Consider the following 144,179-nt stretch of genomic DNA (forward strand, 5'->3'; position numbering starts at 1 on the left):
AAGTGACTTTTTTTTATTGATCCTGTTAATTATTATGACTTAACTCAAAACTGTTTTACATTGAAATCCATACTGAGAAATCCTTATTTAAGAAAGATATACTTTTTTAAGAATGCATTTAATAAAATTTGTCATTCACATTTTATTTAAATAATGTTGCCAGAAGTCTCTGTAGATTTCATTTGAGTATGATACACTGCCTAAGTTTGGGGTTTAAACCTGTGGTGCCATTCAGGCCTTTGAGCTCTCAAAGAGTAGACTTTCCATTGAATACTTGGTACCCTTCTCTGTCAGAAATAGGCCTTAGCTTTGGAACACTTAGTAGTTGACTGGTTTGGTACCAATATGTACTGGCAGGATTAAACACTTTGATCCTGACTGTTCAGACACCTGTAACTCAAACGCCAAGTCTGGACATTTAAACTCGTACAAAAAATTCTCCCTCCTTCCTCCCCCAATCTGGAAGTGCATCCACTAATTGTCTTCAGGTTCTCAATTTATCAAATATCACAAATGTTTTTCATGAAATTACAACTGTTTTTACAATTCTGTGTGTTCAGAACATAAAATTTCAAGCCTGCCCTCCCTCCCTTGAAGAGTTCAAAGGACAACTGGCAGGAGCCAGAGTGATAACCCTACAGATAAATAAGGAGCAGGAAGGTACCCAGGAAAGCCTGTGAGGGAGAGAAATGATTGAGCTGTAGATGTGTGGGGAGAGGCTGCGTAGCCTTTTGGAGGCTCAGTGCCATCTGCTGTTGCAGAGAGAAGAATGAAGCCTGTGGTAACTGATCACTAAGCAAACCTGGTGGTTGGCTCCACTGTGAGCTGGTGCTTCTGGTCGAAGTGGCCAAGCACAGCTGCTGCAGGGATCCTCCCTCACACCCACGCCTTATGAGTGGACTTCTACAGCCAGAGAAGGCAGCAAGCTTGGGCAAGAGGTACCCTCCACGCTCATGTTGATGCTCTCAAATGGAGCAGCAAGTCTTGCGTTACTCTGGCATATTTTCCTCTAACAAACACATAATTAAAACAGACTCAGAAGCGAAAGATTTATTTAATAAATATAATTTTCATAAACCATTTTTAAAACAACTTCTACTGACCAAACTGTACAATGAGCAAGCACACAGACCCGCTGTCAAGAGAATCAAAAATAACATGAGGCAGCCACAGTGTCAGAGGTCCGAAATTCCTTGTACTAATTATTGCTACAGTTTCCAGTTGTCAATGCCCCTTATCTGCCTAAACTTAAGGCTCAACCTCTTAAAAAAGGTAATTCCTACAGAGATGATATCGTTCAAGTTTTTTTAATTCAAAAAAGGAAGCAGAATTTGATAACACACCAGTGAAAAAAAACCCAAACAACCCAGGAGTCTAGACGCTTTGTTACTTTTCTGTGCATAGGACCTGAAATCTCTCATAGGACCGTAACTAGGAATTGGGAAGAATCTATTCTTCATTGCAGTAATGAGACCTTATTTATACCTGAAAGTGGGTCTCATTTTTAACCATCTTCCCCTTCCTAAACTATATGGACTTTATATCCCATTGCAAAAAGATAAAAAGGTTGAGAACATGCTTGTAATTTCTTTAAAAATGGCTGAGACAAAATCAATACACACCACAGGCCATTTAGGTGCACTTCAGGGTTTCTTTCAAAGTCATACTTTGTGTCATGAACAGCAGCACATTTTTTCCCCTGAATGTCAGATGCAGAGGTCTTTAACATTTTGGCCCTGCAGGTTTTATTCATGTCTATGCATTTATACTAACTGGAAACAACAACAAAAAAAAGTCATATCTACAGTAATGACAATTGTATGTACTTATTGTAATCAACATCATAGCGCGGCAACACCTAGAGAAAGGCGCGTACTTCAAAGTGGTGAGAACATTCATTTCAACAAAAGCCACAGAAGCTTGGGCAGCACACAAGGTCTCTACCGAGTTATTTCTGGTGCCTCTATGAGCAGTATTTAGCTGAAGGAAAAAAATCTATGGAAAGCAGAAGCCTTGCAAATACTGATGCAACTGCCTTTCTGACAGAGCTGATACAGCCATGAGCATTCCATCTTTCCTCCTCCTGTTTTAAATTGAGTCATTCCAATAGAGAGCAGAAACCAGACAAATGATGCCACTGGAAGCAAACAACAGAAGCAAAGAACATACAGGACAACCACCAAAAAAAACGAGCAGAAAAAAAGTCTAAAATCAGTCCATAATGATGGGTTCACCCAGCTCTAGGCACAACTCTTAAAGCAGTGATGGCTGTAACTGGCAGTGCTGGTGGGAGTTAGTTATTTGGTATTTTACACCAAGAAAACAAGACTCTCAAAATAAATGGTTCAGAAGCACGTTATGATCAAACACTTTTTAACACTGAATTTCACCAAAATCACTAATATTTATAGTACAGAGGAATCAGATAAAACTATTAAAAATAACATCGACTACAGCTTTGAGACATTTCTAACACTAGAAAAATGAGATTTTATTTTCCAGTATAGAAGTTGTTCTGTCATAAAAAAAAAACCTGTTTGAAAGTATTACCAAAGTTTTCCAGTAAGAAATTATAGTTGCCTAATATGCATTCTAAGTTGCATAATCATTCCTCAAATCAGCTTTTGCACTAGAAAATAAGAAATCATTCTGCAAATCTAAAGCCAGTGTTTTCAGCATTCCTTCATGTGCATTTTTTGTTCCACTCCTCATAACCTTAAAAAATACACAGAATATCTTCAGCATAATATTTACATTTTAATTTGTGAAACAATTCAGAGCATCTTCGTAGTTAATCTTTTCCACTGCACCTTTTAAAAAAGCATAAATTTGGTAACTGTGTATACAAACCCAAACCCTATTTTTCACAGAACAAGAACTAAAACATGCTGAGAACTCAGTCCCATTCTGAAGGGGGTGAAGGAGAAGGTGCTTCTTTAAAGACACTGCATAGTAAAGTGACTATACATCATTCTTAAAACATCTACTCCAGGCTTTTCTGCCGTACATTACAGATTTTGAGGCTAAGAGGTAATTCTAAAACATTTGCTTTCTATGGCAAAGTCTTCCTCATCCATTCCTACTGTAAATCAGCGAGATGAATGCTAGTGAATTAGCTGCCTTTTGTTCAGTGTTCTTCATGAAGAATTCTACACTGTACCCAATGCACAGTGAATGGTTTCACGCACTTCAGCTGCCACAGAAATACACAAAATCTGTCTTTTTACTAGAAGCAAGTTTAAAAGATTTCTTACATCACATAAAACCACAGTCACTTCTTGCATCCAAAATATTTGTCAGACCAAGAAATTTGGTCCTACGCAAACCACTCCTATGTTCTTACTAAATGAGATATTACGGATTTAGATTTACTGCAAATAGAAAAATATACCTTGGCAGACAGATGGATTCTTAAGTTCTTCCTGAACTGTTTAAATGCGTGTTTCTTCAGCGACCTTACAAACACTGGGAAAAGGGAAAGCAGGGGGAGAGGGAGAAGAGGAGATGGAAGGCTTTAAAGAAACACATAATGAACATAAATTATTCTTCAAATATAGGATGGTGCTTCTTGTGTGCAAACAAAATTAACACACTTGTGTGGTAAAAGCCTAAAGCCTATCTATGTACAGAGCCGAGCCAGTCTCAATGCTTGGAGTGGGGTCATATATCCAAAGCCTCTGCCCTCTACTACATAAAATGGCAGTTTATATTTCAGTATGTGATACACTAACCACACAGAGCGACAAGGTTGCATGGCACACGAATTGAAGGGATGATTAGAATGCTGTGGTCGACTTGGACAAACAAGTACTTCTGAAACATGGAACACTGATTTAGACATAAAAGATACAGCTAAACAGCAGATACCTGATTAGGGTACTTAGAAGAATTATTCCTAGGCACCCATAGCAGTACAAACTTAGAATGAGAAACTAAGAAGAAAATAATTATTTTAAAAACAGATCTAGTATTATATATACGATATACAAAGTTAAGTTACAGGAGAAGGTGAAGGAAATTTAAATATATTTCACTACTATTGCTTATGTGGATAAAAGTCCTCTTGGGGACTGGAGAGCTGACAATCAGTTTACAGCCTCTCTGCATAGGAACCAGGTATCAAACAGACTCTATTTTCAGTGACTCTTCATTGTCTGGACACTCAATGTGGGGATCTACTGTACAACTGAAATTCTCAAGCTTAACCTTCACTGCACTTATGTATTTGAAGGCATAATACAGATATGAGCTATGAACACTGAACTAAACAGTTACTTAAAAGGAAAATTTGCTATATTTTGATTTTGTTTTTTCTGTTTCATCATTAATTTTTAAGAGCTTTTTAATTTGTGACTGGTCTGTCTTCATCTATACCAGTGAGACAAAAACCTCAGGTACTGCACATGCAAATCACTCCAAGTTTCAAAACAAGGCTGCAGTGACAATTTATGTACTACACAAACATTGCCTTGAACAATGGGATCTTGAAAATCCAGCAGTACCTGCAGCCATCACTTCAGAGTGAAGCTTCCAGTTGTTGAAACTTAATTTTTGAATTAAGAGAACTGGAATAATACCAGTTAAATTGTGAACAAGAATAAGGAATAGCAGAGCTGTTTACAGGTAAGGAACATCCAAAACATTCGATACAAAGAAAGTCAATACCTCTTGAACACTTCCTCTCCTGCAGCTTACTGAAGTCAGGAGGATTTTGGATGACCATAATAAGAGGGATACACTCCTCTGGCAGCAGGCCAGGCCCCACTGAGATGTCATACCAGGAGGACAAGATGTGGCTGCCTGAATTACGAAATAAAGAGTATGTGCCACGTAATTTGCTTGGGGGACAGTACTTAAGCCAAAAGTGGAAACTCATGGAGGCAGGGTAAAAGCAGCTAATACTGGTTTTGTTCAAATCCTATGCTTAACCACATCTTTATTAAAGAAGTTCTTGTAGGTATTTACAGTCTGTCTTTGATTTGCAGTTCATGCCACCCAGAGATTAATATGCAGCTTTACATGTTTTATTCTCTGACAGTAAGATTCTGCCAATTATTGATGGGACTTCAGAGTCAAAGACTGATTTAAAACAGAGGTGCTGCCCCCAGGGACAGCCACAGAGCATGCCTTAGTACAACAGTTTTTATGGCTAGAGGCTGGTAAAAACTCTGCTGCTTCTGGGCCCACATCTGGATATCTAATTTATCTCCCACATACACAGACAACCACAGGTTTAGCCATCCCAGCTGGGCAAACAGGCAAATGTTGCTACCCATCCCCAAACATGCACATTTATACTGGGACAACAGATGTATGTCTAAGATGTACCATGCCAAGCTCCATCTGTGCAATTTGTTTTTATTGGCATACTTAGGTATCAAAACATTGCCATCAATGTCTCAGATTCTTCAGGTATATGAAGATAATTAAGCATTAAGTGTATCTTCAAAGTACAATACGACCAAATATAAACACATGAAAAAGAATATAACATGCAAAAAATCCCCAACTTTAAAAGGATTAATAATTCAAAGTATTTATGCTAGTGAGACTTCTGCACAATCCACTGATTCTTACATGTGTTTTTCCCCATGTAAGGATCAAGAATTGTTAACAAAACACACAGGGCATAAGAAGATGACTGGCTTCTGGATTATACTTTAAGAAAACATTCACTTGTTATATCCGTTATTATTCCAAATGATTGACTTGTCAAAGTTAACAGTGTTCTATCAAAGCCCTCTATCTCTACATATTGCCACTGCGATTTGTACACCAGCAACCAGCATAAATATCTGAATTGTATTTAACTCTCAAAAATTACTAAACGGATTGCTTATAGAACACAGTAACCATCCATGGAAATAAAATTAATTTGCAAACTGCTAAGGCAGCATCTGTAAGAGACAAGTCAAAGTGAATGTGTGTTTGAATGAAGGGTCATCATGAAAAATGAAACTTTAAAGTTTAATTGTGCAAATTCAGTTCTATTGGATCACTCAAATTTGGGAGAAGTTTCTGTGCTACAGCGATGTCTCAAGTATCAAATGCAGGATTCCAATGTGCTCATACAGTAACAAAAAAGGTTAAATGGTCAGAAGTAAAAGTGTTCCTTAAAAATATATATATAGATATACATATATAGTTAGCAATTTGTGGATATAATTAGAAAAAAAATCCTGGAAGTGATTACTATCCAGATGACTTATGCTAGGCCACAAGACAAGCCACAGTTTGTATTTAGCAGTAGTACTAGTATTTCCTAGGACAGGGATGTAGCACTGAACTCGCTTCAGAACCTACTATAGGTGTGTGAGCTTCCACAAGGCATTTACAAATGCCCCTGTTAACAAGTGGGTGAGTCCATTGTGGAGAGAGTCAAGATGCTTCTGTCGTTGGCACAGAAGGGATCCGATGAACTCCATGATCTAAAGTAACAATAAAAGAAAAACTTGGCTGACTGGGAACTTATAATCAAGAGGTAAGGCGAAAAGTCTATGAAAGCAAAAGATAAAAGTGTTAGGAGATTAGGTAAATGTAACTCCATCTACTAATTTCATGTAGGCACCTGTAATTCATTGAAACCTTTGAAAATAGACTACAATTAATCATGCCAACTATGTAATTAACTGTTCTACGTTTACCTTTCTGGCAAACTTACAGCTATAGATATTTTCATCACTATGAAAATGACCAGAGGTTTATCCACCAGTTTACAAATAAGGTTTTAATATCATGCCTCAAGGAAAATCTTAATGTTGCATGTGTAAGCTGAGGCACTGTGAATGCTTTGGTTTGATATAGCTTAAAGTCATTCTAGTAAAGCCTTGTGGAACACACAGTCTGTTTGTGGTAACCCTGTATACTAGTGTTTTAATGTTCAACATCCAGGATGTCTAAAACTGCGGGTAGGCAAAACTTATCTACAACCATGAATCTACTTCATCCCTGAAGTTAAAATTTAAGGCATCAGGAAAACTACCTAACACGTCAGGTTTTGATTTGGATGACATTTGCAATGTCTTTCTCTTAAGGACTAATTACTACTTAGGAAGAAATACTCTTCTTGGTTGAATGATATTATAGCACTGTACGTGAAAAGCTGAAAAACAGAAGGTTGGAAGGCAAGAAATCAAAAATATAATAAACTTATCCCTCCAAGTTTGCCTCTGTCAGAAATCTGCTGTTTCTTTAGAACTTTAACATGCAATGCCTAGACACAAATACCACTAATGGGAGATCTGAACAATTCAGTAATGAATCCTACTGTACAAGAAATGTATGTGATCCAGCATTCTTCATATTTTAGTGACTGACAAGTCGACAGACAATTTAATGGAACAGACAGACAAAATGCATTTTATCATACCACACCACACATTTTATATTCTAACTGGTGATTGAAGCTATAGAAAATACTTCTCAAATACATTTTACAAGCAGTAGATGAAGTACAAGAGATTATATTCCTGTGGCCCGCTACTCCAAGCATTTGTACAACTTTGATTCATCAAAGTTTCTATCAAAATTTGATACCATGTTTTATTTCATCTTCAGTTATTGTATTTGACAGAATATCATATTTGACAGAGTATCAAGAGCACAGAATACAACACATGCTAGCTACAGCAACATTATTCAAAACAGTGCTCATCATTCTACAGCACTCTCACAGATGACATTTATCAGCATCACTTCATTCAAGAAAAATAATATGCAGCTACCTCCTGGTTGAGTAAGAAGCTGTTTTATAAAGCACAAGCACTCAAAAGACCATCCTGTTGGTGACTGCACAATCTGTGAGGATTTAGGTAAAAATCAAGGCAGCTTAAGCTTGTAAACAAAGGCTAAACAGTTTTATAAGCATTTTTACATCACTAAATAGATTTCTTAACTGTACCTTCAGAATTTCACAACTTGTAACTGCCTAATGTGATTTAAGCAATTAGTACATTAAAAAAATAAAGACTTCCACATATTTCCAGGGAAGTGCAGGGATAAAAATAGTACCTTGACTTTTAAACTAGGTTTTAATTGTCAATGATTAGTAGAGGGAACCAAAGTCATTGAAGAAAGTACTTAAGACTGAGATTTTTTTCTAGTTGTACTGTACATAAAGTGAAACTAAAAGATGGTTCAGAGTAATTTCAACCACAGGCAAAAGCAAAAACTACAGAACTTCAAGCCCTTAGTGTAGCACCAAGATCATCTTGCATATACTTTAAACATAATACTAACTTTTGTGTTTTAACAACTCTGAAGTTATTCAGCCTGATGGAACTTCATCTGAAAATTACATAAGGTAAGCAGACAAGAAATCTGAGAAAAAGCAGTCTTCAAAAAGTGTTTTAATATTCTGTCAAATATGAGTTACCTTCAATAAATATTTCTAAGTTCTCAATGACAGAAAAACAGAGGAGAAAAAAGAAGACATTGTAAAAATGTAAATGCACTGCAGAAAAATAAAACACAGCATACCTAAAAGACTACGCGTTACTAAGGCAAATGTTTACTAAATATCTGCCCTAATTAGATAACAATAAGTAAATAAAAAAGTAGCATGAGAAGTTCCTCATTAGGAAAGTAGAGAAGTAGGAAATACCCAAAAAACTCACTGCTACCAAAATGTTGATTACTTTTAGACCAATTCAATGCTTACCTTGTAGATTAAAAATGCTATTAAATTGTTTATTTCATACATCATGCCCGCTTTCTATACAGCAAGAGTCTGAATTAAAAATGTATTTAATCATAACATTTCATTTTTCATATGGAACGAAACATTTTGCATAATCATACCCTAGGATTTGTAGAAATGTTGAATTAATCTCACAAGCAAGCCAGAAGAAACTTACTGAAACCAGACACTGTGTTCAACACGAGTTTAAAACAGAGATGTACTACATACCAAGTCAATACCTAAAGGCAGAATCAGAACTGACAAAGCTTGTCAGTGAAATTACCCACACAAGATTTTATACTGAATGAATGATATCACAACCTTTAACCAAAAAAGACAAAGTTGTTCAAATACAAAACCAGTTTCCTTGAAAATGTCTGAAGTGCAACTTTTTCAGGTTTGCCTTTTGACCCATGATATCATTCAGGGACTGAGAGATTACGATATACAAAAGACTACTTTTATTTCTACCCCCAAATATTTCCATGCTTGTTAGCTATCCATCTTAACTGGAAATGGGGAGATGGCACATCAGCACATTTAGTAAGAGTTTCTCTCACAGTTATGCTGACCACAAGAGCAGTATTGCTCCTTCGATGTATTACATTAACATGCTTTTATGCCACTGAAGTTTGTTTTACATGTGGTTTGCGAAGGAAAAAGATTTATTTAGCACATACTTTGGAATGGCACACATGATTTTGACAACGTACCTTCTAGAACAAAAAAAAGCATTTAAAATTCTTATAATCTGAAGGCTCTGTTTTGTCAATTACTCTGATTTTAGAAATAGATTATAAAAGACTACAAAAATATTTCATCTTCATATCAATCAATGGCTCAAAGATTTAAAGACTCTCCTTCTAACAATAAAGTTATATTTAAGGGGGGGAGTGTGAGCCTTTTGTGTATCTTCAGGAGTCATGCAAGCTCCAAGGAAAATATTTGGAGGTTGTACATCAAGAACTAAAAGGGAAAAGTCTTTTAACTTTACAAACAACTCCTGATTAGAGAACGCAGTTTAGGAAAAAAAAAAATCATAAAAAGAAGAACAAAAACAGCAGCAAGGTTTGATTTTCTAAAGTGAAGGATGTACAAATCAAGAGAAATTAGGATTGATACAACACAAGAACTTGTAGTAAGCCAAACTAAATTTTAACAGAAATAATTTGAAAACTGTTTTTCCCACCTCCCCATCCTAAAAGAAAACACTCAAAAACAAACAAGAAACTAATATTTTAGGATGAAGAAAGTACAATAAAGAGTTGCATTTCCTACTTAAATAAGCAAAACCTGCAGCTGGTTTGCTAGACATCTATTGCTGCAGGCTCATCAGGTTCCAGTTTATAGGAGAATCGTCTGCAGCAAAGGCTATTGAGAGAAATGCCACACCTGTTGCCCTGCGTTGGACTACATCTTCTCATTAGTCGTTCCAGCATTCTTCTAACAGATGTGCATGCTGTTTCCCCATCTGAGAAGCAGCACATGGAGTCCAAGCAGTTGATACCTGAACCTGCCTCAGTAAGCTAGAAAGAGGGGAAAAAAGAAAGCAAAAATAAAAAAAATCAGTACTTGCAGATGTTAGCAATGAAAATGTTACCAGAAAACACATAGCAAAAGCAGGTTTTCTTAGAGTGTTGAGTATTTTTCAATTTTATACAGAACTAAAGTGATCAATAATGCTACCATTTCCCTTCCTAAAATTTGATCTGAATACAGCCTTGGTGAGCGTATGGAAATCTTTTAGCACCAACTCTGCTTAATGTTGGAAATAAACCAGCTAGCGATTTTCTGCATTACAGCTATAACGAATCTCTGGAGCACAGTGTCATGCAGTTTAAGCCATGATGCCTTGATTCACCTCAGCAGGGCTACAACAATTTATACAAGCTGCAGGTCTGCCCTATTTTAAGGGAAATCTACCAAAGAAATCTTCAGACCAGGGCTGCAGAATACAATGCAGCAACCTGATTGTGAGTACTATTTTTTTCCTCAGGAAATGTAGAACGCAACTTCCTATAATAATTTACATTATAGCACTACCACAGATACCCTTAGCTTGATGGGGAACAAAAGCACATTCCTGATTTTCCAAGTATCTTTTACCTAAGTGCAAACAAGGGTGATGTTAGAAAGGTACAGTCATGTTTATGACAGCATGAAGAATAATTCAACATTAGCACAATAAACTTCTATTGTTCATTCTTTGTAGGTGAGAAAAAGACCCAAATAAAATGAAAGCAGTAATACAGAGATGTATGGTTGAAATTAAGTGCCATCTATCACTGTGCTCCTATATTACTTCTGCACACTAGTCAACTACAACATAACTAAATCTAACTGAAATCTAGTACTGCTGGAGAGAGAATATCCAAAACTGACTTCAGTATCCTTTCCAAAAGGAAACAAAGAATGTGGAGTGTGGTGATGCTTTTAAGTTAATTTGAACCTCTCCATGACAGCATCTTGTCAAACAAATGCTGAACACACAAGCTAAATTTAAGCATTCATTATCCTCAGCTCACTCTCAGACACCAGTGAATGAAGAAACCTGGCTGGAGGCATCTTAAGTCTATGATAGGACACAGCTCACCTAAGAGCTTCCCCCAGCTTTTCATCACATGAAGATCACTGGCTGTTGGTCTAAAGACTTCAGTTTCCAACCCCTTTTTCTTTCATGACATCTCCACTTGCCCAACACTGCATGGGAAGCAAAGAACCTCAGAGTTTCCTAGGGGAACAATTTACTGTGAGTGGACACATTCCTTCCTAATCCCCCCAAACAGGCGACTGGACAAATTACTGCTGCATAGCAGAACAAGTCCTATACTACAAAGAAGGAGCTGCTAACAGAAACAAGAGGCATTTGGAAATCCAAGAGAAAATCCCAACTGGTAGGACAGGAAGGGAGCACACCCACAATCAAGGGATTCAGAATTAGTATTTCCATGCATCTTTTACTTTGCCTCCTCCTTCCCTCAACTCTGTTCTGCATTCCTCATGGTCCCTCCAGATATTCCCATCACTGCTTAAAGTGGTGCTTACAGGACTGTGAGTTAAAACTGGATGAACTTACAGAAAGCATACAAGCTGAAACCATTGATTTAGTTGCTGCACCTCAAAAGCCATGAATCAGAGTGCAGGCAGAACACACACTTCTGACTAACTCACACTCAGATGAGAGGTCTTCTGAACACAAAATAAGCATTTACTACCACAATGAACTTCTGTAAAAATAAGAGACAGGAGCAGAAACATTACACTAAGAGAGTTTTAGTTAAAACAAAACACACCTCCAACAGAACTTGGATCCCTGAATGCCCTTATTTGATGACCATCACACCTGGTCACAATTGTACTGTCAGTAAGAGCATAATTAGGAACAGCACCACTTGCAGCACCACAATACTAGCAAATATGACCTTTACAGCCACTTCATACTGCGCTCACCAGTGTATCGGACAAGAAACTACACAGGGCACAGGGAAGAAGGAATTCCTATTAGGAGGCCAGAAAACAAGCTTCCTGCTGCATATGCAGTGATCTTCATGGTTGTGTTCCCAGCAATACAAAACTATCAACAATCTTACACTTGGAATTTCAAGAAGAATATTTAGTTCATCCATTATCTGGAAGACAACCAAGTAATACCTTTAGAGTTGCTGTTAAAGGTCATAATAAATTGGATGTATGTAGGATCAAATGGACCAGACATTTCCTCCCCTCCTCTAGAATTTGCTGACCTAAGTGCTAGCACTCCTTGATATTATTCAAAGACTGGCAGAAAGAGGAACCAAGAGTAACCCAAACAACCTTCCAACGAATGAACTCTCAGCTCTGGATTTTGGAGGTCTGGTGTCTCTTCTAGTATCAACTTTGTTCTTCCCAAGTTAGATACTCATAAAAATCTAGGATCATGCTTGAACCACAATTTATGGAAAAGGTATTATTTTTAACCTTTTTTAAATGGGTCATTTTAAAAATGACCTTACATAAGTCTGAAAACAACATTTATGTTTTATCAAACTCACAGTTAAGTGTAATGTAACACTGGGAAGAGCATTAAGGACAACATAAAAATAAGTTCAATTTTATGTGTAGATACATAGTGTCTCTCTGCCTGGTGAACATAGATTTTTACATTTATATCCACCACCTGGAAGGAAGGTACTTATATTATGCTAAAGAATCCCTTCTCTCACTTTTCTCTCTGTGGCAGACAGCCATGATCATAGTTTTAAATCAAAGTAAAATCTCGCATGATAAGGCAGTACAGCGTAATGGTCTCTGAAGACCTGAAACAAACCTTCGCAAAACAAAAAGCAGAAGACACAGCGCTTTAAAATAGTAAGTATAGAGAAATATATTATGTTAGTAATATTTGGGCTGCAAATATTTTCATAAGGCAAGATCCAGGATCGCAACAAACATCACACTTTATATGATAATGGCCCATTTAATGTAATAACTCAAAAGCAACTGAAGTGCAGAATTAAGGAATGATTCAGCTCGACAAGAGGGAAAAAAGAAAAAATCAAACCCACACACTATGATGCAAATTTTCTTGTGGATACCAAAAATAGGGGTATTTTGGAGATGGCTCCATGACTGTCTATATATGATACGTATAAATATATATACACACACATTAGGGTAGAGCAGGAGTACTACCTAGTGAACGTAAGTACTGTCGGGTAGGCTAGATGGATCTAGCAGTTGCCTATTGTCCTCCCCTCTGTGCCTGCTTTCAGCAAAGTCACATGCTGAGCTGACTGAACCCTTATCTTCTTCCATCTAGAAGGACAGAAAAGCAACAAGTCTTATAAAGCTCCATGCTTGCATTGCTTTATAACAGTTACCATTTTTACATGAACTTTCATTTTACAGATCTGTTCTTGAGAGAACAAGGCATATTCACAAGGTAAAAAGGCATTTTTTTTTTTTTAAGTTAATCAGTGGATCAAACACAGTTTACCAGTGCACAAGTATTAGAAGTCTGTTCCTTCTGTGCACCATAGACTACAAAAAGGAAGAACTCAACAAGTTCGAAATCTATTTCAACTTTTCAGTTTTTGGTTTCAGATTTTGCACTTTTGTTTGGTTTTCCCCCTTCTAATAGAAAGGGCAATTTCAGTTTGTTTGTCTTATTACAGGGTATTCTGCATTCCACAAGACATACATTTAAACTGAACATTTAATCACACTGAAATATACAGTTGGGACTTTGTTGAACAGGGAACATATTTAACCTTGTACATCAAGGTAAGAACACTGCAGCATATTTTCCTTACCTCAGGCCCTAGCCACACAGATATTTCAGAAAATATGAGATGGTTATTACTATTCCACAATTAAATTAAACCTCGCTCCCAACTGTAAAGCTCACTTTCTTTCACCCTTAATATAATGTATATTAAAATCCCAAACAATTAGATTAAAAATTTTAAAAGAAAATATATGACTGTTGACATCTAACAACTTCACTAGCACTTAGTTTTCAACATTTTTATACTCCTCATCTCTTTGAATCAAATATACCTAAAAATGCCAAACTATTTCATTATTTCAAAGTCATCAGACAAAAGTATCTGCAAGGTAAGCAAATATGTGCACTGACAATAAACACAAAATAGTCTACTCTTCTCTCATTTATTCCCTCTTGCTGCGATAGTCTATGGACTAGCTAACAGATCAACACCAAACTATGCTAACACAATATACAACCCTGTAAAGGAAGATGACCCTTGTCCAAAGTTTAACATATTAAGATGTTCTGGTATATTCCACTAGTGCAAATGCATGTTTGCACTTGAACAGTCCTCTTGGAAACTATACGTTCCTTACAGAAAACAGATGCTGTAGAAAAAGAAAAGAAACCTGTCCTTGACTTCTGTATAGCTTTCATATCTGGATCAGGTACGTAGGCTATTAGGAGGGGAACCCTATGACACAGTAACTAGAGGAAAAAATACAAACAAGTAATGAAAGCTGTAAAGCCAGGGCCAGGAGTCTGGAGTTCTGGAGACAGCTAAAGCAAGCAGAGAACAGAGACGAAGAAAAAACAAGCTAACGACGGACTCATGGGCCTGCAGATGGACAAAGAACAGGGTCTTGGCTGTGCTAAGGTGAATACTACAGTTTGAGAGTCTCAAATAGAATGCTATGCAGTGATAGCCTTGCCTGTAAAAAACCTTCGTGTTTTATGTTTCCCTAGTATTGTGTACAGCTGTAACACACTGTCCAAAGGTGAAAACTCTATAAAAACAGTTAATCCCATCTGTAAGTAGAATTAAAACATCTGTCCTAGCAACACTTAGCAAATGTGGCTTAAGATTTCTGACAGTTCTTATAAAGCACAGAGACATATATACATACATATACACACAAAGCTTCATTTACAAAGAAAAAACTGAAATGAGATCCAATGGGGCTCAGTTAGTATCTTAAGATACACATTTCACATCTTTCAAGAACAGGACAGGCAGCTACAGAGGAAGGAAGAAGCACTGAGACAGTCTCCAGTTAAGCATAAACCCTGCACCTGACCTGTGCTGACTGATCTCCTCTTCCTCCCAAGTTACTAAAGTGACAGAAAAGTTTAGACGCAAGAGTTTAATAGGCACACACAAGACTGCATTTCTGACTTACTGGAATCACATGGGCACTTAGAAGACCCTCCACCCTTCCCCCCTTGAAGCTCTTAGCTGTACAGCACAAATTTACTTAATACAAACTTGAACATTTTTTGCACACTGTGAAGCCTATAGACATTAAAATTTATTATAACAGACTTAATTTGCATTCATAAAGGTATTCTTTTGTGTATCAACAGAACAGTAAGCACATTTGCAGAAGGTTGCATAACTTGCTGGGGCTACAATAATTTTGAGGTTTTTAATACATATTTAACAAACAACAACAAATTGCCAAAGTCTGTTTATCAATATACATACATTCTGCAGTCACAAATTTACTGGGTGGGCATGTACAAAAGGGGTGTGACAAAATTCGCTGCTTACACCTACATTCACCAGTCAGCCGTTTTATGTTCCTACAGTCCTCCTCTGCTCTGCTGCTTTTGGAAAAGAGCTGCCCTGGACAACTACAGAGACTAATCCATGGTCTTCACTCCAAATCGGTTTGGTTTGGGTTTGGTTTTATTTATTTATTTATTTATACTTTGTATAGTGAAGTAAGAAGTTTCTATCTATTAAATGATTTTCTTTTTTACTGTTTTAGGGTCCACAGGACAGCTTCTGAACTTCGTCTGAAGACTACAAATAAAGAGCTAGAGAAACTCAAATCCTTACTTCTTCCTTGTCTCATTTTACAACTTCAACTGCATAGCATAAGGCAATCAGTGCTTATATTCCAGGTACCTTACTACAAGGTATTCAAGTGTAAAAATTCTGACATACAAGAGAACTGGATTTGTATAATTATTTGTTACTCATGGACAAAACAAATTTCCAATTTTTCCCAACCATTTCCCTAAGCTTAATACAAAGAAAATCCCCTCAAGTTAGCAAGTGTTCTGCTTTTAGTATTTTAGTAATGACGGTGCTGCTTTGTTTTTTTTTTCCCACCATCCAGCTGCATAACCCTTAAAATGTGTTTACTTTGGGAAAGTGTAACAATCGTTTCTTATAAAACCTTTGGTGTAGATATGATACACCACATAATTCACTTACAAAAGAGAGTTTTACTGGAAACCACCTCCATGGGAGGAGGGGTTGGAACTAGATGATTTTTAAGGTCCCTTCCAACCCAAACAGTGCTATGATTCTATATTTATACCAAAATTTTAAAAAAGGTAACTTATTTACATGACACTGATAAACTAAGAATTTTAAAAGCTAATTTGTGAAAGCTCTTACAGCAGAATCTCCCCAGTATGTTGCTAAGTTTACTAAAATTCAAGAGGTATACTGCAATTTGCCGATTTTAAAGTTAGTAAGGAATAAATTAAGAAAAAAACCAAACCAACCAAACAAAATAAACCCCAAGAAACCCCAAACCAGCCAAACAAAACCCCAACAAACCAAAATAAACCCACCCCACCACTATCTCCTTTGGGTGCTTGGAAATCTAAGCTGATATGTTTCACAGTGGGACAACATTTCAAGTTTTGCCTTGCAAAGGTGTAGCACATTCTCAGAAGAAATACAAAGCATTTCTTTCCTCTCTCTTTAAAAGGACTTGTATCATCTGTTTCAATTAGCCACTAAAAATAGTCTGATAATAATTTACAATGTCAGCTTCCTGATTCCTACTTTCCCTCAGTTAAACAGCAATTATGTCCCAAAAATGCAGGTTGGTTGGTTTTTCCCAGCACCTATTCTCACATTTCTAAATAATGCAAGTCACCTTAAACAAAAAAATACTTGAAAGGCAAAATGCAATTCTTCACATTAATTCTTCCTATATAAGTAAAAAAGGGTGGGATAAAACATCAAACAGGTTACAACATTATTGATGTGTATGAATGTTTTAGTCTCACAAAGGAGAATCAGCATTTAATAGCATTTCATGTACTGAACCTGCTGTGCATTTGAAGAGTTTCAGAACCATAATGGTTCACCTACACAGACACATGTACACTTTCATTTTCTTAAAATCATGTTCTAGGTCTTCGCAGCCAAATGCCTTTAGGAATATGTATCTATAAACATTGAAAACAAACAACACTCACTTTTACAGATGCACAAAACTAACACAAAAAGCCTTAGGCGCACAAGTGAATGCACGTACCCAAACATAAAACATTTTCTGCTTTTCCAATACAAGAGAAAGCAAATTAAAATGGGCAGACAATTCACAGAAATTGCTGCCTGGAATATATGGACCTTCCTGTCACAGCCTTATGAAGCTGAAATTATCCAACATGCAAAAAGCACTGTTAATTTTAATCATAATGAAATCAAAAGCATACTAACCATGCTAGAAACTGTGATACAAAAATGGATGCAAGAAGAGCTAGATTTGTATTCTGAAAGTTGAGCATCATGCTAGGGATGTTTTTTCCTAAAAAAGCACGTCCAACGCATGCTACTTAGGAGAAGCATTTGGCTCAAAATCACAGAGCAAAGCCAAGAAATAACCAAACTGAACGTTTCTGCGCTAGAGGTATTGCCCTTGCAATCCACTAATATTCATGCCTCTTCCCATCTCTCTCAGCACTGGTTAGTTCACCTTCAGCATGCATAAGAGTTGATGAGGAACTGTCCCTCCTACTCTACCTAATTTTGCTCAGCTGATTCCTTGCCCTGGATAATGGCTGCAGTGCGATGAACTCGTCACTTAAAGCAACTCTGTTGGAGTACATCTACAATTGGACAGAGAAGGGATGGAACATACATGTCAGTAAGTAGCAGCAGTAATTTTCTAATAGAAAGACACAGGACAAGACATTGTTATTTATCTGGAATACACATCATATACAGAACACAAGCCTGGTACCTTCAGGACAGCTCCTGTGATCATCACAGCCAGTTAACTCTTTGGTAGGACCATTCTTAAGTTTACCTTAGCTTTCATACTGAGGAAAAAGGCCTATACACTTTTACATCTATACTTTACCAAACATCTTTATTCAGTATTACCTTCTCCCCTCAGTAGTGCTGTGATTTGTATTTACCCAAAGAGTTATATTTTTATTTAGATTTATCTTATTGTCCACTTCCTCTGATATGATCCTATAAGTGACCTATAGTCAGAAATTACCTAGAAGCTACTTCAGGGCAACAGATGGAAGTCAAACATTTTCCTTAAGGCCAGCAAAAACCACTTTGGAACACAGAAAAAAACCCAAACAAACAAAACAAGAAATCTTACATACATGCAGTTTCAGTGCATTTAAGGAAGATAAAGTTAACCAAATTCATCCCTCTGTAAAAGCCAACGGGTGCTTGCCTCTAAAATTTCTGATATACTGACTTCCCACATGGAACAGAGATTTTTATTTTTTTAAGTTATTGTGACAGAACAATTTACATTTAGTTTACATTTAGCAGAATCTCTTAGTATTTCTCTGTCATACCAGTTAAACTTCTTTCCTCTCTTATGAATAACTTAGCTACACATAACATCTAACTGCTGAGATGAAGGCTGACTGTCAATGCTGTAACCTTATACTAAATAAAAGATATAAAATCAAGTTCCTTATCTACTGAGTAAGGCAGATGCCTACCCAAGCATTATGTATTGTACTCCGAAGTGAATTCAGAGCACTAGGTTGGGCAACTCACGCAGCTAGTGTGCTCTTAGTTTCTGAAAAATTAGAACAATGGAGGCAAGCATTTTCCATTGAGAAACTTGTGTTTTGCTCACTGCTCCTGGGAATATTTTAGAATTTAAATAATGGTGGACAGAAACAAATAAATAACCGGAATTTAAAAATCACTGACTAGTTCATGTAACAATTTATCTTGCCCTCATAAACACTTAGTAACTGTAAACTAAACTTCTTCTTTCCCCTAATATACTAATTTAGTCTTACAATTAAAAATACTCCTTTACACAGAGGGTGCACCTACACTACAAAAAAGGCGTTTAAAGGGGCAATATACGAAGTTTCATATTCAGTCTTTCAATGACTTTCCAAAAAATATCTTTAGCATTTAGGACAGACATTCTCCAAACTCCATCTGTTTCTATCTGAAAGTCATGAGTCCTCTCCTTTGCTCTGAAACTGAAAGAAAAATATTTACCAGAAATTTTAAACAAACCTAATCAGGTACCCCTAATGAGATATAATAATGAAAGAAGCATTCTGTCACTTCTTGACAATGAATGTGCTAAAGTGGTCATGTGTTCATCTTTCCTCATGTATAGTTCCTCACTACGGGAACAGCTGATGAAATTCAGTGGGGCTGACTGTCCCATCTAAAGTAAAAGTGGGAAAATCTCAACCGATTAAACTTCAAAAAAGGAATAAAGAGGTGCCTTCTTTTTGCAAATACATTTTAAACTATGATTTCACTATCAGACACAAAGATAGAAACCACCTAATGGCTGCTGATGCATTTCTGGTCAAACCAGATTTTAGATTTTTAGATGTGGATTTAGAGTTTAGGTTTGCAATATCAGGAACTAAATGTTTTCAGAAAGAGACAGTATTTTGGTAAACATAGACATAAATTCTGACACTGTCAAATCCCAAAGCAGAATGGGAATAAGGGGAGAGAAAAAAAAGAAGAAAAAAGATTACTAATAGATACGCGCAACGCAAAATCCTGCAGCTATGAATGAAGCAATAGCCACAGGAAAGGTGTTAGACATTCATCAAGATTCCTTCTTAAAAAAAAAAAGAAAAAGAAAAAAGAAGTCCGACTGTGTCCTTGATGACACAACTGCAACGGAACCAAACTGATGCCAGAAATTGTATAGAATTCATTCATAAAGCAAAAAAGAAGCATACAGATCAAGCTAGGAAAAAATGATGTGGGCTTTTTGTTTTTTAATTGAAGCAACTAAAGAACATGAGAAACCTCAACAACCATACTGATATACTGTGAAACAGCTGATGTACAGGGCGGACGGAAAGGGAAGTGTTCGATAAATCTTGCCACTAGTTTTTGAGGACGAGGAGGGAAGAAGTGAGGGGGAAGGAAAGATAAGTAACTACTCTCCTTACCTAGACTCTTTCCTAAATCAAGACTCTTTAATCCAAAGAGTCCAGTAATATGCAATCAGGAATCTTATCAGGTCTAGTTGAACAGCTTTCTGAAAGCCAGTGGTTATTTACCTTGGCTTTTAGGTACTAAATTCAAAGATGGGAAAAAACAGCTAATATTCCAGTTTTGAAAAGTGACTAATGGTATATTTTGGCTTGCAATAGGCTTCTCTGCATGACGTCAATCCTAAGCAAATCAAGAGTCTCACAGATTTATTTTTAACACACAGATTAAGAAGGGTAATATAATTTAAGTACATCAACATGCATGTACATCAAATAATTACAAGGTTAGATGCTGAAGTTAGCTACTGATGTAAAGTAGTTACGACATATGTATGGGACACAGCTCAGTGTAATTTGGATTAAGCAACTAGGACACAACAAAGTCAATATGGCACACAACCGGACTGAAAACTCCTAACAGGCATCAGAACATAACTGTATACACGATATCTTTGTCAAATGGATTCTTCATCCACTTTTTTTTTTTTTTCCCCTATGCTAATTGACCTCTCATCAATGACCTGGAAGAAATCAACCTAATCACTTGCAGGTGAGAAAGAGATGCAGAAGATAACAAGTTATTGATGCATATGATTTCAGAAACTGAATACTGGTTGGGGATTCTTTATTTCCATGTGTGGCAGTGATGTATGCTGCGTTATAATATTGTGTCCACTGGTGAAATCCAAAATTCAAGATAGGTTGAAGAATGGTGAAGATTACAGGAGAAACACAAGGATGATTAAGACTGGAAAATAACCTTTTTGACAAAAGATGCAAGCCCAATTTATACATCAGTTAGAAAATTAACTTGATCAAAAACCTAACGGTGAACAAAGCAAAAAACTGCTAATAGAAGCCTTTACAATTTAGCAGAAGTACAAAAAGACAAAATGCTGAAAACCAAAACCAGAGATAGTAACTATTAGAACAATGGGTCGGGATGACTTCTCCATAGCTGTTACTTAAAAGAAAACACTCAAACATAGATATTTACCTAACAGACTAATTGCAACATGATTTCAAGGAGTTTCTGTAGCCTGTATCTGGTAAAAGGGAGACTGCATTATCACAGCATATCTTTTGACCTCTTCTATGAATTTCTGAAAATGCCACATGGGTGATTATCTTTAATTACATAATCAACAACCAAATACATGGCATATGGCACAACTAAGATTTAAGAAATACTAACTAAACCGAGTCCTACTAATTTTTAAAATTTTCATCACATTTTAAGCACTATTCAGTGCCAATTGCAGTTGGAGAGCTTCTGATATGTAGACAAAAAGGAAAATAAGTTACTATCTCTAAAGAAGTACAAAAATGTGTAATATGATCCTCATACAGTTTCAAGTTGAGATGCAAAGACTCAGCGGTCCTCTTTATAAATAATATGCTATTGCTAATACCAATTAAACATAAATGTTATTTCCTTGTAAAATGGTGTCCTCATTTTTATAGTTTTAAATTAAAACACTTTTAAGCATTAAACATGACAAACATAAAAAGATGATTAAATATCACAGAAAACTGATTAGTTTACAGGATAGATTTTAACAAACGTTATCTTCTAACTATTGATAAAATTGGATACAAAGGCATAACATTACCTGAGCTTTTTCAGTACTTGTTGGTTGTAGATGTCTGTACAGCACTTTCTTCACAACATCAATAAACAAACAAGCAACTACTATGACGATTATGGCAAACCAAGCAGAACCACTTGACAACAGTTGAACAAATACGAAGTACATGTCCTGGGTATGTAAAAATGGCCTGAAAAGTTAAAAGAAGTGGCAATTACTAGAAGAAACTTCTAGAAACAGAGGAAGGCAGGCTCAAGCATATCTTATTTTACATCACGCAGCAAGTCTCTCAGGATGCAGTTACAACTGCATGGTGTCCATGAAGTCTAGCAATCTGTTGGACTTGACCTGCAAAGAAACTCTAGGGAAGAAGAGTACTGAACTTTCGAGGGCACCGTTCTGGCTTAGTTTTAAATTGTCTTGCAGTAAATCAGTTACCATTCTATCCTTCCAAGACCCCAAAATACAAGCAAAAATACATCTCCTTACTGATTCAAATTCTAGCGTCTTTATTTCTGCTTCAAACATTTACCTATTACAAAACACCTTCAGGAACACAGCTACTTTTTAAAAACAAAAATGCCTTTAAAGTCACAGGCTGTCAGAGACAAATAATACCTGTTCTTGTGCACAGGACAGCTTAGGAACATTGCTCAAATATCTAAAAGAACCACCAAAAGCAAGTGGCTACTCTAGGTTTAAAAATCTGTTTTCCAACACCTGTCACAAAATTCAGAGCAAGATGGTAGAACATAATATTTCTATGGTTTTTTTTCATAGCTTCATCTATCATATGTGCTATAGAAAGGGGGAGGAACCACTTACCAGATTATTCCCCCATAAAACAAGGAGAATATGAAATAAAATACAATGGATCCCCAAGTAACAAAATGGTTTATCCATGTCCAGAAGTGAGTTTCTAGTGCCATCTATAAGAAAGATAATGTCAGTGAACTTCCTTTCCCCCCATGTCACAGAAAATGATAAATACCAGTCTGAATGTGCATATGAACTTCCGGCTCAAACACTAAAGATTGTAACATGCAAAAACTACAGTGAGAAAATTTAGCTACCATTGAAACCAAACATTAAAATCGCTTAGCTGGAATCCTCAAGAATCAATTAATTCAGTATAACTTTTGAAGAAAATTTAAGTTACTGCCCATATTTGCCTATGTATCCAAACACAAAAAGTAATTAGTATAATATCATACCTTCATTGTAACAGTTATAACCATAACAGTGAAGACCAAAGTACCAAATGTCCAGTTTCCAAACATCTAAGAAAACAGCAAGTCACGGAAGAAAAAAAATTAGTTAAGAGCATTCACGGTAAGTCAGATTCCTCCCAAGTCAGCTACACTAATGAAAGAAGTCTGTGGACATAAGCTTATGACAACTAATCATCTTGAAAACACAGTAAGGATACAACACAAACTACAAGAAAATACAGCTTTTAAGAGCAAAATTAACAGCCCACAAGTCGTCTTTCTCCTTGGTTCAAAACAGATCACTACAAAGGCTACATGAAATATGAACAAAGTACAAAACAGTAACATAAAATGATAGGAATATGAAGATATGAATTTGATCAATTAAGTAAAAGCATCCAATAGAAATCACATACTGGGTGAAAGGTATGCACTTTAACGTAAGCGCAAACCACGCCGAGTTTAAAAATTTTCACATCATTTTCAACATGCAGCATCACCTGAAAGTTCATTTTACCCCAAACACAGTTTAAAATTCAAAAATAATGGTGCCACTATAAGAAAACTCTAAGGAAAAGACACTTTGTTTCAAGGCTAATAAACACAAAATGAAACTTTGATTCTACAACGCAGGATCTGTCACTTCCGTATTCTCTTGCCCCTATAAATTAAACTATTGAAACTCTGAACAAGTTCTACAACAATAAAATCTCAGCTCTGACAACCAAGCAGGGATGCCAAGTTTGTAATGTATCTACATACATGCTACTCAGACACAGACTGCAAATTTTCAACAGGTCCAACTGCTCTGCTCTTGGAAGCAGTCTGGGTGCTGAAGCAGAAGACATTGCTGTTTCATAGGCTGTTTGTGCCACTATGATACTTAACAATGACCAAATCCTTAACTCTATTAACCAGTAGCAAGCTAAGCAAGCAAGGAGAAAGGTACCGCATGCAGACAGGCAATCAAAGTTATCCTAGAGCTTATTTGTTAGTACAGCACAGAGGCATGGAACTGGGATTCACACAGTTGTAGTCCTTGTTACAGAGCTCTGACAAAAGCAAACAAAAAAATTCCAACAGCCTGATGACAGATCTCACAACTGCTTTTCTCATCTTTACACAATATACAAAAATGAGGCAGCCATAAGTCTCTGGACTTACTGATAATTTGAAAGATATTTGTTAAAACACATCTTCGAAAACCTTGTGTTTACTTTTCATACCGATAGTAATACCTAACAAGCAACATGCTTGCTGTTAACTGCTGCAATAGTACCTTAAAACTAGACTACTGCTTCTGAGTGACCTGTGAAAGAAAGTGTCTTTGCTAACACTGCTCTCAAAGGTCACAGAGTTAGAATGCAAAACATGAACAAGTCCTTGCCACCATTTTATTTTTGAACACATTTACACTGTTGATGCTGCATCCTTTAATCCTGTGAAGTACAGATACAATATTTTGTATCTCCTCCTTTTCTAAACTCTTACCATTTGCCTGTTAGGTTTCAATATCTGACGACATGCACAGCATGAAAAAGGGGGGGGAAAAAAAAAGAACTAAAAGATCAAGTTGTTGCACAGTATGTTGAGGTAAGCCTAACAAACCACCAACGTTAACAAATTATTTACAATCTCTTCTATTCTGCTTTGCTTCAAACTGCAAACTTGGAATGAAAATGTGAAGCCTTGCACAAACACTACACCACATCACCCATTTGCACAAAGTGATCACAAAGTCTTGAAGACTTCTTCCAAGAAAGCACATCAGCAGCATATGAGTTTCTCTTGCTCTTAACCTGTTTTTTTCAGGCATATGTTAAATTTGCAACATACTTTATGCACTGCAGATATTTTACTGTAACAAAAACAGAGTTCTACCAGTTCAAATAACTATCTTTCACAAGATAGGTGCAGAGTAACTCCAAATAAATTCTAAGACTTTTTAAAGTCACATCACAGGAAACACGAGAAGCCAAAGGGCATCCGAACGCTTTATGTCCAGTATGCTCGGACACTAAGTGTATTTAAATAATCTTGAGGTTAACTTACAGAAGAAACCATTAAAAGAACCTTCTCCACAAAGCCTACATTAACATACAGGCGTAGACAAAGAATAAAATCTGTTCCCTAAACTAAACATTTGTTACTAAATACAATGCAAAAAGTCTGTTTCTGCCCTGTGGACATTTACTAAGCAATTTTGAAGCCAGGTGTTTTGACAACTAAGATGGATGCACACATTTTCATAGTGCAAACTTATTTCATCAGAAGAGTACTGAAGACCAACTCACAGAACTCTGAAGTCACACAGCTTGTAAAAAATAATGACAGGAGATGGGAGATTCATGCCTCAGCTGTAAGAGACATTTTAGTCTAAAGCACAACTATTTTAACGTTCTTCTCAAATGACAGGTACTCCAGCTAGCTGCACCACTCCCCCCTCACTGCTCCTTTCACATGCTCTCTGATTTTAGTCACTCAAGACAGTTCTGGCCATTGCCTGTACATCATTATATGGAAATTCTTTTTTTGGCTAAACTCCCTGAGCTCATGCCCATTCCAATTCCCCCATGACCACTGTGAATACAGCATAATGCTATTTTTGTACCTTGTGCCACAATATGCAACTCTAACAAGCACTAGACAAGAATCAGCAAGCACTTCATGTCAGTAGTATCAATGGCACAAAGAGAGAATCAAATGTATTTCTGCATCGCTACCCATAAGTTTTATGAGAGAAAAATTCAGTATCTAAGTGTTCTAAATTGGGTTAACTAACTCAGAACCTTCCTTGGAGGGAAAATGAGAAAGCAGGCTTGTAATGGTTTTATCGAAGCTTTAGGAATTTTTTGTATATGATTTTTCCTGTGAGCTTTAACATCTTTAAAATAGAAAGTGCCAAATTAGTAGTTGATGATATCATTAAGTTACTGTCCTAAAAATATTTCTTGAATAAAAACTGTAATTTAAGAGCAGCTTGCACCACTTCGTTTTTTAAAATTCTGAGTAACTAGAATAATGCATTTTCAGGAGAAGCTTTAAGCCTTTTGCCAACTTTCAGTTTAAGCCTAACTTCCTAACAGATGCTAAAAGAGAAGCCATTGTTTGACACAGCAATTAAGTCCAACTCCAAAGGAGTTTTGAATGATGGAACATAAATTCTCATTTACTGAAGTTATGACATATGATTTTGACATAAACAGTATACAAAATAAAACAAAGTTTAAGACAAACATAATACATTTATTATCTTGAAAGATACATTCTTCATGGACATACACTTTCTGATAACATGTTACAGTTTCCACACTAAGAAATGTTACTCTTGACAGTACACATCAATATTGGCAAAGTATCTTTGGTAATTATGTAGTTCATAAAAATAAAAAAACCTTACATTTTTCTGACACAAGATTCTGAGACAAGAAAAAAGAACAGAAAAAAAAAGGCATTAAGAAATATCACAAAAAATAAAGTGGTAGAATAATTTTTATGATATGGTACCTGGCCATTTCCCAGCAGAGAAGTATCTTCTCCCATTAGAAGATACGAGCCATAAAAGAAAACAAATGCATGGAAGAAGCCCAAGATGGTCCAGTAAAGAAATGGTTTAAATCCCAGGTGGGCATTTTTACTGATATCTCTGCAGAAATAAAATAGATTTAGCATTTCAGATTGTCTTTATGTACCCATCAGCTATTCACATTGTGTGACTGCTACTACTTTGAATAAATACAGCTTTCAGCTGCACCAAGATACACTTAACAAATGCTGACATATGAAAGAAAATACATTAACTCATGATTTGCCTCTGCTTTATGCAGGAATCGCCAATGGCAAGGGCCTCAAATGGGTCAAGTTTAGGATAGCACAAACTATGCAAGAGGAAGAAAAAGCCAGATCTCCTGATACTTGCCCTTTGTTCTGCTTAGAAGACCTTCAGGAAAACAGAAACATCTAAGAGACATCTCTTTTTAACAAAAATACAGATTATTTTTTTTTTGGTCCAAAAAGCTACATGCAGTGCAACATGCTATCACTGGGAGGATATCTAATTCTACATGAAATCACTTCCCCTCCCAGTAAAGCACATCTTGTGGTGATTCCCCCAACCACAGTGTCCTAGTGATTCATTTGTGTGTTTGACTGATTTTCAACTCCTACATGTAATGGAAGAGAAGGCTGCCAATCATGTAAGCAGACCAAGTGCTCAATTGTCTTCCAGTGTTAACATGACTGACATAAAAAGATTATTCTCTTAAAATACTCATGTTAATTAACTTTTAGGATGAAAACTGTAGCTGCAGTTCTCTCTCAAAATAGTTACCAAAAAATTGTATAAATTACAGATAAAAATACTGTAGGAATGCACAGTCCATAGACTTCTGCAGATGCTGCTGTTATTCTAAATGATGTTCTACTGTGACAATATTAGAATATACGTACCGATAGAGCACAGGTTTACTCTGTAATACATGCGGATGCACATGCTGTTCAAAAAGACTGTATACAAGGACAGGCAAGGAAGTGAAACAAATATTGTACAAAGTCAGGTATACACTGTCATAGAGTGTCTGAAAATGGAAACAAAAGTTATTTTGAGTCTTGTAAAGAAAAAACTTTATATTTATTAAAATTTAGCAGCACACTATAGCAGCAACAAATAATTACGTGAATTCAGTAATTAGAAAAAAACCTATGCTGATGTAACCATTCAGTAACATCAAGCAATCAAATACAAAAAATGAAGCTGGATATTTGTTAAGTGTAAAATCTTGCCATTCCTGTCTACTTCTTTCCCATTTTTCTAGTTATTTACCCTGAGTGTTTCATTCACATTTACCATGATGTAAGGCACATAATACTTACTTGTTGTGAAAACAAACAGAAGAACTGATATAAAAATTGTGGTGTAATAAAGCACACATTCTGGAGAAAAAAAAAAAATGAAGAAAATAGTTAAACAGTTAATCCCCAGTGTATGTCTCACAATCCTGAAAGAAATTGCTAACTCTTAGCTGCTGGCAAAAATACACAGGGAGGGTATAAAGCATTTCAGCATTTTACTTGGCAAAGTGAAGTAATATGCTCTGATTAAGAGCATATTTTGTTTGTCCTTTGGGACAATGAACCTGAAAAATATAAACTCTAACTGCAATGCTTGATGAACATAACTCATTATAGGAGTACGAATATTATTAAACAAGGAGAAACCCATTCATTTCCCCCTTACTTTCTTTTTAGTAATTTCCTTGTGAAATAGTTTCTATGTTTCGTTCAAGAAATCATGTGCCCTGCTCATGAGCTTTCTGCATCGGAGTAGGCAATACAGAAACCAAAACCTAACACTATGCTGTGATTTTTAAACAAAAGCAAACAAACGAAGATAAAATGTGGCTTGGTGGCCAATGCTAGAATCTCTGATAAATTTCAAGTAAGATCAAAGACATTCTGAGCAGCTAAAACACCCCAGCCCATGACTGAGCTCTCAGGACACTCCCGGCCCATGCCCCCCAACTCCTCCTTCTAGCATTTGGCTTAAGCTCACCCTGCTGCACCATACCCATAGCTCCCCGAGAGGTATCCAGATCATGTCCCTTGCAATGTTTCTGAAGTGAAGACTGTTGGCATTTTTTTAAGGTTAGCCTGCCAGCAAAGAGCATGTTCTCTCCCCACACACCTCCTACTTCCTTTCTTATCTACTTTCTATGCTCCTTTTAAGACAGATGAACAGATTTGGTTCATATTAAATCAATAAACAAAAAAGGTTATACTTTTACATCTTGCTAAAGAATGCATCTAATGTCGAGCTAGTAATGCTTCTTTCAGAGAGCAAAACATGTCTGCCTCTCAGCCTAGGCAACCTCACTGTGGTATTTAAAACTTATTTCTAGATGGAAGTACTGAACAATTTCACAGAGAAGCTACTGCATTGGGTTGTAAACTATAAAAATGAAAGTTGAAAAATCATGTCTGAAAAGAGATATTTAATCTGTTGCCAGAAAAAATCTTAGATCTGAAATAAATTTCTTGGTGGGAAAGAAGCTACACATTTTCCATGAACTTCACTGGCACTCTCTGAAGACTTACCTTATAAAAAAAGTACTGTACAAGGGTTGCTATTCTAATATAGTAAAAGTGTCCATGAACAAAAAGTAACTTGGAGAGGAATTTAAACCGTGCTATTGCATAGTCACTGTTTCTTACAGCTTGTCTTCCTTCCTTCCCCATGATTCCTGTAATATTTGGGAAACAAAATAGAAAATAGGTAAAACATTCTAAAATAAAGTTTAAAAAACCCAGTGACAAAAAACTGAAGCTACATTTCTGTTTTTCTGCCCTTCAACATTATAGGCTTCATTAAGGTTCCAAAAGAAGGCATTATTCCTGACACTTTGAACTAATAAAAATAAAATAATTTAGAAAACCCACCCACCAACTATTTCCATACGTTATACTTAAGAAAACATTTATTGGCAGAAACAACACAACAATACTCATACACAATCAAAATTCCCAAACCAAGCAAACTACTATCTATCCATCTTTAATCACCAATTTACTTAGTAAGTTTTACTTCAGAGAGGTTTTTCTTACAGTATCTTCTGGGAATAATATGACCTATATCAACAGCAGAATAAAAGAAGTGCTGTTCTTGCAGCAACAGTTTACTTAGTCTGGTGGGCTGACAGTGCTTGTCGCTTGTCACAGCTGAAAACTCTAAAAAACTGTTACTAATGTTAGGATAAGCATACACAGAGAAGACCAACTGCTCTTTTATACAAGAAAAATGGTCCGGGACTCTTGAAAACCAGCCATTTGAAAGTGCTAGTTGCTTTTGAACTGAAAACAGTCTAAAGGTTCAGTCACTCTCAAGAGCAAAGACTTGCTGGTTCTGACCAGTGTACATGTATGCTATAAATTACAACAAAAACTTGGATAATTTTTAACAAGCTTCAGTTATTTGACAAACTAGCTGTAGCATAAAGCATCATTTGCCATTGGCCTGTAACCTTCTCAAGCAGTCTATACCTATTGTCTTTAAGACTCATGGTCTTAAAAATCAGGGGCATGTGATTTACATGATAAACATTACGTACACCTTTTAAATCCCACAGGGTGACAGACTGAATATCCTTATGTACTAATACCTTAGGTAATACCTTCAGATTTACTACTGTAACAAACACCATCCAACAAAGTTAGTAAAGGAAATATCAAAACGCTTCATAATGGGTAACAATTCAGTTTTATGTATGTTTGGTTTTTGTTAATTCATTTATATAACACAGAAAAAAAGAAGTTTAAATAAAGTCCTGGCCAAATAACAGAAATCTATCAAGCTTACCTGAGAATCAATAACAGTCTCTCAAGAGAGATAAAGAAATTCTTCTCCTCAAAGCCAAACTAGACACAAATGGCATTTCTACAGTAATACAGATGTGGTGCAAACAGTGTCACTTGAGCACAAAGAAAGGTTTAAAGGTCAAGTTTACACAGGAACTTAGAACCTGACAATGTCTGAAGTTAGACATAACCACTTCCAATACCTGACACAGGGTACTTCTGAGATTCTAGTTAGAAAGAATCTTTGGTGTTCTTACGTCAGCATAAAACAGGACCTCTGATTATTGGTGGACTACACAATAAACTTACGATTTCTTAAAGCAAACAGCCTTAGATTTTAATATTCATTAAAACTCTGCGACAATGGATGACTCAGATAAACACCCTGTCATTCACAGGTGCAAAAACTTTAGAAGTTTATCTGTTTATAACCACTATTCATGACCTAATACTCTACTGAAATTTGCATGTTACTTTTTATGACAAAAGAAAATCACCTATGCCAACATGTGCTTCTTGTATCATGCTCACATCATTAGCACCATCACCGATCGCTAATGTTATAGGTTTCTCTGGGGATGTTTTTAACAGTCGCACTACCTGGAGAAAAAGAAAGGGGGGGGGGGGGGGGAGCAGAAATTTTACAGATTAGACAGTCTACCAACAAAGCATGCCACTAATTCCCAAGTACTTTATTTACCTACCTGTAAATATAATTAATATGTTCTATGAATATGGACATGGGTAAAACACATCTTTGGCATATGACATGCGCAAATTCACTACTCCTTTAGAAAAGCTCCCTCTTTGGGGCAAAAGCCTTATTTAAATATTATGATTGCCTTCAGCTTATTTTGCTGTTCTTATTTAGATGTACTTTTACAACTCTTAATTTGGTGGTTTATAATACAAAACAGTCAAGTAGAAGTAGGAACTGAAAATTTACTTAGGGAGTAATCCAGATTTAACATCCTCTACTAGATGTGCCCAGATAGTTCATATTTTCAGTTAATGGAACTAATCATTGTAAAAGAGGAATCTGAAAAAAAACCAATATATTAGATCAAAGATCAATATATACTGTTAGTAAGAAAAATAATTTCTTTTTAAAGCAACTCCGTTATCAACAATGGGCATTCTCAGTTGGAAAAGTCACAAAGAAGATATGACAGATGGAGAAAAAAACTGTTTACATACAAGGCTCTAAAATACTCAAAAGAAGAGCAGTTACATCTGCTCTTTGCAGAAAGGAAACAAATCTTTAATGTAAGTGCCAACAATATTCTTAATAGAGATGAGTTAGTTAGATGAGGCTTTTAGTTAAGGATTTAGTTAGTAATTCATTAACCTCCCAGAGAGCTCTAACTAAAGGTAAAGGCTTCACTAATTCAGTCATAAACTGGCTGAAGAGATAAAGGAGAGAATGCAGATCCAGAAGGCTTTCTAAAAACAAAAAACATTTATCTCCAAAAAAATACTGCGTATTCCCCTCCAAATGCCAGAAAACCCAAAGTGGAAATAATCAACAGAGCAACAACTGCATGAGGTAAGTGAACAGTTCAAACAACGGAGTTCTAGCTAGTATGTTACTGTGTTTATTCATAGGAGCAGTAATGCTTCACACAAGGAACACAACAGTGATTAAACACAGTCCACAATTCAGATAAATCCACTCTCATTGTGGGAACACATTCCTTAATTACAGCTATTAATATTCAAGTTTTAAAACTCCCCATTCCTAAGGAGTAATTATTTCAAGTAAATTTAGCATTAGATCTTATTAAGCAGCCTTACTGCATGGCTGCACTATGTCACCCAGATCAGTTCTCATAAGACACCAAGCACTGTGGTAATTCAGACAGACAAACATGTACACAAAAAGGTCAAGACAAATCCTCTGGCAAATATTAACAGCAGCAACTCTGAATTTACTGACATGAAAGATGTTTGAAAAGGTTTCTGAGCCGTAAAATATAGAAAAATAAGTACTAAGACTGCTAGCCATATATTGGCAAGCAATAAAGTTACAGGAAAATACGTGGGAAATATTAAGCTGAGTTCCATCTTAACCTTGGAATAAACCTCTCAAAAAAGGTGCCTACAGCAGAAAATCAAAAACAAGGACTAAACTGCTGTACAATTCCCTCCCTACCCTTCCCTCCTATGTTGTGCAGCATTTACCTCAGTGATTTATCTACTTCAGTGTTTAAAAAGTCATTGCCACCAAAATTAGGTTTTGTTGTACTTTACAACAAAATACAGGAAATAATTGAGATTATCTGATGGACAGGAAAAGAATTAAGGAAAGCACTATTGGCTGCTCTGACAAATTTGACAGTACAAAACACATTATAAATCAAGTTAAATGACAAAGTAAGAACAAGGACACAACACAGGCTAATAACTATACCTTAAAGAGAGAGGACGGCAAAAATTTCACCTAAGAGTGTAAAGTGGACATAGCCAACAAATGATTTTTCTTATTGTAGTTACAAACAACTTCTTTTTAACATTTTACCAAAACCACTATCATACCAGCTTTTATACACAACTGAATAGTTTTATAATGAAGTGATTCTAAAGACTGCATTAAGTGCCTGACTAGATGTTGGAAGAAGGAAGAGCGAAATCAAAACAGGTTACTCATGCTATAGTAAAACAGTCTCTTTTGCAAATCTAGTATCTCGCATTTCCTACGGCTTTAAGGTAAAGAGATGTCTTTTTATCTTTGTCTTTTTATCAAGGTATAAAAATAGAGTAGACAACAGTGTCTTTTCAGAGTCTTAATATTACTGGAATTGCATGCAAAAAGCCTTTAAAGCATATAGATAAGCTAAAGGTATAATATTATCAATCTTAAAATTATAATAAAGGATAAATATTATAGCTCTTCAGAGCTTAGCTTTTTACAGTAAAAAAAATAAATAAATAAATCACAATCTAAATTTGAATTTTATCTGACCTGTATTCAAGTAAAATTAAGTACCCGTGAAAAAAAAATGGCCTCGGAAGACAGCATTAAGGCAAACCTCCTGGAGACTAGGCCCCAACTTCTTTTCCCTTCCCTTCTACTTCCTCCTCAATCATGGATATTTTTTTAAATCTTTAAAGAAGCACACTTCTCCACACAGCTTCATGAATTTTCAATTGTGGTTTGCAGAAGTGATGGAACAGGCAATGCCAAAGCATGCAGGTGATCAGGATAACTACTGCCTTACAGAAAACTTAGGAGGCTGACTAAAGATCAGCCTTTTTGTTGCAGAGTAGCAGTATTTTGACTATCTCCTCCATTCACCTGCAAATTTTCACAAATGCACTTAGAAACTTAGTAGCAAACAACTACAGATCAACAGAATTTAAAAGAATTCAGAAGTCACACAAAAGGGCAAACAGAGAAACAAAGCAGTTCCTGGAGTTCTTGCCTCTTTCAAAGCATGATAAAAATACAAGACAACCCTGATTACATTCTTACTTACTTTTGCTTTCTGAAGGGGTGCCATGCGACAGCACAACACTGCAGAACAGTTTTTGCAAACTTCCATGAACAGTTTTTCATGTTCCCTGAGTGCAAGAGAGAGGCTGGTCCCATCCACAACAAGTCCATGCTGGATAACGTGGTCTTCCTTTATTCTATTAGGAAAAAAATGTTGACTTTGTATCACTGTGATGGAAAAATTTAAATTTTGTTATGAACTATGCAGTTGCCCATACAACAGATAAAGAAGTTAGAATGTCAGAAAGACTGTTTCTTCAAATCTGTTATTATACTACTAAATAATTTTTTTAAAAAGGTAACTTCATGTGTATGGCACATACATCAAAGAGATTGTCATAAAATCTGAGCATAAAAGAAAACAAAGCTAGGATCATCACTGAGATAATGACACCTCAGGTATTTTACCTCTTGGCTAGCTGCCTCAGTTGTTCTGCGCATGTACTGTCTGACTTGTGTTGCACAAGCTCAAGGATGTTCATGGTTCTATGAAAGTGTCCACATGATAAGCTGACACTAACAGCTGTTTCATGCTTATCTCCAGTGAGTATCCACACTTTGATACCAGCCAACCTGAGTGCTTCTATAGTTTCTTGGACTTTATCTTGCAGTCTAGAAAGAAGAAAATCTTAAATAAGCAATCAAAGACATTACAAAAAAAGAGCTCATGCTGTAACTCCATGTTACTCCTGTCATGATGATTTAAGACTGCATTTCCAGTGTTACATTTATTTTCAGAGAATCACAGTCTAGCACATGACATTCTGTTACCAGCAGTAAAATGAAGGCTTTGATGAAATAAAATTGAACTTCAATCCTGCTAAGTGATCAAAAATTTGTAATAAGCGTATCTTAACTTAAATTAGGCACCATTGCTGCATTAGAGAAGTTTTAAAACAGTCCACAATAATTGCTATCTTCTGTATTACATGAAAAGCTTTTAAGTGTTTCATCTGTATGCTCCAGTGTACAATACACCCTCTGATTTACAGAATATATACTATGCAAGCAGAATGCTTTGTAAAGTAGCTATGTATATAAGTTTTCCCAAGAAATTAGCAATTACTCTAAATATTTATTGCGATTATCCTGTTTCACATACATTAAATCTTTCCTGATGAATACTACTATATGACGTCATTATTAAGCCAATAAACAGGTAGTACAACATGTGTTTTGTATGTTCCTCAATCCAAAGAGTGGTAAACATACTAAACAAGAATAGCACAGAACTTTCAGTTGTTGTGGAAGAGCTTTTTATGCCGTACATCATATTTCAGTTATAAAACCTAAATTCAATATGGCTTTGAATGTAATTAGGAGAAACTCCATTGCATACTTGTCTTCTACTCCTGTAGCCCCAAGTAATTCCAGATCCTTTTCTATGAAGTTGAATACATCTGCTAATCTTTCTTCCCGTTGTTGTAAGGCAGTCCTAGCCTCATGAAGACGTTTGCCGATTTCTTGATACTCTTCAGGTGTGAATCTTCTGTAGGCTATGCACAAAGTTCTTAGTCCTTTCTGTGAGAAAATAAAAGAATACATTCAGAGTAGAGAAGATTCTGATCTAACAAAAAGGTGCCACCTGCAATTTGTTCAAGTCAGAGAACTTGCAACAGAATTTTCTTCTGATCAGCTGGGCAAGCAGTTACACTTACCAAAGCAAATTCATCCACGTGTATCCTTGTTTTGTCTATTTCTCCACTCTTACTACGAGGAAGAATGGAAGATTCTGCTCCTTTTGTGAATAAAAGCTTTTCCCCTAAAAAGTAAAATGGAACAGAAATTAAGAATACATACTATTTAAGAAGTTCTCCACTGCAGCTTGTGCAACTTCTGATCACTTACCTGAGGGACTCTCTACAATGACACTCATTCGTCTGCGATTTGGATCGAATTCCAAAACATGAAGTAATTTATACCTGCATTTTGTGTTGCAACAGAAGGGGAAAAAGGAATAAAATGTTTTCAGAAACAAACTTCCAGAGTCAGTTACTCATAAATATACCTTATACTGTAAGGTTCTTCCACCAACAGGAATAGTTTTCTGAACATGAGCTTTGCATCTGGAGATTACAATCACCTTCCATCTATTCCTTTACCCTTCTATCATTCCTTCAACTGTAACTTTGCAAACTACACTTTGCTTCTAACACTTGTCAACAACCTACACAGCCAAAGGAGAGTGTATGTTCCCTTATAACTGGACTATTTTTTATGTTACCACTAATTTAGAAAATTAACTTCAGACATTTAAGTTTAAAGTACTGCCAATTAACTGAAACAGATCCAACTGATATAAGGTGTTATGACATACTGCAGCTATACAGTTATCAATAATATTTTTACTCATTTGGGGAAATTTTAAAATATGTAATTAGATTATGCGTATATGAGACTGATTCTGAGAACTTCTGGACCTGAAAGCACAAACAGTAAGACCTGAACAAGCAATCCAGTTTTCCAGTTCTGCTACGGTCTCAACCTTTGAGGAATGGGCAAAAGTAAACTGTTAAATACACATCTACACAGAGCAACTAATGCATACAAAATTCTTGCATCTCAGTCTCAATTGGTAAGAAATAAGATGCGAGCTGTCTTGAAGATATTAAGGGAAAAGCATTAAAACCAGCATGCTGTGCATAGGCAAAGTTTTCTTATAGGGAGGATTAAGAGAACATTAATTTTCACTACTGTTCTGTTCTTCAAAAGAAACAATAAAAATGAATACCTTTCTGGTTTTCCAAGACTTTTTACTTCCATACTGTCCCCAGTAGTTCCAGTAAATACTACTCCAACCCTAAAATTAAATGAAAATATACATTTAATCATCAAACATAATGTCTATTGATGAGGAGGGGAAAAACAGAGAGAATCCATTCCTGCTCTTTACTTCTTGAGACAATAAAAACCGCACACTTTCTGCACTATTTAAACAGAAATTATAATTTCTCCATTACCAGGACTGTAATTCACTATAATAATCAAGAATTTCCACAAATATTTTAAATAGTCACTTTTTAATATGCCTAGGGTTTTATGTATTTCATTTTTCTAAGATTTCATAGTGAACTGACATTGCCAGGCCCTGGGCTTTACAATCTTCCTAAGCAATTTTTAAGGTTGCTTTTATCATGAATTGCCTGCCCTGGTAGGCATTTTCTACATTAGATAGCTCTGTCACTACAACTCACCGGCTTGCAGCTTCAACTAAAGCTTTCTCATCTGGTGAAGAAGCATAATACTCCAATGGAGATGGTATTCCATTGGCATGCCAGGGGCTATCAGCACCATCTGTCTGATCTGCGTTGATCTGAACTGTATGACAAAGACAAACCGCTTTCAAGAAGAGCTCCTCCTCTTTCATCTATAAGAAAGATGAAACTTATTTTGTAACACATATAAACTCAGTTTTGAATATACTTTAAAAAATGTTTTTACTTTAAAATCTGCCAAGTATTCCATGTTAAATAATCACATCTCAACATGTTTAATAGATATTTTTTCGGTAATACTTAAGTGCTTGAAACTGTTGATAAGTTCTAGTTTGTTTTTTTTTCTTAGAATGCTGATGCTAGAAGAGTATTTCTCTGAAATAAACCACGTGTTGTCTGGGATGTCTAATGGGGAAAAAAGAAGAAAAGTCTTACCAAACTATGTATATTTCCATCTGGTGAATCTTCAGAAAGCCCCTCTGGAGTTAGTTTACCATTGACCTCTTGGTACTTTATGCCATTAATGGAGCACTCCCGAAACTGCATCTCATTTTCAGTTAATGTACCGGTTTTGTCTGTAAACACATACTCTACCTTTTGTAAAATAAAACAAAAAATAGACTTTGAGTTGCATGTATGTGTTAGAAGGAAAATGTAAATATCTCAACTCACACTCTTCACAAGACACCTTTTTTTGATCATGTAAAATTTTTTATTTCTGTCATCAGACATTTATCCCTTATTTTAAAATTAATCTGAAATCAAAGTGCAACCAATAAAAAGTTTTCGGTAATGAATTTAAATATTAAGAAAGGAGTAGAAAATAGAAGGTTAAAAAAAAAAAAAAGTTTATTTTTTACTCTACCTGTCCCAATTCCTCATTGAGGTCTGAAGTATTTACTTGTGCTCTCTGGTTTGTTTCTTCATGATAGAGGTCAAGATCCCAGCCAATAAAAAAAGATCCAAGAAATTTCTGCATCTCAACAGTCACATAAAGTGAAATAGGTATGATAAAATTGTAAAGTACCAGAAAAGCAAGAAAATCTGAAATAAATCTAAGAATCTAGAAGAAAAAAGAAAGAGAAAATGTAAAGATTACATCACTAAAGTGATGAGGTGCAACATGGTCATTTAGTTATGTTTCAATATGCATGAAAAATGACAAATTAACAGAGCTGGAGGAGACCAACTCCCATGTATACATGAGAAAGACAGTACACAGTGAAAATGCAGACATTTCCAGGTTGCCTCAGTAATGTGTCTTCAGACCGATGCAGGAAGACTGCCTTAAGCTATGACTGGATGTTTCAATTCTCAAGTTCATTAATTTTTGTCCTTCCTACTCAATCTGTCAGGAAGGCTGCTGAATAATATTACCTTTCACGGTGATTCTGTTTTGAGACAGGTACCTAGAAAGAGTTCAGTCTGAAAAAACTCGTGTGTTCCCCATTCCATCAAACAGCACCATTCACAGGCTTTTCTAAGTAACCATAACCGGTGAAGGCAAACAACTGTCATTTCATGTTGTCAGAGGAACCTGCAAGTATTCTGTACTGGTTTGAGACAGCAAAGAGAAAAGAGGGTTCCTGTCTACTAGCATTTCCCAGTGATGTGGATGATCCAGACTACATGACAAGAAAAAGACTGTGGATTTCAATGGCACAGGCTTCTTTTATGCCTCTTCAAATCATTGTGTACAACATAGATGTTTCAAGTAAAAGGCTCCATAATAGGATAGAAATTTCTATCTATTAGGTACGACAACTTCAAAAAACTCTGAAATCTCTGAAATGCAATATTAGTCTATTTGAAGTCTCTGATTTGCACAGAAAACTCTATCTAAATCGTACTTTGGGAAGAGTCTTATACTAGTGTAGGAGAACATTTTGAAGAAAGGAAGCATAAAGGTAGTCAGCAGTCTGCAAAGCTAAATAAAGTCTGCTCTTCTGAATTAGAATACTGCTATAATTACTTAGTAAAACTCAGTACCAATAATTAAGGTGTCTGACAAAAACTAAAAAAGTTCTGTGCCTTAAGACATCTCCCAAACTAAATAAAAAGAGACAAAGAGCAGTAATTCATCTAAGAGAAGATAATCTGAGAAGAAAGGACAATTACTAAGGTTAGCAAGTTTCTTCAAGCACTGCCTTTTAAATAGCAATCTGCATGATACAGGAGAGATGAACAGAGAAAGCACCCCAAGTGAGGATGTCAGCATATCGAGAAATGCAAAGCAGATTGTGGAAGTGAACAAGGGAGAGAGAAAAACAAAGACATGGTAGAAGGAGAGTGACACTGCAGAAACACAGATGGCTCTGCGTGCTCCTAAAGGCAAAGGAATGGAAAGATTGAGTATATCCCATTCTATTCAGAACTGAAAAAGCTCCACAGGCTAGTCTAACTTACATAGCAACTACTTCAAATTAAGAGAAACCAAGAATTTACTTTACTGACCACTTCAATAGTTGAAAGTGTGTTAGCTGGGTGGAGGTACTGAAAATAAAGTCACTAAACAATTTGAAAACTTTTAAATTAATTTAGTACTTTTCAACAGTAACACTTTCAGACAAGATAATTTTAGAATATATTGAAAAGTATTTGGTAACTGTAGTGATGACCTGAATTAGTAATTCTAAATTAATTGGAAAAACATCTCAATGCTGTGGTTTAACCACAAAAACACTTTTCATGACAAAGCTTCTGAGAAAGTTGCATGTTTTACAAAAATGCCAGTAAACTGGTAACTCTCCTTGAATCAGACATTCTCAAATTACTTTTTTCCTTCCTGACCACTATGTACTACCTGTAAATTGCACTCTACTTAGGAAGCAGAACACAAGAACAACCATCTTCTTTATATTTAAGGAATGACAGGAGATACCCAAAAGAACATATGTATAGTAAGAACACAGAACATCAGAAATATGTCCCAGTAAGACCCAGAATTTTCAAAAAGCTTGGTCTTTTCATAAAGAAAGAAAAAGTCCAACCATTAACAGAGGTAAGATATTTCTACACAAGAGTGAGGCTACATAAGACTAACTCTCTCAAAAATACTGAGACAACAGGACACAAATTTGCAAGTGGATTATGTGGCAGTTACGCCTAAATCCAAGAACAGAGACATAATATCACATTGAGTATATAGTGGTTGAGGGCTCCTCAGATATGCAACTGGTTAGAACTACATTACCTTACTGCTGTTTCTTTCATGCTCCGTTTTTTCATTATACCAAGGCTCATCCCATTTTTCTTCAACTTGCCATGCATACTTTAAAATAGTGCTCAGAATGGCTTCAAAGAGGAGGATTATTAGATAAATAATCAAAAAGGAATTCATGGACCTACGAAGAAGCAAAAAAAAAAAAAAAAAAAAACCCAAAACCAAACAATTTCAGTTTATTTTACTTAATCTGTTGAAACACTGTGGTTAACTGGACAATTAAAAAAAAATAAAAATAAGTACCCTGTGTTCAATATGGATAGTTTCTATATCACATATAGTTTCTATATCACAAGCAAGCGACAGAAGTGAAAAAGAAATCCTACATTTGACTAAGGTGTAGTCTACACACAGCAATATGTAGACTAGATTAAGGTGCAAGAATACTCCAACAGCTGACTTTTGTCACACTTGTCCAAGAGTTTCGTGAGTGACTTACCCTTCTCTTCTTCCACAAGTATCTAGCAAGGCTGTGAAGGCAGGTCAAACAACACACTGAAAGTCCAAGGCTGCACCTCTTTCTTCAGATAGAAGAGTACTGCCATGTGCATCTGACTATTTAACCCAGGCACTGCTATACCAGGATATAGTCAAACTTGCCTCTATATTCTGTAATGCTAGCCAGACCATCTTTCCACTCCTTGCTTTGATGACTGAACTTTTCCTGTGCATTCTATAGTTCAATACTGTGTTTGCAAAAGAATGCTGGAGGGCTATCTCAGTTTTTCAGTAACTGGAGTAAAGGCAACATACCAGAATTCCATTTTCCTCTTAACATATTTCATGAGGTTCAACATATAAATCTCTATTATAATAACACCTATCCCATACCTACACACAACGATATTTTAAACTGAACCCTCAACTTGTGCTAGAAGCAAGATTCATTGCAAAACGTATCTGGGTAGGCTATATCCTTTGGACTATGTGAAACAAAGCTATTTTCCATTATATCAAATACTACAATTCAGGACAAAGATTTTTAAGTAATTAAGACTTCATTTCAATCTATCCTCTTTACAGGCATGATGCAGTTTTACAGTAAAGGATGCAGAGAAGAGGGGAGGCTTGGACCTGTTGTGAAAACTATCTCTAAGCATCTAGTTCAAAAAGCGTTTCACCTATCATTAAATAATCTCCACATCTAAAAAATAAACTTGAACTTTTCCCACTTTAGTCCTCTTTTAAGCATGGGTATTTCAATTTCATATGCTAGTGAAAGAATCAATAAAGGATGAAAAATCAAGAAGCTCTTTAGAGCTTTCTGAAGGCAAAACAATTACCTTCTCTTCCCTTGCTTACAACCCAATGACAAGATCATCAGGGTTTTAAATTTACCAAGGAAAATCTAAGTTAAGACTTTACAAATAAGAAAAATATTAGAACATAAACATACTTTTCTACTGCTGACCGTTTCTGAGATTTACTCTTGTAATTTAATGCCATCTTTGTCTCCATACCTGTATACACTGCAACACCTGGGAAGGAATGGGAGGGGAAAGAGTTATACCTTATTTTCTGCATATATACAGTTTGCTTAATTTTTCATATTAGGAAACACAGATAAAATCAAGAGGTGATACTACGTTTGTGTTTACTTCAGTACAATAGTGAGACAGTATTAAGTATTTGCAATACTCTATTATAGTAAAACAGTATTACTGAACTAATTTTAACACCTACAAAAACGCTGTTCATTATTATGACTGTACTGCTCTTCAATATGTATTTTATGGAAATCAGAGTGGTAAGTCTCAGGAGAAAGTGTTGAAAAATGGATAACAGTAAAACCAGTCATTTACACATTGTAGTTAAGCTATTCCTTTATCAAACTACATCAAGTATTTTCACAGAGCAAAGCTGGAACTTCATATCCTTAGAGGTTCTTCAGCATAATATCATTACTTTCATCTATAATCATATCCCTTCAGGTAACAGCAAGATCATGACAATGTTCTCAGAGCAAGTAGAATTAAACCACAGTCCATCAATATGTTTTAAGAAGAGAATACTCTTTAAATATTTAGATGTCTACAAACCAAATATTTCTTTAGTGTTTTTTAATCTTGCTCCACGAAGTAAGAGACTTTCAGGCCCAAGAGGTCTAAAAAGAAATAGAAATACCAGCACTTAAAAATTAGTTGTTCTGTTTTATGTGAAATCCAGTTTCCTATGCAAATTTGTCCTATATCCTCTATGAATTTCCACTGCAACAACTATAATCTCACACTCATTTAGGTCCATCTTCAATGATCTTACCCCTTTTACCATATCTCACCCACATATCTCCACAGTGCTTTTGGTTTCCTTTCATGTCTCCTTTGGTCAGTGCCATCCTCTCCCATCACTGTTCAGTATCCCATAATTAGTGATTGAGCTAAATATTACAAATGGCTGGGTTAGAGAGACCTGCAAGTTACTTGAGAAGCCAGCAAAATGAAAAAAAAAAAGTCAAGCTCACAGTGCAGGAGTGCTGGTTTAGGTTTGGTTAATTTACCTATCTTATAACCCTCTGTCAAACTGAAATGATCTAACAAGTTAAAAAGTTATTCATACCAGAGAAACAACTAGATGGACACTAAACCACCACAACAGTGCTGCTTTCGAATACAAGAGTAAAATTTCTTAAACATGGGGGGGGGAGGGAATCTATCACAACACAATTTTATCACAATTTACATTCATTCCATTTGCTAAGTTAGCTGTAAACAATGCTGTGAAAATAAAGGTCCAGGTAGAATCAAGGCTGATACTAGGTTAGAGCGATTTGTTCTACTACAGTGGCTGTATCATCTTTAGAAACTGATAGTCTGAAATAATTAAAAAAAAAATACAAAAAATTCACTGTTTTTGCCAAGGTTTCAAATGAAAGCAGAAATTGAACTGCAGTGGCCAGGGTGACATACTGGGTATAAGCAAAAGAATTCAAGATCATACACCAAGTGCTACAGCATAACAAGCCCTTGGGTTTGTCTTACTTTTCCATTAGCTGTACCACAAGCAGTCCATGATTACCTTAATAAAGCACTTTTATTTGAATTTCCTTTGAAAGCATAACCCAGAGTTAAAAAAATAACGCAAACCCACACCTCACCCCCATAGTTAAATATTTAACTTAAGCATTACCACAAATGTGACAGTTACCACTACAAATACTGTGTGCATCAATTCTGCACACAGATTATGATAGGCTATTTAAATTACACGTATATATGTGAATATTTCAGGCAAGACTCAAACTTTAACTGAAAATTTGAACTAAAAGAGTCTAAATGTGTATTTCTGGATTCAAGTATTTTTGGAGTTTGTAAAACCAGTCTGAAAAACCCAAAATACAAAACAATTAATTAACTTACATGCTAAATATTCCTGAAAGTCTGGTCATTTCTTAAAAGTGAATTCCCTGTCTTTATTTTAAACCATGACCTTTCTTACTCCTGTTCTTCCTGTTTTCTCTCCTGTCCTATTGTGATGGTGGGAAGTGTGGAACAGCTGTGTGGATACTTGGTTGCTAGCTGGAGCCAACCCACCACAATTAGCAATGTTTGAGGAAGTCCATAAATGGATCTGTAAGTGGCTTCACATCTTTTTTTGTATTTTATACTTTTACATGTGTTTAGGTGTATGCTACTTGCTATAACTGATAGGGAAAGGTTGTGATCATATGATTAAACCCACATAGTTATGTGTTGACTATTACAGATGTAAGGACTTAACTGTACAGTCCAGGTAATACGGTAGTGTGAAATATATACTAAAAGCTACACACTCGTAGTAGAGGCTTTCTTAAAACAAATTTCAGGAATTTAGTTAAAATAAATTTTTAGTAATTTCAACTGCAAAAACATTTGCTCAGTGCCTCTGATAAACAACAGATTTGCACAAAATGTAGTAATGAACTTGCCTTAACTAATTTTTTTTATCTCCATTTAAGTATGCACCTACAATTGATACTTACAGTAAAAAAATCCCTCCTTTCATATATTCAACAGTAACTCTTTCTTATGATGGTCATTTTAATCAACTCCATCAGTTCTAAACATTAATCTTACAAAATTTTAATTACCTTACAATTTCTTCAGTTTGTTGGCTTATAGTTATTCTTCCAACAAACCTATGAAAGATGGCCACACGTTAGAAATACCTACACAAAGACTCAAAAAATATAAATCCCTCCTCTGTTACAAAAAAGTCATTAGTGGTTCACAAGTACGAAACAACTTTTATTAACAATCAAACTAAACCAATATGGCAACACTGGCAGTAATTTTACAACAGATATTTAACAACAGAAACATTTATCCCTCAAAAGAACAGTCATTTGAGAAGCCTATTAGGTTTCATTAATAAAACCACAAAAGATTATATTTCTTTGCTAAAACAGATTGTGACTTCTTCATGTTTCAATAACAAATAATCATAGAATCATAGAATAGTTAGGGTTGGAAAGCACCTTAAGATCATCTAGTTCCAACTCCCCTGCTACGGGCAGGGACACCTCACACTAGACCATGCCACCCAAGGCTCTGTCCAACCTGGCCTTGAACACTGCCAGGGATGGAGCATTCACAACATCCTTGGGCAACCCATTCTAGTGCCTCACCACCCTCACAGTAAAGAGCTTCCTCCTTATATCTAACCTGAACTTCCTCAACAAATACAAGTCAGCATATTAGCCATCAGAAATAGTAATTTTTCATTTAACAAAGCTAACTTACTTGCTTTTAAAATCTGACACTTGCACATTCAGCATGACCCCAGCTTCTATAGTAACTGTACCTTAACTTCATGTTCTTACAAACTGAACCCGGCAAATATTTGAACAGCTCTTCAAATTAAGTATCCTGGCTTTTAAGAATGTAATACTTCTCAAAGATCTGAAAGCTTACTTAAGAACTGCTCCTGTGGTATACCTGGATATTGAAAACTGCTACTTGACTCCTACCGTTTTCCATTATACAATTCAGGAGAAATTTCGATGGGAATATAACTTCTTTACCTATAATGCTATTGAGTCTAGGTCATTGCTCGCTGATGTTAAAAGCCGAAATGAAGCACAGCCAATATACCACTGTTTTTAATCTAAAGTTCTGCTGCTGAAAAATGGAGTTAAAATCTGCTCTAAACCATAAGCAAAATAAATGTGACAAACACATATCCTTAGAATTAACATAAGCTTACAAGAATTTGCTACAGTTTGGCTGAATTCTATTAAGAAAAATATACTGCTTAGGCAGAACCTTATACAACTCTTTCTCTAACCTGCTCAGATTCATAGGCCATTTACTTTTTTAAGATCTGGAAACAAGTTTACTGGTTAGAACAGAAATGTACCTAAGTGTCATGATTAAAACACAAAAGGTAAATATTATCCCATGATTTTGATTTACTATTGAAATCCTCAAACTTCTCAGTTGCAATTTTCACTCAGTACATATGTATAAACATGCTAATTATTAAAATCTAAAATTTCTGCAGATATATGAAGCTATTTTAATCCCAGCAAGACACATAACATTCCTACTGTTGAACACCTCATTTTTATTTAATTTCAAAATATTTACTAATAAGGTGATACCTGTATAGATCTGCTTCTGGCTGCTGACATTCTATAACAGCTACAAGTTTGTCCAGGTTGGCAACAGACTGTAACACTGCTGTTTCTGGAACTGCAACATGTGTCTGTAAAACATTGTCCATTAAGTTAAATATACAGGACTATGGGGCTGGAGGGGGTAGTGTGTGTGTGAGGGGGCAGTTATTTCAACAGTCTGAAATAAAAATGGCATAGCAAAATTAACTACATTCTATTTCATAATGGTAACCCAGACCTTAAGATTGGTCTCTCCATCCAAACTTGCAGTAGTAACATGGCATGAACCGTCCACTCGATCAGATGACAGAAGTACCAGATCAACAGGAAAAGTCTCATCTTTGGCTACTCTGACAATGTCTCCCACCTAATAAAATGAACACAAAAGAGAAGCATTTTAATGCAAATAGAGTTTTAAAAGAGAAGTCATTTCAGCATCGTTACTGAATCAAGATGAAACAGGCCACAATGACTAGTAATGGAAGAAGAACATCAGCTATGCAACAGAAACACAATTTTCAATTTGTTCTTAGGCACATACCCGAATGTTTTTAGATCTAGTTTTTACAAGGCCACCACTTCGAACAACATAAACTGGAGCACCGTTCACTTCATTGTCTGCTTTGTGTCGTAGCCAGTCTTCATAGCCCTGTGGAAAACACACATAAATTTACTTTTTAAACAAGGAATCTATGAAGAATAACAAGTATCTTCTAAGCAAATGCTCTTCAAAGTACTTCCTGTACAGCCTGAATAAAGTTACTCATTTCTGTTGAGCTTCTACTACAGCAGTTACTCAAGAATATGAGAAACCTCTTAATTTTCACTCACTTTACACAAGTAAAGGCAAATAAAGTAGCAAAAGTAGTGAAAAAACTTAACAGTCCCATGTTCTGTTAAAACAAACAGGCAGTAACATTTTCTGTAGACGAGATGAACAGGCATTAATTCAATCTTTTATCTGTATGGATTAATATAATACAAAACTGGCAACAGTGACTCTTAAGGGGGGTTTTGTGGTGTTTTTGTTTGATTTTTTTAAGAGAAATAACAGACTGAAAGTATTTCCTCACATCATACCATATAACACTATAGTTACTGCCACAGCCTATGCATGAAATCTTAAGATTTCTTAATTTTGTACAACATGATGTACAGCAAGAGAAGATGACTGAAAAGGTTTTAGTTCTTTGAGTCCTAATGCAGCAGTTCTCAGCAAGTGAGTTTTTTAATGGATAAGTTAAGCAGTTTTCCTTTACCCAATAGTCAGCATGTCTTTAAACACCCTTTTCCCCATGCACACACATGCAAATATTTATGAGTGAATCCAGGAATATTATTCCTCTCCAATTTTCCTAAACAATATATTGCTTATTTAATCTAGTAGCCTGATTGTCAGTAACAATCTCGGTACTGTTTAGAAAGCCCCATGAGGAAGCACAAGAAGTGGATCAGCCTATGCAGGAAGTTCAACTGCTTTACATCCTGTCAAGACTCTTGCAATACGTTTGCAGTTATAAAGACATTTGACAAAATGCTTTTCTGCAGGTATAGAAACATGTGAAAGAGTTAAAATCACTTCCTTGGAAGTGTGCATAATCCAAATTCATCCTAGAATGCTACAAACATTATGTGAATGTTGTAATACATAGAGCACTAATGCAGATGGAGTTTATAGAATTCTGCAGTTGACTGGAATTTAGAGGAAAGTTATATGATGAATTTAGCATGTTAAAAGTATAGTTTTGCAATTCTAGCTTTGTAAGTTTTTAAGCTTTATAAGCCAACTGCTTAAAAACAAATAATTAAGTGTGTAGGAACAGCAGCCACACAGAAAGATACTAGGAAGTCAGAATCCTCGAACCCCTAAGTAACACTCTTTCAAGAATCTTTCCTGATCAATATGAGAAAGCAAGAGTCATTACCTACAGCTCCTTGTTAAAGGTGACTGACGGAAGAAAACAAGGATTTAACTAACATCCAGTAACCTTGGGGCATTTGTCTCATGAACCTGAACAGCTGCACAATATGGGCATTTGGCAAAGAACTGAAATTTATCTTCTTTAGAAAGTACAGATTCCAGCACTTTCTCCATATGACCCCTACTGTCTAAAACACAAGTGTGACACCTCAGACCAGGGAATTCTTAACTTACTATGGTCAGTTTCAATCTCCCCAAAATTCACCTACTGCAGCATTTTTGACAGTTTTATCCTCACTTGCAAATACTGCAAAAACACTGTGAAAAAGAAACATGCAACAGGAGTACAGGGAATGCTGCTTAATTGCATGAACAGAAACAAAAGATTTAAAACCCTCAATTATGTTATATTCTTAACTCCTACTTGAATAACTGCTTCAATGTACTTAGGAAAAAAAAAAAAAAAACCAAAACAAAAAACCAAAAAGGCCTGCATATTATGTTAGCAGGTTTTTCATTCTCAGTTAGGTCTATATTTAATCAAAACCTGCAGTTTAACTGACATTCGTGTAAACATCTATGCTCAATCAGTTTATTTGCTAAACACCTATGAACCTATTGAAATGGACTAAGTTTTCGAAAGCTCCTTACGAAATACCTTAATTTTGTTCAATTTTGTTTTGCGGTTTTATTTTCAACTTTCATTTTTGTTTTATTTATTTTCTAATTTTGGACTCCTCTGAGGACTACACAGGCATTTTCCCAAGTGTAAGGAGGAAAGTGCTCTGGCTAACAAGATCAACAAAATGACACAGCATGAATTGCATCACTTTGCAGTCTTGTACGTGCTTCTGATCAAGGTGCAATTACACTGCTAAGAAGAAAAAGTTCAATCACCTTGGCTGAGATTAAAGTAAAGCTGAGCTTTGCTAGAGGTGCCACATTAACTGGCCTTCTGGAAACAGGAGAGGTTTTATACCCACTACTAAGCTTCTCAAACCTGCATACAGTTAACCCTTCTATTTTTCCCCCTTCATCTTTTAAGACACTAAAAGGTTTGACATTTATCTTGCTGAAACTTTGTATGGAACCAGTGCACAGCAGTTTTCAGAAGGAGTTTCTTCCCCTAAAATCTGCTTCCTATTCCACTTCTGGTTTGAGGAATTGGGAGCTGGTTTTGAGACCATACTGGGTATTTTCCCTTCTGCATTCCAACAGCAGATTCATCTTTCTTCATTTTCTGAGGGCAGCCTGTTGGAACTAGCACAGTGAATTGTCTTTCCAAGATAACAGCTTGTGAATACTGTTTGCCTACTTTGTAGCAGGCAGGATAAAGTTTAGAGTCCATTACACCAGTTCAGGTGGTTCCAATAATCCTTGCAGAGATATTAAGATAGTCAGAAAAACCTGTGATGCTTAGCAAGTCATGAATGATTTGAAACTTCTAGAAGAAATGTCAGAATGTGCTCTTTACAATCGACTGCAAGACACTTAAACTTCCCAAGACAAGACTGCACATCTGGAAACAAGGTGGTGTTAAGTTTATTTTGGACTATTTTAGACTTACACAAGTTCAACTTCTTCCTGGAAAAAAAACCCCAAACCCTTGTAACTAAGTTGCACAATCTTTCAGTTCACACAGCTTTAAGGGATATTATCTACTGCCTACTTATTGCCCCAGCTCTTGAACATGTGATTTTTGGGGGTGATGATGCAATTGAATAGGATTAGGGAACTCTATACATACAAACTGCACAGAAACAAGAGGAAATGTTAATTCAAATATTACTCCAGCATTAAGATTCCCTCTGCCCCAAACATCATTCTATCCACTTGAAAGCTAGAGTTATTTTTACCTTGCCCTATTTCAGGTTGGCTTTGGGTCTTACTGGCACAAAACAAATTGAAATTCCAGCTGTAGGTCTGTTAACAGTCTCCTGCTTACTTTTCAGTTGCTATGACTGCATCCTTTCCTCAGACAGCACTATCAAACCCTTGGAAAGGGATAATTCCTGAAAATTACCTCCCTGCAGAAGAAGTTATAGTTTTATCCACATCACCTCTTTATTTATGTGCTTGTTTCTTTCTCTTCTTGCTCTAAGGGTTTAAAGAAAACAGAAGATTTTTCTTTATCTGTTTTTTTCTTCCTTTTTTTTTTTTTTAACATTCTCTTTCCAGGGCATCTAGGTCTTAGTAGGCTATAGTATGGTGCTTGAATAAGATTTCTATTAAACTCAGACGATTATTGTTATTTCAAGTGGTATAAAGCACTCCAAAATGTTTTATGTAATCAAAGAAAAAGAAAAGAAAACAAAACCAGAAGCTTTCTAAACTGGATCTTTACCTGGTACAGGATTACAGTTAATATACATTTTATATCACGAAACATACTCCTTGGGGCAAAATTTGCCTTTTAACTACTGACAAGCACGGGTTGCTTAATCTACCCAAGCTCTTTTCTCAGTGTGTGAGGGTTGGTTTTAATATGTAGCGAGGTGTGCCGAAAGAATAAGTGAGGAGCTTTCAGAAAACGTCTTATAACAAGTGACATGTAATGCTTAGACAAAAATGCTGTCTGACAGTCATTCACTGCCCATTTAAGGGGACCATAGTGAGTCACTGCGTGCTTGACAACTAACCAAAATGCTTAAGTTCAAGCATCTAACAAGAAACATTAAATACAAAATCCTTTGTAAAAATGACACATTTTTTATTTATTTTTAGTATCTAAACAATACCTTGGTCAAACTCTGTTAAGTAATTTTACCTTAGAAAGTCTTTGCACTACAAGGTTTTTTTTCCGTTTACCTGTTTAATGGCTGTCACAGTTATGACAAAGAATAATGGCAATCCACTGGTAATAGGACTGGTAGGGGTATCTATCATGAGCTAGAAGAGAGGAAAATATAAAAATTAGACCCAGTTTTATTTTTATAATTGTAATTTTGTCAAACTCCTCATTATGAATATTTTTACTGCACTTTCTGCAGTATTTCTGGAGCAAAACTCAGTTCCTGACAATGTTAATAATGATGCAAACAAAGGTTTTAAGGCACAGAACACCAAGGCACATTTGTAGCACATGTGCCAATTTTAAGAGTCCTTAGCATGTTTTCATCCTACAAAGATGAATTCAAAAGTATATTACAAAGGAAGGAAACCTAGATTTTGTGAAGTTGTTTCAATACTCCATACAATCTACTGCTTAAGAGCAACGTAAAGTATAACAACATCCACTTCAGAAATGAAAATAAAGTTAAAAATAGCAATTTACAACAGCTTAGATACTAGAAAACAGTTTCTTAGACTGCCCCTGTCTGGTTCCACCAAGTTAACATGCAGTTTTTCGATTTGTGCTATTACTGCTGGCATGCCGAAAGTGCAGTGTGTACACTAGAATTCTGTATGGGGAGGGGGATGTTAGTGGCTTGCCTCTGCTGCAGATAAAAAACCACATGGTCAAGTGCTGTAAAGAAAATATACACAATAACAACTCAAAACCACAGACATCAATTTGATCCACTTTACCTGAGACTTGTGGCATTGCTTTGGGAACCATTAAAGAAGAAAAAAAAATAATCATACATGAAGTTTACTCTGTTAACAGCCAAGAACCTCAGAGAGAATACAGATGATGCCATCTTACTAGACATGAATAAGCTTGGTTTTTTCTTCACTGAAACTGTTTATAGAACATAGCAAAAAAATCAGATCTAGCCTGCAATATTGTGGGTTCTTCAACTGTAGCATTGCAATTTCAGCTTGGCAGCATGTTGTCCAAGAAAATCCATGCCAACAGCATCTGATTTTTGGCTGGATAGGGTTGCCATTTTTGCCATCTACACTCTCCTCCTTTCTCAAGGGAGGCTCATATATGAAAATGGAGCAAGTTTTGTGCTAGTGGAATTGTCATGGCAGCCTGCTTCTTTTGCCTCTTTCACCAGAACACCATGGCCATTTGTCTGCTACACAGCTGGACACACATCCATCACACAACTGGTGTGGAGCCCCACAGGACCAAAATGCAGCCTGTCACCATGTTTCTGGCATGCATCAGTGTGGTAGTAATGTGGACTGAATTGTGCTGCATGTTTAAATCATATAACGAAAACCTGCCTCAGGTCTGTCATTCACAGTGGAATATGGTGGTAATGACAAACACTGCATCCTGGTCACATGAGATTCATATGACAGAGAAGATATCATGGTGATCAACTTTTAAAGGTATGTTTGCCTCATAAAAAGAAAAGAATATTAGATGCGAATGAACTTCCAAACAGCATTTCAATAAAACCAGAATTCCACTCTAATAAATGACAAAAATGACTGAAGCTTTTCTCCCATTTAATTTCCAAGAATATAGACATACAGACATTTCCCACACAAATTAGAGCACTCACTTGAGTCACAAACCTCTAGAAAAGGATACACTCTGAGTAGTTCTGCCTTTAGATCCAAATTTTTCATGGACATCATTTAGATATTACTAAAGTCTAACAGTTTGAAGAGAATATGACTCAAAAATCAACTAAAGTAGTAAATTTGTACTGAAAATAAATAAAAGCCTTGAAAATGCAACACAGTCCATGGTTACTTTAAGTAACATTCATGTTTCATCTCCAGCATACCCCCATCTTTCTCAAGCTATAATATTAAACAGCATGAAACACCATAACACGAATGACGAAGTTAATACTCTTAACTACGAAGATGGAATGGACAACACATTCTGTTCAACTAAGTTAGAAATGTATGATTTTAGTAACTCCCAACACAGGAATTTTCAGCCTATTATAAAGTTAATTCTTTTTAAACGTGAAAGAGCAAGCGACACAGAATTAAAAATTGCAGACAGTTGAGTCCCTGTGCTGGCAGTGCAATGGACTTGGAAGCTGCACACTTTAATACATTAGCATTCATGAAGATAAAGCCTAAAGACAGTACTTAAATTTGGACATAATTCTTTTTAAATTATGTTATTTTCCAAGGGAAACTGCAAATGTGCTGGTCTTTTTAGAGACAGAATACATAAGTAGAGAAGTTAAATCACAGAACAAAAATCAATGGCAGAATTTACAACATAAATTTCAATTTCCTGAATATTATTTAACTTACCTGAACCAAAAATATAATCAGAAAATAAAAGTTAGCTACTCTTCTGAACTGCTCAAATAAGTTTTTTGGAACAAAATTCCACACCGTATACTGAAGGGGAAAAAGGGAGAGAGAGAAGAACAGTTATGACATACTGAACAATTTTTCAGTGAAATTCAGCTAAATATTTTCATTTTCCATATCCCCTCCCTCAAACCATCTTCTGGTCTTGCTCTACTCTCACAGAAAACTACTGTACCCTTTGGGTTCTGGGTAGGTTGCTTTGTTTTGGTTGGTTGGTTGGTTTTTTGTTCTAAATACAGGTAGCAGGGAAGCAGGGGTAGCAACTGGGTTGCCTTTACAGTGCAAGTTTTAAATATTTTCCTACCAACTAGGATAGAAGCAGCTGGAGTTATTTGTCTGCTTGCATCCCAGGTAGCAGAGAACAAATTAATTCTTGTATCTGTAACTTTGTCCTACACCACAGTGACAACACACATCCCCACCATCAATTCTATTGATTTCAATCCAAAGTCACACTCAGAGGGAATCTGCAATTGCAGCCCATTGCTGATTTATTTTATGCAGAGTACCAGTTCACATTTTGGCTATTTTATAAACCTTCACAACCAGCTTCATCCTTCCTTTTAAAAGTGGTTCTGTGCATCACATCCAGACACAGATAACAATGGTTTAAAACCTACTTTTCTTTCAAAATTCTGACCAACATGCTTAATTGTTCTGTACTTAGTCGAAGTCTGAGGAAATAGGCATGAGAGCAGGAGAAAAAACTACACAGGAAACAACCTAGCTTTTTCCTCAAAAAAGGTTAGCTCCTTTCATTTTTAATATTGCTGATGCATCATGAGACATAACACACACATGCACGTTCACTACACAACTTCTTCAGTACAAGTGGTTTTCCCATGCCAAACTTATTCCTTACCTTGGATGATACGATTCTGTTGTCCGCAAACTTCTGAGGAACATAATGGCCATGCTGGGGAAAACGATTTGCTATATAAATAGTTCTTGTATCGCTTTGATGTGGTGGGTCAAAACCCTAAAACACAAAATTGAAAAAAAACACTCTGTTTTATTAACTGTAGTTTTGTAAAATTATCTTTGTCCTGAAAAATGACATCCAGATATCAAGCAGCAGTTTTAGAATAGTGGCTTTTGAATAGGAAACAAAATTAATGCGTAAATTAATGTCCTCACAGCCATGCTCCTGATAACCCTAATGAAACAGATTATGATAAAAATAAAAGATTAAGAAAAAAAGTCGTATTAGTATGCTGCGATAACTGGATTTTGAAGATTCCCACCAGCTTAAAATAAAAAAAGGCATTTGCATGTGCCTAGACAACAGTATTTTCCCAAACAAGTTCTATCTCCAAGAACTAATATTTTGTCTCATCTCAAATATGATTTGCTGACATTACCACCAGCAGACGCATTAAAAAAAAAAAAAACAAAACCAAAAAAAAAAAAAGACCCCTAACAACAACAACAACAAAACCCCCTCAGAAATACTGATCAATAGTTTCCTGCCAAAATAGAAGGTCCCTTGGAACCAAAGCTCTGTTTCAGGTCTACTAGTTAGTATTTTCATCAACTGTATCTGTGGGGGAAAGGTGAATACAGGTGTTAAATCTGCAGATGACACCACCTCAGGACTGCAAGAACTCCAAATGAGAAGAAAAATTTCAAAATCACCTTTACCAACCATACACACAGAAGACTGAAAGATGCAGCAGTTAGATACAACTGACTGCTAAAAGGGAGTAGAAGCCTGTACAAACAGTTCTGAAGATAACAATCAAAAGGCTACAGCTGATCACAGGCTTAATGTGAGTCAGTAATGTCATCCCATTGAGAAAAACATCTTTGGTACTAAGGAGGCTGGAAGAGGAGTGGAAGCCACAACTGAAACACTGTGAACCAACTGGACAGTATCCAGAGGAGCGGACCATGAGCCACAAGAGAGCCTAAAAACATGACATATAATGCAAGGCTGAACAATCTAAAAAGCCAAGTGCAATCAAATAGGAATCATTTAGTCTAGAGGAGAGGAAACTTGGGATATACTAGCACACCTTCTGATATATGAAAGTGTTCCACTGAGAAAAGAGGTAATCTGAAGGAAGAAGAACTAGGCTTAAGTTGCAGCTAGGAAAACTTAAGTTTGGATATTGAAAAAATAGACAAAAAAATCCTTCCTTATATAAACAAATAATTAAAAACCAAAATAAGTCACATGGGAAGGCTGCAATGTCTCTGTAACACAAGGGCTTATATCTAGGTCATTCAAGTCTATGTTTAATAGAGCCTTTCCTGGGGCTACATGACTCACCAGAACTCTTCCTAGCTCTAATGTACTGACCTGGAGAAGCAGGTGATGGCAAAATACAATAAGCAAGACAGTAAACCAGTAATAATTCAGGCCAAAAACCCTACTAAAATAAAATACAAAAATCTTTAAGACATGTAACAAGCTAGTGAAATTAAGTTGTTTGATAAGGAAACAATGATTGTCCAGAAAGCGGTGAATTTCAGCATGAGCATCACACATTCCTAATATTAGAACCAGCTCTGTACTGTATATAATTTCCTTGTTCTTTGATGCCACGTGAAAGGACATTACCAATTTCATTGCTAGAGGTGAGGAAACTACCTTTGCAGTTGTGTTGCTCCACTTGTGAAACCAGGCTCAGACCCTGATCTGTGTCAAATAAAAACTGACACTTCACAGAACTCCAACGGAAGATATTTCTGTACCAGTTAACTGCAGAGGATGATGAACAGTGAGCACAATGAGCTACATAAAAAATGGTTGGTTTAACCAACCAAGAATTTCCTTTAATTCATTACTATCTCTAACACAGGTTGGTAGGTATGTTCACATTCAGGATGGTGTCATTTTAAAGTAAACGACTAATTTTAAAATCCTCTCAAATATATTTTTTTTTTTTTAATTTGGCATCATTACTACAGAAACATTCTCCTTCAGAAATGAAGAGGTCCAGAAGAAAGAAGGGAGAAAGAAAGGAAAGGGGATTTTTCAAAGAGATTTGAAGAAGAATAAACTTTAGATGACAAGCTGTGGAAGGCTGCTCTGGTCACATGCTCCAGTGTGAAAGCTTGTTTAAAGATAAGAGTGGAGCAAGGAGACAAAAAGTAGATAGGGAAAAGGAAGGGAAAAATATATATAGATGTCAGAAACAAGAAGAAAAGAACTGCTCATGACTTTAAGAGAAGAGATACAAGCATGAAAATAAGGTGGGTTTTTTTTAAAAAAAAATACCTGTTAAATGCTGACACAAAATGTTAAAATTTTGGATATTTGACATTAGTGACACATTATTTCCAAATGAATACAGAAGATGCCACAACAAAAGTGTTTTGCATGCAAGAAAAAACGTGCTTAATGAATAAGACTACGTACACAGCTCTTTCTTCTCTCAGAAAATGTCTGTCACTCACAAATTGCCAGACATCCTCACTTTGGAAAGTCATATTCTACAGTTTGAAAACCCTCCACTCTAAATCAGATGTAAAGCAAGGAAGAAAATAAAACAAACCAACCAACCCCCCAAAAAAAACCAAACCATACAAAGCAAAGAAAGCAACTGGCAGTCGCTTGTGATAAATACTGATCTCCACATCACTTGCTGAAAGTTAATAAAATATTTCAGAGTGACTAGTGTATCACTGAATTTTTTATATACCTGAAAGCTGATGAGTTTAGTGACATTTTTATTATGAATAGTGTAGACCTCCATACAACTCAAACCTAACTGCAGAAGGACTTCTATCAACAGAATACCTCTGCTGAAGCACACTCAATTGATTAAAAGCAAGGAATCTATTTTCCAAATCACATCTCTGGTCATATGAGTTTACAGGTGCAGCTGTACAGTTAAAACAGCTTAAAATTTCAGTCTAGACACATTTAACTCCGTTTTGCTGAAATTTACCACAGAATAAGCACAGAAGCTGTGCAGTCAGCAGATCTATGGAGATGGCAATGTGCAAGCCAGGCAGGCTGGGGACAAAAACCTCTTCATTTATCAGAGCTGCGGCTGGAAAAGGACACATCCTTAACAACCTTAGTCACTTGACTGTAATCACAGCAGGAATTAAGTCAGAGGTGGGAAAAGAACTCAGATTTCTTAAGCTTCATGTCTGTAACTATGAAAGAGGAATCAGAGATGTGTGCAAGAGGAATTAAAGATGTGTGCACGTCTACGGGGGTATAACACAACAGGCATCACAGAAACATGGTGGGATGGCTCCTATGACTGGAGTGTTGGAATGGAAGGTTACAGGCTCTTTAGAAAAGACAGGCCTGGCAGGCGGGGAGGGGGAGTTGCTATTTGTATTAGGGATAGGCTGGAGAGTATGGAACTCTGTCTGGGGACGGGTGAGCAGTCGACAGAGTTTGTGGGTCAGGGTTAAAGGGAGAACAGCGATGGGAGACATTACTGTGGGGATCTGTTACAGACAACCTGATCAAGAGGAATCTGTGGATGAACCGCTCTATAGACAGACAGGAACAGCCTCATGCTTGCAGGCCCTTGCTCTCATGGGGGACTTCAACCACCCTGACATCTGTTGGAGCGACAGTAAGGCCCAGCACAAGCAATCCAGGAGGTTCCTCAATTGTGTGGAAGACAACTTCCTTCTGCAAGCAACAGAGAAGCAGACAAGGAGAGGTGCCATGCTTGACCTCATGCTCACCAACAGGGAAGGGCTCGTTGGAAATGTGACACTCCAGGGCAGCCTTGGATGCAGCAATCACGAGATGGTTGAATTCAAGATCCTCGGGACAGTGAGAAGAGCGTGCAGCAAGCTCACTGCCCTGGACTTCAAGAGAGCAGACTTCAGCCTCTTCAGGAGCCTGCTTAGTAAGGTTCCATGGGATATAGCCCTAGAGGGCAGGGGGGCCCAAGACTGCTGGTTGATATTCAAGGATCACCTGCTACAAGCTCAGGAGTGTTGCATCCCAACTAGAAGGAAGTGCAGCAAGAGGGCCAGGAGACCTCCTTGGATGGATAAGGAGCTGCTGAGGAAAATTCAAAGGAAAAAAGAGGCTTATAAAAGGCGGAAACAAGCACAGGCGGCCTGGGAAGAACACAGAGATGTTGTCTGGGAAGCTAGGGACCACGTTAAGAAAGCTAGGGACCAGGTTAAGAAAGCCAGTTAGAATTAAACTTGGCTAGGGATGTGAAGGATAACAGGAAGGGATTGTGTAGGTAAGTAGCGAATAAAAGACAGACTAGGGACAACGTAGGCTCCCTTCGGAAGATATCGGGGTAACTGGCTACCCAGGATTTGGAGAAGGCTGAGGTTCTTAATGACTTCTTTGCCTCGGTCTTCACTGGCAAAAGCTCTGACCGCACCACCTAAGTCTTAGAAGGTGGACGCAGGGACTGTGAGAATGAAGACCCTAGGCCCACTGTAGGAGAGGATCGAGAGCATCTTAAAAACCTAAACGTACACAAGTCCATGGGACCTGACGAAATCCATCCGCGGGTCCTGAGGGAGCTGGTGAATGAAGTTGCTAAGCCACTGGCCATCATATTTGAAAAATCATGGCAGTCAGGTGAAGTTCCCGACAACTGGAAAAAGGGAAATATAACCCCCATTTTCAAGAAGGGGAAAATGGATGACCCAGGGAATTACAGACCAGTCAGTCTCACCTCCGTGCCTGGCAAAATCTTGGAGCAGATTCTCCTGGAAGGCATGCTAAGGCACATGAAAAACAAGGAGGTGGTTGGTGACAGCCAGCATGGCTTCACTAAGGGGAAATCCTGCCTGACCAATTTGGTGGCCTTCTATGATGGGGCTACGAAACTGATGGAGAGGGGTAGAGCAGTTGACGTCATCTACCTGGATTTGTCCAAAGCATTCAACACTGTCCCACATGACATCCTTGTCTCTAAATTGGAGAGACATCAATTTGATGGGTGGACCACTCGGTGGATAAAGAACTGGCTGGATGGCCGCACGCAAAGAGTTGTGGTCAATGGCTCGATGTCCGGCTGGAGACCAGTAACGAGTGGTGTCCCTCAGGGATCGGTATTGGGACTGGTCTTATTCAACATCTTTGTCGGTGACATGGACAGTGGGATTGAGTGCATCCTCAGCAAGTTTGCTGAATGACACCAAGCTGTGTGGTTCAGTTGACACACTGGAGGGAAGAGATGCCATCCAGAGGGACCTCGACATGCTTGTGAGGTGGGCTGATGCCAGCCTTATGAAGTTTAACCATGCCAAGTGCAAGGTCCTACACCTGGGTCGGAGGAATCCCAGGCACAGCTACAGGTTGGGCAGAGAAGAGATTCAGAGCAGCCCTGAGGAGAAGGACCTGGGGGTGTTGGTCGATGAAAAAATGAACATGAGCCGGCTTCAGTGTGCGCTCACAGCCCAGAAAGCCAACTGTATCCTGGGCTGCATCAAAAGCAGCGTGACCAGCAGGTTGAAGGAGGTGATCCTGCCTCTCTACTCTGCTCTCATGAGACCTCACTTGGAGTATTGTGTGTCGTTCTGGTGTATTCAACATAAAAAGAACATGGAACTGTTGGAACAAGTCCAGAGGAGGGCCACGAGGATGAGCAGGGGACTGGAGCACCTCCCCTATGAAGACAGGCTGAGAAAGTTGGGGCTGTTGAGCCTGGAGAAGAGAAGGCTGCATGGAGACCTCATAGCAGCCTTCCAGTATCTGAAGGGGGCCTACAAGGACGCTGGGGAGGGACTTTTCATCAGGGACTGTAGTGATAGGACAAGGGGTAACAGGTTAAAATTTAAACAGAGGAAGTTTAGATTGGATATAAGGAAGGAATTCTTTACTGAGAGGGTGGTGAGGCACTGGAATGGGTTTCCCAAGGAAGTTGTGAATGCTCCATCCTTGGCGGTGTTCAAGGCCAGGCTGGATGAGGCCTTGGGTGGCATGGTTTAGCGTGAGGTGTGCCTGCGCATGGCAGGGGGATTGGAACTAGATGATCTTAAGGTCCTTTCCAACCCTAACTATTCTATGATTCTATGATTCTAAAGATCATTTGAAATTACCAAAAAACCCTGTCACCACATAGTCAGCTGATGTGACTGCAACCAAGCAGATCTTCCAAAGAAATTTTAATTCTGCATTTCTCCAAGGAAGACTCTGCACAGACATTGAACTTAATTGCTCAAGAACTGAAATACCTTTAACTTTTCTGGAAGTATCTGGACACAGATCCTGCTCCTGACACAAAAATGACTTATACTCCAAATTTCTGCTCAGCATATGTCTATAAACAAGCCAGCAAAGATGTACAGAAAGCCCACTGTTTCCAAATTTCACTTATGGACAGCTCTTTCTCTTTCTAATGTCATTATCAAACTCAGCTGCAAAACTAGGGTAACGTGCCCTTGTCAAAAGATTTTTGCGGCTAAATAGCATGAACACAGAATCCCCAAATTAAATTCTGAGTCTTGCAAAAAGATTAAGTTGTCACCAATATATTTCAACAAAAGTTAAGTTTTCCTGCAGTTATCTAGTGGAGTGATTTCTACCTAAATGCATAATCATTACTTCACAACAAGTAAAGCTGAGTTTATTACAAAACTTGATATTTAAGGTTTATTAATCAGGTGTATTACATGAATCAATTGTAAATAAAACCAAAACAAGAGTTTTATATTGCTGCTGAGGAAGCATTATTAGCATGAACAACAAATAAGGCAACTGGAGAAAAAGCAAATGAAAACAACACTATGAAAAAGAACTGTGCAAAGGATGAGACTGCCCTCCCAACACCTGAAAGTGTAAACAAAAAAAATAAACAACAAAAAAACCCCAAGAAGAATAAAAAGAAGAAAAAAGAAAAAATGCTTACTCAACTCGTTGATGTAATATATCCCATCTACTGCAGACTCCTTATTTCTTTAATACCACTATTAACGTATGGCAGCATGCATGTACATATACCCTCCCCACGCACTCTTCAACACTGTCAAGTAAGACAGAAAAAATCCACAAGTCTTTCAGCTACGATTAGCAACATGAGACCAGCACACAACAAATCAGTTAGTGCTTCAAGCTTTACAAGATATTCACTGATAATTACAAATCATATGACAAGCAGATTTTGCTTATGATTTGCATAAATCTAGTATATTTTAACATGATCTCCCAAATGTTTTGTTTTCATCATTCACAGTTTTTACAGGGGGAAAAAAATGTCAAGATTACATTTGCTAAAAGAACTTCTGTTATGTGACCATTTTTCAGTGAAAGGCATTTGAAAGAAGGAAGCCTCAATTACATCCTCTCCCTTCTTTCAAAAACCACACTGACACTGCTAAAGAAAGAGCAGTTTCCCCAAAGGCATGGAATACTTTTCCCTGTGTTAGATAAGATGATCTAGTCACACTCCATACCCGTTTTCAGAAGTCTGTGTAAGTTTGTACTCAAAACAGGTAGCCAATAATTCTTTCAGTCATGTTAACTGGGCAGTAGTCAAACTGAATTTGTCGTATCAAAGGTTAGCGTGAAGGAAGAAACAGCCTCTCAATTGAACAGCAATTTTAAACACTGCTCTAACAATTAAAGCAGTGAATCAGCTGAAGCATCCTGAGGTTTACATAGTGCCATGCAATTTGCTCCTCCTCTTTGAAATATCACTGCAGTAAATAGACGAAACAGTACAAAAAGCCAAACACAATTCATGCAACTTTGTCTTCCAGCTTACTGTATCTACAGTCGTTTTTAAATACCTGACAACAAATTATATTGTAACCTCCTAAAAGACTCATGACCAAACTACATTATTTTGTGAAAACAAGCACTCAAGGAAACAAGGCCTAAGAAATCATGAGGCAATAATCCTCCCTTTTACAAAGGTAAAAAAATGCTTAGTACTGTAATTAGAACAGTCATACTGGTGCTTGGAACAAAATCCTAGATACATACAGCTCAAGTTGTTCTGATTTTCCCTTATTTTGTCAAAATGCCAACAAAAAAATAACTTGGGAAAATCCTTATTTTTTAAAAAAACACATCCATCTCCTCTTTATTTATCTGCATAAATAACAAGCAAGCTAAACCGGCCTCATTCACTGCTAACATACTTCCCCGTGCCAGTTTCTCTACTCAGGTGACTGATGCCAAACATACTGGTCTTGTAACATCAATAAAATCAGAAAGCAAAAGCAAGCTGAGCAGGCAAGTTAGGCTTTCTAATATAACACCCTCAAAAATGGTTCTGACATATCCAGTTTCTCTTAGTAGTGAAGAATTTTAACAGAGATTTAGGTACACTGCTTAATTTTAAAATAGTCCACCTTTGCATCAATTAAGGAACTATCTTTCTTAACCTCCTCTACAAACCAAATCACAGTATTTACAAAGCATAATCTATTTTGGACTTCATATGATAAAACAAACTTAATGCTTTATAACAGCTATTCTTTTGTGGCTGTCTTCAACAGAATTCCAAGCTTTGCACTTTTGTCACAGGATTATCAGAACTCTTATCCTCTTGCATTCAATGTATTTAATCAACTAAATGCCAATAATACATTCCTCATTCGTTGCTTTATTTCAGGATGCTCCTGTTCATACTCAGACACACAGATTATGAAAATTAACAATAACGAACAGATCCTGTGATACTTTTTCTCAGATGCTTTTTGACATAAAACAGACTTTACAATAAATGTGTCTTCAACTCAATTAAGCAAACAATTTATTTAACATTCAGATTTTAGAGAAGCTAGCCTCAAAGTAAGGGCTAGTGGCTCCCAAACTACTTTGCAAGGCCATTCAGTGCTCTCTAATTTTTTTCCTAAGAGATTTAAAAAAGCATTATGATGAAGTACAAGTGGCCTGAAAGGACCTGAAGTTTGACTGTATCTGTGTCTAAAACATTTGGTCTTTTGCCATGACTCCCAAAGTAGCACACTGCTCTAAAGAAGGGGGAATGAAGATGCCTTTGAAGTTCAAACCACACAGTTTTAATTTCAGAACTAACAGTTTTCCTCTGTGGGCTCCAGCAATTAGTTATCCTTATGTACTTCATCTGCCTCTCATACATATACAAACAGAGAATATGCAAGATTTTCAAAGCTGAAGAGTGACTTTAGACACCCATGAGAAGGTAACTATAGGCAATCGTATTTTATAAAATAAGAATTGAGATCTCAAAAATCAATAGCCACTTTAAAGAGGTACTTGAGCATGGAATGTGCTACAATTCTGCAATAATCAATCACACAGAAATAGCAGTTACTAAACAAAATTACACTAAGAAATACAGAAACAACACAGTAAATGAAACATTCAACACACATATCCTATACCTTGAAAAAAAACACACTATCTCAAAAATATAACCCCTAACTGTATCCTTTCTGCATAGTCCCTGGATTCATTTAAGTTATTTTATAGCAGAAATATTTTTCTTTGATTTTCAGTATTAAATAAGGCATTCAAATCTGTGACAGGTTATGAACTTTCATTTAAAATTAGAAAGCAATTTCAACTTTGTAGCTAGCAATTTCACTATATACATGTCAAGTCCATGACAGGACAAATTCAGAGGAATCATATATTCCTTCATGTGCTTGCATACTATGTGTGCTATTACCTTAAAACAAAATGCTCTTTACCTGCTGCTTTGAGTCACTTATAAAACTATTTTCCTCAAGCATGAAGGACTCCTGTTTTGGGCTACTTGCGTGACTATTATCCTATCAGAATATTGAAAACCACCATATTTATACTGGTTCCAGCAAGCTATAGCTACTTATGTTAGTTCACATTTACCTTCAGTATGAAAAAAAACCTCAATAAATAAACAACACTTCTTAAAAAATTCTTCCCCCAAAGCACCCCTAGATAATAAATCTTAAGGCTTTTTCAAAATGTGTGCCAAAATTATACTGACAGTTGCCCTGACTCTTGGTGCTCAACAAATTTCACAGGAAGATAATTTAGTTAGTTCATAGCAAGAACTGTCTAGCTCTTCCTTTTAATATGCTTTGATAAAGCATGTTCTGTAAAAATTAACATCGCAGGTTTTAGTCTAATCCACTCAAATATCACTTCACGGTTTAATTCCACTGCAAACATGATTTATGAACTAAGTATCAGTTTAATGTCCTGCTTTCAGACATATCTACAAACTAGTTTATCCTTAAAGCTTGCTAAATCTTAAGTTTCCTTTCTATTTTGTTGCAGTCTAAAGATCTGCAAAAAATTGGCAGAGCCACCCATAAAACCAGACCAAAAAGGGGCAAAAGGGAGAGGAAACAGGTAACAAAATGTAACAACATATATTTTTAGGTATAAACCATATAAGACTTCTTTCCCTGGCAAAATATTTCAGGATGAAAACAGCTTGCCTTTGTCTCCATCATTATCTCTCCTTCCCATTTACAGTAAACCCCTCCATTCCCAAGCTTATTTTATTCAAAGCAAACAAGAAAAAATTCCATTTAAATCACAGTATGGGGGAAGCCAAGGAATTCCAGAGGTTTGTTATTTTAAATCATGGTGTATCTGTCAGTCCTACTGCATCTCTTTTCTGCCATGGTCTGTACTCTTGCTAAGTGGTTTTTTTCAACAGCAGTTGAAAAGGGGTTTCTATTAAAAAAAAAAATAAAAAAGCCTAGCTGCAAATGTCACCTGTGTTTTGATGGAAAATACAACCTTGTGTTTACAGAGGCACTTTGTCAGATCTATTTTGCTGCAGCTCTTATTTCCTGTCTTACAAACAGATTTCGTGCTAGAAATTCAAGGAGTTTTTCTAGAGGTGTACTGTAGGTACCTTTTTCACAGTGAAATAGTTACAAAACCAGTTATAACTACTGAGGACATGACAATACAATAAAGAAAATCAGATGACATCACTAGTGAAAGGCAAAAGTCATAATGTTTTTAATGAAATTCAAACACAGAATTTTTTTCTCTTGTAACTACTATCTCTCCACCCCAGAAGAAAGTAAACAAGTTTTAATGAATTTAATCAACCCATCCAAACAAGAAAAACTATTCCAATGATATCCAAAACACATGTTGAATGTTATTAAATTCAGCACATCTTTACTTGCCTTAGATTACTTTTACATCCTGATGAGAGTTCACAGGCAACCTCTTAGTAATAAACAGAAGCTTCTACCCTGACCATCTACCTACCAACCAGAACCCTAAAAGCTTTTGCTCTTTGTCAAGAAAGTAGTATTTTTCTCAGTCACATAAAACATAAATAGACAGTAGCTATTAAGGGAGCAGGACACTGTTATTGCAGGAGTATTATACAGTCAATTAAATGGCCATATTATTGCATGACAAGTGGAAATCTGGCACAATAAAAATCTGCTGCTGCAAAAATTCATAGCCAGGCAGAAAGAAAAAAAAAAAAAAAAAAGAATAGGACAAGATACAGGTCAAGCATCCAAGTCTCACAGCAAGACAGCTGATCTTCCCATTTTTAAAATGGCCTTTAAAAGAAACAGTGTCATGACGGTACTCTAGGTTACCCTGCTCTTGCAGGGGGGTTGGACTACATGATCTTTTGAGGTCCCTTCCAACCCTTGGGATTCTGTGATTTGATCAGGTTTTGGTAGGCAATTTATAAATTTACAATTTAATTTTTATGAGATGGTAAGATTTAAAAAATCAGACAGGACAGAAGGGATGTCTCCATTTGGAACAGACAGCTGGCCGAAGACAGGGCCAGGTTCTGCATGCTTTGGAACACACTGTGCTACAAATATATTACCCCTCAGCAGTCGCAGAATATAAAAAGAAAATAAGGTTAGAAGACCCAAACACAATAGAAGGAGTAGTCCAGCAGATCACAGAGTATCTCTAACAAAAAAAAATAGGGCCACATTTTCGCCTGTATGAAGTTACAGGAGGGGGGAGTCATTAACCCCCAGTTCTCAAATTACTCTGACCAAAGTAGTTTTGTTTGTTCTAACACGCATCTCACTAATCCTTCTGGGACAATACAGAATGTATTAGCTGGGTAGTCTGAACTAGAGGACCTCTTCTGAGCAAATATGCATGTTTTTATCCAGTATACAGTAACAAACACTCACCTAATTTTAGCCAAAAAGGGGAATAGACTTCAATGACAACTAAGAAAGAAGGGGAAGTTGTACTCCAGAAAAGCAATGTGACTTCAAGACTAGGATTCTCTGTCTGGATTAGTTCAAAGTACTTGCAACATTCAAAGAAAACAGAGAATACTTTGGGAGGGGTGTGGGAGAGGAAGTAGTAACTGCATTGGCTCAATTCTATGAAATGATTAAGTGAAAATAAAACACATCCGTGCAAATAATGAGACCAAACACCGTCCACCTTGTTCAGAACACCAATAACTACAAGCTATCACAGAACAGCATCTGCCCTCTCAGAACATCTTAACAGACACCAACACCTGGAAGGAAAGGGAAGAACATCCCAAACATAGTCCTTTAGTGCTAATCTATTCGAGGACATTTCCTTTATTAGTAGAAGAAACTTTTATTAGAAAGAAAAATGAACAAGAACACTATTACAAATATTGGTAGGATGAGATCATCTTCAAAGGTCCCTTCCAACCCTAACAATGCTGTGAGATACTGTCCTTGGGGCTAGAGGCCATGAGGTGTGACAGGGACAATCAATGCAAAGCAGCTGAAAACTTTCCCTGTGGTCACCTCTCAATGCAGGCTGGATACAACTTCTGGACTAGATGAACTCCTGATGTTCCTCACAATCCGAACCTTACTATAACCATTATATAAAATAGGCTAGTAACTAGGTTTTCCAGTCAGAAGAAACTGACCCAAACGAATTAAGGAATTAACCCATATATTCTGTCTTTGACTTCCAGTTAAACAGCAAACCTGCAAGCGCCTGAATACCTTGCTCTGCATAGCATAAAAGCTGTTGTCAGTGCACAAGATCACTTGGATTCTTAAATTGTAGGAAGAAGATACTCTGCCAAATACAGCATAATTCTGCTTCTCTTGAATTATCTTTTTTTTTTTTTTAAAAAAAAAAAGAGAGACTAGCCAGCTCTTAGGTTTTGTACATTATTGTACATCACTGAACTGTTAGATAACAGATCTAAGTGCTCTCAAACTCTACATAACAGCAACAAGAATGGAAATCCAGAGACCCTTCTTCACTTGACAGGACTAATAGCTCAAAATTATGCAGCTAAGATCATACATACAAAGGTCTTCAATCACAATTTTGGGAGACCTCCTTGCCAAACAACTGAAGTTGACAGTACTTTCTTTTAATACCACTGCAACAGCTCCTAACACTCCATGTGCACCATCAGGACATTAGCACAGTCCAAACAGTGTCATAAATCTATCAAACTAGAAGTGGTACAGAAAGTCACTGAGCATTACAAATGCCACTCTGTACTCTTGTTTTGTGTTGGCACTGCGCACACTTGACCAGGAGGGCCACAACAGCACTCTGCTGTACACAGAGCTATGTAGTCTAACCCATCATATCTGGAAATGCAAATAAAATGTACTGTACTATTCCTGAATATTAATTATGCTTCCTATCAACTGTTATTTACCCGGTTGCTTTTTTCAAGCAGAGCTGGCTGTGCCTGTGGTGTTATGCAACCCTCAGCAAATCCACATGCCTAGTGATCTCTGAGATCTCAAGGTAACAGAGCTGGAACTGGAAAGCAGGCATCTTTCCTGCTTAAAGCTTCTCTCTGAAATACATCAGGGCATTTTACTAAAACAATGACTCATCAAAAAAAATACAGAGACAAAAGTAGTTACAACTAAAACTTGGTAAAACTATCTCATGATAGTGAGATAAAACTATAAAACTTTATCATATATCTCATTTATATCATATAATAAGATATAAAACATATAAAACTATATCATGATATAACTAAAACTTCAGTACTTCCAACTATTAACTAATGATATTATATTAACTTCACAGTTGCACACTGTTAATGACTTGCTATGCAGCTTACTGCATAGCATTAGATGAAGGAAAACTGATAAACTGTTTGTGTAGGGTGGTGCTAATTGTTTCTGAGCAAACAAAGCAGACTGAAGGCCAAGATACCAAACCAAACTGACAATTTTTGAGAGTCCCACATAGGCATTGAAGACTGAGCAACATTAGTACTATCACCAATTTCTGTTATAGCATGGAAAAGACAAATAATACCTCAGTTAGAAAACCATTTGGGGCTTGTAAGACCACGATGAAGACAAAGAAAGTATTACATTTTCAGCATGTCTCCTGTTCTTAAAAAGAACTGAGCTGAAAATAATTTGAATTCCCTACCAGATCCTCTCATTACTTACCTCTAAGTCCACCCAACGCATTTTCCCTGCCTCTTTAATAACTCTTGAGAACGCAAGTTCTCAAGACCAACGATCTCATTAACTGGTATATAAAATACTGTCCTCTTAGATAAACAAGAAGTTGCAAAACATTTGTGGGTTTCATACAGAGAGTACTTAACAATTACTTAAAAGCACCTTCAGCAAAGTACCAGTCAGTCTGTCCCCCTTTCCCCAATCCCTAACTAGTTTCCAACATTTCTGCACATCAACATTTTTCTTTTGTACTAGTAGTACAAAAACATCCCACTTATATAAGTCCTACATATTTGCCTGATTCCAACCCTCCTGTATGGACAAGAACACTGTTTTCAAAACCTGTTGCAACATCAACACTCTAAAGGCATCCAACCCCACATTGTCTTCTCCTATCAGAAATAAATCAGACACAGATTTTGCCACCCTTTGATTCAAATATTGCTGCCACCCCACTCTTCCCACTCTCTCTAATTGTTTCTCAGCATCTTTTCCCAGGTTTTTGGCCCTTTGACATTCTTTCAGAAACTTAACATCATGGACATATGAAGAAGCAAACTTACAATGGGATCTATGTTTAATAAACTATTACGCAAAGGATGAGTTGTCTGAGTGTCCCTGGAAGACACATGCAATGTGATACTTGTCTTAAGCCATTTTTCATCTTTATGAGCTGTGAAACTACTAATCCATTAACATCAGTGAGGTTTATAGAAAGCACAAAACATGCAGAATTGCAGTATTTTTTCCTTAATTCCATATTTAAATGTCTGTTCAAGCATCTTGACTATTTATTATTCCATTCTTTTACTACAGTAATCCTTGCCTGTCAAAATTAGTGCAAGTTTTCAATAGTTATTTTGCCAACAAACAGTTTCCTTTAAAAGAACAAAAACTATTTAGTGCTAGGTTTATTGCTCATCTTGTTACACTAAGCTTTTATTTTCTATTAATGGCAAACAGATTTCTGAAAAGCTGGTCAGTGTACTCACAGAGAGAAAAGCAATCATGTTTGATATGTGAATTCCTACCACTGATATAGTCCTAATCTAGATTCTGCAGAAGACAACTTAACGCTGCTTTAAAAACCACACATACAAACCTCAAGCCACCTTCAAGGGGAAAAAATGATAGCTACATTACACCAAACATGCTTTATTCTAAAAAAGATATGCATGACAAACAGAAGAGAAGACTGCAGTCAGAGCTTGGACAGAGCAATTAATTCCCAGGTCAGTAATTCTTGGTGTCAAACCAAACTAGTGAGCACTGTCAAGCTGGCATTGAGACTATCAACGCAAGCTCTGTACTTCAGACACAGATCTGGGAAAATCCATAGGCAATGGGAAAGGAGGTAGGGGAAGAAAAGCTTATACTTTTTTGTAAAAAGTGATGTAACAAATCATTAGTAAGACAGAAGCTTAAACCATTAAAACATAAAAATCTTTAACTAATGTAAGCTCTTGTACCAACCTGGACAACATCTATGATGCAAGGTAACTCCAATGAATGGGAAAAGTAAGTTTGTAAATACATCACTTAGAAGGAATTTTTCCATTTCAGAAAAGGCAAGATAAATAATTCTGAAGGGGCAGGAAGTGTGCCACCACTCCAAATCACAATAGCCAAACTTACTGTAGTTTTGTCCTACAGTACCACAGACACTGCAGTCACCGACGGCTTACTTCCCTTGCACTTACAACACAAGCACTACAAGCAGCGCCTTTTTAACAGGCGACAGACACTCTCAACTGCAGCCTTTTTCAACTGGTTTCCTCCGAGAAAAGCATTTCACAGATGTTTTTATTCAATTTCTCGTCACTTTCAAAGCCCTAACACACATAGAGACAACATCTGCAAAGCTCTCAGATACAGGGAAATACATGAGACGGCTGTGCATTGGGTGAGAAAGCCTTAAGAGATTTCGCAACGTGAACGAGGAAGAGAGGCCAGCAAATCTCCTAAGTGTTCGTCCACAGAAAGAGGCACCGTCATTCCTCCGTGAAAAAAAGTTAGGGAGCCCTTCCCAACGGAGGCCAGAGGTAAGGGAATGCCCTTTTCTCTGTGTCAATATAGTTTCAAGGGAAAAAAAACCAAACCAAACCAAAACGACAAAAACCAAATCCAACAAACCAAAAACACCACCATAAAGACAAACCCAAAACACCCCAAACCTTCCAATATATGCTAAAAAGGAAATCTAAAAAAGCACTGGAACATGTTGCCCAGAGAAGCTGTGGCCGCCCCATCCTCGGCGGTGCTCAAGGCCGGGGTGGACAGTGCTTGGAGCAATCTGGTCTAGTGGAAGATGTTCCTGCCCGTAGCAGAGTGGTTGGGAATACATGATCTTTAATACCCTTTTGAACCCAACCCACTCCATGATCCCACGATCCAAGTGAAAACTGCAGACCTCTCCAGCCTCTGCACCTCCCCGCTGCCGGCGGGAGAAGGCCTCACCTCCCTCGCACACTCTGGCCCTGTGCCCCATCAATCCGTCCACCCGCCCACAACCCCGCTTTCTCCAGGGGTCCCATCGGCGGCAGCGGCCCGGGCAGAGACGTCAGGACGGGGCCACCCTGGAGGGCCGGACCGAGGAGAATGAGCACCCAGCCATATCCCGGCGCCGCGCCCTCCCCACCTCGCGGCGGCGCGAAGCACCTACCAGCTGCTGCCGGACCCACCGCAACATCCCTGGCGGCACAAGTCGCGGCCCCCGCGGCAGGGCTCCCTTGGCAGTGCCGCGCCCTCCGCTGTCGCCGCCACCGCCGACTCAGGCCAGCCGCCGGCCACGGCTCCTCCCCATGGCGCAGGGGCCCGACACCGATTAGGAGCAGCACAGCCCCCCCGGCGCCCCTAGGCGCCGAGGATGCCGGCGCCCCACGGCCGCCATCACACGGCTGCCACTGACACCCCGCGGCTGGCGGCGCTCCGGCCAGCCTCCAGGAAGTGACGTATCAGGGCGAGAGGAGGTGGGAAAAAATGTTGGGAGCGGGGAGGCCGGGGTAAGGGGGTGTAGGCGGGGGCTCAAGCCCGCGATCCCACGTAGCTGGGTGCGGGGGGTGGATCGGTGGTCCCCGTTTCTTCATTGTCCCGAGGTGCCGCCTCTGCCCAGTAACGTGAGTCTAGGTAGCCCCTACAGAGTTTCGTGCAGGGTTGGCCAGAAAAGATGCCAGCCTGCATACAGGAGCCTCAGCCTGTGAATGGGGGCCTCTGCGGCTCTTGAGACTCTCCTTTTCTACTGAAGTGAAGCGACTTCACAACTTAATTGTTTTTACCTTTGTTTTCTTGTAAAAAGATGCAGAACATGCACATGTTGGAATAAAGACTTAGAAACTACTGATTTAAACTTAAAAAGCAAGTGCACAGCCCGGAGGTATCCCAAAGTAAGGTACACATGTTGGGAGAATGTGGTACAATTCTCTTTTCCTGCTACTGGCAGTATGGTGCTAAACTGCTTTATGGTTACAACTGGGTGTTGAAATGTGTTGATGTCGGGCAGTGATCTCTTTGAAATCTACTTTGCTCTGGAAACAGCTGCTGCTTATGAAAACAAAACTATTCAGCTTCAAGCACATGCACGCCAATTAAAGTCTGCAGCTCCTGGGCCTGTATGGATAAGAACTAAAGGAGATTATTTTAAGCAGTAAAGACCTGGGTATTTGTGACCAAATAGTGTTGTCAGTAAAGTCAATGACAACTTTGACACTGCCTTAAAGAAAAGTCTTTTTGCATGTGAAGAGCAGAGTACTATTCTTGCCATTCCTATAAGTTCTCAGGTAAATATGATACATGGCAACAAATCATAATTGTATCTGCAATAGAGCTAATGTAGTTTTCAATTAGAAATTTAGAACATAATTCGGGATTTAAGATAGAGGATACAATGTCTGAATAACGGAATCTTGTGGGGAATACTGATGGTTTAAGCATCTGCATTTAATTTTAAAAAATAAGCTTAAAACAGTGGGGAATAAAACTATTTTTATCAGGCACTTAGGAAAGCTACTGTTAGCAAAACTATTAAATGCCAGGCATTATTTTAAAAAATTTAAATAGATCAAAGCTGAGTTTCAAACAGCTTGCACTACCCTATTCATCTAATATGAAGTCTAAAATAACAGTGATTTCATAGCTATGGCATGTTGCCTGGAGAGTGGCCTTAAGCCACAAACTTAGCTGATACACTCAATATTCTTGTGTTCCTCCTTTATCACCAGATGTAAACCAGGGTCCTGACCACTACATGATAAAGTCATATGCCATTTCCCTGAAGTGCATCTGTTGCAGTGACCCTGCCGAATTCAAGTATGAGTTGCACTTCCTGCAAGCCTCTATTTCCATGGCTTGCAGTTGTGTTATGTAAAGCTACTTTATGCTTTCTGTTCCACATTGCTGTAATGATACTATTTCACCAGACAAAATTTGTAAGCAATTTACAAGTTATCTGAGCCCTGTAGTTTATATTTTTCACTTTAAAAAAGTATGTATTTTAGTGGATGAAAGTATACTGATAGGATGAAATTATTTTGCCATGTGTGGCAGAAGGCTCTGACTGCATTAGTTTGCCAGTATACATTAAAAATTCCACCAGAATAACATCCTTGCCTAGCATTCTGGCTGGTAACACTTTGCACCTTTTAAATTGTTCAAAAGCCCATGCTAGACATTTGTGAAGTTTCATCTCACCCTTGAAAGGTAAATAGTTTTCAGAAGAGAGAAGTTGAAGCTGAGCAGCCAAGCCAGATATTGATTAGCCAATGAAACTCCAGCACTTCTGAAATCAAAGGTCAACTGTATTAAGAATGAAGATTCCCGTATCAGAGATCCCATTTTAAAATATTGCCCTGAAGCCCCACCTGAATTTGCACAGTCGGCTTACATGGAAAAAGCTGAAGAAAAAAGTCACCTTCTGATATGAAAATCAGGTTTAGCCCATCACCTAGGCTTTGTTGGTGAGGCTCCACGCTTTCCAGTTAAGTATGTATGAGAGCAATTACTTCAGATGTTCGTTTAGGAAGATGAGGACACAAATGTCTGATATAAAAATATGTACACAAACATAAAAGCACACATGTAAATGTTAGGTCCAGCAAGCTTTTAATTATATGTGCATCAGTAATTCTTATGTAATCAATGGTACTACTTTTAGGTTTATAAAATCATTGCCTGAACATGTAACCATCACATTGACACTGGGGCTCCTGGTGTTATGCCCTAAGCGTTTCCATTATTCTTGGAATAATTTGGGGGGGGCATTCTTCAGCAGGAGCTGATGAAGTGTTGGCATGCTGTATGGCCACATGCAGCCTGTGATGAGATGAGATGGAACTGTGTCACTGATGACAGAGGGTGGGCTGTCTCCAGCATTCCTGCCTTTGAAACTTTGGGACACTTGGTAGCTGAACCTTTCCACATGCCATATCCCTGGGTGCACCGGCTACATTGCAGGCTGCTGCTGCACTGCAAACAAGGCATGTGACAGCAAAGAGGGCTGGTGCACTCTGATGCACTGGCAGTGAGGCCATCCAGGTCTTGTGCTGCATCTAGTAAGCACCTCTGTCCTTTGGGGCCAAACAGAAAAACAGCAAAGCCTAAGAGGAGTGGAGCAGCGATGTAGGTTTGTGTAGCAAAGGACTAGTAATAGATCCTTACAGTACACTATTTTCCTGGTGAAGAATTCCTCTTACTTACTATTTTGTTTATAATTAAATATTTTGTAATTTCTTTAAATGAGTATTTTAATCTATGCATTATTTACTTAGGTAACTACAGTGCTAATTAAAAATGTACATAAACTATAAAAATGCCTGTTTTGTTTCTAATCCATAGAGAGAAAGCTGCCTGCAAGACACAGGGTTTCTTCAAGGCATCTTTATTCCACAGGCATTCAATTACTGGTTGAAGCACCAATTATATATAGATAATCAGTGGCTGATTTTCAGTCACAAGGCCCTTCATCTAACCACACATGTGGATTCTTGCCTAGAGCAGGCAGTCTTCAGGGAAAGAGAGTTGGAAAATGAACTGAGCTTTTTAAAGGAAAACCTTGTGTGTAGTTTGTAGTTTTTTCCTTTTTTTGTGCCCTGCAAGAAGAAAGATGAGATTAAATTACAGGATGCACAAGGTGACATTTCCAAGACACTTAGTGGATCTACACAATAGTGCATATATTTCTTCTTCTTACCCATTCCCTCAATTGCTAAACCTGGATTGTGATGTAAAACCTCACCTTTCTATTGCTGTTTTTTATTTTTCATTTGAAGACTTTGTTTACAGTGTAGAGATTCAACTTCTACCTAATGCATTAAGATCAATATAGTCGGATTCCCAGAGCACCAGTCAGAAGGTCAAACCTATCAGGTTCCCTGCACGCACATGGCGGATTTTGCACTGCACCACACTCCACAAAAAAGATGTTCTGCACTTAGAATCATAGAACCATAAAACAGTTTGGGTTGGAAGGGACCTACAAAGGTCATCTAGTCCAACCTTCCTGCAATGAACAGGGATATTTTCAAAAAGATCTGGTTGCTCAGAGCCACATCCAGCCCAGCCTTGAATGTCTCCAGGGATGGCAAACCTACCACCTCTCTGGGCAACCTGGCTGTGTGGAATAGCCTGGTGGGCTAAATGCAAGTCAAAGAGTTTATGGTCAGCGCTACGCAGTTTGCAAAGCCCCAGGAAAACAGTGAGCTTTGGAAAAAACATAGTTCATCCTCCCTTGCAGCCTCACTGTTGACTTTTTAGTTATGTGTTGCCTGTAAACCAAAATGTTTGGCTTGTGGCTTTATCTAGAACTGTTTGTTTCTCCCTAGTCCAAGATTAGAGGAAATAGGAAATGTTTAAAAGCCATTCCTTCTCTTCGTGAAGTTGAGTATAACCAGGATAAAGACTAAAACTCCGGTTGTTCCTGCCTCTTCCCTTCCCTTTCTTCCCTTTTTCCCCATTTTTCCCTTTTTCTTTTCCTTCTTTATAACGGAAGAGCTAAATTTTGAACCTATAGCTCATAAGGTTTGGAACATCACCAATGGCCCTTGTTTGATGGAAACTGGACTCCTAATCTTGCAAAACAGGATTTTGTGAGGAAATGTGTTAAGATTGGTCAGTTAATTGCTATTATAAGCTCGACAGTGACGTCATTTTGCTATACTGCATTTTAAATATGGATATCTTATAAAATGTGAATTTTTCTCCAGATTCTTTATTGGATCATAGAATGGAAAGAACCTTAAGATCATCTAGTTCCAACCCCCCTGCCATGGGCAGGAACTCCTCACAATACACCATGTCACCCAAAGCTCTGCCCAGCCTGGGCTTGAACACTGCCAGGGATGGAGCATTCACAGCTTCCTTGGGCAACTTGTTCCAGTGCCTCACCACCCTCACAGTAAAGAGCTTCTTTCTTTTATCTAACCTGAACTTCCCCTGTTTTAGTTTTAACCAATTACTCTATCATTACAATCCCTAATGAAGAGTCACTCTTTAGCATCCTTGTAGGCCCCCTTCAGATACTGGAAGGCTGCTATGAGGTCTCCACGCAGCCTTCTCTTCTCCAGGCTCAACAGCCCCAACTTTCTTAGCCTATGAATGATTTATAAAAATATACTTTTCCAACTATTTCACTTATACTCACCCTGTTATTACAGTTTATTTTTCTAATTTATATGCTCAAGTGATTATTGCACATATTTATAGGCCACCTCATTGTTGGCCATGTCCTGGGTTCTCCCTCCAGGAGTGGGGGGAGGAAGAAGGGTGGGGAGTAAGTGAGCGGCTTCATGGTTCTGAGTTACCAGCTGTGCTTAAACCATGACAAGCCATTGTAAAAAATTGCCAGGCAGAAAAGGATGTTGAGATTTCTTGATAGACGCTCATCTCATAATGTATTTTACAGGGAAGGGTTTTCTGCTTTGTAGCACCTCAGTTAAGACCACTGAGTAGATAACGAAAGATTGAATTCTGGAGAATAAACACAGGGACTAATATCTAGGTCTCTTGACATTAGTCTCCTAGGACACTACCATGACAACTGTAACACAGACTCATAATGATGTATGTTTCTTTGGAAAGGAGTTCGAGATCTGCGTGGGAAATAAGCATAGTAATTTGGTTCTTTGCTGTACACACTCTCTCTTGGCTTAATAGTTTATTTCAAAATAGCTTAACATGTACCATATGGGATATTCTCCAGTTAGGGGGAGGTAGGACTTCAAACAGCCTTGTGTAGAACCTCCATTTCCCATGTCTTGGATGATAACCTACTGAATTTGATAGAGGTTCTTTGAGAGCACCTTCTAGTACAGACTTTACAAGTCAAGTAAGCAGGAAAAAGCTTTGTTACTCAATTTCAGTGGATTTAGATATGAAGTAAGCTTTTCATAACTAAGTGTATAACAATACCTTTTGTTTCCAGGGCTCAGCTTTTCTAATATTTGAGCTAGCTCATATAAAGCTAGTTTAGATATTCTTATACTGCACTCAAATTACAAAGTAGATATTCCTCAGGGTGTTCCTTGCTGTGCTATTGGCTGGGTTGTAGCTAGCTTGAATGCTGAAAACCTAACTTGGGTGTCACTAGATCTTACCACTTTGAGTAACAATGAGCTCCTTTTCAAGGCTCTTCCCTTCTCTCAACTCATCCAAGGATAAAAGTAAAACAATTTAGGAGTGCCTTAATTCAGTGGCACTCAATCAACTCTTCACCATTTAAGCATGGGCATCAATAGTAACTGACAAGATATTACCCATATCAGTGAATTTGTACCTTTCTCAAGAGTGTAAGAGAATAAACTGGTGGATGGTGATTCTACCTCTGTACTTGCTTTTTACAGGTGTTTTAAAGAGTAGTGGTTACTCCCCTGAACAACTATGCCCATGACAAAGCACAGGGCTCCAGTGTGTCTGGGTTACAGAAATGCCTCAGCAAAAAAGGCACAGATAGCTTGGAAGGCCAAGACAGACACCTTGGAGTGGTAAAGAAAATTTCAGTGCCTCATCTAAAACTGATACAGCCACCTTGGGCTGTAAAGGACAAAATAAGAGAACTTTGCCAACATTGGCCATGAATACAGGTTTCAGATATATCAATGAGTACGAGAAGGTCTCACAGATCAAGACAAAACCACTAGCTTGCACTTACTGTTGAGGCTGTTCATTAGTACAAGCTGTAAAGCATTTTTTTTTTTTTTTAAAGATGCATTTTATGCAGCAAATGGGTTTAGCAAAAGCATTTGCCAAACTGAATAAGCTTGCAAAACCACTTCTTTCTTCCAATAGAGTGTTTACAGTAAAAGTTTTGGCACTTCAGAAATTGTAAATTAATCACATCTCCAGCTGCTATTTGGAATGGCACCTATCTGCATCTCGGAATCTTCAATATCTTCAGTCTCTTAAGCACCACCATCCTTCCTACCTAGAGCAAGTCCTAACGTGTGTGCTAATAGTAGACTCCACCTGCTGCCCATCCTGCCTCAGCTACATCTTGGAATGCCAGTGTCCAGTCCAGTCCAGCCATGGACCTTTCAGTTTAGACCCTGCCCTCGTTTCAGCTCCGTCACCTTAAAATAGTGATCTGGTCTCTTGACAGAATGTGGCCAGGCTTGGCCCTGCTTCCTCGCTAGGGTGGTGGGATAGATCCTAGCCTGTGAGAGGATCCCCCACTGCTCCCTTTTCCCCTGTGAGCCCCTGTCCCATGGTGGACTCTGTGCTGGTTTGTGCACATCTGTAATGCTTTCCTCACCCCCAGACCCAGCACGCTGTAGTTTAGGTTAGGCTAGCACTGATGTGCACTGATGGTTTTGAATAGCAATTACAAAAAGCTTTTTGGTTGGGGTTTTTTGACCCCTATTTATTTTGAGGCAAACAGAGTAAAGGAGGGTTATATATACACTACTCTTGGGGAATGAGATTTTACTGGCCTTTAGGACAGAGTAGCACAACTAAAAGATGATTTTTTAGCACAAGTTGTATATCATATAGAATCATAGAATCATAGAATAGTTAGGGTTGGAAAGGACCTTAAGATCATCTAGGTCCAACCCACCTGCCATGGGCAAGGACACCCCACACTAAACCATGCCACCCAAGGCCTCATCCAGCCTGGCCTTGAACACCGCCAAGGATGGAGCATTCACAACTTCCCTGGGCAACCCATTCCAGTGCCTCACCACCCTAACAGTAAAGAATTTCTTCCTTATATCCAATCTAAACTTCCTCTGTTTAAGTTTGAACCCGTTACCCCTTGTCCTGTCACTACAGTCCCTGATGAAGAGTCCCTCCCCAGCATCCTTGTAGGCCCCCTTCAGATACTGGAAGGCTGCTATGAGGTCTCCACACAGCCTTCTCTTCTCCAGGCTGAACAGCTCCAACTTTCTCAGCCTATCTTCATATGGGAGGTGCTCCAGTCCCCTGATCATCCTCGTGGCCCTCCTCCGGACTTGTTCCAACAGTTCCATGTCCTTTTTATGATGAGGACACCAGAACTGCACACAATACTCCAAGTGAGGTCTCATGAGAGCAGAGTAGAGGGGCAGGATCACCTCCTTCGACCCTGCTGGACACACTCCTTTTGATGCAGCCCAGGATACAGTTGGCTTTCTGGGCTGCAAGCGCACACTGAAGCCGGCTCATGGTCTTTTTTAAATCGACCAGCACCCCCAAGTCCTTCTCTGCAGGGCTGCTCTGAATCTCTTCTCTGCCCAACCTGTAGCTGTGCCTGGGATTGCTCCGACCCAGCTGTAGGACCTTGCACTTGGCATGGTTAAACTTCATAAGGCTGGCATCAGCCCACCTCACAAGCATGTCAAGGTCCCTCTGGATGGCATCTCTTCCCTCCAGCGTATCAACTGAACCACACAGCCTGGTGCCATTGGCAAACTTGCTGAGGATGCACTCAATCCTACTGTCCCTGTCACCGACAAAGATGTTGAACAAGACCAGTCCCAACACCGATCCCTGAGGAACACCACTCGTTACTGGTCTCCAGCCGGACATCGAGCCATTGACCACAACTCTTTGCATGCAGCCATTCAGCCAGTTCTTTATCCACCGAGTGGTCCACCCATCAAATTGATGTCTCTCCAATTTAGAGACAAGGATGTCGTGTCGGACAGTGTTGAATGCTTTGGACAAATCCAGGTAGATGACGTCAACTGCTCTGCCCCTGTCCATCAGTTTCGTAGCCCCATCATAGAAGGCCACCAAATTGGTCAGGCAGGATTTCCCCTTAGTGAAGCCATGCTGGCTGTCACCAACCACCTCCTTGTTTTTCATGTGCCTTAGCATGCCTTCCAGGAGAATATGCCCCAAGATTTTACCAGGCACAGAGGTGAGGCTGACTGGTCTGTAATTCCCTGGGTCATCCATTTTCCCCTTCTTGAAAATGGGGGTTATATTTCCCTTTTTCCAGTCATCGGGAACTTCACCTGACTGCCATGATTTTTCAAATATGATGGCCAGTGGCTTAGCAACTTCATTCGCCAGCTCCCTCAGGACCTGCGGATGGATTTCGTCAGGTCCCATGGACTTGTGTACGTTCAGGTTTTTAAGATGGTCTCGAACCAGATCCTCTCCTACAGTGGGCCTAGGGTCCTCATTCTCACAGTCCCTGCGTTCGCCTTCCAAGACTTGGGTGGTGTGGTCAGAGCTTTTGCCAGTGAAGACCAAGGCAAAGAAGTCATTAAGAACCTCAGCCTTCTCCAAATCCTGGGTAGCCAGTTCTCCCTATATCTTCCAAAGGGGGCCTATGTTGTCCCTAGTCTGTCTTTCACTCACTACGTACCTATAGAATCCCTTCCTATTATCCTTAATATCCCTAGCCAAGTTCAATTCTAACTGGGCTTTAGCCTTCCTCACCTGGTCCCTAGCTTCCTGGACAGCATCCCTGTATATAGCATGAGTGTATGTAGTCTAAATGACAGATCATGGTACTACTGATACCACAACAGTTCCACATTTCACTTGCTAAACTGCAAAAAGTCACATAAGCTCAAAAACCTGTTTATAATTTCAAAGTCAAACTTCAGAACTAACTACAGGAATGAATAAAATCACAGGAATTGTTCAGCACTTCTTAAACTAAAGTTTTATAAATCTAAGCTGGATACTCAATATTTGGGTGTCTCTCTTCATATATGCATTTATTTACTTACTTAATTTAAAAATCCATTTGTGGCTAGTATTCTGGAAGTAGGATGCAATAATCTACCATGTAGGTATGTCCATGGTCTCTGCATACAAAATATATAGCTGTGAACATGACAGATGATGTTCCTGCAGCAGTATGAGACAAAGAAACATACAGCTGCTTCATCTGAAGTTCCTACAATGATTTATGACTTCAAAGTGTAGCAAACATTGGCTGATTAACATAATTAAAGCATTTTACAAATGATTCCTAATTATTCTTGCAAATGTAAATGATGATGCTGACATGGGAAATTTTTTGCTGTGCTTGATGAATACTGATTTCTCATTTTACTGAGTACTGTAATCAAATTTAGAACAAATGTTATATAAGTACATAAGCAATCCTAATCCTAATCCCTTTTCTGATGTCTCACTTTCCCCATCTATGCCTACTGCAGCTGTAAATCTATAAATCTCCCATATTTCATGATTTCACTGCATACCTTTTTGTTTCCCAATCTCCTGTCTTTTTCTGAAAGCATATAGTTTTAGTTAATATTGGTTCTAATGGAATGAGAGGTTTGGTTTTCAGTCTCCTACCAGTTTTCTTATTGTCTATTTGGTCGCAGCAAAGGTACTTTACTGATGCTACTGCTATACTATCTTATAAAATGTTAAGCTTCACCCTGTTGAAGCAGCTATTGGAAAAAAATCTAGAGGTCTTTAACCATTTTTTACTCTGTCCTTAGCTGGGTATCTGTTGTTTTCAGTGTCTTATTAGTATCAGTTGTCTGAAGGTATGTCAACAATGATAATTCAAAGTAGCCAGAATATATCAAAGATAGCTATAAACAATCTAGTTCGGTAATAAATCAGTTCTAAATTTTGAGCAATAAATTCTCTGAGGGCAACCTGCTGCTGCAAACAGCAACCTGCTTCTGATTTTACCCTGGGACTTGTGCCACTGGTATAATATGAAATTATTTCACTGGCTCAATGAAAAAGCGACAGGATCCTGTACAGATTTAAATGCTGGACTCACAAAAACAAGGGAGAGAGTGTTAGTGATTGTGTTTTGTGATATATTTCCAGGAGATGTTTTGGAATTTACCAGCTTCATAAAATTCACCGAAAACTTTATGAAATAATTCACATATCAATTAAATCATTTTATGACAATTATATTTCTTATTTTTTACAAAAAAAAGTAAATTTTATTGAACTGTATCTTTTATTTGGAGTATGTCTAAAGGTCAACAATAGCAAATGATAACTATTACAGTTGAGTGGCTTACAGCATATAATTTATCCAGTTAATTTAATTTCTTTGTATTCATGTACAAATTGCTTATAATTTTATGTAATTAATTCATTACATGAACCTAATTGCTAAAAGAGCTGTGAGATCGTCCAGCTGAAATAAAGAGCAGGCTTTTCATTGACCTGAGTGGCAACAGTGCTAGGCCACTGGAGATTTATCCCTATTCTGTAAATGTTACCGCAGTTATTCTTTGGGAGTACTGAAAGTATGAGCTGTTTGACATTTGATGAATTATTCCTTCTATTTCTTGCTTGCTATAACAGAAATCATCCTTAAGTAGAGAATATGCACATTTATAAATCGGTGTGTTGGTGAATTCTGCAAATATTCTCCAATTTTAATTATGCCTGCCCATGAATCTGTTTGCTAAAGTATATGTAGAAGAAACCCAACATAATCACTGTAAATGTATTCACAAGTTGAAACTTATACTAATTCTTTCTGTTTAACTACAGTTGCATAACTAACCTTTGGTGACATATTACCTGTTCAGAGGCTAAAAGAACACATGCAGTAAAAAAACTTAGTGCCTGTCAATGGAAATAAGAGCTCAGGTGTCCATCTTCTATTCCAGTTATATTGATTGGTTTAATTACTGCTCTTTCTACTTCCACAAGGTACTACAATCCCATGCTAAAATGTAAGCCAACAGCTCAGCATATAGTCCTTAAGTGTGTTATTAGATGACAAGCAACAGCAAGCAGAACAATAGCGCTACGTGTTTTTTAAGTAACTGTATTTCCTTTTGTTTTGCTCATCGCCAGTTTTGCTCATTCCACAAAAATATATTCAGATTTTTCAATATCTGTTATATCAGTGGTGATTTAAGTAACTGTTTTCTAGAAAATAAAATAGGCAGTGGTCTTCCAGCCCCATACTCCTCCCCAAGGCAGGACCTGCTACACCAGCCAGTCCTGGTCATCCAGCTGCTCCTAAAAATCAGTTACAAAGCCTCAACATCCCCCAAAGCATTAAATTTTCCTGAATCTCTAACCTAGATCTTCTTCACCAGAAGGTAAATTTTTTGCTTCTTATCCTACCCCAAATATGAGAAACTATAGTGAGCAATATCTTTGTACTATCTAAGAATAGTCCTTCCTTTACCGGAAGAACACCCAGTTTACCCAGGTTCTGTCCATAAAATCTGTGGTTAGTTTTGTTATGCTTATCTGGACTTTAACTGTTTGGCCGCCTCCTTTCCAAATTGCCAAGTACCAAAAGCCAGTACTTTAAGTGAGAGTTTATCTGTGCTACATAGACTGGAAAAATCATTTTACTTGTCTTGCGTAAATTTTATAACCCATACAGCATTACTCCCCCCCCTCATAGCTATTACTATTACTGTTGACTACTGTCAGCGTATGCTGTGCTATGACATTTTTAACTTTTATTCCAGCGGGCCAAACCAGTCACTTTGTATCTAATACTCATGAAATTTATTATTCTTAAGTAATTCCTTTTTTTTTTTTTTTTTTGTCGCTCATTTTTTTAGCACCACTCAGAATATTTATCTGGTTTACAAAGATTATTTTGGATTTGGCTTCCTTCAAATTGCCTCTCAGCTTGGTATCATCTGCAAATATAATAACAGAGTATTCAAAATCTGAATGATTAAGGAAAATACTGATTATTATTGGACCCAGAACAGATTCCCAGAAGAACCATACTTCCATTTTCACAATAAAAAATGGTTTTGACCATCATTAGCTATTATTATTAACCTAGACTTGAGTTATCCTTAGAAAACAGTGCACCTGACTTGCATGGCTATCCTGGATCCTTTCTTGAGATAAACAGGATTCTGGATTAGTCTAAGAATTCATTACAGAGCATACAGATGGCTAAAACAGTTGTTATTGAACTGTGTTAGCCCTTTGGAGAAATCCCACCTGAAAGTACCTGAAAATGATATGGATAAAGTGCAAAATCCATCTTGTACATTTTTAACAATATTCTGCAAGATAAATGTATGGAGTGCCAACTGAGTTAGCCCCTCTGCAAACTTCAAAAAAAAAAATACTGCAGGTGACCCAGAAAGTACAGCAGTTTACAGCTGAGGTTAGATCATCTACACAATTGCTAAGCTTCCTTATGTTAGTTTTTCACTTCTTCTCATTTTATTGCATTTCCAGCTCTGGTGTTAGGTTTATGCTACCCTCCAAAATACAAATCTCGGCTGTAAAACCACCATGAAAGCCACCCCAAAGAGACATGTTCTGGTCTGTCTGTCACACATAGTCAGAGCAGCAGGCATTTTTCATAGAATCATAGAATAGTTAGGATTGGAAAGGACCTTAAGATCATCAAGTTCCAACCCCCCTGCCATGGGCAGAGACACCCCACACTAAACCATGTCACCCAAGGCTCTGTCCAACCTGGCCTTGAACACCGCCAAGGATGGAGCATTCACAACTTCCTTGGGAAACCCATTCCAGTGCCTCACCACCCTTACAGTAAAGAAATTCCTCCTTATATCCAATCTAAACTTCCCCTGTTTAAGTTTGAACCTGTTACCCCTTGTCCTATCACTACAGTCCCTGATGAAGAGTCCCTCCCCAGCATCCCTATAGGCCCCCTTCAGATACTGGAAAGCTGCTATGAGGTCTCCACACAGCCTTCTCTTCTCCAGGCTGAACAGCCCCAACTTTCTCAGCCTATCTTCATATGGGAGGTGCTCCAGTTCCCTGATCATCCTCGTGGCCCTCCTCTGGACTTGTTCCAACAGTTCCATGTTCTTTTTATGTTGAGGACACCAGAACTGCACACAATACTCCAAGTGAGGTCTCACGAGAGCAGAGTAGAGGGGCAGGATCACCTCCTTCGACCCTGCTGGACACGCTCCTTTTGATGCAGCCCAGGATACAGTTGGCTTTCTGGGCTGCAAGCGCACACTGCCGGCTCATGTTAAATTTCTTGTCAGCCAACATCCCCAAGTCCTTCTCTGCAGGGCTGCTCTGAATCTGTTCTCTGCCCAACCTGTAGCTGTGCCTGGGATTGCTCCGACCCAGCTGTAGGACCTTGCACTTGGCATGGTTAAACTTCATAAGGCTGGCATCAGCCCACCTCACAAGCATGTCAAGGTCCCTCTGGATGGCATCCCTTCCCTCCAGCGTATCAACTGAACCACACAGCTTGGTGCCATTGGCAAACTTGCTGAGGATGCACTCAATCCCACTGTCCATGTCACCGACAAAGATGTTGAACAAGACCAGTCCCAACACCGATCCCTGAGGGACACCACTCGTTACAGGTCTCCAGCTGGACATTGAGCCATTGACCACAACTCTTTGCGTGCGGCCATCCAGCCAGTTCTTTATCCACTTTATTCATGATGTTCTGGGAGGAAGCCCAGGGAAAGTGAGGGACTCATGGACATGTTAAAAATGTATGGAAACCAATCCAGGTAAGGTTTATTTATTCTTAATAGATTTTTCTTTCTTGAACTTACCTATCTTCCTATTAGGAGCACTTGTATCTTTGATCTGGATAAAGAACTGGGAGTTTGCTTGTGTAAAGGTACACATAAATTAAAGGAAAGAATCCTTCTTTTGATAGAAAAGGCTGTTGCTCATGAAAGAAACTGTAAGGAAAGATTATTAACTCTTTTATTTCATATTTGAGAATCTGATTTTCATTCTGAGATTGAAGCAAACTTAACAGTGTTATTTAGGTGTCAGATTTACCTGCTCTTTTCTGCTGCCAGCCTGTATTTGGTTTCGGGGTTCTAATGTTGACTATTAACCTATTTAAATATTCACCATTAGCCTTCTGCCAAGGCAGATAAATTCACTATCTCGTGTCCCTGTCAAGTTGTCAATTTGTCAGATATTTTTCAGTTGCCAGTGCCATTTATAGTGACAATGATGGCATACAGCTGAGCAACATTTTTTCTCTTGGTATCTCCTGTTATTAAAACTCTCCAGTATTTGAGTAGCTAAAGCTTTCTGTCTTGGCAGGTCTTAAAAACAGTCTTTTAACCAAAAAACAAGAACTGTATTCATAAAGGAACTGATGTACCATCTTGTTTGATTTATGATGGCAAGGGCCTGTAACGCCAATATGAAAGTTACCTCTAAAACTAAAGAAACATTCTCAGGTTTTACGCCCACTTTATTTTTCATCCAGAACTGTGAAGAAAAGGCATCAATATTAATCATGGCTAGATAGCCATGTCCAGTGATTGCCAAAATTAACCCCATGTCATTCATTGATAGTATACAGAAGCATTAGTTTTTTACCAAATCAATAATTAATCATTAATTAATTGCCATTGTTAATTTAATGTAACATTATGTTATAATTCATACCAGTGCCTTAAAAAGCAAAAGCTATTTCTTTTGGTTACCTGAATTATCAGAACATCTTTCTGGGGGACACTTTAATCAGAAATATTCAAGGCATACTCCTGCAACTGGTGATTAGTATATTTTTCATGATGGAAATCAAGTCAGCTGCATCAAGCACACAAAGATTCTTTTATAGCTCAAGTACTTCCAGCTTCCAAGTGAGTATTTTAAAAAACCCAAATCAAATAAAACAGTTTTCCAGAGCATGTAAACTCTATTGAAGTTTATAGAGGCAAAGGCTTATTTATATAGTTTGGAGGTATTTAGGAGTGGCAGTCATCCAGGAAGAAGTCTAGGTAAGCCAGTGGAGTTACAATAGGAATGTAAGTGGGATGAGAATGATGCCCTTGGGTTCCCAGACCTGCATCCCTCCCCAGGAGCTGTTTTAGGTCAACATACCACTGAGGAAAGGGATTTCCTTCTCTTACGCATGTGCCCAAAGGCATATTTGATGCAGAAGGTGAGAAGAATGCACCCCAATCTGACAGAGGATCAGAGCCACAACAATTCATAGTTGCCACAAGCATCCCAGATAGTCATTGCCGGAAAGCCATAACCTCAACATGGCCTTTTCAAGCTGAAACCTCTCTAAATCCATCTCCAAGGATATGTACAGAAAGACTTAGAAGAAACTCTAGGTTTAGCTAGAGATCTAGCTGAAAACTGAATTTTCTCCTTAATTACATAGAGGCCCTGACTGCTGACACACACTGACTTCCCAGTAGCTTAGTTCTAAATCTAGAGAGGGTACCAGTTTTTATTTAGTTAAATGTAGTAGAAGCAGAAAAACATTTACCGTGTCCAAAAAGTCTTAGACTCAATATCATTAGCTATGTTAAAAAAGATGAGTAAACACACACAGATATGCATAGTTAAAACTATAGTCAACTGTCTGACTAGAAATAAGCTGAGCTGATACCCTATCCCATTTGCTGGAAGCAGTTTGCAGACAGTGATCGATTTCAATGTAGTCTGCTGTTCTGTTTAGCAGGTGCTGTATTAGCAAATCTATCATTAAATAAATATGACACAAATGTAATTCTACACGTGAGGATGCTATCACAAGGCTTTGGACATGTTACAAATTGGTACATGAATAGACTGTACTATATAAGATCAGTTAGCTAAGGTTGCAGCCTGTAGTGTACACATTTCCACTTCGGTAGCAATGTAATGATACTACTAGGTTAAGAGTAATATTTAAAAACAACAAACAAACCAAAAAGGAAGATCCCACAAGAGATCCCTATTTCCTGGAGAGTAATTCAATTTTTTTTTTCCATTTTAATGGAGGCTGAACAACAGTGTTTGAATTGGAGAGAGAAAAGGAAGGAAATGATGTGTGGGTACAGAGAGCCAGCCCTACCAGGTCCATGGAAATTAACCTCTTTCCATCATCCTCAGGCTCCAGTGATGCTCCTGCAGGCACTCAGCTACACAAGCAAGGATTTGCCAAACAGGAGCGTAATTGAAGTCAATATGGTACGCATTATGTTAGTACCCAAACCAAGTTCCAGAAGAAAGCTAGTATGGTCAAATAATTACTCGTATTTGTTTGTATTTTTTGTTCATATTTAGTCCACAGGGCTGTGAGCTGGCAGCACCAACAATGTGTTTCCCAAGGGACAACTAGTACCCACACTTCCAACGCTGTGATTAAAGTAAAGGCAGAATGTTCCTATAAATGTCACAACCTGGTTTCAAAATACTCTATGATTTTATTGTCACCTATGCCTACAGCTTTCCACTTTTTCTCAAATAGCAGATAAAATTTAACTTCTCTGATCTGACAAAAACTAACAACACTTGATACAGACCATACAGAATAAATTTTTAAATCATTGGTGTTTTATTTGCCCCAGTGAGCATATCTGCCACATAGAGATGCTCTTCTGAGGTACTTCTCATACACCAAGAAGGGACTGATCATTTTGCAGATTGTAAGAAAAGTATCTGTTCCAGTCTTCTCCTTGGAGTCTTCAACAGCCTGGTGAGTTGGGAGATCAGGGTTTTGTGCATTCTTGTAGTGTTGTTCTCATTACATTTCCACAGTTCACAGCTATTCAAGAGCTGCTGGGGAATTGCTAAGTTAATTTTAAAGCATTTATTTTAGTGTTTAATGATAGTGCAGATTCACAGGCCAGTCAGACGTTTTAGTCTAAACTTTCTCCTTCCACAGGCCAGGCAGTTTCACTCCCATATGCAGATCCTACTTTTTGGTGAAATTGGGTATTTTTAGTCTTTAATAGATAAAAAGAACCAATTGTTTATTTAATGACTTCAAATGAGGAGGAGCCCAGCCTTTTCTTACAAAGCTGTTGCCCTATCCAATCACCTCTTTGTTAAAAATGGAGGCAAGACTTTACCCTGAATCCAATTTAAGTTACCTACTTGATTTAGGAGTCCCTTGTACTTTAAGGTCTAGAGAGTCCAATACTATCAGATATCTTATTGATGTAAATGTTTACAAACTTCTGTCTAGTTGCTACTTCACCTTTGTGTTAATCCACTAAACAGATTAAGCTTCCCACGATTTTCACTGCAAGCTCTCTTTATTTTCCAGAGGTCAGTTCACTTCCCAAGCTTAGTTTGCAGACAGGCAGTGCTTCATGAAGAATCAGATGGTCAGAAGCAGAATTAATAAAATATTACAGATAAAAATCAGAAAGACGCACCAGTGAAGGCAACTATGCTTGAGCATAATTGCTTGGTGTGGGAAAATGGTAATGCTACCCGGCACATCCCGACAAACCCAGGGATTTCATGCTGCCGAGACCCAGCTTCCATGCAGCACATGCTGTCATGAGGGTTTTGCAGAGATCTCACACCAAAACATTTCAGAGGTGAAATACTCTTTAGGGTTCTGCATGGTGTAGGAAGAGGCTCTTCCCAAAACGGCCAGTTGAGGTGCTGTAAACTGAACTCCTGGGGATGAGCATAGTGCAGTGGTTTTGCAGCTGGGTTAAAATAGCAGGAGCTGCCCAGATGCACTGCTGCTTTGCGCTCACCTTCCACAGGGGTGGAAGCAGACTCAGACACTCATTAGGCTCACACCTACCTTTTTCTGTTTGGTTGGTTTTGTTGCTGAGACCAGCTTCCGTATTATATGGAGACTCAAGAGCAGGGCCAGGACCTCACTTTTCTCAGAGGCGCCTTTGCAGCTGTGGTACGAGCTGGGGCAAAGCCTCACCACCTGCAGCTTCCTCATGCCTCTGTGCAGGAAGCAGAAGAATGTCACACCCTAAAACCAACCCTGTGCAACAGTCTCCTGACGCATACATAAATGCAACCTCCACCAGAGAGGACAACAGGTTGCTTTTGCCCCTCGGCAGCCCTGGATGAACCACGTTAAATCCTGCTCTCTTCCCAATGCCCATGAGCTTGTTAGAAAAATATTGCTGCCAGGAAGTACCAAGTCACAGGAGAGAGGTTTACAGGCATGCCTGACTCTGGACCTGCCCTGTTCTGTTCAGGCTGGAGGGGGACTCACCCTCCTGGGTTCACTCAAGTGCAACCCCGAGTTTTGAAAGGGAATTTAACACAATTTTCAAAGGGCAGAGAGAAGTAACTGGGTAATTGCCTTCATGATTACATGCTCAGCTTTCCACTGTTTGCACAAATGAATGACAAAAAAGAAGACTGATACCACTGGAAACCTTGGGCTACCTCTTGAGGCAGAGAGAATCCTTCATCACATGCTTAGGCAGTCAGTAAACAAACAATAGCATTTTACACTTCATTTGTCAGACTACAAGTCATGGGTTGTATTATCTCTACACCCATCTTACACAGTATTGTCATGAAATTTCTGCTGATGTTTTTTTTAATTAGCAATAATTATAAGTAGAAATACACTACTGAGTAAATGATATAGTCACTTGCCATTTCCCCAAGAAGCACACTACTGCTCTCTGTTTCAGTTCTCATATTCATCTGCACCTGCTACAGGGAAAAATTCAATGTGGCTGGAAAACAGAATCAAAACCAAGCTGAACCACTCCAGAGAAAAGTGGTCAGTATTTGTGAAGTACAAATATGCTGGTACTATTGGCTGGACTAATCAGCATTATCAGCATTTCTCAAACTACATTTTCAGATATTTGCTACAAATATCTGAAAGATATTACATGGAAATTTTTTTTTCTTTTTTTGTTTAAAACACAATGAAGAATCAGAAACAAAGAAATGCCAGTCATATGTATTTTTGTAAAAGCATTGATGCCTATTTGCTTGCCCCAACAAGGTCCGAAGAGCTCTCTGGTCATTTCTGAGAACTCAGAAATGTCATGGGAAGAAAGTCCATTTCCTGCATGCAGTGGAGACCGTTGCTTGGTGGCATTTGCCATCTAAGTAGAAGAGGATGACACAATATTAAGCTTTGGGGGAAAGCAAAAACCCCAAAAAATTTGCTTTAAGTTTGACATTTACTGGTCCTTCTCTGTGGACCATTCTCACTATCACTGCATGATTCATGGCCCTTAGTGGCACACAGAAAAGGTAATACGAATTTTAATGTCATCAACCTGATGAAGGACACCTTGGGACTGAGGTGATGAATCTCTGTTCTTGTCATGTCATAGACTGTACAAATGGAAGATGATAATTTAGTCTGCAATGCCTGCAATAATTGAGGAGACTCTTCCACCATTTTTTAAATGGCTTTAAACTTCCAGCCATTCCACTCACAAGAAACTGCTTTTACTCTGCCTGTTGTTTGTTTCTGGTCCATGAACACCATTTCCACTGAAATACAGTCTCAGTTTCAAAGCCTGTGGAGAACACAGTTCCTCAAAAATCTCCATAAAGCATCTGTAAACTGCACAATATTTGTAAATTTCAGTAGCTTGGAAGCCAAATGTGCATGACAGAAATTACACTTAAGCATGAGCTTACAATAATTTAAATACTGAATACAGTACTGTACAGCAGAACAGCTAAAACTCTCTGATTTACACTGTCTTCTTTCAACACAGACACAAGCAAGGACAGTCAAAAATTATCATTGGCAAAGTATGGACAGGAGTGAAAAGTACAGTATCCTGTGCCATTTGTTGGCAGCCAGTATACCACAAAAAATGTTTAACATTGGGTAAGGAAGAGCTCATGTGGGGATAGCAGCAGCTACTCTTTACCAGCACATCTTCAGCTTGGTCTATATGCCTAGAAATTCTAGATATATCTGCACCTTGGCAGGATTTCCCTTTCCCGGTTTGGTCCAGTGTCATGTCACGCTACTCTGCAAGAAAGACACTGTCTTAAAGATATCCATAAACAAGTTCTACCTGTTTGTTACCAAAGAAACATTTCTCTGTCCAGGAATATGTTTGTAAAGGGCTTGGCACTGTGGAATCCATTCATTTTTTCAAATAATAGATGGAAATCCCTAAAGTATCCCGGTCATCTGTTAGTACACCCTCAGTGTCATCCTCAGTGTGTATTCCCATTTATTTCCTATACTCTGATGCTCCAAAATCTATCAGCAAGCTCTGTAAAACTGATGTATATACACATATAATAAATGCAACATACTGCATCATTTTAGAGACAAGGTAGTTTGATACAGTCTTTCCACCAAGCCTCCCACTTCAAGTCACATCTTGGCACTCCTCTGATTCCTGTATTACCTTCTCATATTCAAGTGGTGCTTTTGTCCTGCAGCACAGCTTCAAGCTGGGGGTCCCTGTCCACTACTGCTATCTCTGTTGCCAGGGTCTGAGCCATTTAACTTCTGTAATGGTTCTTTTGCATTAAATGATCCTGGGTTTGCACTTCAGGTCAAAAGACAGCACCAATGAGTGACATCAGAGCAGATTCCCTTCTGGTTCTAATGGAATGCAGGAGAACCAGGCCCCACTAAAAATTACAGGGTCCACCTGTTAGGAGCAGTGGAGAGGTACAAGCAGTACAAGCCTAGGACCTTTGCTTATAAGGCTCTTTAGAAAATAATCTGAAAGGTGTCAGTAAACTCAGGCTCGTATTACAATGGACTGTCTTATAGCCTCCCTTGCTTTTTGGCCATTCCTTATTCATATCACTCAAATTACTTTGATCATCATTCTGCCATTATAATAGAAGTCCACTTACGTTTAGTTTATTTACTGTTTAATAATAGAACCACGCAGTCTACCCCACACACACCTCTTTCTTCCCCCTGCTCCGAGAGGGATGAGAAGGAGCACTGAAAGAATGTAATTCCCATGGGTTGAGATAAGAACAGTTTAGAAACTAAGGTATAACACAAATCACTACTGCTACCACCAATAATAATAATGATAAAGGAAATAATAAGAGAATACAATACCACTCACTGATCGATTAATACCCAGCCCGACCCAGCAGTGAACTCGCCCTTCCAGGAAACTGCCCCCAGTTCTACATGCTGGGCATGACGTGCTGTGGTATGGAATACCTCTTTGGCTAGTTTGGGTCAGGTGTCCTGTCTCTGCTTCCTCCCGGCTTCCCCTCCTCCCTGGCAGAGCATGAGGCTCAGAAAGTCCTTGGTCAGGCCAAACATTTGAGCAGTAACTAAAAAAATCAGTGTTATCAGCACTGTTCCCAGGTCGAAAGTCAAAACCACAGCGCTGCACCAGCTACTAAGAAGGAGAAAAAATTACTGCTACTGCTGAACCCAGGACACTGGTATGTAGTGAAAGCAAGGGAGTAAAAAAATCCATCAGGGCTTTTAAAGACTTTAATCATTCACGTAAACAGCCAGATGACTGCAGTTATTCAGAATAAAAATAAAATCAAAACACACAAGACTTCCCTAAGGCAAGTGAATAGTTCTTGAAAATGACTAACTAGACAAAGTAACAAGTTAGTTAAATGAATATTGACTGATTTATACTGTTTTTAGAAACTCTGATAATGAGAGAGAGAGCACAGAATAAAACAGATTTTCTAAGTGTTCTGGCTGCATGGAAACAGTACAAAGCAGATTGCTTCTGCTAAGGTGGCTTCAGCTCTTGCTTCTCTTCTTAAAGGGGTTGTGTCACTAGGATTTTTTATAAATGTGGACATAAGCTTGCCAAGGCACTCAGCTTTATGCTAAGAGGTCTCAGAGCAGATTTAAGGGTCCAGTTTGGTACCATGCATAACTTCAAGTAGGTGCTTAACTTCAAGCTCTGTTATTCCACAGCATAAAATGGAGCCTCTGAACTGGGGGCTTGTGCCCTCCTTGATATATGGTATCTCCTGTCAGATAGGCGACATCTACACCTGGGCCTTTATTATTTTTTTATATAAGTTATTTTACACTTGTGCTGTACACTGCCAGAGGTGAAACATGATTCAATTTGCTGCTGTCTCCTCAGAGTACTCTGCTGTGTCATGAAGACACCTTCCCAGCTTGAGGCAAGTTAAGAACAATGTCACCATTAACTATAAAATGTCTTGGTTTTTCTCCTTTGGTTTATGACCTCAGTGTTACTTAAACTAGAAAAGAGAGAGTATTAAAATATATATCAATGTCTTAAAACCTTGAAGATGGATTCAAAGGGCATATGTTAGAGAGCTACATCTGGGCAGTCTGATTTGAAAATTGTGGCTTAAACAAATCGTTGAGTAATACCAAATTTTCCACCTTAAAACTTTTGGTGTAACTTTCCATATCTGGATCAGCAACAAGCCAAGTACTGTGGGGGGAAAAAACCAAAAGAGCTCTCTCTAAACAACTGCTACCAGTTCCAAGAACAGAGCTGTGAAAAAGAAAAGGCTGTTTGCCACAGGGTAAGATCTTCAGGCAGCCACTGCTTGGCAAATCTGCTGGTCTAGAGGCTTGGAAAATAGGGCAGGGTTCTCCAAGATGGAGACATGCCTGTCCTGGGTTCAGCAGTAGCAGTAATTTTTTCTCCTTCTTAGTAGCTGGTGCAGCGCTGTGGTTTTGACTTTCGACCTGGGAACAGTGCTGATAACACTGATTTTTTTAGTTACTGCTCAAATGTTTGGCCTGACCAAGGACTTTCTGAGCCTCATGCTCTGCCAGGGAGGGGGGGAAGCTGGGAGGAAGCAGAGACAGGACACCTGACCCAAACTAGCCAAAGAGGTATTCCATACCACAGCACGTCATGCCCAGCATGTAGAACTGGGGGCAGTTTCCTGGAAGGGCGAGTTCACTGCTGGGTCGGGCTGGGTATTATCGGTTGGCGGGTGGTATTGTATTCTCTTATTATTTCCTTTATCATTATTATTATTGGTGGTAGCAGTAGTGATTTGTGTTATACCTTAGTTTCTAAGCTGTTCTTATCTCAACCCATGGGAGTTACATTCTTTTGATTCTCCTCCCCATCCCTCTGGGAGCGGGGGGGAGGGAAGAAGTGAGGGAGTCAGCGAGCGAGACTTTGTGGCTGAGAGTTTAAAGCACGACACAAGCCCTTACACCAGAGAAGGCTAAGAACAAAAATTAAAGTTTATCATCCTTGGTGAATGTTTATTTTCACATTGATGGATTGTTTCAACTCATAAAACATGATCATTTAATGTTAGCCAGAATCTCATGCGAGGAGCTGAAAACCACAGATGGAAATGCTAGCTCCTACCTGATAACTCTTGTTACATCTCTCTTGTTACACAAGATGTTGCTTTATGAATTCTGCTGTGTAGTAGTACATTCGATTGAATTACTTTATCAAAGTGCTCTTAACAATGTAGCTAGGTCAGGATAGAGTAAAAATAACTTCTAGAACAAGCTATTGGAAAATTAGTTTTGGGTGCAACCCAGCACCCACTGCACTCCATGGAAAACACAATGGTAAGCACAAAGAATGGCAGACCAAGCGTTCACATGATTCTTTAACCCTGGCCAAATTGTTACAGAAATGCAAATCCATGATAGCACCACCAAGAAAAGAACTGAGGATGAGAAGCTGACTGTGTCTCTAGCAGTTCATAGAATGGTTAGGGTTGGACAGGATCTTAAGATCATCCAGTTCTAACCCCCTGCCATGGGCAGGGACACCACACACTAAACCATGCCACCCAAGACTCCATCCAGCCTGGCCTTGGACACTGACAGGGATGGAGCATTCACAACTTCTTGGGCAACCCATTCCAGTGCCTCACCACCCTTACAGTAAAGAATTTCTTCCTTATATCTAACCTGAACTTCCCCTGTTTTAGTTTTAACCAATTGCCCCTTGTTTTATCACTACAGTCCCTGAAGAAGAGTCCCTCTCCAGCATCCTTATAGCCCCCTTCAGATACTGGAAGGCTGCTATGAGGTCTCCATGCAGCCTTCTCTTCTCTGGCTCAACAGCCCCAACTTTCTCAGCCTATCTTCACAGGGGAGGTGCTCCACTCCCCTGATCATCCTCGTGGCCCTCCTCTGGACTTGTTCCAACAGTTCCATGTCCTTTTTATGTTGAGGACACCAGAACTGCACACAATACTGCAAGTGAGGTCCCACGAGAGCAGAGTGGGTTTTTTGTTTGTTTGGTTGAGTTTTTTTTGTTTGGATATTTATTTTTTTTTTAATAGCTCCCAGCTCCCTGGATTAATGCCTTCCTTTTCTGCATGCACTATGGTAGACACTTGTGGCCCCTGCACGGTTTGGGCCTGAAGCAAGCAGTCCAGCTCCCTCTCAGCTTCCCTGACATCTCTGAGCCTTCTGACAGCGTCCTGCAGCTCAGCCGCTGCTGCAGGAAGACCTCCACCAGGGCACACCGAGTACAGCCCTCCCCGTTGTGCACCCTCGCCTCAAGAGCACAGTGGAGGCACTCTCTACACCCCGAACTCGGCGCTGCAGCCTCCCCTCTCATCGGCTCTGGTGCCGACGCTGCCGCAGCGGGGGCAGCCGGACCAGTGCTCCCAGACCGGGCCCTAGCTCTGAGGCGAGCGCGCACAACTCCTCCTACCTGCCCACTTGCGCTGCCGGCACCAACTGCCGCACCACGCCCTGCTTGCCGTACCGCTGGTAGCTCCCGCTCCCTGGAGGGAGCTTTGCCAGCTCAGGGCGGGGCTGTCCCCCCCTGGCACCGCCCCCTGTGAGCCCCTGCTCGGCTCCCCGGAGCTGCCTGCTGCTGGGCAACGCCTGGCGAGGGCTTGAGGGTTGCTTGCGAGCTCTCCTCGGTCAGAATTGAGGCTCCTGGATGTGGTGGTTTTCCTCGCTACGGTGCTGAAGGATACTCTCTGGAGCTACTCACCTAGGTAAATATAGCTCATTTCAGACATTTGTTCACTGGTCCTGCTTCTCAGCTGAAAACAAGTTAAGTTATTTTACAGTTGTATTGTACACTGCCAGAGGCAAAACGTGTTGAGTTTGCAGCTGTGTCCTCAGAGCACACTGCTGTGCTGTGAGGGCACCTTCCCAGTGCTGGGTAAGTTGTGGACAATGTCACCATTAACTGTGAACTTTCTTGCTTTTGCTACTTTAGTTCATGACCTGAACATTAAACTAGAAAGGAGAAAGAAGTAAAACACATGTCAAGTAATCCAAGGAGAGAGTGTGAATGACTTCCTAAGCTTTAATAAACTCTCAATCCTTTTATATTTTTCCTGTGATATTCTCATTCTACACCTATACTAAGTAACTCTAGACCTCACAGCTATGGGGTACTTACCTGTCCTTTGTGGTATTGAATTAATGAACTGCATTGTAATGCTTTACTTTGGTATAACTCTACTGGGGAAGAACCACAGTTACTATGAGCTATGAAGCACTGTTATAAATCAGTAGTGTTGTACTGATCTACATCCACGCTGGATCTGCTCTTATCAAACCACTCCTCAATTACACCAGTGCAAATGAAAGGCAAACCAAGATATTTCTATCAACTACTAGTTATGACTGATGTATAAAAGTTTGTAAACTTCTAAGGCAACAGTTTTCATAATATGAAGAATACATAAAAATAATGCAGTTGCATTCTCTGGAAACCAATATAATTAGGAATTAGAAGTTCAGTAGCTCACAGAAGGATGTAGAGTTATTCTAAAGTTGGCTGACACACTCCAATTTCTAATTCATTTCCATGCTTCAATCCAAAGTCTCTCTTCTAAGCATGTTAAGTACCTCACAGGAAATATCCTTAGAAACCTGATCCAGGACTGAAATGCAGACCCAAATCTGCATCACTTCTAGGTGAAAGCTCTGACTATCAAGCAACAGTGTCCTGTGGGATGCAGCCTGCCTGCTGAAACATTTTTTTAGTGAATGAAAAAAATAATCACTGCGACAGAAACAGGCTGATTTACACCACATGGTGGTTAGGACACTCACTTGAGATTTGTGTCCAGGTCCTTATTACATAAAAATGTTGGGTCATCTTTGCACTGCATAAACAAATGAGAGATTTAGAATTCTCTCTCTAGCCCACAGCCCAGTGACTGCATACCTCTAAGTACTTCTTCAATATAAATCAATAACTATGGTTAAAATTACAATATTACATCAATTAAGACCTTTACATGGAAGCTCCAATACTATTTATGTGATACAATTCAGATGATGTATCATTGAATACATTTAGTTTTCTGTCCTTTCATCTGCTTGAGTGTTTGTGCAAATGGGACAAGTGACTGAATCCTCAATAATTACAATGTAATTATTCCTGTATTTAAGATTTTAGAACTGTAACTTTTTATTCCATCAATATAAATGATTAAGTGGTAATATTAATGAGGAGCAGCTACATATCAGCTGAGCTGTAAGTGACCTACATCAGTGGTTGATCTTACTTCTTGATTAGTGTAAGCTTTAAAGCTCATAAGCTGTATTCTGCACTAAGACAGACATTTAATAAGAATGATAATTAGCTAGTAGCTTGCAGTTTTCTAGTGCTAAAGTCTACCTAAGATCATCACAAATCTTTCGTTCTCTTTATACATGATATTAACAACAGATTTTGAGCTACTCTGAAATTGCATGTCTTTATACGTGAGTCTTGGGTACAATTCTCTCCTCTTCAATATATACTATTGACAACAATTATGTTATTTAAACAAAATTGCTAATTGAAAACCTTTAATAAACCTTTTCTGAGGTTGATGGCTTTCTTGAATCTAATAAGGACAGCCGTAAAGCTATCACATATAAATATATTTGTGTCTATAAATACATACATATGAACAACTGGCCTGAATCAGTCTTCCAAAATAGTCAGGAGTGGATTAGGAAAGGAGACTAACAATAAGGGACACAGTAAGGGAGTCCTCCTCCTTATAATCTGATGGCTGTTTTAGGCAGTGTATGAGGACATTGTAGTTATTGTCATTATTGGGTATTCTGCAGAGCAGTAGTTTTGAAACTGAACTTGGCAAGGTGAGGGTGAAAGGAACCTCAGGGCTTCTATTTCCTAACCATCCCTTCCAGTCCAGGTATACTCTCTGTGTTACTGCCATGTATTTCCTTCACTCATGTCAGTCTGTCTGTAACAGGATAAAGCGAGGACGCAGTGGCTGCAGATGAAATGGGAGGAGAAAGAAACCCTGTGGCTACAGAAGAAACTCTGTTTTCTTAGAGGCAGTTACATGATGAGAATACCCCATCAGAAGTAATTTTTTTGTGGATTTGTTGTTGTGACAGCTCAGTTAGTTACACGCCAGGACTTACAGAGAATAACAGAACAGAAAAACTACTTACAACATAGCCTGAAGTGAAGTGACAAGAGAGATTCATCTCTGGGGAAAATAATAAGGAAATACCTTTGAAAACAGGAGCATCAGAGGGTTCAGAAAGTCACTGCTGAGCGTGGGAGGGCAGGGTGTGAAGGTGGGTAACAAACTATCGTAAGGACTGCAAGATGAAGTGCTCTCCTCCAGAGGAAATGTCAGTTTTTGAAAAAACATAGCCCAGCACCCAAGAACCTTCTGTGTGGATTTGGCTACAAGTTTTACACTACTGTTTCCAACTTCCACATTCATCGTTAGCACTGCCGTTGGCCTGTAGCTGAGCTGAATTGCTCCCCACCTTCTAACTCCAAATCAGCATCTCCAACCTGCGCTCCTCTGAGCCTAGCAGTTATATTTGTGGTATTTTCTGAAATTGTGTGCCTCCTCCTCCTGCCAATGCTTGGAGGACTGTTCCAGCTGAGGTGCAAATCCCTGTGGGTATTATCATTACTGCAGGTGGAAAGGCAGGCATATGGAAAGATGGAAAATAAAAAGGGTTTGGAAGCACTAGACACACTACTCTCTCGATCCAACGTTATTTGAAAACAGAAACACCCTTCTCTGTCCCTCTCAATGCATACAAATGTGAGTGTGAGAATGCTTTAAATAGTCTGATTGGAGATATCTATCTGACAGCTCCTGCAGTCTGTGGGGAGGATGTGTTCTGGGTGTGTGATAGATTTCTTACCTCCCTTTGAACAAATCTTGGACTTTTTCTGTCCTAAATGTGCTTTGTGTGCCAACTTTCAGGCAGGACTTAAAGATACTTAACTCATACAGCCAGCCGCAGTCTTGTTGATCTCACCCACTGAAGTGCCTTTGGAAACACTAAAGTTGAGCAATATCATCCAAGTACTTTCTCCCTCAGAAATGAGTCTTGGAAATGCAAGCAACACTGGGGGGGGGGGGGGGGAGGGGGGAAGGGAGGGAGAAGATGTGACCCTGAAAGGGTGATAAGTTTGTTTCTGAGCATTTGCAGGATGACTTTTCTCTTGCTTTTCCAGTGCAATAGCTGACTCTTCAGGTGCTCTTGGCAAACCAGCATAATCAAAACATCAGGTGGATCAGTACACTACCAGCTGCCAGTCAGTCCTTCTTTTCCACTGCATCCACCATCCACAGACCATTTTAAAAGTAGCCATACTGCAACACTGAGTTACATTTCTCACTGCTGTTATCTTTTTGAGTCCAGTTCTAAAGTTAGATTTTTTTCCAGAACAGTTAAAGAGCATTAGTTTAAATCTCTCTGATTTAAAAGAACAATGGCCACTCAGCTGACTGGCAAGCAAACAATGTTGCCATTAGCTTTGGAAACCAAATGTGCTTTCAAAATAACCAAAGAACAAGAGATTAAAAAAGGCAATGCCTTTTGTGACTGAAGCCTGTGACAGAGGTGGGCTCTAAAAAGCTCACCCATCTCTTTTGGTAGTTCCTAGCATACATTATTTATCCCTGTAATCAGTACATTGTGGGAGCTAAGGTAACAGGAGCTGGGGAAGACAGTGCACCGTAGGCTGATCATTTTGGGCTCAGTCACAATTAAGCACTTTGCAAGTGGAGTCAGAGCTATGCTGGTGACTACTGAAAGCTCAGAGGTGAGCAGCTTGTCAAGCTTGCAGACATGCTTGGGCTTGTAAGCATGTCTGATGCAGTTTTGGCAGAAGTCTTCACTTGCAGCAGAATAACTGCTATGTCAACAGCAAGTTTCCAAATCTGTTTAGGAGAAGGGAAAATACCTCTTCTACAGAGTTTAATGATGATCTGGCATCTAAAGCTTTGATTTAGAACAAAATTGTCTGAAAATAATATTTACAATCTGATGTTTCCCTAAGGAGTCATGCTTGCTTAGTGCATCCTGCAGTTATGCATGCTCCCCATTAGTATTACTGTGATTTACAAGACATTTTGGTCTATTCAGGCTGAGCTAGATTCTGTACAGATTTACAGGAACCATTCAGGTGGGCTCAGTCCTGCTGTGGGTGTTCAATTCTATAGTCTGAATTGTTGAAAATTAGAGAAGGATTACTTTCTCTTACCATTATATCGCAGATTTAATAGATTAATATCACAGTTTTTCCTAACTGTATTGGGGAAACAATGCTAAGGAGAGAACTATTTCAGCTAAATAATAAATTCTCAGCTTTTATCTATATAAGAAGGAAGCAGTCACATTTTTTCTCCTGTGTAAGCTTGTTGAAAAGACAGATTTATTATTCCCTCAGCAATATAGAGAGGCCCAGGCCTGGGAAAATCAGCAGTTTCACTTTAAGCTTTCACTCATGGAAGTCCAAATGCACAGTATAAAAGCAGTTGAAATTAGCATATGCCAAGGTTGAGAAGGACACAAATGCAGTATTAAAAACTCAGAAAAAAAATACGCAGTTGGCTTATTGCTGATTTTCAGGAGATACGGGAAAAGGGATGTTTTTAAATTTAGTTTTCTTTTTGGACAGTAAAATCAGGATTTTTTTTTTTTTTTTTCCCCCAGGAGATGCTGTTGAACTTCTCATTTCTCCAGTGAAATATCAATGACTGTCTGTTTGATCTTCACAGAGCCTCTCACAGAGGAGGTTTCATATCCATCTAGAACAGTTTGCAGTGAATTTTACTACTGACATGCACCATACTATAGCTGAGCTTCAGAGCTAACATGCACCACAGCCTGACTAGCAGGTGTTGCTCCTTCTCCCAACACTATTATTGGTAAAGGTCTGCGGATTCAGACCATCCACCGTCAGATGGCATTGTACCAGAGCAGAGTTCAGCCATATTTTGGAAGTTACTTTCCCAAACCTTACAGCCCAAAGTTTATGTTTGAACACAGCTACACTGCAAACTTCCAAAATCAAAACACTCAAAGACATGCAAATTGCCCCATTATATATACGACATGATGATGCTCTGCAAACAGGTGTGTGACTTCAGGAATCCTCTCACAAGGAATTAGCTCACAGGATCTCTGGCTTTCCACTAAGCAATAATTTGTTGTCGCTGTTGTTTCCAGCAGAGGAAAAGAAATGTATTATTAATGATATGGCCTGGCAAGCATGATGCCAACAGTGCAGGCCAAGAGCCAAACCTGCATTGCTGTATGCTTCTGCTTCCAATCCCGAGTTGAGCACACGTGGGCAGAGAGCAGATTATTAGGGCAGAATTGCTCCACGTGCAGGGCCGTGCGGTGAGGAGGGGCTCAAGCACCATCTAGTGGGAAAAAAGAAAAATAAATCTGTGTAAGGTCAGATTTACACAGACCCACGGATTGTTGGGAGTGATATGCGCTAAGGAAAAAGAAACAAAGCAGGGTATGGGCTTGATTCCCTGTGAGGAAATGTTCTCATTTCCCTCTGGGAGGGAGTCAGGGTACAATCATAACTGAGTAAACAAGTTGGAGCTAATAAATAAAAAAAGGAAAAATCCTATTGGGATTTAAGGATCTAAACTGCCTGCGTGTATTTCACTCTCCATTGCTTCTGCCATACCCATCTTGAGCTTCTCATAGGCTCTCACTGCTGTTTACACTCCTCCCCCATCAGAGGCCGTGTGCTGGCTGGCACAGACTGACCATGCAAGCAGAACCAAGGGGGTTTAAGGAAAAGCTTCTATTCATTTGGCTCCATGCTACTGTATCAGAACAGGGTGGTAAACCACCCTTTCATCATGTGCAGTGATGCAGTCTCTGCAAGCTTTGTTCTCCCAGCACACACAGGGTCCAACAACACTGGGGTCCCACTGGCTCTTTGAATGTGTCACTCTATAGCCAGGGGTTTTCCAGCAAGGACAACATGAATTGAACAGTCCTTCTCCTGTAAGGGTGGTACAAAGGTCTATAAGCAAGCATTGGGTTTTTCAGTAGACACAGTCATGATTGCAGCTAGCACATTGCTCAGCTGGCACAACAGAGGTCTTAGATGGAGATCTCTGAGGCTGCTGCTGGATGGCATTGGAAGCACCTGGCTGTACTAGGGAGATGTGAAGAGCCAATCCAGCAGTCATAGCCAATATTCATGTCCCTGTTTATTCATTTATTGCCACCTCTGCTTGCTGCTGCACTGTTTATGTCACTGGGCCCAGATACTCACCTAAGAATCTCAATTACTTTAGTTCAGAAAGTCTACCTTCAATTAAAAAATCCAATCAAACAAGAATTTTTTCCCCAGAAATTTTTCTTATTAGTTTCTTTGGACACAGAATGCATGTGTACCAGGAGATAAACCTGTGATTAACAGATTAAGCTGTAAGATACTGTATTTTAGTGTCACAGATCCTACATATCTTTTACTCCTGAAGTCAGAGCAGTTTTCTTCAGCACTGGGTCATGAAACTGTAGACTTTTAACACATTTCTCTCACTTTGTGTACAGACTTTTCCTGAGGACAAGTCAGCAAGGGAGGTCCTATCGCTAACATGGAAAACAGCAGGTCTGTGTACTCTAGTGGCTACACGTTTTTAGTGCCATTGTCAGAAATTTTTTTAAAGGTAGGGATCCCTGAAGAGTTATGGAAGAGAAACACAGTCACACACTGCAAGTACCACAGCTAAGGTGAGTGCTTGCAATAAAGATGTTTTTTTTGGGATCCCATACTGACACCAGGCTGATTCTTTTCTATTTTGGCCTCACAGCAGCAAGAATAAATGGTGTCTACTCTTTGATGTTCTGTTTGGTCCAAAAGGAGAAATGCATGTGCTGGACTCTGAGATCCAGTCTACCTTGCCATTTGAAGGTTAGGAGCCAAGACAGAACGCTGACTCCTAATAAAGCCATGGCCCAGCCCACACCCTGGGCTTGTACGATGAGAACCACCACTAAGTTTTGACCTGCCTTGTCTCAAGATGCCACAAATTTTTGCTTGGCTTCCAGATTTCATTAATAGACGATGTGTGTGTGTAAATCCTTCCAGTGGCTCAAAAAAACCCTGTGATGCAGAGCTTTCGAAAAATGAAGATAAAAACTTAATACCTTAGGCTATTAAAATCTCAGCACTTCTTTTACTGCAGCAGCTTTTTGCAATATCTACTAATCCTTTTCCTCCATAAAACTCCCTATCCTATCTCACAATATACTTTGCTGTGTTATTGCTAATCTTTAAATTTGTGCATGTTCTTCGGTAGGTGGACATTATCACATGCACTGTGAGAGTATTAAAGAGTACGCTGGATGTGTTAGCTTCAGCCGTAAACTCAGGGTAGGACATATCTCCTCCACCCATGCCGACCCCACCAGCACCACTGGGGCTGGGGTAGGAACTGCAGCAGGGGAGTAAGAAGATGGAGCAGGTTGTGTGGGGAATGGGAATTTTTAGCAAGGCTTTCCTGCTAAAGCTAGGTTGTTACGGTCACAGGGACCAGCACATCTTAGAAACCAGCTCATTCTGCAAATAGTAGGTTGTTCTTTGCATATTGAAAATGCTCCTTTGTGTCTGCTTTACAAGAATGAAACAACCAGAGACAGAACTAGAAAGGCTGATGCTACAATGCCACAGGCTCTGTTTACAGCACTTACAGATTCAGCAGTGACAGAGTGAGTTTTGTTCATGTCTCTACCAGCAAAGATAAACTTGTCATTCTTTTCCTGAAAAAGCCACCCCTCCCCCCAAAAAAAAACCAACCTCAAAACCACCAACCCCTAAACCAACCCATACTTTTTACTCTTCAAGGAGGTTTTGTTGTTTTTTTTTTTAAGACAGAGAAAAATGATAAAGTTTAAATTAAATTGTATCTGCCTATGGAAATAACTTTTCAGTAATCTTTGTGGTTGGCCACATACAAAGCAGAAGTTCATGCTAAGTAAGGTACATATCCCTGTAGAAAACAGAATGCTGTTCTGCTAATTTGCATAGAGAACCTGTCTGTGATGCATTTTCCTGCACTTTCATTTTATATTAAAAGTAAAATGCTTGTAATAATAAAAATGCAGTGGTTGATTGTATTCTAAACGCAAAGAACCACTTTGAGACATAAGACTTTTCAGAAAAGGAACACATCAAAACAAAACGTACATATTAAAAAAGAAGTTACCTTTAGAAAGAATACAGGAGAAAGTAGGAGAAAAGTACAGAATTTAGGTGTGATAGGAAATGAAACCACAAAAAGCCATAATACCCAGTTTATGCAAGCACATCGGCTGTGGCATGGGCAGACCTATATAGAACATGACAGAAGTTAATTGTGGAGTTCTGATCCTCCTGTTATTTTGCCTTCTCTGCCTGGGCCCATTCTGTCTCCTGCTGGACTCAAAAGCAAAGGAGATGCTGGTTCAGCCAGGACACTATCCTTCAGTGTTTAGGTGCTTCATTTTTCTGCTTCAAACGCAGCTGCAATCTCCTCTGCTTTTGTTTCACTTTATCAGTAGCTTAGCAGCTCACATCCTTCAACCGACTTGGTAACGTGAGAGCTTGTTCCCCCTTTTGGGCCACTGCCATATTATCAGAACTGTGAGAGAAGGCCTTCAAAACGCTTGTCCAGTGCTTTCATTTGTTGTGTTGTAACGTGGCTGCTGGAGTCGCTGAATATGTAGATTTAAAAGTAAGTTTTTTAAAGCAGCACTAGGGAAGTATGCGTGTTAATCCCATTATCTGATAAACGGATTTCTGAACACACCTCCCACCATCCTGCATTAATAACATATCCCTCAGTGTCACTAGGAAATGTAATTTAAATGCTCATGAAGACTTGATAGACCGTATGTTCAAAACCATAGAATTAAACAAAACAAGTTTATGGAAAACTGCAACGTTGTCAAGATCTTATCCTCTGCTCTGTCCTGCCAGCTTGCCCATCCTACAAAGTCATCAATTACACTTGCTACAAATTTGCTGCACATTTGTTGATTGTGCTACCACACACAGTCTTCCCCAAAGACTAACTGGAAGCCAAAAGCTGTGACACACTGGAAGCCGAAAGCTCTGACACAAGACCTGATCGCTCCTGGAACTTAGGAAATTTAGATTCTTCTCCAAAGACAGATGCTGGCTTCTGCTCCCAAGGAAGCCATCAATTCTTTATCTGCTTCTAAAATGCAACAAATTATATAATAAGGGGTGTTCAAATTCACACGTTTACTGTAATACGTCTATGTGTCATCAGGATTTTTCCACCACACCACAGTGAAGAATGGCAAAGAAAACCTTTTGGAGGCCAGAGAGCCAAAGCAGTTGATGCTGAAATCAAACATTTTGCACACAGGCCACCAGTCTAAACTCGATATAGGCTGCCAGTGACTCAGACCACTGGTTTCTGTTCACGTGTACTGAATAGATACAGAGACTAGGCTTACAATCTCCTTATGAAGACATACTTTCAGGGAAATGACTTATCAGTGGCCTTGGAATATTTATTATCAGTGGTATAGATTACTTCCTTAAAAATCTATGATGCCATACACTGCAGTGTTTTTTTTACTGGTTAATGGGGAATCTGAACTTCAAAGTTCCCATGAGTAATGGATGCAAATCTAAAACTGAGGGTTTTTTTTGGGATAGAGGGGGGAGAATCTTAGAAGGACATTTTTTATCATTACCTGAAAAAGTTAATATAAGATTTTGAAAATCAAGCTTTTTACCTGGTGTAGTGTAACTCAGTCAGGTTTTCATTGTCAATATTTCCATTCACAGTTGCTCTGGTCATTCACATGGCTCTTAACAAGCACTTTTAATTCCTGAATTGTATCATGGTTTGTCAGTTGTATGTTAAAGCTTTGCGGCAGCAGGTGACTACTTGGGAGCTTCTAAGTGCCCTCAGTAGGCAGGGTAAGTTACAAAGGATCAGGTTTGTCACAATTTCCCCGCAGTATTCAGCTGTATAAAAAAAAAGGATGTCATCAAATCAAGTACTTGAAAAGCATACACAAGTTGCTGGGAATAGGCTGGCGTATAAACTTGCTATCTGTGCCACTGTACCTTACCACAAACAGCCGTGGTGTGCAGGAGAGGCTTGAATAACATCTGCTGCCAAAGCATAGGCTCAGGACAGCACAGGTCATGTGCCAGTGATAGCCCATATATTTCCAAGGACTCATCATTGACATTACTGTCCTACATCCTGTCCTACTTTTCCAGAGAACTCAGTACAGTCTGCCCATGAGGTTAGGAAGTTGGAGAGACCACATGATACAGTGCTGCAAATGCCCAAGATGCAGCTGCTGCAGTAAGCAGGGAGAGGGAAGGTGAAACAAGCAAGTCACACACTTGGCACTTGAGATGTAAGAGGCCTACGGTGTGTCCTTGTAGTGACTGAGTAATTCACACCCGGTGAGAGTGGAGACAATTCCTTTCCTTCCACCCATGACCTCCTTGGGTGGCCTTTTTTACTCTCCACAGATAAATACTTGGGTCTTGAGGTGTCCCATTATCCTGGGCTGGAGGCACACAGTAACAGCACATTTAATTTTGTAGCCCACTTGACCAAGGAAGGAAAGAGCTGTTTCAAGTCCCTGCAGTCCCAGCTCTATGAGCTTAGCTTTAAAGAAGAACTTGCTTTCCAGTCAGGAGAACCAGCTCAGCTGTGGGGTTCAAGTACAGACTTGCAATCAACAAAGGAGTTTAGCTTTTTGCTCAGGAGGCTATTGCAAATGAAGGAAAGGTTGGTGTTTTGGTTATTAGGTGGAAGTTGGGAGAGCTATCATCTGTCCTTATCTTTAACCAAGACAAGATTCATGTCAACACTGCTGAAAAACGAGATTTATGTTAACAGTTCTACACTGAGAGGGAAATGGGTTGGATAACAGCATTTCATATTCTCTAAGCTGCTGCGATGTGAAGTCACCAGTCACCAGGAGCCAAAGAACAAGATGCGGTGCACTGCACGCGTCGGTCCGCTAAAGGGAGCTCCAGGCTCAGAGCTCGGCACTGGCTCCCATTCAAGCAAATGTCACCAAAAACGTTTTCTATCCTCTTGCGGTAACTAGGTACATAGACTTAATGGTGCATTACAGCCCCCCAAAAGCCCTAGTTGGTAGTAACAGCAGTGTAATTTAAAATTCAAGCAGCTTCTGCTGTATGTGGCAAGCACAGCCTCATAATTTAAGTATCCCTGAGGGAAAAAAAATCAAAACACCTAAGGATTTCCATAGGCAGAGCAGCAGTTGAGAAAGGCTGCATCCAGGGCTGCGGACCAGGCAGGAGAGTATTCCACATTTTGTTGAAGTGTTTCTAGTGGGTGATGAAACTATAGAAGAAGCTGCTTTCCTGATACCAACAGTGGTGCCCTTCCCAAATTTTGCTGACTCTTCTGAGGGGGCTCTTATTAGCCAGTTTTTTTCTGTCACTGCTGGAGTCAACTGTTTATTAATAATGAAAATCCCGTTTTCTACATTCTCTTCTAAAATAAAAATAAAAATCCGTGGACTTGAGGTGTTGGTCAGAAACAGGTTACCTTGAGGTACTTTCGCACATTCTTTGTCTTAAAGTGGCTCATGAATCAATAATATTTTCATTATCCTTATTCATTTAATGCAAAGAAATATGTACAGTGCAGAAAGCAGTAGGAACAAGGAGGCAGCCTCAACAAGAGCTGAGAAATGTCTGAGAGGAAGGAAATTCCCCTCACCAGCCCATCTGTCATGCCAAGCCTGTGACTGTATAGACACAAATTTGTGAGTATGCCAGACAACTCATGATTCACTTGCTTTTAATTCCTGCAGATATTTACAGGAAAACAGGGACTTTGTTTTTCTTCAGGGCTATTACTCTAGCACTGGCTCCTCACCTGAGAAGCCATACTGCAGCTACAATGAAGATAAGGGACAGTTTCTCTCCCAACTTTGATAAAACCCCAGTCAACTCCATCCAAGCTGATGGCCTGCAGGTTTCTCAGCCACCCGTTAGGAAGAATAAAATCCTCCTATCAAATCCAATACAACCCCCAAAATCACAGACCCTGCACTATCTTATTAGATAGGGTTATCTGCTGCTAACCCTGGCTAACTGCTCCCTATGGGGCATGGGTTGATGCGGCATCAGGAGAGAAGTGGGGAACGAAAAAACACCTTTAGTTCACACTAGTGCAGAGCTCATTATGTGCCCTGCTGCCTATTGCTGCGAGAGGTTAGAAATGCTTCTTTATTTCCCCTGCCCTAATGCACTTGCTGCCTTCCCCATTCTGTTTATTTTGTGCCACCAGAGTCATAGCAATCAGCTGTGTGAAGCATTACTCCCCAGCCTCCTTTCTGAAGTGAGCACAGTCCTGAAAACAGAAGCAACTTCCAAAAAAAGAAAAAAATTACTGCCACATCAATTTCTATTCAAATCTCTTGGCAGATTTCCCTAGTTCCTTTGCTGGAGACCAAGGTTCACTTCCAGCTCCCCAGCCTTCAATACCTCAGGACAGTGAGTGCTGGCACAGACTGAAACCCGGTGACCTTCCTTTGAGAATATTAAGTCTTGCTGGAGTTTCTGTAAGGTTAATCGATTCCACTCAGCCCTCTTGTGAAATCCTTGGACAGGAAAGAATAAGGAGAGAAAAAGCCAAGGGAGATTTTAATGCAATTCGTATAGCCTCAAGATTGCTTCAGTTTTTATGGTGTTTGTCTCAGTCTCACTGTCCTTCGAAAATATGCTTCTAGATACTCATATTATTCCTTATATAATATAAAAGAACCCCCAACCAACCCATGATTATTGAGCTGCATCTTTAATTTGCCAAGACCACCCAATCTGTGCCACATGCAACATCATATCGATGTAACATCATGTCAGTTATCAGAACTGCTTGAGATGCTATCCTACCTAGAGCTCCCCAAAATTTGTGAAGAGATTTGTCTTGTAGAGCCAGACACCCAAAAAGGCATCAAGTGCAAGGAAGCTAGTTCAAGTAGTTATAGTCACATGGAGACTGACGTGTTAAGCTCTGGCCCATGGAGCCATCCAGGCAACAATAAGCCTGATCAGCTTGCCAAACCCTCTCTCCTCTTTCTCACAGTTGCCAACACAATTTCTGTTGAGTGGGCACTGACAAATGCAGTTATACTGAAAGGCCCAAACTCCTTGTCACTTTGCAGCAGCTAGAGCTCACTGGTACCCCTGTATTTCTCTGTACCTGATGGGATCCATAGATTGACCTCCAGGCTTTTCTCACTTTGCCTGTCATCATGAACTGCACTACACCTGTGGCAGTAGCGGACCTTCATGTAACATGAATGTTTCATGTGCTAAATATTGAAGAAAGCAAAGTGTTAACATCACCTTAGCTCGTCCCCAAGTAAACTGGTCTCCAAAAGTCTGTCCTATCAAAGGCACTGATCTTATATCAAAATTTGGCCACACTTTAGTTGTGTACAATCATAGAATCATAGACTAGTTAGGGTTGGAAAGGAAAAGGACCTTAAGATCATCTAGTTCCAATCCCCCTGCCATGGGCAGGGACACCTCACGCTAAACCATGACACCCAAGGCCTCATCCAACCTGGCCTTGAACACCGCCAAGGATGGAGCATTCACAACCTCCCTGGGCAACCCATTCCAGTGCCTCACCACCCTAACAGTAAAGAATTTCTTCCTTATATCCAATCTAAACTTCCCCTGTTTAAGTTTGAACCCATTACCCCTTGTCCTGTCACTACAGTCCCTGATGAATAGTCAGCAGAATAACTGGGCAAGTACTGCTAGCACATACCAGCCTTACACAGCACTCAATCCATAGATAGCAGTATGAATAAAAACGCTTCAGTTTGGACACCTTAAAACCAAAATGGGGCAGGAATATATTTCAATCAAGAAGTAATTTCTAAAATGCAGAGTGTTCTCTAATTATTTGCCACTGTTCACAAGAATGTACTGAGAGCTGCTACTAAACCTCATCACTTTCAACCCTCTGAAATGCTACACAAGTGTCACATGAGTAGCTGAAATTTTGAGCACCAATCTTTCCATTCATTCAACTTAAAATTTTTCTTTTTTTTTTTTTCTTCTGTTACAGACACTGATCAAGAGTGCTACATAATCTTTGGATTGGTCTGTCCAACAATCATCTAATTAATTAATCATTGATAATTAAAATGACCTCCTTTTGACTGATATCTGATCTCAGAAAGGTTCAAAAGAAACTTGACACATGTTGTGTCATGTTCCAGCATAACCTGCTACAGGTATGTTATAATGTTATGCCACATCTGGTTTCCAGAGAACAAAATGAACCCAGGGGCAAATTAAAGGAGGAACCAGTACATTGAAAGCAGTTCAAATATATGGTAATGTACAGGAGCAAGTGAGCTTCCAACGTACTTGTAGGACCACCAGTAACCCCAGAAATGGCATTATTTTTAGATATGTCTAAACAGGGACATCTCATAACACTGTATTATCTGTGCAACACCTGCTATACTTAAGTGCTAGAAGAACCCTTTTAAGAGACAATCTGACTAAAATCTCAGCCAAACTGACAAGAAGTAAAAGTATTCCTCAAATTTCGGCTGCACAAGCACTGAAAGCCCATAGACACTGTATCGGAGATGTGCAGACCATAAGGAAAATGAATCAGCCATCCTATATCTTCTGTGATTTTCTTAAGCAGCTCCCAATCTTACATGGTAACTGCAGATCAATCCACACTTCTTGGTCACTGTGGGTTGAAGGAAAAAGTTTCAGGCTTCCTGGTGCCTCAGATGAAACGTCACCATGAGAAGCTCAATTCTCCAACTACAATAAATACTGCTGTTCAGGGAAAGCTGCTACCCCATCATCCCCCAGCCCCACCCCATCTGCACCCAGCAGTCCAACTCTCAGAGAGTGAAAACAACATGCCCCAAGGGTACACAAGTAGTCAGCCCTCATTTGCCTTTCCTAGGTGTTTTCTTCTCAGAAGTGCTTTTCTTCCTGGAAAAGTAATGCACAGTCCTGAGACTACCCTTTAAATTCATTAAAAGGCAGTGATAGCATTTGCTTCTCTCTTCATGGATATTTTTGTCAATTTGAGGAGGAAGAGCATTCTGTGGGAACGATAATGTCAGCTACAGAGCTGGAGTCCCACCCATCTCACAGTAGCACATTTCCATTGAGCTGTGCAAGCTGACTGGTGAAAGCAAAAATAAACATTTACATTTATTTTATGCTGAGGCTAAGCAGGAGCTTTTTAAAAAAACATGAAACACTAGTGAACCAAGGGGTTTAGGGGCAGAAAAGCTATGCAACTGTAATAAGTTGTGGGTTTCCTCCCTACAGGATATTGGTTTTCAGTATATGATTAATAACAAGAAAACTGTATCCTGACTTTGGGGTCCGCATGAGCATCCTGGAACAAAAAGGGCCATAAATTAGCATCAATTATGTATTAAAGTTCCAATTAACCTGTCTGACACTGATATACTTTAACAAGGTACACTTAGATAAAAGAAGCAACTCTCTAATTACTTGGAATGGGACCTCCTGACCCATTCTGCTCTTTTATCCCAATGCCAACCTAATGAGGAAGGAAGTGAGAGGTAGGAAACCATGCATAAGGCAAGGCTGTAGCACCACAAGATGCCCTCTGGGAAATGCTTTTACCTTCTTAAAACTGCCAATGATTAATATTTTATTGCTCTCAGTGCCTTTTAACTGTTCTCAGAACAAGTGTTTTTGAGGCTGAAATTGCTAATATTCATTTTAATGTGGAAATCTGCCATCTAATGAAGGTCTTGGTCACCCATTCCTGCTCTGTAACATATCACACACACAGTATTTGTGGTGATGGCATGCAGGGTTCCCATACACAGATTTAAAGGGTGCTTCTTGAAGTGAAGTATCTTAGTCCAGGCAAGAGGAATAAAATCACAATTAATTTACACCTTAACCAGAAGAGTTGGTTTAAGCATATTTTTCAGCACTATGCAAAGAGCAAGGGCAAAAGGTAGACCTACATAAAACCTGTACTGCTAGTAGGGAAAGCTACAACTAAATGATGAGTAAGGATCTAGTCAGGAAGGTATATACAGAGCATCTAATAAGGCACATAATTTTTCTTCCTTTTTATGTTGGTTGAAATGAGATAACCCTGGATATTCAGGGGGATAAATCCACATGCATCTCCTGCCCCTTAAAAATTTAATAGTTGCAGAGTGTATAGCCAGGCAGTTTGGTCTTCTTCAGTTCTGTTAATTGTTGAACATTTCTACCTTAGATTGACTGACCAGACTGTGAAGAGATGCAAGTATACAAAGGGCAAAGAGGGCTGGCTATTTTTTCTAATGTTTGTTGTTGTTTTTTTTGTTTGTTTTTTTTTTTTTTTTTCCCAATCACTTGAAAATATTGTACTTTACTGTTGCATAACAGTTCTCCAGAACAAGGCAATTTCTTTTATGAGAACTGTAGAAGAACTTGTCCCTGAAGAACGATCCTTTCTCAGTGCCAGTCTTTTCTCTGTCATGTTATCAGCACTGTAGGTGATTTTCAATTAATAGAATCATAGAATCATAGAATAGTTAGGGTTGGAAAGGACCTTAAGATCATCTAGTTCCAATCCCCCTGCCATGGGCAGGAACACCCCACACTAAACCATGACACCCAAGGCCTCATCCAACCTGGCCTTGAACACTGCCAAGGATGTAGCACTCACGACCTCCCTGGGCAACCCATTCCAGTGCCTCACCACCCTCTCAGTAAAGAATTTCTTCCTTATATCCAATCTAAACTTTCCCTGTTTAAGTTTGAACCTGTTACCCCTTGTCCTGTCACTACAGTCCCTGATGAAGAGTCTATCCCCAGCATCCTTGTAGGTCCCCTTCAGATACTGGAAGGCTGCTATGAGGTCTCCACGCAGCCTTCTCTTCTCCAGGCTGAACAGCTCCAACTTTCTCAGCCTATCTTCATACGGGAGGTGCTCCAGTCCCCTGATCATCCTCGTGGCCCTCCTCTGGACTTGTTCCAACAGTTCCATGTTCTTTTTATGTTGAATACACCAGAACGACACACAATACTCCAAGTGAGGTCTCACGAGAGCAGAGTAGAGGGGCAGGATCACCTCCTTTGACCTGCTGGTCATGCTCCTCTTGATGCAGCCCAGGATACACACTGTCTCCTTTATGGTTTTCCAGTGAAATACAGTTGGAGTCTTCACTTTCACAGTTGATCTCTGACTAGCCACCCAAGCCTGACTTCTGTCCTCCTGTAGAAGAGGTGCTGGTGGAACCCAAAGGCACTTCCTAATGATAGTCACAGTCTTCAAAACTCAGAGGGAAGCAAACTCAGCGCTGGGATTTCAGCTGTATGATTTCTCCAGCAAGTGCTTTCCTGTGTCCTTGTAGTCAAAGGTTACCTCACATATGCCATATCAAAGCTTAACTTAAACATGTTGGGTCATACTCTTCCCTAGATGGAATTTCACGGCACATGGAGGGAGATTCTCCAGTGCTGCCAAAATGCACAGCACTGGAAGAGAATCTTAACAGCTCCCAGGCCCAAATTTGTGACTCCTTTCCCAGTGTGGGGCTGTTGGTTGCAATGTGCTCCATTAGCAAAAGCAGTCAGCAGATGATTGCCCAAATTACAGCCTCTCCAGCACAACTTTCAGTATATCCTTGCTTTAGTTAGGAATTTTATCTTTATCATCTTCCCGTAACTTTGAGCAGAGCTGCCAAAGCCAGAGGAGAATGAAGACAGAAATGTAAAAAACAATTGTGCCTCTTAAAAGTTGCTAAAAGTGTAGGAGTCAGGTCACCTGAAAGATTTGAACAGTTCAGCGATGTCCTGGGCTAATGCTGCCACATGCATTCTTCCCCTCCCCTGCATTTTCTGGAGGAGTATGTCTGGATTATTCAGATGGCTTGTGAAGATTGAAAGTGAATTTATATGATTAATTTTGGACTTTTGTGACAGCCCCAGTTACTTCAGTAAGCCCTTGTGGAAAAGGACACGTCCATAGTTAATACATGACGCGTATGCCTTGGTTTGTCTCCATTTAAACCAAGATCTTGTTTAGACATCTGTGGGAATTGAAGTAGACCGGCAGACTTTTATATGTACACCATAGGGGACTGGCTCATGAGTCTCTTGTGGTAAACATGGTACTTATAGAGTATCCCATTCACATAAGTGACCTACTTAAAGGTTGCATGTTGTAATTGTTGCTATTTTGACGAGAGCAATGTGATCCTTGCTGTTCTGCTTTAAGTAAAATTTAGCCTTCTGGTATAAGAAGTAGAAAATTTTACATCAATGTAATAGAAAACAGCCATATACACTTAGAGGGGGATTTTCAAAACCATTCATCCCTGGCCTGAAATCAAACATTGATAGGACAACAGTGAGCTCTTAAAAGAAAATATCCTGCCCAAGGTATACTAATACATAAAGTACTTTGTTGTGAAGCACTTGTAGGATTTGCGAAGCAGCACAGCTGCCAGAATAAGAGAAGCAAAGCTAAAAGTATACATCCTCACCTCTACACAAACAGCCATCTTACCATTACCGGAGCTGTGTCACTCAGACTAAACACCATGGCAGAGCACCATTTTTTCGATTTACACACGCTCCATTGTTTCAAAAACCCCATCAATAAGAGTGAAACATTTTTCTTATCAACTGTTCAGTGTTTCCAGAAGGAGACTACATACAGAAAGTTTTGTGAAGAGTTGTAATGAAAATCTGCAGGCAGAGTTAATGTGGTAACTTGTAGCACACAGCAGCTCAATGTTTGTACATGTGCAGACAAATTGTGAAAAGTAACTGAAGAAAAGAGGAAAAAAAAAAAGTCACATTGCTTTGCTCCTCGCAGGAACACAGTCACTTAATAAATATCCAGGTGGCTTTATTCTCTAACACACTAGAAAATGGACCAAGGATCTGGGGAAACAGGAGAATTCTCTGTTACTGCTCAGCTGCAGGCATATAGGAACATTAAGGAGCACAGGCTTCTCTATTTGTTATTATTTGAAAGGAAAAAGTCCAGTTTCTACTGGAATATCACTAATGTAAGAAGATGGTAAATGACAGGACTTCAGCATTTTTGCCACTTTATGCTGTTGATGAAATAAATTCATCTTCTTCTCTGTAAGACTTGCTTAGAAGTGAACTGAGGTGAAATCCACCACAGCATATTCAAAGAAAAACATCTTTTCAAAATGCCATCCAAGCGAAAAAGCGAGTGTCCTCCTTGAGATCTTATCTGTTTTCCTTCCAGCTTTAACCCTCCATCATTTTATTCAAAGCAAAGTATCATCAAAGCTCAGAAAGAGCTGTCCTTATCAGCTAGGGATGTCATGGTACACATGCCTCCATACAGTAGAAATACATGCACACTCTGGTTCCTAGTTCAGATGACTGTCCAATGGTGAATAGTATGTGAAAGCCCTTCAAAACTCTTCAATGAGCCAACTGTGACAGTTTACTCAACCTTTTGTAACTCCTCTGACCCTGCCTTGTCCAAGGAAGGGTTTTTTTTTCCACCTTAATTCCCCCTACTCCCTCTTTTACAGGAATGAGAGAAAATTTAAGTGCCCTGCTTTGACACTCAGATTGCTGCTTGCATGCAGACAGCTGCCTCCACAGATCTCCCCTGCATTGTCAATATGTTCCTCTTGTGCCAAGACAAAATTTATAAATAGATTTGCCCCGTCAGTAAGCCCTTTCTCTTTAGAAAGACAGGGATTCAGGCAAAAAGAGGATTATTGATAACATGCAACATCTTTATTATGGCAGAGGCTGCTATTGCTACTATAGTTAAGGACCTGTCAGCATTTCCATTGTAAGATTTTTTTTTTTTTTTTTTGTACAAGGGAAGTACTTGGCAGTAAAAATTTATATGTACATGAAACTGGAATTTTTCTTCAAGAATTTAGCAAGAGGGTTAGACACAGGACTCTCTCCTCTACCCCTTCCCAATTAACAATTAGTTCAGTGAGTTTTACAGCTTCTCATGTGAATGTGCCTCTCTGTTTTCTGAACAGTGGAGATTAACATCTGATCCAGCATCAAGGAGTATAGATCAGAGGGAAGAGCACAGGACAAACATGCAGAGCCCACATCCTGTCCTTATTAGTAATGATGCTTGCATCACATTTGGCCATTACAGGAGTACATAGTTTTGGCTAGCATCCCACATTTTCATATAAAAAAAAAAAAAAAACCAAAAAAACCCCCAAAAAACCCACCAAAAAAACACCAAACCAGCCGAGGGAGAGGCTAAAAAAAGTCTTTTCAAAACCACCTCATTTAGGTACTTCATTTTTCTTGCACTGCGTGCTGGTAGGACAGAGCAATCTGTCAATTGATGAATATATAATATCTTGGGAGTCACCACTACCACCTCTTTTCCTGGTAGCCTGCGTCTTTCTCTTCAGCCTCTGGCAAATGCTTAATTTCTGCATTGCCTCAATTTCAGCATTCAGGATGGAAAACAGCAAAACTCATGCAAATGGTTCTGTGCGCAGAATTCATTCTGCTGCAGCTCAAGCACCTGCTGGCATGAAATAATTCGTCTCCCTTTGACTTCACCAGTAATTAGCCTGAGTGCAGAGCCATGGCTTGTTATTGCAGAATAGCTGCATCCATAGACTTGCAAAACTTCAAGGAGTCTAAGCAGTCTGGAAGCACTAATGTGTCCTCATAAATTTTCTCCTTCTCTTCAGGTTAAAAGAAACCCAAACACAACAACCAACCAACCAACCAACAAACCAACAAAAAACCACTCACAAAAAAGAGGAGAATTTCATGGGTTTCCCACTCTTTATAGGAAAAAAAAATAGGTACATTGAAATACAGCCACTTATTTTCAGTAAGATCTGTAGGGAAAAAAAGGTATTAAATGAGGGCTGGAGGGGTGGATGGAGGAGTAGCAGATATATTTTACTCTGCCATGCTTCTCATTGGGATGCTCTATGTCTTTTTCAGACATTTGACACAGAAGAACATTTTGCATTCAGGCTCTGAATAGCTTTCCCAGCCTCAAGTCAAACCCTTAATATTGTAAGAACATGGGCCTTTTTTGGGGTGCTTTAAGCCCACCAGTGTAAATTGTATAAAATCCTTTACACACAGAGTACAAAATATTCTTTGGCTTGTATGCCAACATTTGTATTTGTGGTCAACTGAGTAGCATCTCTTGTGCACCAACTTGCACAAAAGAATACTACTACTCTGTTTTGGCTGTTGACAAGATCTGAAAGTCCTACTGCCCCTCTGACACACAATCAAAATTTAAAGTGTTACACTTCTGTCTACCTTTATTTTTATGATATGAGGGTTAAGCTAAGACTTTGACACCATGGAAACTAGACACAGGATATGATCCTGTTCTATCTAAATATATCCTCTGACTTTCAGCCACACTTTCCTTTTATATTTCATGAAAACTGCTCTTTAGCTTCCTCCATCTATGCAACTTTTTTGGCCAGCAGGATCACCTTGCACCCATCCTTTAGGTTTCATCACCAGCCATTACCCCTTCAAGAGAGAATCACATACATTGAGTGCAGGGGAGGCAATTCAAGAAACCAGACCATTAGGAAACGTTGATGTAGCATATTACTAGGGTAATTCTCAAAAAAAAAAAAAAAAAAAAAAAAAAAAGTGTTATAAGGAAAGCAACTTTTAGCCCTCATAAGTGCCAAATGAAGCTTTAATTAAGAAAAGCAGATCAGTTTTTTCCTGGTGCCATAAGAAGAACAGACTGTTCATTTCTTAAGCTATCAACTCCACTATGGATCTTTAGTATTTCTTATTACCATCTTTAGGCATTAGTTTTTATGGCCTGTTATAGCTTGCCATCATAGCACTTATTTATGCTTCTTATCTACAGGGTTGGGCATTACTATGTTTTTTATTTTTTTAACTAATTTTCTGTCCCTTACAGTTCGCATGAATCCTGCTTGAGTAAAGGAGATAGGAGGGCCAAGTCTGAAACGTAACTGGACGAAAATATAATTCTTATTTCAGTGGGAATTCTGATAGCTACAATTCTGGAGACAGAAAATTTGTATCTGTCTGTTAAAACCAGCTTCATGTACTGATAGGGGTTTTCCTATGACAGTGAAATAGGATGCAAAATGGAAGCAGAGTGAAGAAACTTTATATAGTTATCAGGTAGCACAGGTGCAAGTGCTCAGCATGAAAGATGGGGCTGCTTTCCTTTCCACTCTAACAGAGGCAGTAAACATCTGTAGGAAGGCCAAAAATAATTCCCCTTCCAGACAAACAAAATTCAGTATTTCTGCCCACCATGGGCTAACCAACTAATTTTAAACACCTTGGTTTAAGTGCCAGCATGTGCTATTTTGCCTGCACATGACAACTGAGCTGATAGCTGAATGAAGCAGTCAAGACATTCAGGAGGAGTTGGACCCAAATGTCTTGAATTTTTGAACCTGTCTGTTTTGCCACTGACCCATACAGTGAGTAGCTGTGTCAGCTAATCACTTAGCTGGCCACTGCTGACAGACAAATACCTTGTGGTGACATCTGATGGAATTGTTACAAAGCATCAACCTTTCAGGGGCTTGTACACTTTCAGAGCTGCAGGTTGTCCTATGCACATTGCATGTGAAAGCGTGGCAGTTGTGCGTGAAGGTACAGCACAGCCCTAACCAGTGCTCAACAACACACATGCGAACTCAGAAATGTTCAGATGAATTCTTTAAAGAGAAGAAATTCGTGTTTACTTGGGCAATTTTATTTTAATCCACTGATGATGATTAACTGATTAATAATATCACAGTCATCAAAAGCAACAGCATGTTTTCAAGGAGCATGCAACAATAACTAGCTGCTTTTGTGGCTTTAATTGTAAAAGCAAATAATTACATCCTTCTCAAAGCTTGAAGAGAATTGCTTTCAAGTGTAAACAGAAACTACAAAAAATAATTTTCCAACACAACACCATGTTTAAATGGCCAATTAAAAGAAAAAAAAAAAAAAAGTCTTGCACCAGCTGTGTTTCAGGTGCATATTTAGGGACTAATTACAGATATGGACAGCACCCAGTCACACGAGGCTCTGCTCATCATCAGGGTATCTTTGCTCATGAACGGATTTGGCCCATGTCATAATTTTTTAATCCCTACAGGGCTCCACGTGCAATGCTGACAATACTGGGAGGAATGCAGGTAACCTCAGGACTGAGACAATTCCTTTACCATTACTCTACAAGCCACTGCAATGCCTCTTTCCAATTCTCTCAGCACCTGACAAATCTCACATTCTTTGTGCACAGTGAAATAGGGACTCGTTGCAAATTCTGGATGCAAACCATAGAGGAAGGCAAAGCATGACTGCAGCTGTCATTTGCCATGCACACCTTTTATATTCTGATGGAATTTGGTGCCTGTGACTGATTTATCTATAATCTGCGCAAGCCTAACACAGGTCTCCAAGGACCATCCAACAAACCTAATTACATATACCTTCCACCTGACAGACAGCAGGGTTATTATGCCAGCTTTCTTCTATCCTGACTTCTCTGGGGTCTGACCCAATCCCCCCAAAGAGGCAACAGAACTACCAGATTTAATGGACTAGAGTTGGATGGAGCTTTGCAAACGAATGATATCCCATTCAGTAAACAAATTTTGAAAGTTTGGTCTCAAAACTCAAATGCTTGAAAAGCCCATTTTTAGATGCTTACACAGGAACAGGCTTGCCAACCTGTATGTGAAGTATGAAGTGTATATGGAGCATGGAATTAGACCAAAAGTCGCTTTCACATCAGCAATCTTAAGCACTCAGCATTGAGCATTGTTGCTTTGAATGTTTCCAGCTCCTGAAGCAATTCCAGGCAGACATGCTGACAAAAGAATAATTTTATCAGCATATGGCTGATCACAGCATCCAATTCCACCAATATGAAATGGCCCCATAGCGCACACTAGCATTTCTGCATACAAGTGGAACAGATGCTGTAGAGATCCATGTAATATCAGTTTAATTAATTCTAGCGTCAAAATCAAATGCTTCCTTATTTCCAGTTGACACTTCTCTAATTTCATGGTTGACTCTATAAATTTTGAAAACAGGAGAAGAAATTTGATTCCAGAGTTAAATACTGCAGAAAGACCTGATGAAATGCAAGAGAAGCACATCTCCATTTTTGTGTCTTCTGTATCTTTTGTATATAACACTGAAGTCGTAACATTGTCATTTGTCCACACTTTGTTATAAATGGTTTTACAGATAGTTTTATTTTTACAAAGCAGACCCTTTCATCTGTTACTGTAAGCAGTCCTCTTGCATAAATGCATAGCAGCATCATGGAGCTACAATCATATAATAGTTAAGATTGGAAAGGACCTTAAGATTATCTAGTTCCAACCCCCCTGCCATAGGCAGGAGCGCCTCACCCTAGACCATGTTGCCCAAGGCTCTGTTCAACCTGGCCTTGAGTGCTGCCAGGGATGGAGCATTTAGCACTTCTCATTGCAGATGATGTAATGGGCCAGGGGTCTAGAAACCTGGCTACAGTCTTCACTCTGCAAGTGATGTTTTCTGTTAAGAAAAGGTGCACCCATTGGACCTCCTCAAAATCAATTTACCACTAAAAAAACCTTGTTATATTAGAGTGAGATTTCATATCCCACAAACTGGAATAAACAATCAATATTGTATGATTCCTACCCCAAAATGCTAATGAAGTACAGCAGATGAGCTGTAGAGGTGTAGGAGAGGAAATGCATGGCCTTGGACAGGTAACTGTTAGCACCGAGCACTATCTGCATCTTATACTGCTGGAAAGGCTGAACATCCTGCATCTCCCATCAGTACCCTGCTCTCCAGGTCCAGGGAGGAGATATGGGAAAAATCAGCAAACTTAAATACATTCACCGTGCAAACATTGCATCACGACTTCTGGTCAGGGAAGTTAAGCAATTTGTTAGCAAAACACTTCTAGGCAGGACTGATACGGTTGTAATCTGGGTAGCATTTGGATTGTCACAACAGCAAGAAAAGACAGAGAGTGGTGAGTGATTGCTTGCTGCACAAAGTGTTATTATGCTAAAGTGTGTTTAGCAAATGTTTATTCCACAGGCAGGAACTACTGTTGCCTGTAGTGGTCACTTAGGGCTGAAACCCAAGATTTCAGTGATTCCATTTGAATGCTTTTGCTGAGCACTGGGTGACATTCACCAATACAGGCAGCTTCTCAGGTTTCAGCAGGAACTAATCTACCATCCTTCTGCATCTATCACTTCCAATGACCCAAACTAAAGAGCATCATGCACACCCTGCCTGCTCTGACACTCAGTGGGATATCACCTCACAATTAGGACTCTTCATCCCAATGTATTTCATTAGTAAGAGAAGATGGTGGAAATGACTCTGCACATGTTGGCAAACAAAGAGAGCCCAGATCACAGCAGGCACCACCACAGAAACCCCCCACCCCTCCAGCAACCTCCTCCCATCTTGAAACAAAGGTTGAGGGGAGAAGTGACAGGGAAGGGAAGGAGGGAACCCTTAGCAATTCTTAAGCAAACACATTTGGAATGAGGGTTAAGTTCCTACACATGTCAAGGGATTTCTTTTTTCCTCCTCCCCTGATGCTGGCAAACTGTTGATGACCACAGGCATGGAGGCCTCTCAATAGGGGACCAGCAGAGACCAGAGGCAAAAGAAAGGGGGTGTTCATTGTGCAGAGGAAAGCATCTGAAAAGGCACATTCTCTGTGTGCTTTTGTTTGAGGGCTATGCTTGACTAACAAATCCTGTTACACTAAGATTTCAGGCTGCAGATATCCTAACAAAAACAATACCAGAGTACTGTCTTTACATCCAAATGATTTCAGGGAAGAGCTGTTAACAGCACGACGACAAACACTACAGTCCTTGAGCTTATGTGTGCAAACCTGAAACAACTCCTTGTGTTAGGGTATCACACAGAAAAATCCCATAAATCAAACACAGTAATACCAAGTGCTTGTATAGCATGTTTTACCTGCAGCTCTTGGAGCAATTACAAAGAGAAATGAGGAAGAAAGGCTCATTACCACCATTTCACAGATAAGGAAACTGTGGCACAGAAAGGAAGTGATTTGTCCTGCAGCCCAGTGGAGGAACAGGGCAGTCAAGTCAAGCCTCTTAAGTCCCAGTCCGATGCCCTCTCCACTGAACTATTGTAGCCGACTCTGACCCTGCAGGAACTTCACATTTGTCATTATGCTTTACACCTTGATCATGAGGCTGGGTGTCTTCAAAGCACTGCCCTCAGCTCCTTGGCCAGGAGAGGAAAAAGCTCACATGTACCTAATCAAATATAATTGCCATTCCTGGAGAAAAGAGATTCCTTCTCAACTCCTCCGGATGATAATTCACCCTGTGTTCAGGTGTAAATGTAATGCTATATGTAAGCCAAGATAAAAGTAACTCCTCTGACCACTTTTAACTTAACATCCCTTATGCAGTATATTTCATACACAGCTATTGAAATAGTGCCAGGAATTGGCTGTAATTTTGTTGTCTATTAATATAGTTTCATATAGCAGTTTTAAAGTGGTATTACTAAAATGTAGGCTGCAAGGAAAGCTTGTTTAACAATAAAAGCCTTTCACTTTTAAACACACAGATTGCAGAGGATTAGTTTAACTACTGAACTGCAACTGGGGGACCAGTTTCCAAGATGGCACTGGCACAGCACAGATCCTGCAGCCTTCGAGGCTCAGGCATAGCACTTCTATCCACTATAGCTGCAGTTACATTGCATGGGAACAGAGAAATAGCCAGTATAGGTATATGGGTCAAAATCAGCACTTTAAAGTTAACCTGGAAAACAGTAAATCACCAGTGGAGATTCCAGAGCATGTGCACAGAGTGCTTGAAAAGAGAGATGCTGCTTAAGAAGTCATCTGCAGTGTAGCTCCCTTGATAAGCAATGTGGGTTTAGGATGTACACATGAATACAATCTCATGAGACAGATGAGAGCATCCTGGTGGGTAGACAGCAGGTTTCTTCCCTGTGTTGCTACCAAAAGGGCAATACTGTGACTGAATCAGACAGTTAAATTATCAGACATGAACAGTTAACAAATGGGACCAGGGAGGAACGGATGTTTTCCCTTAGGTGCCTTGTGTAAACTTGCAGCCTGCTACACACTAAAAGTGGCCACAGGTGACTTGTAATCCAGGCCAAAAGCAGAAAATCACAGGATTAAAAGTGGGTGGTCAGATCATTCGACTTGCAGGGGGAAAAAACCCCATGATATCTGCTTGTAGACGACAAGCAGTTTTGCAGGGAACAAAGAAATCTCTCTCACAGAAGAAATTGGTCTGCCAGGAACTGAGGCCATCTAGCTGCTCACCTCCCCACAACCCTCCCCATATCTTCCCCTCTAAAAGGATCTTTTCTGGGATTCAGGGAATGCGTGTTTATAAAATAGTTCCATTCAATTAGGGCACAGAGTACAGCAGCTTTATATCAGAGGCAACCCAGAGCGAGTGCTCTGTGGAAGTGCAGGTACATGGTAATGATGACAACCCTGCACTGGTTGTAGTGTCATCACCTCTTATTCTTAATCAAAAGGCTTCCAATCCCTTCTCGACGTGTGCACTCGGAAATGAAGGGACTGCTAGAGAATCATTTGAATGTGGCAGCCCTAGATAATGATGAAACGAATAAAAGGCTGACTTTTTTGTTTAGGTCTGAGGAAGAATTCAGGATTCCTCTCGTGAAAAAGCAGCAGTTTAATAGCAGTGAGGCACAAGGGCTTCTCGTTATCTGCAGAGGCTGCTGTCAGCGCAGCACTAATGGCCACAGCACGGGCTTCCCCAGAGCGCTTCTCACACCGCAGCTCCCTGAGGAAGCTGCGCACCTGCAGGATGGAAAAAAGCTGCTTCAAGACACTCTGCACAGGCCTGAAAAACAGCACTGGGCTGGAGTGCATGGGCTTTCCTGTATGGAAGGGGCACAGGGCAGCTTTCCTGGGCTGCACTGAGCAATGCAAGCCATGCACCTACAGCTGGCCAGCGGAGTATGGTGCATTGGTGCCTCTGTCCCCAATTTCTTAATCTCCTGCTAGTGTGGCAGCTGCATAAGTGAATGTGATCCTGTGTGCAGTGGAAAGACGGTGTAAATCAGCTGTGGGGCAGGAATTGCTTCTATGGAATAAGGGCCTTAGGCATATAACATCATTAAGCTTGGAAAAAGCTCATTGATAAGCTGTTTCTTCTCATACACTGCCCTGCAAGGTGGATTTTGGTATTGGATTTGCATGAAAAGAATGGAAATCAGCTAAGCATTTTGCTTCTCCCTGTGGGTCTTACATAACTCTCAACACAAACTTAATATCTCTTGCCATATGTTTTTTGCAGTGCCTTTTGTATACTCCAGGAACCAGCCACTGTAACTCACAGGATCTTTTGTCTGAGGGAGGTCAAGAGCTATGCTGAATGACCTATTGGATACCTGTCAGTTCTGTTCAGGGAATACCAATGTCATGCCAGGCAAGGGTCATAGTAAAAGCTTCTTGTTTGGTTGATTTAAAAGGGCATTATTTCAGAAAAAGAATTTGGATAATGTGCTTTTCCAGTGACTGAAAAACACACAGAAATTACCTTTGCTTCTATTTAATTATTGTCCCCTTTGTCCAAAAGTAAAGTTTTTACTAAAAATATCCCTGACGTGCAAAATTGCAATTATCTTTAAGGTTTTGCTCAGCCCCACTCAGACATTCACATTTATCTATACCAGAGCAAAACACACAAATCAAAATTCAAAACAATGTCTGTTTAATGCTAGTGAAAGCTGCTCTATTCACTACAGTAACATTTGCCCCAGATGCAGAGCTAGCAAGGTCAATAGTTTCACTTTTTGTGCTTCAGCTACATTAATATAACAGTTTGCCATTGCTCTCTATTACTATATATGTTCAAAGCTTCATAAGCTATCATGAACAGCCTGATCTCTGACACACAAGACATGTTAACAACAGCTTTTTCCATTTAGAAGGCCAGAAAGAAAGAGAAGTCAGACCTTTCAATGTATGTTAAGCAACAAATATAAGATCTCCATGATGTCCTACATGATGAAACACCTTACAGCAGGTTAGAAAAGGAAGTACGTGGAATCAATACATTTCTTCTCACAGTTACATAGCTGCATACATCACCACTTTTAACTTTACTGTCTTCAATCCAGCCCACTGTGTCCACAAGTAATATCATAGGGACAAGTCTATAGAAAAGCCAAGGACATTATAAATGAACAATGTGGTTATTCAGCACATACATCTAGGGTTAGGGCATAGTGACCAGTGATTTAAAAAGCCCAGAACACTGATAAAATTTCACTGCACAGAAATACCTGTTAGTGTGAACACCTAATAAGAAAAGAAAGCTGATAAAATGATCTTACAGAGAGCATGCAATAAACCTAGTTAAGCAGAAATACAGAGCATACATATACACATGATTTCAGGAATTTTTCTCCAACCACAAAAAAAAAAAGGCAAAAAGCTTATAAATTGAGACAGTTGTATTTGGTCTACATGGCAACGTTTTGGTAGTGGGACATGAGCTGTAGGTATGCTCCCCATAAGAAGTGGCTGGGAGCTACCCCCATGTCACACACAGCCAGCTCCAAAATGGATCCATCAATAACCAAAGCTGAGCCTATCACTGATGCTGGTGGCACCTTTGTGAAAATGCATTTAATTAAATACTGCACAACAATTATAATAGAGAGAAGTCAGGAAAACGTGCAAAAGAAACAGCCCTGCAGGCACCAAGGCCAGTGAAGGAGTGAGAGGGAGTGTCCCAGGCACTGGAGCAGAGATTCCTCTGCATCACATGGGGAAGAATATGGTGTAGTAGGTTGCCACCCAACAGCCCTTCAAGAACAATATCGGAGCAGATAGCCACACTGCACCAAGTGGATGTGCCCTGATGGAAGCTGTAGCCCAATGAGAGCCACACTGGAGCAAGCTTTCTGGCAGGAGCCAGAGCCTATGGGAGGACACATGCCATTCTTGAAGAACTGCAGCCCATGGGAAAGGACCTACATTTGAGCAGTTTCTGAAGGACTGTACCCCATGGGAGGGACCCTGTGCCAGAGCAAGTGAAAAGTTCAAGGAGTGAAAGCAGTAAAGCAAACTGACCACAGCTCCCCATGCCCTTGTGCCAGCTGCAGTGAGGAAGTAGAAGAGTCAGGAACAGAGAAGTGAGGTTGAGCCTGGGAAGAAGGGGTGGGGAAGGCATTTTTGTTTCTCGTGATTCATCTCTATTTTTAAATTGGAAATTATTTTTTGTTTTTGTTTTGCTAATTGGTAAGCAAAAAAACATCTCCCTGTCTTTATCTTGACCCATGTACTTTTTAACACCTCATTCTTTTCCCCTGGCCTGTTAAGGAGAAGGAACAAGAGAGCAGCTAGGTGGGCATCTGACAGACAGCCATGGCTATTCCACCAGAACAGCATTATCTCCTACATGATAAAGAACAAAACAAAGCTCCACAGCTCCCTAGAAACCAAGGATCACTCCAGAAATGCGGCTCAGATCAAGATAAGCGAAACCATTGTCAAAAAAGATGAAGACAAAATTAGAATTCAGACAACTTCTTTCTTTCACTGCAAATTAAAGCATCCTATACAGTAACTCTTACCTAAGTTGTTCTTTTGTCTAAAATTATTCCTGTGTACTCTCGCTTTTCCTTCTTTTATAGCCTTTCCACTGTTCTTAGAGGCAGAAAGCTACCTCACCTGTGGGTTGAGGTAATAAGCTCAACACCTTCTTTTTCCATTGGTCTGCTTCTTCTTCAGTTATTTTCAATGGAGCAATTAGAAGGCTCAACCAGCTGAAGGTACTCTGCACCTGATTTGCAGGTGAAATACACAGCAAGGAGTCAGCAGATGAACGTACATGTGAACTTCAGTCAGAACAAATCCCTGAGAAAACACTTTAATCTTGGATCATAATAACTGTTTCGCGTTGAGCTGGATCCGTTTCCTAATTGTTTTGAGCTTCATCAGTCATAGAGGTGTCGATTACCTTCTGTGTTTTATGAAACTAACCTATGATCTCATAATAAATCTCTTACAAACTAGTTGAGTATCAGCCCTGGTTATGCATATAGGAAAGATTCAGCAAGTACAAGACATGATAAAATAGAATCATAGAATCAAGTTGGTTGTAAAAGACTTTTAAGATCAAGTCCAACCATTACTCCAGGACTGCCAAGACCACCACTAAACCGTATCGCTGAGGGCCTCATCTACATGTTTTTCGAACATTTAAATAGACTATATTTTTACTAAGCTTTAGTTGTTGGATGGTCAGATGAAGAAAAGCTGAATTGAGAAACTTATCTGGTCAAAGTATCTTTCCTTATTGCAAACACATTAATCCCAGTATGGTCAGATAATACGAGAGAAGACCCAGTACCTATGCTTCTCTAAAGCACAATGAAATCCTCATCTCAAAAAGCTGCTGGGTGGATGTATCCTCTTACCAAGGTAAATGAGCACCTTAATTAAGTATAAATTAACTGTAGACAGTTAAACACCCTACTTAGCTGTAATCCATTATTTGTATTAATATATTGCTCCAATTAAATGTGCCATTTTGGGTGCTAATGAGTAGACTACAGTGTATTTTACCTAGAGTGAATAAACGTCTTGTAATTAGTACTAACCTACCTAATTCTAACACTGTGGTCTCCTATAGACGCCAGTAGCTATTGCTGGTGGTATTGGCAGAGTCATGTTTTGGCCATAAACCAGCAGCTTTATGCCACAGTCCTTGTATTCACTTTGAGAAAACCCATTGTCATCACTGGCCTCTCACACAAAGGATACTCTGTGGAGGCTTCACTGGAGCCCATTGGGAGCCTTGGGGAAGGGAGCAATGGTTAAAATTAATCATTCTGAGGAAGCCTAAAACTGACCGACCCATGATGTTTCTGAGATCTTGACACTACAAACTTGGGTGGAATCCTAGCTGTAAGAATTGCAGATCAAATTCTAACTTTTTCTTCTAACCTTCTGCTTCATCTGTTTAGGTTGTAAACTCTTTTAGGGGGCAACTGCACAGGAACCACAGTCTTGCCAAGCATAACCTTGGGAAGATTATTTATGAGTGTCTGAACAGCTTTTCCTGCCATTTTGGTTGAGAAGTGCTAGTGGAATGCATTAGAAAATTTTCAGTCTATTGTGCCTTTGGATTCAGACCTAGATCTTATTACATGAAAATGCTTCAGTTAATGCATAGTAGGATGCAATATCCTGCATTTTGCACCTCTGTATCGTTATCTGGAGGAAAGAGGGAGAAGTGGAAAGAACAAAAACATCTACCTTTGTGTAACTAAAAACCTCTCAGTGGGATTTGTTTAGTATGAAAGAATGATTAGTAATTTTTAGTGATTAGCAATTTTCTCCCTCAGGTGGCTGTTCTGCATTCCTGTAGAGCTCACGTACACAACAGACTTGCCAAATGGGAAGAAAAAGCTGAGACAGAAAACACGACACAGCAGTGAAAACTCTAGCAGGCATTTAAAACAGATATATTTTGCTATTTTTAAACAACAGGTCTAATCAACAGAAGGAATATAATCCTTTTTTCTGAATCACTCTGTGTTTGTGCAAAATTTCTCATAAATACCTCCAGATCTCACACTGGCTATATAATCAACCTAGGGAGCACAAATATAGGTAACTATATATGAATATGGATTATAGATACAGGGAAGAGGGGAAAGCATGTCTAGATATTTATATAGATATATATGGATATAGATATGTAGATAGGTAGAGATATATAGAAGTGCTTTCTCCTCTTCCCTGTATTATTTAGAATTGAGCAGAGATGAAAAAGACCTCTTGGTTATGCCACTTTGTTTTGCCCTGTGTGACAGGCTGACAAAATTGTACTCTGGTGTGCAGTAGGACTGGTTTTCTCTGCCCCATTGTGCAACAAACAAGTGATTATTTTTAATGTGGCTTAGAAAGAAGATTTTATTTTTTTTTTTCCTTCTCTGTTTTCCAATTGATTCTGTTGCAGAAGGTATCTTGCTTTGTTTTTTGAGTGAGAGACATGGGGCCAGATTCACACAGGCATATCTTTTACTAAAGATGGTGGAGTTGCATTAGGGATGGATTTGACCCATGATCTGTTTTTTAATTCCTTAACTGCAGCTTGCCTGCAAAACCTTAGTCATTACACCTGGTTAGACAAGAGACTTGACAACCTGTGTGGCCTTAGCATTTCCTTTTATGAATCCCCTGTCTCATATAAAGAAATCCAGGACAAGCTGAACATAGCTACTTAGTTTGATGGCAATCACCCACTAGGCCCATGTCAGGTCTGTGTCTAACCCTTTCCAGGAGCTGGGAAAATATTTTCAGCTTAAAGCATTCCATTTAATGCTGCCTTCGGAACATGAACAAGAATCTTCACTACATTTATTGTTGAGAAAGGTGCTGGAGTGAAGCCATTGGAGATCGAAGTTCTACATGTACAGAAGTGGTGCCACCTCCTCTTAGTTGCCTCATTAATGTCCTAGACTGGTAGCCTGCCCCAAGGAACAGGAGAGCAAATTATGGTCTACAACCAGTCAGCCTTAAACCAGTAAAGCAAGCAGCAGTGGTGGGTTTTCACATGGCTGTTTCATGTTAAAGTGACCTGCTGACATTTTGGAGATACCACTGAATGGCCCCTGGCTCAGAGCCAGTTCCTAAAGGTCCCAGATGTTTTCTTATGGAAAGGCACAGCTCCCTCCAGGACCGTATGTGAACTGGTGATGGAGATAAAAAGCTTATTTCATAGCACTCCTGGCAAATCTGAATGGCCAGCTGGGAAGGAAGCTGAGGAAATGTGGAGTCTTTCATAGTTCCTCCAGTCTTTCCCTTCAAATTTGTTGAAGTCCTGAAGCCTCACACAACCCAATGACCTCAGCTGAATCACACTGAGAAATAGCTTATGATATAACCAAATCCTATGCATGCTGAGAAGCAGATTTAAACAGAGAGCTTTAGAAACATGCTGGGTGGTTTTTGTTTTGGTTTTACTTTGTTGTTTTGCTTTCAAGTAAGATGAAATTATTAGTTCTTCATAGTTCCTTAAAATTTACTTAGTGGATGAGGCCACCTTGAAGGACAGGATGTAGACAGATTGTAAGCTTTGTGTTTCACTTTTATTATGCACTGATCATTTAATAGATAAAAGGTGCAGTCTGGTATTGCAGCACTAGCAGCTGCATTTTAATATTCAGGCAGAGGATACACACTTACATCCTTTCCATCCACCCTTCTTAAAGTTGATATACTGTGTTGTGGTTTTGCTATGCCACTATATCATGGACCGTATTACTGGAGCTGAAGTCAACAGATGTCCTTCATGGACTATATTCATAGAGCTGATTAGAAAAAACTTATTTTCCCTGAAATCAGAACTACTGGAGACAGCCAATGGATAATGAAAACAGCAAATCAACAAAGTGGGAGAGTTTAACCTTTTCCTTTTTCTTTGCACATCAGAAATAGAATATGTTGTCCAGAAATAGTGTTTTAAAAATAATAATAATAAAAAAAACATTCCAGACAATACTTAACTCTGAAGCCCGATTTCACATTAAAAGAGAACAGGAATGGGAAGTTTCCAAACCAAATATTACGTTTATGCATGCACACAGGGTGTTTCATGACCAGCCCATTTCCTCAGCTTGCTGCTTGCACTGGCTCTTTATTTGCGCAGACATCCTGAGGGATGGATGTTAATCTGATTATATTTTTATATCCTTTCTTAGTTGCTAGAGGTTCATCATCTACCTGAGTGATGCAATTTGCTTTTTTGTCAATGATGGTTGCCCATGCAGTCTTTTCCTCCCAGCATTTGGCGTTTATGTGTGTATAAATTAGTCCAAATGGGGCTAAGGAGCACTTGTGTGTGCTGCTGTCGCAGAGGAAAGGGAATTTTTTACGCAGGCAACAGCACTCTCAGCTTTAGGCAGGCTGCTTGGCAAAACCCCTCTTTATACAGTACCTGCATCCGCGAGGGACCTGGCAGCGCACCCTGGGCTCGGCATGGTGCCATTACAGTACATGGATATGGGAGCATGCGCAGCCAGGAGGCCAAGCAAGAGCATCCAGCAGGAATGATGACAGCAGGGATGCTAGATTCAGGCTGGGACCGTTAAGATGTTTGGGCTGTCATTACATACTGTTACAAAGATATGCCAGCCCTCTTCAGACTTCAGACTAGATGTTCTTCGCTGAAGAAAGTATGATTTCCCTGTGGAACAAGTTACTTTTTTAAATTATTTTTTTATTTAAAGTCCAGGTTTTACTATGAGTGTCTCCATAAAGAAGCAAAAGGGGATTCTATGGAATAGGTATATTTCTATTTGTTTAATATTAGAGTTAACAGATACTTACAGAGGAGGAGGCCTTTCTTGATGAAAGCAGCATTTTCCAGGTGCTACTTCTATTTATTCCTTCTGTTGTTCCCAGGAGTCGGATCCTTGATCCATTCATTCTTTTTGCTCACTGGTTTTTGCACTTGTAACTCACGTGGGAAGCTTCTGACCTCATACACTGCTTTTATGTCTCACTGAACTCCACAGCATCCCTCTCCATTTACACTTTAATGAGCAAAGAAATTAGTATCAACCTTCCTTGAGAAGGGAAAAATGAAAAACATCTGTTTTAGTACTAGTTTCACTATCTAAGAGAGGATATGTAAAAAAAGATCCCAAGAATAAAAGCACTGTGGAAAGTCAGTGTAGAATTTACATTAATGAAGTAAACTGAAGCATAGTCATCAAAGTGATTTGACTAAGTCCATGTCAGCTAATGCCCACTAGAAGATGGTGCCTTCCACTGATTCAATAAGTGAGAACTGGTCCAAGAAGTCTAGTACAAAAAAGAAAAATGAAATAGTTTGAAGGAAGACTGCAACAAACAGAACAAATACGGTTATGCTAGTGTTTGGTTTGGAAGCAGAGTGTATACTTAGGTGAGAAAGTGTCCCAACTTGCAGCATATTTTAGCTTGCCTGTGTACAAAGAGCTACTTGGGCTTTTCATGATAATCACTTTCCACCTTTTGAAGAACAAAGACAGACCATCCGTTTGATACATGACAAAATGAAGAAAACAGAGGCCAAACATAAACTTAGCAGAACAACCTGACATAAAAATCAGTGTTTTCCTTTTATTTGGAAGGTAATTAAATGCTACAGTTCAGGTTTCCTGAACTATGAAAATTAGATATTTGTCATATTGACTACAATTCTAACATTAATTCATACATTCTTCAAAAAAACCCTGGCTTATTGCTTTGACCACATCCATGTCAGTGTAAGACCTGGGTCTGAAAATGCTTCCACAGCTAGCACGCTGCAGTACCTGCATATCAGGTGGGTGGTATCACTCTTCACCTTTCTCTTCCTCACCACCTTACATAATCTTCATGACTGGTCTCTGTGTTGAGAAGCTGATAACATCCTGCAGGCCAACTTTTGAACTTTCAGGCAAGCACTTTCACATTTTCCTGCCTGCTGCTCTTGGACAGGAAAGAGCCACTTTTGCAACCGTGTTTTTTCTCTCCTTCATGTTCTCTTTCAATGTATCTCTGAGATCTCAGTTGTGCTCCTGCCCCTTTCTGTGTCCTGTGTTATCTCTTGTCAAACCCCTGGAGAGGGAGAATATTGGGTTTGGTTTTGCAGAACACAGCAGGACCATGACTGAAGCCTCAAGGCTCTACCACTGCACAAATGCATTTTCTAATTAGCTTCCAGCATGCTGGGAAGAATCTTCCATAGGGAACATACAGAATCCCCATTCTGCTGTCAGCCACTCTCATACAAGTCATGAATGAAACCACTGAAATCATGGTTTTGCCTGTGTCAGGGCCATGTAACCAAAGACAGAGCTCTTGTAGGGATTGCTTTAATCATAGGTAGAGTAGTTGACCAAGACAGCAAACCCACAGATTTCATCAAGAGAAACCAGCCCAGGGGTTCATGGTAGACACCTGATCAACATGGATAAGAGACAACAGATATAAACTGGTAGAAAAGTGTTCTGACTAGATATAAGGAAAAACTGTGTCACCATGAGAATAGTCAAGCTTTAGAGCAAGTTACTGTAAGAGGTTGTGCCATCTTTCTCCATTCTCTGAGGCTTGAGCTGAACAGCCTGCCCTTGTCTCAGAGGACACTGCTTTGAGCAGGAAGTTGGACTGGAAACCCCCCCAGAGCCTTTCCCAGATGAATTATCTTATTACCCCATCACCCAGCAGCAGCCAAGGGACCATGTCTGCCTGCACTGGGTGATAACAGCAGAGAACCATCCTGACCAAAAGAGGCAGAATGAGTTCCCTTCTCTCATTGACAGGGTCCTCACTGCCTTCCCATCAGTGCTGTACCCTTGCTGCCCCTCAAGAGGAACTTAGGGAAAGCAGCTACATTAAGGTGTAAGGAAAGAAATAAGGATTTTCAGAAAAAACAAATGCACTTGTATCTATAGAGTTGAGATGTCCAACCCTGCTCCCAGGATCTGCTCACAAACTGCAGTGATGCCCTTACAGAAGGACAAAGTGGGGACATTGTGAGGGGATCACAAAACCTCCACTTTCCTACCCACCCAACACAAAGTCAGCTGAAAGCCCATATTTGTTTTGTTTAGAACAGAGTTATCTGAGTTCTCACCTTTGTTGCTTGAATTCTACTTCCTCCCCAACTCCCTTTTTGCCCTAGGAGCCTGAAGAACTGTTTGCTACATAATTCTTAGCTCAATTCTGTTTATCTTAATTTCTTCCTTCAGTGCTTTGGTTCAAATCCAGCTTGACTCCAAGGGATCCTGTTAGTTAGTTAGAAAGTAAGCACTAAGTACTTAGTAAGTGGTACTGTCCTAAGTACCCTAAGTGGTACTGTACTAAGTAACCTAAGTACTGTAAGTGGTCTTCAGGATATCCAGTCTCAGTTTAGTTTTCAGGAGCATACCCTGCCTTCTGAAGCATTTTAGCCATTGAGGCTATCATGCCCTGAATTTCCAACCTGTTACTTTCAACTCAAGAAGGCTCTTCAAGCCTCCTCTCTCTAGGCAGCTTTTCTCATAGGTGCCTACCATCACATCCTCAAAGTCATCATCTCACTCTCTCAGGATGAGATATTTTTCCATGGAGATTATACTCTTTGTCCAGCATTCAGATGCTCTCTCCCAGATCTCTCACCCCAAGTACTTTGTGATTTTTTTACTTTTACTGCTCAGGAGCCTCAGCTGATCACATGGCAAAGGCATCTACTGACATTCTTTTTTTCTGTGCCTGGAAAGGGGCAGCTGATGGTGCAGGAGACAATGTGGAGCATAGTACACCTTTACACATCCAGGAAATAAGTATTTCACGTTGTGTTGCTTTAACTTTTTGCTATTCAGGCACTTAGCTGGAGAATCTGTTCTCCTCTTTTGTATCTGCTGATGTGACTGGATCTGTGCCAGTGCACATGACTTATATATTCCAGCTCAGTGCTGGCCACCGCATTATGCATCTTCGGTTTTGAAGCGATTTGGAAATAATCCCATTTCTCAATACAAGGCTTTTTCCAATTTGAAATAATATTTTTCTCGGACAAAATGGAAAAAACCACGCTGCCAAACTTCTCCAGTTTGGGAACGCTCATGCCATTTATCCACTAGGTGACACTGTTTACCTACAGATCTTGTTCAATCTGTGTGAAACCCCACAAACCTTTCAAAAGTAGCATACAGTATGTTTTGCTCTTAAAGAAAAAGGAGACTGGTTGCAGAGGATAAGGAAAATGGGCTGTCAGTGAGGTACAATTAAGGGCAAACCTACATTTACGAGACTTTATGCTCTGGTTTCAAACTATTTACTAAAATGTATTTTAAAAGCTTTTTATCAGCCCCATTTCAATGCCCTAGGAAATTGTTTTATTTAAAGAAAGAGCGAAAAAAAAAAATAAAAAATAAAGGCAGGCACTCACCATCAGCACAAATCTCAGCCTGGCTCAGATTTTGTCTTGGAGAACAGTGTGAACAGAATTGCATGGTAACAGAGCCATGGAGGAAAGAGAAAACAGAAGGATATCTGCAAACTCATCTGAGGAAAGCTTGGCGGAAAACTGTTTTCCAATCTTGTAAAAATTTCAGAATCTCACATTTTCTCCCCAGTCTTAAACAGGACTAGAAATGGTCACCTCTATTTCTTAAACCTGGTAGTCTGAAAGAAACAAAACCTGGTTAGATGCCATTTGGATCTTAATGAAATATTTGGGCATTATTTCGCACTTAAATGTTATTTTTTCCTTAATATCTTTTTCTATAGAATCATGTGTTTCTATTTGAAAAAGAATGTCTTTCATTATGAAATGCTGACCAAGTCAAAATACTTAAATTTACAATGAGATATGCCAAAATCGGGAGCTTCTCCCAGGATGTATCAGGTTTTGATTAATATTTTTGAATTAGAAAAATGCTCAGTTGGAAAATTCCTACACAAATCGGCTTCTGCACGCTGCTTAGCTCAATGTAGAAATGATGCAGTTGGTGATTCTGTTGGGGAAGTCTGTGCTAGTCTTAGCTGTGATCTGGGACTCACACTTGCAAGGAAACTGTACATATCTGTTTGAATTGGGCATGGATTTTGGAAAACTTTGGAGAAATCCGTTTTCTTTCTTCTCATTTGTGGCTGCTGATAGACTGAAAGAAACACCTCTTTTCTGAAGTCCTTAAGTTGGTGTTTCAGAACTACTACCTGCAAGTGTCAAGGGAAGTATATGGGAGCACTGGGTGTCCAGGACCTCTGGAACAGGCTGGGCACCTCTGGAGAACAGGGAGGATTGCATGGGAACATTCCAACCCAATCCTCTCCCACTGTGAGTCAGCCATTTTTTTGTAACCACAGCCCATAAGAAGCTTATGGCCTGGTTCCTGTTTAAACATGGCCATGATTTTCAGAGATCGCCTTTAATTGCAAGTAGAATCTAATTGTCTAGCCACATTTAAATATGGGATTTGGCTATGGCTGCAAGCACTCTCACAAAATATGGTTTTGAGAAACATTTCTGGATGATACTGCTCATGCTTGTATGGGAAGATCTTTTCCCTTTCATTTGGGTTATTGGGCATTTTCCTTCTTAGCTATGAAATAAACTACTAGCTTAATTAGATTATTTTCTGAAACCCTTTTCCTCATCTGCCTTCGTCAGATACTTCATCAAAGTGTCTGATGTTAGCCTTGGCTAAGTTTAAAGAAATACAGCATCAAGTCTATGAAATGCAAATCCACCTTCCCATACTACTTCCAGCATCCTCTGGTCCCTATTACATCCAGAAGACTGTCCATATACCACAAGCAAAGCAAGGACCTCCTCATGCTTTCTTCTGAGTATTGGTCTCTCTCTGAATTTCTAATTGCTCATACTGTAGCTCAGGGTTTTTCTAGATCTTTGCAGATATATGGAGATACATTAGGTTGAGTCTCCCTCATCACTGTTGGCAACATTTGGTTCACCAGAAATTAATGATGGAGAAAGGGGCAAGCCTTGCTTCAAAGCTCTTGTGATCAGAGACCAGAAAATAAGAGGGTGTCAGAGGTACGGGGCTGCTCTAGGGGTTTCTATCCCTGAGCTGGGAGCCTGCAGCAGAGCCGAGGTGCATGTGGAACTACTGTGGCCAGGCACAGCCATGCTACTGCTGCTGCTTGTGTGATCCACCACATGGCCCATGCTTCAGGCACTGCCTTTTTTGAAACCCACACAACATAATTGATAATTGTGTGAAAATCCTTGGGGGTTGGACACGATAATAGCAGTTTTACAAGAGCCTAGAAGACACTTAAAACTTTTATGGTGTTTTTGATGTAAAATTATTATTTTCCCTGCTGTTCAATGCACACAGTAGCTGTGTCAGTGGTTAGGTGGATGAGGTTATTTTTACATTTTTTAAGTGATTTTTGCCCTGGCTCCCATGCACATTACAGGGAGAGAAAGAGGAACAGGGGCTATGTTAAGAACCAGTGAAGCCCCTAATTTGTATTGCAGTGTGGACAGAATAAAGTTTTATTTGACTGTAACCCCGAAGTGGACTACAGCTCTACTTTCTACTAGCTTTTGACTATGTCACTTTTCTAAAATTGTTTTTATAGCATGGGGAAATGCCCAGGAGAATATATTAAGGTTGAGGTATTTGGTTTAAGAAGACGTGGAGCCAACCAGCACAGCAGGAGCTTCTCCCAGGAATGTTCCTGGTCCTTAGTCTCAAATCAGAACACATCACGTATTTCAGCTCCAGTTTGGGTTCTCCTTACTCATGAGTGCTACAGACAGAAAATATTTCAAAATCCTTAAAGTTTTGTGAAGGCAAAGGGGAGGTGAGCGGGAAGAGAGAAAAAGGAATTGGTTCTCCAGAGAGCTGAATCTAAAATCTCCCTGCATTAGTGACACCATCCAGATTCGAAACTGCACCTCCAAAGGCAAAGGGCAGGAGCTAGTTTGTTTAATTTTGAATATTTGCATATCTCTTTCTCTTGCTGCATTGATATCAGATCTCCAACAATCTATTAAAGCTTTCATTCGAATAGCCATTATACGCCTAAGAATGGAGACTGGGCTCTGTGGGGGCGCTTAGAAATAAACAAATCATTTGTGGCACACGTGTTGTTCATGCTTCAAGAAAGGTAAATGGAAAATACAGATTATGGTGCCTCAAGTTCTCTCCGTTTTCCCTCTTGTCAAACATTCCCAGATTATTCAAAAGGAGAATCTAGCCATATTACTAGCAATAAAATTGCTTATAGCTTAAATTTTGAAAAGATTTAACAATGTTCTTTGCAGGAATTGTGTTTCTCATTACATAAATCTCCAGGCTCTCAAGCAAACCTCAGCCACCACAACGAGCCATTATGTCCTGCTGTGGCGGCGTCTCCACTTTAAAACGGTAAAGATTCAGGGCTTTTTGACTTTCGTGTTTTCCATTCTTATTCCTTTTAAAGAAAAAAAGCCACCACAAACCTATAACAAACCAAACAATACATTTACCGCTGAAAAGTCCCTGCAGATTTATCTGCACTGGGCCAGATTCAGTCTCCATTTACACCAGTGGCCTATGAATGGCCAGGGATGGGCTGGAGAAAGCATGGGGATGGAGGGAGGGAGAGAGGGAGGGAACATAGAGGTCTTTGATTACCCTAAGGAATGGGTGCAGGCTCCCTCCCCACACTGTTCCTCCCCACACTGATGGTGCTGGGAGGGAGACATAGGCAGATGAAGGCTCCAAGAAACCCCACACACTATACAATGGCAAAGCCAGGAGGAACTTCCCTAACTTCCCTGCCCTCAACTGTGCCTTCTGTGCCTGTTCTTCAGAGCAACATAAAAGCTGAAATTACCCCTTAGCTAAAGACAGTGCTTCTGTTGATGCTTGTGGCCTTTCCCAGCCTGCCACCAGGGAATGATGTGTCTCACAGGCTTTATCCCTGTTACTCATGTCTGCTGCATTTTGACCGGAGCCTAACTCTACACATGAAATTTTGAACCTGGTCAAAGGGAGGGTGTGGATCCTTGGTCATCTGCTAATATGCTTGGAGAGCAAATAGTGGGAATAGAATAAGATAAAGTGAAATCCCAGCAATCAGATGCTGGAACTGATGCAACTGAATTTTTAAATATTCTGTTGAAAAATATGCTGTCAATTGACAGGCAAATTTCTCAGGTTGATATGGCAACTGGAAACACTGGAAATAAAAAGCTGAGTGAATGTTCTTAAAGCAGAAAAATAATCTTGCTCCTGATCAGCAGGGATTTCCATGCTTCATTCCTCAGCCTGCCTTCTTTTAAATTCACAACCTACAGGAACAGCAGTGTCATGAGATGACGCTGATTTTCTTTCCATCATCAGAGGCTGTTTCTTGAAGGCTGCAGTAACACCTTTGGGCTTTTGTGTGATGGATCTACAGTCATAGCATAGCTGTTAGCCTCTCTTCAGCAGTGGCTAGCATGGCCTGATGCCCTCACCAAAGTAATAATACTCTTTCATTTAACATTGCCAATATGTGGAGGGTAGGTTAGGAATAGATACAGAACTCCTGGTTATCTGTGTTATGACTGTATCACTTATATCGCTTCTTGTCTAAGCAGAAAGCTAGTAACATCCAAAGAGTACTGATTCCTCCTGAACACATCCTGTAGCATAGCTCAGTGGGAATGGGTCAGCAGCCCACACAAAGGCAACAGCTCAAATTGGGTAGGAAAGCCTAGCTGGCAGGTTGGCTGGGAACAAAGGAATTAATGACCCATAGGTGTCCAAAAAGCAGCTACAGGAAGAACATAAACAATATTTGCTTAGTTTATGTACTGCCTTTCCTCCATGCCTAGCCAATCTAGTATTAAACAGGAGAGCAAAATGGTCATTAAGCACCCAAGGCTGCCACTTGAAGAACTAAACAGGACATTTACATTTGTATGTCAGATTCTTACTCCAAAAAGCTTTGGAGATGAGAATTAGGATGACAGGAAAGAAGGAATAGTTGAAGAACTTGAATGCTGAACTTGCAGCTGTAATGGCTGGAACAAAAATAAGGGAAAAACAGATGAGATGACTAGGAAATTATCCACCTCTTAAGATAGACCAGGACTATTATATTCTAGTATCTGACTAATAATTTCTTCTTCATTTCTAATCTCTTGCTTTCAATCTTAAGTGATCAATAAATAATCTCTAATTTACCACTACAAGTATTATTTGCCAATAAAGGTAAAAATTGCTTGTTCTAGATATGCTTAAGAAAAGTGGTGGGTGAAGCTGCCAGAGATGCTGGGTAAAGGAAGATGGTGCTTTCCATAAAATGTGATGGTCTGTGACAGGGACTTTATTACCTTATACTAAACTTTGGGGCAGGTAGACACTTGCCTTGCCAGGTGCAAATGGCAGTGTCCTCTACAGCTCCGGACAAAGCCGGAAGACTTTTCTGTGTATTATGATCACCATGGGGTTTGATTGGAGGACACAGTCACACACAGCCTAGGATGCAGGACAGGAGGATACTGGGGTTCTTGGGGCAGTTCTAAGCTTGGAGTCTCCCTTCCAAACTTTGGAGAACCACATGCTGCTTCCCATCACAGCCTCACTGCTGATTAATTAGTGTCTTGGGACAGGGGGCTGCCCACTGTGACTGCATCAGTGAGGACAGTGGTGGTGCCAAACAACTGGCAGGAGCCTGCTTTTTGGGAGAACACCTATTCAAGCGAACAAACCCTCTTTCCCCCTTTGCTCTCTCCCTTCGAAAATGCTGAAAGCATTTGCTAATCATGACAAAGCCTCTCAGATGCAACTGACTCTTCTCAAGCCAGAGTCCCGTAGATAAGAGTCAATTAAAATTTATCTGCTGAAGGGAACAAGAGAACATTAAAAAACCTACCTCAGAAAACCAGAGAGGCAATCAGCTCTTACTTTATATTTATTTTATCTTTTCTTTAAACAAAGGGTTGCTATTCTTTTCTCTCCCCGCAATGAAGTTAATAGATTTATTCATCAAGTGTTCCAAATTTAGACATCAAACTGATGTTTTTCACCCACTGCTAATTTTATTCTTAGCAGCACTTACATAAAGGCAAGTATTGCAATGCGACAAAAATATAATTGCCCTCTGACCTGGAATGTACCAGCAGGTAAAGTACAGGGGTAAGTACAGGCAACTTCTCAACCAGGCTCTCCAAAACAGCAGGTCTTGAACCAGAAGTTTCATTTATTTATTTATGTATATTAAAATGCTGTTTTCTCTCACGATCTGCATCTGACCTATCTGCCTTTGTAGGCTGGCTCTGGACTACTAGGTTGTGTGCTTGCATTGACACAGTGGTTCTGGATGATGCTGTGTTTTGCAGGAAGCCCAGGACTGCTGGCCTCAGTTCAGCAAGCAGCATCTTGTATCTCTATGGGGTACACGTTTGTCCTTAGAGGCCATGTCCATGCTCCTAGATTGTTAGGTGTCAGCCTCTTCCTAAATGCTGATTTTCCTCCCAACAAGTTCCTCTACATACGCAGTCGTGCTCAGAGTTAGGCTCCTAAGCACATACCTTAAGTTTGTGCTCTTGCATCTGGCCCAGTTTGGATGACCCAGGCAAAGCAAAAGAAGCTCCAGCCCTGCATGCTCCTTCAGCTCTTTCTGAGTGCTCTGCATTTGGAGGCAGTGGCCAGCAATGCACTGGAGGGCAAGCACACAGCAGAGAAGCTGTGCCTCTGGTGATTCCTCTTCTTGCAGAATGGGCAACCTGCAAGAAACACTCACAGCAGGTTCTCAGCTTTTTCCCACCTTTCCCATTTCTCAAAGTAGTGCCGTTTAATGTAGGTGAAAAGGCTAAGGCCTGCCTTAGCCACCTGTGGGCCGTCTGCTAAAGACCCAAAAATGCACCCATACATATGTCCCAGAGAAAGAACCATAGGGTCAACTTCAGGACCCACTGTAGAAAGACACTGAGCAAAAAGGCAAGACCATACCTGGTTTTAAACCCTGCTGAGCACACAAGACACTCTCACATATAATCACCACTAGAAAAGAGCAGTTTGTGTTGCTACCATCAGCAATGGTGAACCCTCTGGTGCTGTTCATTTCTATTACAGCACCGATTACTGTGCACCCCATCCCATGGCATACTGTGTCTTTGCCTGGTAAAACAAAACTCAGCCCTTGGTAAAAGCTGCAGTTTTCTGCCAGCTTTTGTGACTCCACTCTGGAGTCTCATACACTCCCACTGGCCCTGGTTGTGCCTCATTAGTTTGGCTTAATCAAGTGACAAGCATCACTCAAGGCTGGGGAACTGCTGTAGTCAATGCAGTCTATTCTCCACTGGATAGACACATGTCACAGCCATTAGCATCAATGGGAGTTACAAATGCACAGAAGAGAAAGGCCCCAATGTGTCTACAACACATTAGGAAGGAACAGAGGGGCCAGTTCAGCTCTGGGGTAAGAGCCTGCAACTCGGTCATGCCTTGCAGCAAAGTTGAAATTCAACTCAGCTTCAAACCAGCCCAATGGGATAATCACCAAAACTAAGAAAAAACAAACAAGAAACAAGTATCACCTGGTAGGTGGCTGAGTACTATGTAAAAACCCCAAACAAGAAGGCTGAGGGCCATGGCATGTACAGCAGGCAGGTGTCCAAACACCTGGGCGCCATGCTGAGTGGTGTTGAGGCTGCAGGTTTTCAGTAAGGCCGTGTCAGGAAAAATTTCCACTTCTGCAGTACTTCTGTGGCAGATAAAAAGCCCACAGGCTTTAGTATTGTCAAAGGGATATTTCTCAACAGAACTAAAAAAAAATAAATAGTTAATGCAGACAGGATGGAGATGCTGAGGACAGCCTTGCGGATGGCCAAAATGAGGAGCAGGCTGTGTGTCAACAGCAAGTGAGAGAGGGGTCACCGCATCTTCTGTGTGCATGTTCAGGCGCCATGCTTAGCTGACATAAGAGGGAATCTTCATTTGCCCCGGCCAAAGATCTGGCCTCGTACGAGTTCCGTCTGATCTAAGGTAGCTGGGTCAGTCTCTGGGTTTCTCAATTTTAGCAAGGCTTTTTACGTTCCTTTCCTCTTTCTTTTTCCATTCAAATTGCTACTCATTCTCCTTGAGATTTAAAACAAAATTTAAACAGATACTTTGGAAAGGCATTTCTTTAAATATTATCCCAATTTGGGAGTTCTCATCTATGTTCACAGAGTAAGAAGAGGGAACCTGGAGGGTGTCATGGCACGTATTTCAGTGCTGTGCATAGCAGAAACGTCAGGTATTGCACCAAATGGTTTCTAAATATTTGCTTTTCAATTTGTGCTAAAATTACCTCAACCTTGTCAATACAATTGGACACTGGGGTCATATTAATCCCTTGTGAGACTGTTTCACATGTTGGTGTATTACCTAGGCACAGGGCATGGTCTTTCCTGCATCTGCACCTTTCCTGTGGAAATTTCCAATAGAACTTTGGTGATTTGGGCTTGACTTACCTATTGTGAAACAAAAATCTAATCCAAAATATGTAGCTCTATATCAGACTACAAGTATTCCACTGATACTCCAAGAGTTAATAGCTGTAATGTATATCCCAACAAACTGTCTTTAGATTTCTCCATATGTTAATTCCCTCTAATCCTGTTATCGGTACAGGTAGTTGGACAAACAATATGATAATAAAGTAGCATTTATAATACATGTCCTTCAGTCCTAGATTAATCATGTGGTTTTGCAGGCACCTAGGGATTTGATTTACCTACTGTGTGCAAATCGCTAGTATAAGGAAGTATCTGGGAAAAGATATTTGCTCCCACATTGAACTGTTTACCATTTGCTTTCTCCTTGATCTGTATGTGTCTGATCTACGCAGTTTATTTATTCTAGCCCTTCATGATAATTTAACGCAGGGTCTAAGGATCTGGGACATTATCAACACACTGAGGGAGTTTTCTGTGAGCAACAGACACACTCCTTTGTGTCTCCCAAGTGCTGCCCCTTTCACCACAATCTAGAATTAAAAAAGCGGAAAGAATACAA

General features: G+C 39.3%; 1 protein-coding gene across 1 annotated transcript; it reads right to left on the reverse strand.

Annotated features, from left to right (window-relative positions):
- Window positions 1-9,394: 9,394 nt before the first annotated feature.
- ATP11B (ATPase phospholipid transporting 11B (putative)) lies at window positions 9,395-71,107 on the reverse strand. The gene is made up of 28 exons (XM_080624004.1): window positions 71,066-71,107; window positions 53,996-54,112; window positions 53,071-53,160; window positions 50,764-50,844; window positions 46,576-46,683; window positions 46,273-46,401; window positions 46,020-46,123; window positions 42,481-42,545; window positions 41,838-41,919; window positions 40,412-40,562; window positions 38,084-38,281; window positions 37,654-37,812; window positions 37,198-37,370; window positions 36,735-36,803; window positions 35,852-35,925; window positions 35,662-35,765; window positions 35,343-35,524; window positions 34,412-34,615; window positions 33,987-34,140; window positions 31,008-31,110; window positions 29,254-29,399; window positions 28,033-28,092; window positions 27,610-27,737; window positions 26,668-26,806; window positions 23,164-23,229; window positions 22,775-22,878; window positions 21,974-22,139; window positions 9,395-10,206 (listed from the first exon to the last, which is right to left on the reverse strand). Exons 1-28 carry the CDS (start codon window positions 71,090-71,092, stop codon window positions 9,988-9,990), a joined length of 3,402 nt encoding a protein of 1,133 aa, XP_080480130.1. The 5' UTR covers window positions 71,093-71,107; the 3' UTR covers window positions 9,395-9,987.
- Between the last annotated feature and the right edge of the window lie 73,072 nt (window positions 71,108-144,179).

The sequence above is a fragment of the Psittacula echo genome (genome assembly GCF_963264785.1).
Source record: "Psittacula echo genome assembly, chromosome: 7".
NCBI classification, from domain to species: Eukaryota; Metazoa; Chordata; class Aves; order Psittaciformes; family Psittacidae; genus Psittacula; species Psittacula echo.

Coding starts and splice junctions, on each gene's coding strand:
- ATP11B (XM_080624004.1), bottom strand. CDS start 71,092: ATGTTGCGGTGGGTCCGGCAGCAGCTG. Junction 35,926..36,734: donor AGTCTTGGAAAACCAGAAAG/GTATTCATTTTT, acceptor CACAAAATGCAG/GTATAAATTACTTCATGTTT. Junction 22,140..22,774: donor TTTTATGGGGGAATAATCTG/GTAAGTGGTTCC, acceptor TTAACTTTTCAG/GCCATTTTTACATACCCAGG.